The sequence below is a fragment of the Haemaphysalis longicornis genome, unplaced genomic scaffold (genome assembly GCF_048455015.1).
Source record: "Haemaphysalis longicornis isolate Haplotype H1 unplaced genomic scaffold, Haemaphysalis longicornis Haplotype H1 scaffold_9, whole genome shotgun sequence".
Taxonomy (NCBI): Eukaryota; Metazoa; Arthropoda; class Arachnida; order Ixodida; family Ixodidae; genus Haemaphysalis; species Haemaphysalis longicornis.
The window spans coordinates 170,989,417-171,133,595 of NW_027526460.1; the positions used below are offsets into that span (position 1 = coordinate 170,989,417).

General features: G+C 47.1%; 1 protein-coding gene across 9 annotated transcripts; it reads right to left on the reverse strand.

Annotated features, from left to right (window-relative positions):
* Nucleotides 1–355: 355 nt before the first annotated feature.
* LOC144152592 (neprilysin-1-like) lies at nucleotides 356–110,270 on the reverse strand. 9 transcript variants are annotated; one of them, XM_077683902.1, is made up of 8 exons: nucleotides 110,039–110,270; nucleotides 98,968–99,057; nucleotides 87,491–87,585; nucleotides 87,302–87,423; nucleotides 58,268–58,321; nucleotides 52,325–52,354; nucleotides 7,046–7,102; nucleotides 356–5,068 (listed from the first exon to the last, which is right to left on the reverse strand). In XM_077683902.1, the coding sequence occupies exons 4-8, from the start codon at nucleotides 87,317–87,319 to the stop codon at nucleotides 2,942–2,944; spliced, it is 2,286 nt and encodes a 761-aa protein (XP_077540028.1). In that variant the 5' UTR covers nucleotides 87,320–87,423; nucleotides 87,491–87,585; nucleotides 98,968–99,057; nucleotides 110,039–110,270; the 3' UTR covers nucleotides 356–2,941. The 9 variants fall into 9 exon arrangements, with proteins under 9 accessions (XP_077540028.1, XP_077540027.1, XP_077540030.1 ...); XM_077683901.1 differs by lacking the exon at nucleotides 98,968–99,057; XM_077683904.1 differs by lacking the exons at nucleotides 52,325–52,354; nucleotides 98,968–99,057 and having other exon boundaries at nucleotides 7,046–7,099; nucleotides 110,039–110,269.
* Nucleotides 110,271–144,179: the final 33,909 nt, after the last annotated feature.

A 144,179-nucleotide genomic window follows, 5' to 3' on the forward strand; every position in this document is an offset into this window, starting at 1 on the left:
AGAAAAACAAATCAGATTTTTCTAATACCTGGAGGTGCTTTTAGCGGCTGTACTTACACTGCTTGCGTTGCACATGAGCAAGCGTTGTGAAAGCACACTCCATCGTCTTTAACTGCACATGGCGCGTTATTCCTCTTCAAAACACATCCAATGTGTTGTACACACATTCCAAAGTGCGGAAAACTGCGTCGTAGTAGCAAAAAGCATACTTACACAGTAACCTCGATACATTTGTAGTGCAACGGACTGTTTCGCTCTGTGATGTGAAAATGCGGCGAAGTAGGGATTGGGGCTTCACACTCTTGTACCTAAGAGCTTCAGGTTAACGAGAGAAAAACATGCAGGAGCAAGAGCGGAGGCAGTTGAAAGGAATTTATTTGCAGCGATCGAACATTTCTCAGCACTCCTGAATAGAATGCTGGCCTGATAAGAACATAACTCGTGCTCAGCACATGAACCACACCACCTATCAACATATCACACAGAAAAAAATCACTGCCGTCGCAATATGTGGCGTAGGCATGAACAACGTAGCTGGGTATAGTTAAGAAGTGCACCAAAGCAAACTCATTTTCATTTGCGATTGATGATAGCTCTATAGTTAGTTCGCTTAATGAAACTTGCAACATCTACACTGCACTTCTATGATAGCGGAGAAACATGGGGCTGTACTTTTCCCACCTATAAAAGCCAACGTACTAGCGGCAGGCAGAGATTCCACAACAATCACAGCTTCACAGTGAATTTCGTATTTATGAAAATTCGACGAAACTGGTCGTAATGCTAGAGTCGTCTTACGCATCAGCTGCTTGTGGCCAATAAAATCTGTTTGGACAGTTCCAATGAAAAAATCGACAGCCGTTTTCTGTAACCGTACTTCCTGCACAGAGTGTGACGCATTGACAGGAGCCGTAACTTGTGAAAAGCTTAAAACTTCACTGTGAAGTAATCGTGACAAGTAAATAAAACTCGGCCGAATAAAGAGTCTTTCCAGCAGCCAATTTCAAAATTACGTTGAAAGCTACAGAGCCTAAACCAGAAATTAGGCTTTGCCACCAGATTCAATTTTCTCGACGGAACTTTTTTCTGCAGATACCATAGATACACGCAGTTTTGGCGAGAGCCTGGTCTATTACAACTTCACTGTAAAAGGCTGCCCCTCGGGAATATAAATCCAAGCACAGTCACCGAATTCCGGGTTCAAGAAAACAAGCACTGGCACGCCGTTCAGCTGCCTGCAACTGTCTGTCTGGTGTGCGCCCAGATTTTCCAGAAACTCACCGCGATAAAAGGATTCCGAAACAATTACTGGACAACCTCTTCGTACACGCCGATTTTGACCTAAAACAGTTTGACACAGAATTGATGCACCAGCAAGCGTATAGGGGGCATCATACATTGCTTCGTTTATTTTGCACGAAAAAATTATACTATAATAATGTGCGTAGTGCAGGCGAAATACTTTGCACAGCTGCTCGGATGATCCATGAGTGCGCGAAGGAATGAATGTATTTGCACAGTCAATAGGTTGTTGCTGTGAACAGGACAACACGAAAGTACTGAAAGTATTGCATGTGAGGTACACAGAAACCTGTTCATAAATATGTACGATAATGTATTTACTCAACGAATGTCATTGACAATGTGGAGGCTATGTTTGGAGGCCATGTTGTGATATCCCTCGCATAATTGCCGACGTATACCTTCGTATACATAGCATAAAGTGAGTTGCAACTAAGTACAATGAAAGGATGACAGTCTTAAAGCAAAGTCTGTGTGGACATATTCAAGTTCTCCAGTTGGGCCACAGATCAACGTTTGTACCACGTACGAGGCCTGTTACACTTCTTGTTCAGTGCTAATGGCCGCAAGGAGTGTACTAAGACACCGCTATTCAGAGAAATATTCCGTTACGACAAGTACGGTTTCCGATTGGAGGTATATTATGATGATGTTCACTTTAAAAAGGGCGACAGTTGAGCAAGCTGATTCCAAGGCTTTGTAAAAATGTTAACCATAAAAAAATTCGCAACATTAACACGACCGCAGACTGAATTGCACGCGAAAACTAATATTGCTCAAGTGTGATTATTCATTACGTGCGATTATTTCATAAGCATAGCTGTTTAGGTTCGCCTTTCACTATCAGCTGGTATTAGGGTCCTGCACTTATGCCTGTCTAGACGCGCAGGTTTATCCAGCTCAAACACTTCAAGGTTAGGTATTCTTTGCGGATGGAGAGGGCAAACATAAAGATCAATTCAAGGTTTTGTGCATTCTGACTAGCAGTGCCTCCGAATTGTGGCCGTGTGGCCTGATAAAATACTACAAAACCAAAGAAAATTGCATGGCTCACGTATGAACAGAGGCATATTGAGTGCATGTTTGCGTTCTGACTTCAATTATTTGTACTAGAATAGCTGGGAGAACACCCTTGCCAAGTGCACGTCAAGTATTTGTTGGCTACTACTTATATACCCATGGGGGTATTTACAGGTTTAGGAAGACCGCGACTGTGAACGTAGCAGTACTCTTTTGTAGTCCTTCCGTCAGCACAAGTTCAAACACAAGAACGTTCAGACCTGCGGAACCTAGGAGATAAAAGTATGACTTCTCTGTCGTATCGGATTCCCTTTATCTACGATATAACAAACGTTGCCTTTGACGGAGACTCCTGTTGCACGCAAGACAGAGGACGAGTACGATTAAACAACGACAACGAGCACTGAGATCGATCATTCCGAAACCCAGCGCTAAACACAACCATTCGGGAGTATATTTTCATAGCCAGAGTAATGGCAAGTTCCTGCAGAAGTATTTTGAGATTTTTTTTTCGCTATTGCACTTCGCACGCGCTGTAAAGTTTCTCATGTGCTCAGGGTCACCGGTGGTGAGTACCGGTGGAGTAGTCTGGTTACCTTGCCACGTGTACCGGGAATGTTCACCAAAAGACGCACTTTTTGGTAGGGTTCATCGGAGATTCTGCACTGCAGTTGAAGGCAGTCGAAAACTCAGGCATGTTCATTAGAGGCATATTGCACCTAACTTCGTATTCCGGATAACGCTCCGTGGGCCGCGCGTTCGAGCACCACTTGAAGCAGAAGGCCACAAAGAAGAGCTGGTCGCTGCTCAATCCGGGCAGTTCCTGGAGCCCTTGCGGCGATCCCGCCTGTTGTTTGGCAGTCAGGTAAGCCTCGTACAGGCCAGACAGCCCTATGAAGTCGGCCATGATCTCCGAATCTGTGACGTCATCCGGTCCGGCTGAGTCGCCTTCTAACGGCAGGTGCGAATTTCTGATGCACTTGACACGCTCGTCGTACTCTCTTTTCGAAGCCTCAGTCCACCAGTCGCGCTGAACGTTGTTGTCGTCACGGCGACTGTTCGCCACGTCGAAGGCATGCATCATTTCGTGCGCCGCGAGATGCCCTGCCGACGCGTAGTCTACTGCGGCTATCGTGCCGAAAAATGGCGGCAGCAGGAGGCCTAGGCCCATCACCATCGTGTTCAGCGGGGGCTTGTAGATTGCATTCACCAGAGACATGTCTTCGTTCACGAACAGCGTTGTCGGCTGCTCCATCATCCCTTCCAGCGCCTTCCTCATATTGGAGCGCGAAGCGTTCAGCCAGTTGCGCACCAACGAGGAGCCAGAGTCCCTGAAGGACGCGTAAAAGCTGTTTAGCGAGTCCGAATCTTTGGCGCCTTCAGGATAGCCGACTATTTTCCTCATACCCACCAATTTCCGAATGGCGATCTGCTTCGTGCCATCTTCCACCCACGCCGATTGTTCAATCTTCTTCTCGAGTGAACTGGCTATACTGGAAAGCATTTCACCCGCTTTTGAAACTACTTGCTCCGTAACAACCCTGTGGTAGTATGCCGAATAAGCCGCTTTGTGCATCACTTGCGTGGTCAACTTAAGGCATCGCAGATCCCACTGGTACGCGGGGCTGTTCACGTGGAAGGAGCCGCTGCTGCTTACGCGGAACATCTGCCTCAGCTGACGGGACACGTCGAAGCTCATCCAGATGCGCAAGTGGTTGGCCTCGATCTTCCTAAACACCTGAGCAAGGAAGGTCATCAAGTAGCGTGTTTGGAACACGACGTAATGTTCGGCAGGAAGAAGTCCTTCCGTGACGTCTCTCATGTAACTGTTCCACAGCTCTCCCTTCTTCATTAAAATTGTCTTCTCGAGTGTCCGCAGCAAGCGCAGCGTCCTGTTGTTGTTATCCGCCGCATCATCGTTGACCGCGCTCTCTCCAAGACGAATGAGAAACTGGTCAACAGTCTTGATAATAGGGGCAAGCTGGTGGACCCGCGCTTCGTCCAGTCCGAGCCATTCCAGGTGCTCCCGCACAGCCCGCTCACCAGCCGGTGTCCTATGCACGAAAGAGCGCCGCATACTGAGAACGAGGTAGAGGCGTTCCGCGTTATCGGGTAGGCCTCCCACCCGGGCGTCGAAGAGTGTGGGCAAGCCGTAGTTGAGAGAAAAGTCGAGCATGAGCCTGGCCGGGTCAACGTCAGATTCGGGCTCAAACGGCGCCCTGCGAGACTGCAAGAACGCTAAGATGTCCGCCTTAGGTTGTTGGTTCGAGGAGGATTCGTTTTCTTCAAGATCTGTGCAGGATTGGAATAGTCCAGCCGCCTTCTCGACCGCTGTCTGCCCATTCACCGGTACTGTAGTGTTGCGCAGAGTGCTAATTACAGAATCCGCGATCATTTTTTTCTGCTGATTAATTACGCTCGTTAGCTTGGACGTCGGCGAAAGTTTCCAACGAGTGCACACGTGCTGGTGAAAGTTCTGGCATGCGTCATACTTGGACGACAGCGCGGCGTGGAATAGCCTGGACACGTGGTTGCACTGCTCGTTGTGACACGGCGGCGGTGGAAGCGACGTAGAACTGTCGGAGAGAGCTTCGGCGCGTACAGCGTCGCCGCCGGCGAGGCCGAGACCGAACACCGCGCCTGCAACCGCGGCTACCAGCGCCAGGAGCGTGAAGATGCCCGCCGCGAGCATGGCCTTCCTGCTGCGGCGCCTCTTGCCCGCCGCTTCGTTTCCGCCACGTGATTCCTGCGAACGGCAAAATATCAATGATTCTTCCTCAGTTGACCTCCAGCACCACGAAAGTCATACACAATTGATTCATAGGAGCACTCCATCACCTGGAAGTATAGCTCGCTGTCCTTTCCTCCATGGAACAGCGGTGAAGGAAGACGGGGCGCGTAAGCGGTTTTTTTTCTTTTCATGGCTACTTGGTTGTCAAAGCGGGCACGCGCGGCCCAGCGTGTGCACAGCTGTGCACGCACCACGGCGCAGTCTCGCGAGGTAAGGAAAATGTCCTACTGCCTGTTCTGCCTCTGAGTATGGTGAATTGAATTGGAAATGCATTGATAGCAACGGGCGTAATTTTAATTCTACGACTTGGGTTCCGGTGATGCTAAGGTATTCTAGTCGCCAAACACTGCATTTTTATTTTATTTAGAAAGCAACACATGCGAAAATCCTCTGCCTGGTGTCTGCAGGACCGAGTGATGGTCCCAAACGTGGCACACGGAGTACAACTAAGCAAAACAGGGGGAGGGATTTCGGGCCTCGCACTGAAGCTCATGGGCTGCGGACTGCGAAGCCTATACGCATTCCGCGCACCCCGGCCCATCTCTGGCTCTCGCTAAAGGCGGACTAGCGAGTGCACGAGCTGAAAGACCTAGCTGCCTGTCTGAATTTGCCTTGCTAATGATAGAGAATCATTCGTTTACTACTTGTGAATAGGCGTTTCGCCTGCTCCGCAACAATATTGAATGCGCTTTAGCCTTCGGCACAGAGGCATCTGTTAGAGACATAAGTAGCATGAGCATGCTGCGGGTAGAAGTAACGCGTCGCCGCTAATCCACACGGCGAGTGGCATTGCCTACGGTGCGCGGTCCTTGGTGCCGTGTGTTGACGACGGGCCGTAGGCCAACCCACCTCTTCGGGTATTTTCCACTCTAGGGTGGCCGAGGGGTGGGTTACGTATGCGATAATTTTAACTGCCTATGTACAGCGGTAAATGGCGAGTCGGTAGTCAGTTTCGGACCGAAGTTGCCGCAGTCACTGACCAAGCTACCTAAGGGGCTACTGCGCCTATATGCAGCGCTAAGGTGTGTTCAAGTTATCTTTAGTTTACCGACTTATCAAGGAAATTCAAACTCATTGTGCACCAGTTTTGACACTGTAAAAGTCTCAGGTACCCTCAAAAGGTCACCATGAAAAGGTACATAACTGGAGTGGAGCTCCAATGCGAGTGCAACTCGCATTCCGGAGGGCTGTTGCTGTCCGCACTCCAATTTATTTTTTTTTTTGAGACTGCATTTTGTGGCTCCTATTCTCTGTGACACGGGCTATCTTTGGACCCGCCCCATTTATTTGTCGCGAACAAAGCATTTTAGTTGCTTACTTACTTTTGCTTTTACCGTCCAACCGCGCCCGGTGGTGTTTCAGGCAAATCTTAAGTGTTCCATTTGCTTTCTTTTTTATGCCGCTCGGGTTGTTTTCTTCGATAGTGAGAGTGTTCTGCCCTGTCGTAACTAACTTGAATAATCTTCTTTGATCTCCATTCTAATTTGGCGGTTTGAGAAACAACCACGCCGCGGCATTGCATTCGCCGACTCCAGTCGGCGCAAGTCACCTTGTTGGCTGCTTCTACGTCACTAATACTTTTTTTGAGGGCACCATTGGCGCCCTAAACTTGTAGGCGTAGGAGTTATACCTTGGGAAGCCTGTACAAACCTTGTACAGTGTAATTCCGCATACTATCCGTGGAGCGGCGCTTCCCGGCGGACATGCTAGCGAGCGGGAAGGGGTAGCAAGAGGAAAGTGGATGTTTCAGCTGACGCTATAGGCAATGTTATACAGGTGGCGTTATCTTGAGTAAGCTTATTCAGCTAACTAGAGCACTCGAAAAGGGCTTGCCGCTCCACTACGTGAACAACAATTTTCAAGGCCTGACAAAGCAGCAGCGTGTAGGGGAATGGAAACGAGTAAGTCGGTAGCCGAAAAGTTGCAGTTTACCCGGTCGAGTTGGCCGCTTATGGTGAAGACACCGCCGTTGTTCCCATGAGCCACCTGCTGCAAACAGAAAATGGGGAACACTTCAAAAAATGCTCCCGTGTTTAGGTAAAACGACACTGTTAGTGCGTAGCATTGTTTGTCGAGTACACCAACATCCGAGACCGTGTAATGCTTTACATTTCCACAGAAATGCATAACTAGCGGTAGCAATACATTTACTCGTTAAAAAATCCTAAATGGAGATAATCAGCCCAACTGAAAACCCACATACGTATTTTACACAATTAAACTGGCGAAATAAAAACCATGAATCTTGTACATCTCCGAAAAACGCACACTAAATTAAAAACAGCCAGAAAAGAATGTTGCAAATGCGAATAGAAAAAGCGAAAATGGGGAAACCTTGTCGAATCGTTGCAATTAATACATTTAATCGTCCTGATAGCGTAAATTGAGCTAATTGGCGAACAGAATTTCGATAAACCAAACATGCCAGAATTATAAAAACTAACTTTTTTACAAAAAAGAACTGACGGAATCATAAATACTCATTTTGTACATTCACTCCGAAAAGCGAACACTAAGTTGAAAATGCCCCCCAAAGAACGTTGGAAATGCGAATAAAAACAAAAAATGAGCAAAACTGCAACGCCCTGCGTTTCTTGAAAAATAATTATTTGGCGGAAATAATACATTCAATTGTTAGAGTAGCGTAAATAGATATTGTTACGGGGAAAAGGCTGTATTTGGAGGCTTGGTACAGCGAGATGCAAGCACCGGGCTAGGCGAACAAGGCCGAGTGCGAGAGAGCGAGCCGTGATGATAATGACAGGGTCAAATGATGATGATCGCAGTTAGGTGCGTAGATTGTCCACCTTGTATCATGGGTCCTGCTCGCCAACCACATAACCATGCCTTGTAACATGACTCCCCGCTGGAAAAGCGTCGTCCCGACGCTAACTTGTAGTCGACGAAGGCGCACAGTTCGGCTTGAGGCGGGACACATGCACAATGTTAGTAGGCGGGGTTCTCTCGGAAGGTGAAGGAAGGACGGGGGTGATCTCATATGTTACGTCCGTAACCGAGCGGAGAACGCGGTAAGGACCGGTATAAGGCGCGAGCAGTTTTTCTGAAAGTCCCACGCGACGGGATGGTGTCCAGAGAAGGACCAATGATCCCGGAGGGAAGTGTACTGGCCGGTGGCGCTGGTCATATCTGTTCTTCTGGGAGGCTTGTGAGTCGTGAAGACGGTCGCGGGCGATCTGCCTTGCAAAAGTAGCTCGGGTGATCGCATCTTGAGCGTATTCGGTGGACAAGGGGGCAGAAGAGGGCAGTAAGGTGTCCAGGGGCAATGCAGGCTCACGGCCGTAAAGAAGGTAGAAAGGGGAAAATCCCATGGTGTCGTGGCGCGAAGAATTGTAGGCGAATGTAACGTATGGAAGGGCGACGTCCCAATCGCGATGGTCCGCTGAGACGTAGGCAGACAGCATGTCCGTAAGGGTCCGGTTGAGTCTTTCGGTGAGTCCGTTTGTTTGCGGATGATATGCTGTGGAAAATTTGTGCTGTGTAGAGCATGAGCGCAGAAGGTCGTCAACAACTTTGGATAAAAAGTATCGGCCACGATCGGTGAGCAATTGACGGGGAGCTCCGTGGTGCAGAATGACGTTGGCAAGGAGAAAATCGGCAACATCGGTCGCGCAACACGTAGGCAGGGCACGGGTGATGGCAAAACGTGTGGCATAGTCCGTCGCGACGGCCACCCACTTGTTTCCAGACTTGGATAGAGGAAAAGGGCCCAGTAAGTCCAAACCTACACGGAAAAATGGCTCCAGGGGAATTTCGATCGGTTGAAGCTGACCGGTGGGGAGCGTGGTCGGTGTTTTCCGCCGTTGGCAGAGGTCGCAGGCGGTGACGTATCGTCGCACGGATTTGTATAGCCCGGGCCAAAAGAAGCGACGTCGCACACGGTCGTACGTGCGGGTTATCCCGAGATGGCCAGCCGTAGGGACATCGTGAAGCTGGTGCAAGATGGCCGCACGCAAGTGCTGAGGTATAACAAGGAGCAATTCGGGACCATCGGCGCGGAAGTGTCGATAATAGAGGGTGCCATCACGAATTGCATAGGCACGTAGAGAAGGGTCAGGTGTTGCGGATTCGAGACCGTCAAAGATTAGGCGTAATGATGCATCACGGCGCTGTTCTCCAGCAATGTTCAGGAGGTCGGAGATGGCAAAAAGGGAGACATCAGAACTTGCTCCACTCAGGTCTGGACGGTCCACAGGATGCCGTGACAGGCTGTCGGCGTCCTGGTGTAGGCGACCAGATTTGTAGAGCACAGAGAAAGTATACTCTTGAAGGCGGAGAGCCCATCAACCAAGCCTGCCCGTGGGGTCTTTCAAAGACGAAAGCCAGCAGAGAGCGTGGTGGTCTGTAATAACACTAAATGGCCTACCGTATAGGTATGGGCGGAATTTGCCGAGGGTCCAGACAACCGCAAGACACTCCCGTTCCGTGATGGAGTAATTGCGTTCGGCTGGAGACAGGAGACGGCTGGCGTAGGCGATGACGCGGTTCTGGCCGGCCTGTTGTTGTGCCAAAACCGCCCCTATACCATGGCCGCTTGCGTCAGTGCGGACTTCGGTTGGTGCCGATGGATCGAAGTGGCCCAGAACTGGTGGCGACGTAAGGAGAGCGATAAGCGTAGTGTTTGGGGCCCCATGCGTAGGGGACGTTCTTTTTAAGAAGGTCTGTCAGAGGACGGGCAATGTCGGCGAAATTCGCAATAAAGCGACGAAAGTAGGAACAGAGGCCTACGAAGCTCCGGACATCTTTTGACGACTGTGGTTTTGGGAAGTTCTGCACAGCGTGAACTTTATCGGGGTCGGGTTGAACGCCGTTGGCGTCGACAAGGTGTCCAAGAAGCTTAATTTGGCGGCGACCAAAGTGACATTTTTTTGCGTTTAACTGAAGGCCTGCACGTCGGAACACTTCCAAGACAGCCGAAAGCCTCTTGAGGTGGGTGTCGAATGTAGGGGAAAAAACAATCACATCATCGAGGTAGCATAAGCACGTCGACCACTTGAACCCATGAAGTAGCGAGTCCATCATCCTCTCAAAGGTAGCAGGCGCGTTGCAGAGGCCAAAAGGCATTACCTTAAACTGGTAGAGGCCATCGGGTGTAACAAACGCCGTTTTTTCGCGGTCGGATTCGTCAACAGAAATTTGCCAATATCCAGAACGGAGGTCTATAGATGAAAAGTATTTGGCGCCATGCAGGCAGTCCAGTGCGTCATCAATGCGCGGCAATGGATAAACGTCCTTCTTTGTGATCTGGTTAAGGCGTCGGTAGTCAACGCAGAACCGCCAGCTGCCATCTTTCTTTTTTACTAAAACGACAGGGGAAGCCCAGGGGCTCGACGAAGGTTCGATGATGTCCTTGCGGAGCATGCTTTCGACTTCCTGCTGAATGACCAGTCGTTCAGCATGGGACACACGGTATGGACGGCTGTGGACAGGGCTGGCATCACCGGTGTTTATACGATGTTGAACAGCAGTAGTCTGACCCAAAGGACGATTATCGAAGTCGAAAATGTCTCGGTAGGTGCTCAAAAGTTGGCGTAGAGTGGCAGCTTGGTCTGTGGGAAGGTCGGAGGCGATCATGTTGGCGAAATCCTCGACAGAAGGAATTGAAGTGGTTTGGGTATCGGAATGTTGAGGTGGGTCCACGCACAAAGCTAAAACTTGGTGGTCACCTATCGGCCGCAGTGTAGCCAGAGATATACCCTTCGGTAAAAGTTGGGGGGATGACCCAAAGTTGAGGACTGGTAGGTGCATGCTGCTGTCCACAACTGTCACAACAGTGTGTGGCACAGCCACATCACGCGATAGCAACACTTCCAGAACAGGCGAAAGCACGTAGTCACCGTTAGGTACCGGAGGGCTTGACAACAAGGCAACGGAGGTTGCTGCTTGGGGCCGTAAGCGAACATCATGAGTGGAGACAATACGGCATAAAGGTTCTTCGGCGTTGAGTACATCTGAAGGCATCTGGACGGGTTCTTCAGGGGACGAATTGGGAGAAGGCAAGTGAAGGCGGAGGACACCGGTGGAGCAATCGATAAGAGCTGAATGCTCGGACAGGAAACCATGGCCGAATATAAGGTCATGAGGGCATCGCTCCAATACGGCAAATAGAACAACAGTGTCGTGGTCCCCAGTGTGAATTCGGACAGCACACATTCCGGCGACGGCAGACGTCCCTCCATCGGCGACCTGTACGACACTGGGCACCGCCGGAGTGAGTACTTTGCGCAGGCGGCGGCGGAGGTCTGAGCTCATAACTGAAATATGGGCGCCGGTGTCAATGAGAGCACTTACTGGAATACCATCGACAGTAACGTCTAGTAAATTTTGTCTGGTGGGCAAAGTTAGCAGAGGATTTGGTGGCCGGGTCATAGATTCAGCTTCACCTCCGGGAGCTGCACTGCCTAGTTTTCCGGAGAGGAGCGGTCATACGGGGTCGGCGACAGGAAGCGGCGGGGCTGCGGCGAACGGGACTGGCGGCGGTGCGGTGACGGCGAGCGATTGTTGCGGCGTGGTCGGGCGTCGTCGTCTCGGGAAGGCGTCTGAGGACGGGGAGAGAAGCGAGCAGGGCCTTCTTCCGGGTTGTTATAGGCAGGAAATCGAGGTCGGGGAGGCATAAATCGACGACTCTGGCAGTATCGCGCCACGTGGCCAACACGATGACAGTGGAAGCATATGGGTCGGTCGTCAGGCGTTCTCCAATACGCAGGGTTTCTGATCGGGTAGTTCAAAGTACGAGTATAGGGGGCTCGCCCATCACTGGTAGGTGGAAAGGGACCAGATGGGAAGTTAGCGCGGCTAATGGCGCAGACGGATTGAACGCCTAGCTTAGCAAGTTCTTCGCGCACGACCGCTTGAATTAGCGGGACGGGAGGCCTGCTGTCTTCGGCAACGTATTGGGGCAGAGCGGCGGGGTCCATGGCCTCGAGCTCTCTACGTACTATCCTTGTCAAACCGTCAGGTGGTGCCGTGGCCGTGGTCCCGCCATATGAAATTGGAGGCGAACGGGTTTGGGTTTGTGGCGGAATGTCTTCGCAAGATGATGTGGCGGCAGTGTTTGGGAGCCGGGTGAACTGCGACGTAATTCGGCGGCTCTTCACCTGCTCGAACCGGCGGCACTCGGTTATGATAGCCTCGACCGTAGCCCAGTCTTTGCAGATGAGCAGGTGGAAAGCGTCATCGGCTATCCCTTTAAGTACATGTCCCACCTTATCGGACTCACTCATCTGGGCGTCAGCTTTTTTTGCAAAGGGACAGGACGTCCTGAATGTAGGCCACGTATGACTCAGTGGAGGTCTGTGCGCGTGTGGCTAGCGCGTTCTTGGCTGCAAGTTGGTGACCAGCCGGGTTGCCGAACAATTTGCGCAGCCTTTCCTTGCAGATGTCCCAGCTTGTTACCTCCGCCTCATAAGTTCGGAACCAGGTCCTGGCCGGTCCGTCCAGACTGTAATCGACGTTGGCCAGCATGATGGTTGGATCCCACCGATTATAGGCGCTGACGCGCTCGAACGAGTCGATCCAGTCCTCAACGTCCAAGTCGTCGGCTCCGGTGAACTTACGAGTTTCACGGGGTTGTTGAGAAACCACGATAAGGGGGGTGGTTGAGCCGGTGGCCCCATTGTTGGCCATGGTCGTTGGTAGTTGAGCAAGGTGACGTCCGCTGCGAAGCTCCGTTGTGCGCAAAGCGTTACCCCGCACCTCCCACCAAAATGTTACGGGGAAAAGGCTGTATTTGGAGGCTTGGTACAGCGAGATGCAAGCACCGGGCTAGGCGAACAAGGCCGAGTGCGAGAGAGCGAGCCGTGATGATAATGACAGGGTCAAATGATGATGATCGCAGTTAGGTGCGTAGATTGTCCACCTTGTATCATGGGTCCTGCTCGCCAACAACATAACCATGCCTTGTAACAATATAATTGGTCGAACGGTTTTCGACAACCCAAGATCTCCAGAACAGCAAGAATAAAAGTCTTGCATACCTGACGAAATCAAAAAATTGCCGCGTGCCTGCTCCTTTCGTTGCAAATGTCGACAAAAAACGACAGTCAACTGGCCCCCCTGCCTCCCTTCTCTTACCCGCTCACCTCTCATGCTGTTCCTCTCCCGTCTCGTCCCTCCCAAGATAGCAGTACTGTCTCAAGGCGATATAAAAATACCGCGTTTCACTCCTCCAAGCCGGGTGTCTCGATGCCAGCGCTGCCGTACGGCGAAGACGTGCGTGAATTGAGGCACCCTACTACAACGTTTATCGAACCAAGTTGTCGTACTCCACGAGCGTTCAAAGCGGAATGGGGATCCTTTTTAGTCGAAGCCATTCTTACACCGTGGTCGAAGCTTTCGTTGCTATCGACCTTATGCAAAAGCGCCGCCATCTACCGGAAGAAAAACGAAACGAGTCCGCGACGCCTGGTTGGGGGATGGCGGTCGTGGGATTGCTTGGTACGGAGCGTGTGAGGGGCTTTCTCGGCTTGCTGATCCTTTTATATTCCGAGTTAAGCGCAGCAAAATGAGCGACGAGTGATCTGTGGACCTTTCTCTGTTGCCCACATTTGCAGGCGACTTCGTAAATGCAGATTATGCATCGAAAAAGCAGTCAGGGAGGCACCGGCAGGGAAGCTTTTGGAGGCTGTCGCATTTCTTCTCTCTCTCTCTCTCTTTTGTGCTTTGAAAATACGTCCGTGTCGGTTCTCATCCTGCTGGTTTCTCAGGAGGTCATTCCTGAAACGCTTCTAAACTTGCGGGCTGTCCTGGGGTTGAAATGCGGGAGGGGGGGGGGGGGCGCTCGCGATGTAGCTATATGGTAAGGATCCTCTGGGACGCAGAGGAAACCTGTAAACGAAAAACAAAACACTTAGAAAATAAATTACACACCTGGCATTTTTTAACAGCGGAGCTGTTGTAGCTGCCCGTAATGTGTAGCGCGTAAAGTGTGTGGCGTGTAAGGCGTTAAACATTGCCAATAAATTACCAATAAATTGCCTAGCGCTGGTGAGCGCGTGCCTCGCAGTAACCGCCGAGCGTCCCCAGCACACGCAAAGGCTTTAGCAAAAAAAAAGCTGCAAAAGCCTTGAAGAGCGAGAAAATTCCGAGCGCTCGTGAGCGCGTGCATTGCGGCGGCGGCTGGCCGTCCTTTGCTTGCGCCGTGGACAACAAAACTGGGTGCACACTACCGTGTACAGAATTCCGCGTGAAAAATTTGATCTTGGGAAAATAATGATGATGATGATGGTTGAATGTTTATGGCGCAAGGCCAACTGGGGCAAAGAGCGCCAAAACAGTAGTCATATATGAGGGGTGAAACCTTAAAACCTAAGTAAAGTCAGCAAAAACAAAAGTGAAATTACAAAACGACAGTGAGCATGGCTGGTGTATAGGGCCACATTTCATCATGCGTGATAGGAAATGAGGTTTAAAAACTTGACGTCTAACAAATACTCAAACACCCGTTTCACAGAAACAATGGCATCGTCACCTAGAAAAAACGATGGATGTAGGGCAATATGTTGTCTGTAGAGTTCTCTGAAGTGTTTGTGTCGTGTTGGGTGAAGTGCCTTGCATGTGATTAGTATGTGCACTACGGATAGGGCCTCTCCGCACCTGCGGCACTGGGGTCTAGAAGATGCCGTCAGCAGATACGAGTGCGTCGCATGGGTGTGCCCTATCCGTAGCCTACCCAAGGCGACTTCCGTGTGTCTGTTGTGTGAGTCAGCTGTTTACCGTCCCAAGTGTGGCTTTATTACATGTAGTTTGTTGTCTGTCTGTTCGTCCCAGTGTGTTTGCCATGTTCTGCGCAGGTGTTGTCTTATGTGTGGCTTGAGGTCTGTGTAGGGTACAGTTGTAATGTCCACAGTGTTCCTGAGTGCAGCAGCACCGGCCCTCTCGTCTGCCAACTCGTTCCCAGCGATCCCTGCGTGTCCTGGGACCCAACAGAGGACCAGCTCATGCTTTTGTGCATACACGGACATGATAGTGCTGAATACAAGATTAACTATGTGGTTTTGGGGGGGCTTGTGCGATGACAGTGCGCGAACAACACTCAAAGAATCTGTATAGATGATGGAATTGGGAATTTGAGATTCAAGAATGTGTCGTACAATCAGTAAAATTCCATACGCTTCTGCTGAAAAAATTGATGTGTGCACGCTCATGGTTCTGGCTGCATTGAAATTAGGACCATGAGCAGCGCACGACACCATACTGGAGGTTTTAGAAGCGTCACTATAAAATTCTGCACATGTGCATTTAAACTGCAAAGACAGAAAGTGCTACAGTATTGCTGCTCGTGGTACACGATTTTTGTCAAGTCTCATAAAAGAAAGGTCGCACGACACAGGGCGAACTTGCCAAGGCGGTAAACTGTTAGAAAACGATGACCTACCTGTACACATCTAAAAACGAAGCACTGAGATCCGAGGCTCGCTCTCTCACTCTAAGTGAAAAGGGCAGAGGAACGGATGGGCGATTTGCAAACAGCAGAGATGTTGATGTATCGTTAAAGACAGGATAAAAAGGATGATTATTCAGTGATGAAATTTTAAAAGCATATAGCAAGTCCATGTACGTTCGTTGGTTCTCAAGGCTCCACTTATCACACTCGACATACAGACTCTCGACCGGGCTAGTGCGAAAAGCACCCGAGGCGAGACGAAGCCCCGGTGTAGCACTGGGTCAAGCATTCGCAACGCTGTTTTAGTCGCCGACCCATATGCCACACTGCCACAGTCTAAACGAGACCCAACCAAAGCAGTATAGAGCCGTAGTAGGAGTTCTTTGTCGGAAACATAAGATTGATGGGAGAGAATCTTAAGTACATTCATTGTTTTCAGACATTTATGTTTAAGTTCCTTGATGTGTGGAATGAATGTGAGTTTCTGGTCAAACACAACACCTAAGAACTTGTGCTCCTTGTTCACAGGAAGCGACACGCCATTAAGAGTAATGTCTGGGTCCATATGGACCCCGCGCTTCCTGGAGAACACAATGCAAGAGCTTTTTACAGGATTTAATTTAAAACCATTCTTGTCTGCCCAGCCGGCAAGTTTCTTTACACCAAGCTGGACTTGACGTTCGCAGATTGACATTATGCATGATTAAAGGATATCTGCACGTCATCTACATACATGAAATAAGAGATTGTAGGTGGCAGTGCCTTACCAAGAGAGTTCATTTTTACTATGAAGAGAGTGCAGCTCAACATGCCACCCTGCGGCACGCCATTTTCTTGCACGTAAACGTTTGAGAGTGCACAACCAACTCTTACTCGAAACGTTCTGTCTGACAAGTAACTAACAAGACTGCTCAACATGTTACCCGAAACACCGAATGACTTGAGGTCACTAAGGATCCGATAGCGCCAAGCAGTGTCGTATGCCTTTTCAAGGTCGAAAAAGACAGTTAAACAATACTGCTTATGCGCGAAGGCATCCTTGATATACGAGTCAAGAGCTACCAGTTGATCATACGTCGATCGCCCCACCCTAAAGCCTGCCTGGCAGCTCTCGAGAAGACCGTTGTACTCGAGGAAGTACACGAGCCTGCGATTTACCATCTTCTCGAAGAGCTTGCACAGGCAGCTCGTCAGGGCTATAGGACGGTAGCTTGAGGGGGACGACGGGTCCTTTCCCTCTTTCAGGAAAGCTACAACTATAGCCTCCTTCCAAGAGTTTGGAATGTGCCCCGAAAGCAATATCTTGTTATATAGGTGTAAGAGTGTTAGAAGAGTGTCTGCGTGCAGGTGTTGTATCATTGTGTATATGATGTTGTCTGGGCCTGGAGCTGAGGGTTTACACGTTCTCAAAGCAGCCGTCAGCTCATGCAGTGAAAACTCTGAGTTATACGAAGATGTTGACCTATTGTTATCTAGTATAGGCTTCTTTTCGGCCGTTTGTTTGTGTTTCATGAAAGTGTTTGTGTAGTGTGTGGAACTGGACAAGTGTTGGATGTGTTGTGCGAGGGTGTCAGCCTGGTCTTCGAGTGTGTCCCCTGTTGTGCTGACCAGAGGCAGGCTGTGTGTTTGTTGTCCTTTGAGTTTGTGTATTCTTGTCCATACTTTCCGTGTGTCTGTGTAGGAGTTTATTGATGTTATGAAGGAACGCCAACTCTCTCGTTTTGCCTCACGGCGCACACGTTTTCCTAACGCCTTGGCCCGTTTGAACAAAATGAGGTTACCCGACGTGGGGTACCGACGAAGGACACCCCACGCCTTGTTCTGGGCCTCTCGCGCCCGCCAACAGTCCTCATTCCACCACGGCCTCCGCTGGTTGCGCGGGGCACCAGAGGCGTGTGGAATGGACTTTTCGGCGGCGTCGCGGATGTGCGCCGTGAGCAGTTGGGTAGCTTCTTAGACGCGTAGGTGTCCTATGAATGTGTGGTGTAGTTTGGATATCTCTGTAAATGTATTCCAGTTAGCTCTTGCTTCATTGAACCTGTTTTGGGAAGATGGACTGCATGGGCCTTTACCTATATACGTTAGTGAGGTGGGGAAGTGGTCACTACCGTATGGGTCAGTGCCCACACCCCACTCGAGAAGAGGAAAGAGAACTGCGGAGCCAATCGCCAAGTCAAGATATTAGTATGTGTTGTGTCCTATGTTATGGTATGTAGGCTGTTTATTGTTGAAAAGGCATGCTCCTGAAGATGTAAGGAATTTCTCTATCAGGCGACCTCGGGCATCCGTGCGAGAAGAGGCCCAAAGAGAGTTGTGAGCATTAGGGTCGCCTGTAAGGATATACGGTTCGGGCAGCTGGTCAACCAGTGCCTCGAAGTCAGAGCGCGAAAGCGAAACATCAGGAGGAATGTATATGGACCATACCGTTATCAACCTATTAAATATTATTGTTCGAATTGCTACAGCCTCAAGGACAGTGTTCAGAGTGACAGGGTGGCAGGCTAAAGATTTCCGGGCAATTATGGCCACACCGCCAGCAGAGTGCGTGCAGCCATCCCTGTCCTTTCTGTATATCAAGTAACTATTCAAGAAATTTGTGTTTTTAGAATTCAAATGTGTTTCCTGAACACACATTACACTTGCTGATAAGCATGCAGTATTTCGTATACATCGTCAAAATTATTCAGAAGGCCTCTGCAGTTCCATTGTATTATGTTTTCTCTTCCCATTATGATGTGTTCGGAGCTACTGGAGTGTGACTATTTATGTAGGGTCTTTCGGGGCTTGGACTCTTGGAAGGGGTTTTCTGGCCTTCTCTACTGACCTGGATGTCGCAGCCCGTTCCTTCCGCTGCGATGAAAGCCGGAAGGGCTCGACGTCCATGTCGTCATCTGAAGGCAAAGGGGTGCCCAGCGGACTGGGCCCCCTTGACGTGGTACCCTTTCGGGTGTTCTTCGCCTGCGCTGCCACTGCCGAAGGCGTGGGGAGCACCACAGATGGCGCAGGCAGTGAGGCGGGCGAGGGGGTCGCTGCGACTGCTCCGTCTCCATCTCCGTGCCCTTGCGTGTGCTTTGGGCCGGTGGAGAGGAAGGAGTGGATGCAGCGGCATCCCCAACAGACGTTGCCACCACAGCCGCTGCTGGGTGAGCGAGCGGTGCGGAGGCGGATTGGGCTGCCATAGGTAACCCAGGGGGGGGGGGGGCGGGGGCGGGACCAAGTTCGACCAGCGCTACTGGGTCCCCGCCGAAACCAGACGCCGCTCCACCCCCCGGCGAGCTGCGTCGGCGTACCTGCCCAGAGGGAAGGAGGCGAACCTCTTCCGCGCCTCTGAGAAGCTGATGTTTTCGGTTACCTCGATGTTTATGATTTTCTTTTCAAGTTGAAATTTTTCACATTTCCTGGAGTAGGCCGCGTGTGGACCATGGCAGTTTATGCAAAGAGGCTGTTGCACGTTACAATTTTCGGACGCGTGGTCGTTCTGGGCGCATTTTGCACAGGTAAGTCGGCCGCGACAGGAGTTTGTGCCGTGCCCGAACCGTTGGCACTTGAAACAGCGCCGCGGGTTCGGTATGTACGGCCGGACTGAACATCGGATGTAACCTGCGTTGATGAATTCTGGAAGGGTGGACTTGTCAAAGGTTAGGATGAGGTGCTTTGTCGGTGTTTGTTTATCGTCTCTGCGGATGGTTATGCGTCTGACCGCTGTTATGCCCTGACTACGAAGGCCCTCCAGCAGGTCAGCTTCAGATTCATTTAGTAGGTCATACTCGGAAATCACGCCCTGGGAGCTGTTTAGGCTGCGGTGGGGCGTGACTCGGATTGGCAGATCGGCGATGCTGGTTTGAGCAAGAAGTTTATTGGCCTAATCATGGCTACTGACCTCGACAAGAATTTCACCAGTTCGATGTTTTTTGGCCTTATACGACCCTCCAAAAATACCGTCAAGAAACTTTGAAATGAGAAATACGGACTGTGAAGCAAGAGGTTTGGATTGGTCTACAGGTTCCATCACGATGAAGCGAGGATAGTTGTTCGGTTTCGGAGGACTCAAGTCTGGAAGTGGTGGAAAGGAAACTTCGGTGCGGCCCCTTTTCGGGGGCCGATCACGTCTGGGGGGGGGGGGGGTTTGGAAAATGCCATATGATACATTGAAAAGCAGGGAGACGGGGGTACTTTCTTCTTTGACCTTACCCTGGTAGCCAAAGAGGTCCCGGAGCTCCCTGCCTGGTAAACAGAGAGGGAGCCCATCCGCCGGAGCTTGACCTGGGCTCCGACGGCCACCGTTCGTGGTTTCTAACCCTCCACCTATAAACACATCGCCACGGTTGGATCCAGCTTATGTTTGGGGGCTCGGGGTCCGCGGTATCGCCAGTACCGTCACCAAGATTGCTCAAGGTGCCCCGTGCGGGGGATCTTGGGAAAATAGGTTATGGTCGAACAGCAGGCGATGAGCGGTAAATGACCTATACGCTGGTTAATATGTACGTTACTTGCGCTACTCATGGCGCTACGTGAAGGTTGCAACTCTCGCGGATCCCTTATTTCCTGTAACGTTTGGCAAACTTAAAAATGAGTAGTACTTTCATAAAAGCCTACCGAACGTCCAGAATAAAAAGAAAATGCGGGCGCGCAAAGCACGAACGGCAGACTCAAAACTACCCGCACGATAAAGTACGAGCTGACCGATGCAGTGCGCCTTAACTACCAGCAGGGAGGAGTGCTCCTCGGCAAATACAGGGCTAGAAAACAGCTCACTTTGGAACGTTTTCAGTCCTGCACATATTATTTGTTTCCTGACTATGCATGCGATCTAGCTATAACATTACTGCGCGAAGGGAAGTCAACACCGGCAAGCGACTTCACGCAGGGCTCGAGTCACGTTTCCGTTGAGAAATAATAATAATAATAAAAGATGTGTACGCTATTTCCGTGGTGGTCCTCGTATCATCTTTGAGCACAGCAAGTTACACGGCAGTATTTGGGCATCTTGGACAACGATAAATGCCGACGTGTGCGTCGCTAACTGCGGGCTATCGTGTATACAGCGGTATGCGGAGATCCGAGAATCCCCCAACATGGCGGAAGCGCACGCAGTTCCCGCAAGAGGGCGCCAGTTTTTGCATAAGGTTTTGCATATTGCCGTTTGATTTCTTAAAGGCTGCCAGGAGCTCTAGTAGCGCGGGCAACAGCAGGCGACGGTTTTCTGTCATTGATGTAGTCTTTCATTTGCTGTCACAAAACCCAAGCATCCATGAACTGTTTAATAAAGGAAAAACGCAAATATCACTCATGTATTTATTTTCTGCCTTATATTTGCGCAATGTCTTTGTGTTGTTCGACAATGTTGACGACTGTGAACATATAAACCGAACTTGGACGTTTACATTTGGCTGTGAGTATATAACAGTACATAGGTCGCAAAACAGAAAGAACTCACTCAAACTCAATCAAAATTTTTTTCATTCAAGCTGTACTCAATCTGTACTCAAGCTGTACTAAAGTGGGCACGGGAGAGCAGCAACAATGTGGTCGTCGCTGCAAAACCCCTTTTTGTTCTACATGCAGATAACTCCCCTACTATGCACGTTGCTGTTTCCACATCTAGGGACGCCATTCTTGGTTTCACCAACACCGGCGCTATCTTCTGCTCATACTGCCGGCCATGGTCTACGCTATCAACCTAACCTCGGCACCATCGTCAATCCACTCTCCGACAAACCGGAAGCATCGTCAGCGACAGCACCATGGCGGTGGGATATAAACACCTCGCATCGCCCTTCAGCCTCCAGTGGGCGCGAGAGAGCAGCAACGATGAAAGCTTGTGTGCCTGTGTTCTTGTTTTGAAGGAGCTGCTCCTTTGCGGTGATATTGAGGAGAACCCTGCAGGCCTCTTGACCAGGAAACCCTTGCCTTACATAACGAACTACTCACCGCAATAGCCGCCCTTTCGTCTAAGTTTGACTCGAAACATGCTGATGTAGTGCAAGCTATAGGAGCACTTAAGCAAAACCAAGACGAGCTCACGCAAAAAGTATCCGACTTAACGGCTAGAGTGACAACCGTTGAGTCTTTAATTGAAACTATTGGAACTTAGCCTACTTCATCAGATATTTCGCCTTTAGTTTCTGATGCTGTCCGCATTAAAAGTGCGGAGATAAATTCCCGCCTAAACGATCTTGAGGATCGTTCAAGAAGAGACAACCTGCTATTTTATGGTGTTCAGGACCGTCCATTGGAAACGTGGGCTGAATCGGAGGCTCACATCCGGAACCTTGTTTCTGAGCACCTCAACACGGCCCTTACTGATGACGCAATTGCGCGAGCACACAGGTTAGGCGCTTATGTTCCGAACAAAACACGACCTATTTAAATTTTCGTCATTCAAGTCTAAAGAGAACATCCTTTCCCAGAAATCTAAGTTCGAAACGGCTGGCGTTTCGGTAGGCGAAGATTCTTGCAGGGCTACACGACAATCTCGAAAACAACTAATAGAGTCTGGAAAAGCTAGCGGTGAAACTTATTCGCTGCGCGCAACTAAATTGATAATTAACAAAAAGAAATACGTGTACTGTACAGCTACGGATTCTGTATGTGAAATAAACCCCGTCCAAAACACGACTGACCCAAACGACGATGAAAACAGCACCCAAGTCTCGACCGAACCCCATCCTAAATCGCCATAGCTATCCTCTGCAGCCAGGCAGCAGCAAAACAATGTATCCGTTTTCTACACCAATGCGCGCAGTGTGCTTAGCAAACGCTCGGCTTTGTGTTCAATAATCGACTCGTGTTCGGCTGACATTGCCGTTATTACTGAAACTTGGTTGTCTGCGAAAATACAGAACAACGACATTCTAGATTGTGAAAAGGCATACACCATATACCGATACGACCGCAATTTTCGGTCAGGCGGAGGTGTGATGATTGCGGTTAATAATTCCCTCTTTTGCTATTGTATCGCCTTTGGAAGTATTCTGTTGCTATTGTATCGCCTTTGGAAGCTGTTTGTGCTCGTGTTATCCTAGCCGGCCGTGAATTGATTCTTTGTTCGTGCTATCGGTCACCGTCTGCGTCGACATCATTATGTGAAGACCTACATGATCTATTAAACACACTTGTCGTCAGATTCCCAAATTCTCTACTATTATTGTTTGGCGATTTCAACTTCCCCAACATCGAATGGCACAAGGACTCTATCACTGTTAGACAAAACACATCTGAGTCTACACACTTCTTAAACGTTTGCCACGATTTCAACCTCGTCCAATTTGTTCATAGATCTACGCGTACTACAGCCACATGCGCAAACACTTTAAATATTGTTCTTACTAATGTACCGGACCTGATTTCTCCTATCACATACCTTACTGGAATTAGTGACCATTGGATACTTCATTTCACCTTAAAAGGTCAAATCCCTTCTAAAAACCATACAAAAATTATACAAGATCTTGGCAGAGCCGATATTGCGTCAATTACCAACGAACTAGAAGCATTTACCGATGATTACGTTCCCACGTTTTGGGAACGATCGCTTGAAGAAAATTGCTGAATTTTTAAAAACACGTTGCTACACTTGATTCAGTGCCACGTGCCTAAACGACGAGTAACTTCTAATCCCCGCTCGCCAAGGTTTAGCGCAACCCTAAAGCGACTGCGTAACAAAAAGAAACGCCTTTTTCGTCGCGCCAAACTAACAAATCACCCCGATAAATGGCCTGTTTATCGTCAAATAAATGCAGAATACAACACGGCCACCACAAACGCTAAAAAACATTTTTTGACCTCACGCTTCCCTCCCTTCTGAAAGGCAACCCGAAAAAATTCTGGAGCATTATTAGTGGAGCTAAAAATAGAGAGCTTACAATATTTGATCCTAACGATGTGGTTGTTGCGCCTGACAAGTGTTGTGTTGTTTTAAATAACGCGTTTGCCTCTTTTTTCAATAAATGTGTTCCAACCTGTTATCCACCACTACACAATGTTAGTTTCCCACAGATGAAGCCAATTATTTACACTGGGGTGGTGTGAGTATATTGATTAATAATTTGACATTTTCCTCAACCACAGGTCCGGATATGATCAATTCGAAGATGTTGAAATATACGGGTTTGTTTACGTCCATAATCCTTGCTCTGATTTTTTAGCAATCGTTGCTCTCTTGTACTTTGCCGAGCGATTGGAATACGGGAAAGGTGGTTCCGGCTAATAAATCAGGCAATATTCATTCGGTTGATAACTACCGCCCCATTTCTTTAACGTCCATTTCTTCCAAACTTTTACAGCACATCCTGTATTCTCACCTTATTAAATTCCTCGAGACCAACTCCGTTTTTAATGTGTCCCAGCATGGTTTCAGACGAATGTTCTCTTGTGAAACCCAACTAATATCTTTTACCAATGATTTGTTTAGTAATGCTGACACAGGAGCTGACACGGATTACATCTTTCTCGACATCTCTAAAGCATTTGACACCATTTCTCACGACCTATTAATTATTAAACTCAGCAAGCTTAACATTGCTGTGAACGTTCTTGGCTGGATCAGAGACTTCCTCTCAAGCAGAACACAATAGGTAACAGCTAACACTCACTCATCTGATACTCGTGCAGTGAAATCGGGAGTTCCGCAAGGTTCAGTACTGGAGCCCTTACTATTTCTTAGCTATATAATGACCTTCCTGATTGTGTTAAATTCTCATTAATCAAGCTTTTTGCGGATGATTGTGTAATCTATCGTAAAATTACTAACCCGAGTGACGTCCACAGGCTTCAAGAACATCTTAAAAATGTGTCGAGCTGGTGTGACAAATGGCTGATGAAACTAAATGTTAACAAGTGCAAAACAATGCGTGTAACTAGGAGCAGCAAACAGAATTCAAGTTTCTATTTTCTTAATAACTCCGCCTTATTGCCTGTTAACATGTACAAATACCTCGGTCTTCATATCTCGAGCAACCTAACCTGGAATGCGCATGTTGACTACTTAATTAGCAATGCCAATCGCATGCTTGGTTATTTGCGTCGCAATTTCGCCTCTGCGCCTAGCTCGCTTAAATTAACCTTGTACAAAACACTAGTCCGCTCGAAGCTAGAGTAGCCTGCGCCGTATGGGACCCTTCTCAAACCTCACTCGTCACAGCCTTAGAAGCAGTACAAAACGGAGCAGCTCGTTTTATTTTGTCAAATTATTCCCGGCACGCCAGCGTAACCACGATGAAAACATCGCTTCACCTTCCTGCTCTTTCACTGCGTCGAAAATGTTATCGCCTCTGCATATTTCTTGAAATGTTCTACCACAAACCCATTCTGAAAAATTCACTTTTCACTTGTCCTTCGTATTACCTTCTCGATCTGACCACGCGCATAAAGTAGGCGTACCGACAAGCCGTACTAACATGTATTACGATTCCTTCATTCCTACAACCAGCAATGACTGGAACCACCTTCCTGCCTCCATTGTTGATATACGTGATGCTGTTAAATTCGAGATTGCTGCAGAAAATGCCCTGAATTGACAATTGACTGTATGTACCACCTTTGTACCACTCCTTTCTGTGAAGCCTCCGGGCCTTGAAAGTATTCTAAATGAATAAATCAATCAAACTCAGACTCAAAAAGCTTGTATGCTCTCAAAATGACTCATAATTACTCATCACATAATTATTTGTAATCGTGCTCATTTGAACTCAAACTCATTTGTGATCACGAGTATTCGTACTCAATCTGTACTCATGAGTACTCAATCTTCTGTACTCATGAGTACTCAATCTGTATTCATGAGTACTCAATTTGTATTACTCACGAATACTCAGCTCAATACTCAATACCCTCAGGCACAATTAGGTGTCCGCGTAGGCTGATGTCCGTTCGTATCCAGATCACTGTACACTTCACAGTTCCTCGATGCTGGCGTTTCATTTTTGTTGTTCCGGACACTAGAAACGTAGTTACAGGGCGTTTGTCTCGATGATGTTCGGTGAAATCGGCGTGTTTTTTTATGTGTGCCATGGAATTCACTTCGTCGCACCTGAACGTGGCAGTGTTTACGGCGTTGCGTACGCCGCGTCACTTCCGTCGGCGATCGTGTTCCTGTAGCTTGTTGCGCGCTTGATGCATGTGGAGCGTAGACGTGCGTTTTGTCCACTGGCGAGCTGCGGTGTGCAGGGAACGCACAGTTCCGCGCGTTGAGGACGTTGCTTCGATTGAGGTGTGCGTTGCGTATGCTGGGGGAGCCGGTTGGCTTTTCGTTTAGCGTGCGGTGGCGTGGCGTTGTTGTAGGGTCGCGTGGCGGATCGGTGAAAAACGTTGCGGCTCCGTGCTCGCTTTCGCCGTGGTTGCTTCGAAAGTGAAACCATTGTGGTGGGGAAGCGGGCGTAGTTCGTGTCGTCCGTTCGGGCCACATTCCTTGGCGTCGTAAGCGTCACTTCATCGGTAGGGCGTTCGACGCCTTCGTCTGGATCGGATCATTCGTTGCCCTTCTTGCCGTGTCCGTGTCGTCGCTCAAGTCGTTTTCCCGTTGTTTCCAGAATGATAAAATCGCTATCTCTCCCGTACAAGCAGGCTCGAAAGCGTTCCGTTCGTCCCGAGTCCACTTGCTCGCGGTTGCGTCCTCTCGTACGAAATGGGGTTTCTCATCAGAGTCTTGATCGGAGCAGTGGGTGCCGGTGATCTTGTACGTTCTGGCTCGGACGTTCTGCAAGCGCTGGCCATGTTGTTTCTCGTTGATGGACCTACCTGCACGAGTGTAATGTCGTTCGTTCGCGGGACTCGGGTTGGAGCACCGGGTGCCGGAGAGCTCGTATATTGCGGTAGGGTTGAATCGCGTGCTCTAGGTTATTTGTAGCTTGTGGCAAGGTTGATTTCTGCGGTTGTGACGTTCGCTGGGAAAGTCCGGATAGTAGCACCGGGAGCGGAGGATGTCGCAAATAGTGGTTTCCTGCGTGTGTGCTGGCTTGGTCGCGTTCCGTGCGCTTTGCATTTCGTTCGCCGTGGTCAGCTCCACCGGTCCAAGTTGGATGTCGTTCGTCGCCTCTGGTGCGCTTCGTGCGCTGTGCGTCTCGTTTCTCCTGAAAAACTCCCTTAACATAGCTGTGCTGTCATTCTCCAGGTATGGTGTGTTCCGTGCGCCGTGCATCTCGCTCGTCGTGGTCTATCCACCAATCCGAATGCGATGTCCTTGGTTGCGCGGACCGTGGCCGGGACAGCACGTGCGGAAAATGTACGTACTGGCTACGTTGCGTTCCGCGCTCTCAGCGTTCATGTCGTGTATGTCTCGACCGGAACAGGGGGTGTCAGGTTTAGTTCCTGGTTCGTGTGCGCTGCGTACGTTGCGCGCCTCGTTGCTCGTTGCTGGAATGACCTGCGCGCGGGCGATGTAGCTCGTCGATTGGCCCAGTGTAGGAGCCGAGTGTGTTCGAAATCGCCCCAGAAATGCACTGATCTTCGCTTGGGTTTTTTTTAATCGTGGCGATTACCTGGGAGAGGTCCGGTGAGAAGGCAATCAGTTTTGCATGTCGTCTCGTTCGTGTGCCTGCCATCGTGCATGCCGCCTGTGTCCGGACTCGTGCAGTCCATGCACCGAGGGAAACGTCTGGGCCCCTCTCGCCAGTTGTCTGAGAACTTTCTCGTTCTTAACTCAGCATCCTCCACACAAACAGCGCCGCTTGCAAGATCCTCTGCCGTTTGCCGTCGTAAGTAGCCTAAAGTATCGTTGGCACATTCGTTTGTTTGGAGAGCAGGTGACGTTGCTCGTTGTCCACTGGAAGATGCGAGACGATGTCGTTCTCATGGCCAGAGCAAGGTAGCCCTCGTAATCGTAGTGCGCTCACGAAGTGCTGTTTCTTCTTTGAACATAGGAGCTAGCGTTCCGTTGAGGTGAGCAGTTGGTTGACCACAGTTGACGTGGAGTCCGTCGGTGCCCCACATCTGCGTGCCGCACTATCGTAGTCATGGTGCGGTTCGTCCGTGCCGTTCGTCTGTTCGTCCGTTCGTCCTCCCGTCGCCTAAAATCCTGATCGGGTCGACTGCGCTACGTTAGCTAGGTCGTGGCTTAAATGAAAGGCTACATAGGGAAAATTTAAAATGTTTAACTAATTAGCAATACTGAGGTTATATATACATCAGGACCAGGAGCACGGGAAGAAAACGTCTTACACGGTGCACTGTCATAGAGCGACACGCTGCGCGAAGGCAAGTACACGGAAGAGAGAGAAACGGAAGATAAGTACGCCCGTTGCGTCTGGAATCTCCTCGTGTCTTCAGGAATAAAGAACCGGAGTCTGCGGCGTTTCGTGCTCGTGTGAGGCTCGAGGCTTCTGGCCGTAAATTGCGGTTTTCTGCGTTTCTTCTCCCGGCAAAGTTTTTTGTCCGTTTTCGTTTCTCGGTGCGCTGAAATTCTCCGAATCCTCGGAGCTTACTAATAGTACTCACTTCTACTCAGTCTGCACTCACCTGTCTGCACTCACCTTCTACATAATCTGCACTAACATTTCGTCGTATTCGAAAATGTTTTTGCTAATTAACACGTGCAGTAGAAACAGAGCAACTGCGGCCGCGCTTCCTGCCGGGACCTCACCCCACGGAGCGAGAATTATTGAGGAGGCGCAACAGGGCTTGCTCCGGCGGTGCGATAAAATCACGGCGCCGGGCAGGGGTGTGCTCTGTTGCGAGGCGCGCAAGGAAAAAGGGTCGCCGGTTCAAGGTCCGTGATTGCATAGCCGCCTGCCGCCGTGGGCAGGCGACGCCGACGAATCCCCCGCGCTACTGCACTTTCATTGGAGTCGGTTTGCGGCGGAAGAAATCACGTTTCAAACATTTTTCGTAGGACGAAGGTGCTGTGATTTTTTCAAGAACACGAACCTACAACGTGGTTGAGAATCTAGGTATGATTAGTTCCAGTGAATGATGGTTCTTATCCTCTATGCCATTAGTCCATATTTAGACTGTCCTAACTACGCCGTCCTCCCTCTGCATTGTGCAACATGAAAAGCGCGCACAAATCTGAAACGCCGCCCGCGCGAGAGGCCAGCATGGCGCGAAGGCGCGTCGGGAGACGTCGTCTGCTCCGGGATTCCTTCAGGTGCTTCTTTTCAAGCGCGGTACGGCCTGTACCTAGAGCAGTATTTATTCATAACTGCGGCTAAAATATCCAGGACTTCTATTTGTTTTTTTTACTGAAAAAAATCTGCCAATTCTCACAAGATATTCGATGATATTAGGACTTTTTCGCATTGCCCTCGTAGAAGAACATGTAAACTATGGCAACGTGCTCGACGCGCCACGTGTTGTGCTGCTCCGCCAGCTGCATTTCCTCCTCGCCCGAGAGTGACATTAACGCGCCGCCCGCCCACACTGTCCCAGCCCAGCAGATTCCCCTCCTCAAATACTTCTTTCTCCATGCCTCATCCCCTCGTTTTTCCCTTTTCACCGCAACCCCATAGCGAGCGACCGCCGAAAAACTCTTACAGTGCCAAACAGGGACAGGGAAAGGAAGGAGGCGCAGTTTTCGTTGTCTGATTTTACCACCCTTGAGAGTTAAGCTGCACAACGCCACCACTAAATGTTTGCAACTCGTACACGCGCGTCTCAGCTCGAATTCGTGATAAAACGTGTTTGCACTGCTGTACTCACGAGTGCAAGCACTGGAAAATACAGTACTCATGGGTATTTCAATTTAGCACAGTGTTTTTGCAAGAAATACTGTACCAACTAGCCCAGCAGCAAGCTCTCCTTGACTACTGTATACTCCCGAGTACTCATACTCATGCGTGCTTTACACATGAGTACTACTCATAAGTGTTATACTCATCAGTACTGCGTACTCATGAGCACTCACACTCATGAATACTCATACTCATGACTACTCATACTCACGAATAGCGTAACTCATGACTACTGTACTCAGGAGTAGTGGACTTACCCTTGTACTCAATCGTCATCGTACTCACTTTTTAAATCTGGGCGTGAACTCACTCATCATCGTACTCACTCGTGAGTTTGAGTACAAATGAGTACAAATGAGTGTACTCACGTGTTAGTACGCCGACCTATGCATAAGACTATTGTGCAGATGATGTTTCACTTTGTCCGGGTGATTGAATCGGAGTAACAGACAGGCAGACAGACATACAGGCAGACCAAAATTTCTCGGTTGAAGTAGCCCAAATAATACTATCACCTTTAAAATATGCATCTTGTACGTTTCCTTCCGAAGTAACATATTTAATCGTTATAATGGCGTAAATGTGGATAAGTGGAATAGAACGGAATTTCAATAAACCAAAAATTATGAAAACCGAACAAAAATAGATGTTTACAAAATGAGAGGACGATATCAAAAACTGGCATCTTGTACCTCTCCTCCAAAAACGGAAGACTCAAGTAAAGTAAAAATTCCGTGAAAAGAAAACTGAAAATACAAGTTGTCACGGAAAAGAGAGCTCCAGGTCAAGGGATTCAAGCTCAGGCCGAAACGAAAGCTGAACCTGGATAATCCCCACGCATCAAGAGCACTGCATGCCTAGCGCGATCGTGACCAGTTCTGGCTTCCCCCCGCTTCATCCGCCGCTCGAGCTTCTTCGGCCTCCGTTGCTTGATCTTCTCCACTGTAAATTCAAACTAGCCGGAAATGGAGTTTTAATCAAGTAATGTGCCCAGAAAAGTACCTATAGCAAAAAATGTACTCCCTAGGCATGGTTTTAAAAAGTGGACGAACCTCCATGGTAGTACCGTTGCCCATTCGTGTAGGAAAATAAGGATTTAGAACGACTTAACACCATTTGAGAGATGCCGTTGGGTTCCTTGTATAATACCACGTCCACAATAAATCTGGGGTAATTATCTCAAGCAGGCGGTCGCCATGTTATTGTTGTGTTGTTTCCGTGTATCAGCACTTCAACCATGGCCTAATGCTAATTAGAACGAGTAAGCAGGACGCGACGGTTGCATGCAGCTACAAAAGCGATACCGTACGTATACCCGTATAGATGCTTGAGCCAGCGCGATCACAGGCAGACAGCGCGGCCGTGTTGTTTCAATCTGTTTATGTTGGCGATAGGTGTTGTCAAACCCTGCTGCTAACAAAGGGACAGATCTCGCCGTTGCAAACAACTGCAATGTTGATAATGCTTCGCTTGCTTACGCATATATAGACGATTTATATTCTGGTGCCAGCGCACCAACGGACCTGACTGCAGCGACTCAACTTGCCCTGGCGGCACGACTTGCTGTCCGGATGTAAACAACCTCCGGGGTATCAACGCAGCGCGGCCGGTGCGTCGGTGCGGCCGGAGCTTCAAGCCTCGCCTTGGGTCATTGTTTTTTTCTTATTTGAGAAGGACTAGTAGTGCCATTTGGTGGAATGATTTTCATGTGCCCCTGTCACACGAGGAACGGCCCCTAACAGCATTTGGATACGGTGACAGCTGTGGACAGGTCGCTGGTGAGTGGTCTGTCATCGGTCGATGCGTTTGTCAAAGGTTTGGATAGGGTTAACAGCGAAGTACCCGGGTACCCGTGCCGCCCACAGCACGTACACGCGCGGGCAAAGAAAAAAGCGCACACTCGGTTTATTTTACTTGTTTGTGGGTTTTGGGGTATGCATTTGCATTCTTTTGTAGGCCGGTTTGTAACAGGGCATTCGAGATAAAATCGTTTGTCGAGCGCGGCGTCGTTTCAAAGCAACGTTACGGTTTCTTCGTGGTGGCGAAAATCAGCGCAGTCCGACGGAAGCGGGAAGGAAGATAGAGAGGTCGGGAAAGAGGGCGCTCATATTTAAAAGAAAACGTAATGCACTACGAGAAAAGAAACGCAACCTGCCTGCATTTCTCCGAACTTCAGGACAGAGCCGCACACGGGTACGTTGTCACACATTCGAGCGTACGACGTCTAAACGTACTGTGTATTTTTTTTTTCATTTTTAGTGGTCAGCGCCTATTCTTGTTACAGTCGTCCGATTCATTCTTTCAGTTCAGTTCTATTTGCCCCGAGAAAATGCTGGAACTCTCGAACGAAGCGGCGGTAACACGACCTCTCTCCGGCTCACCGGTAAGAAAATACAAAAAAAAAAACTCCCCCGCTCAGCTTTCACTGCAGCTCGAGTACTTTCGTGGGGCGAGCGTAGCTTTGCCAGTGGAAGGTGCGTCAATGATTCTAGAAGGGAGAAAGAGGGAAGTGGTGTGCTCGTCGGCGGTGGGTGCGTTGCGAGTTGTGCCCGCTTTCTCCGCGAAGTGCGCAGTTATAAAAAAGAGACTCGCGCCGAAGCAAGCTAGCTACGTTTGGGCGTCGTGATGTGACAAGTTTGATGTGACCAGTTTGTGCACCACACCATCGGCGACACGCGCCCTGGAGGACTCCAACCTACTCCCGGGCCTGGAATCACCGGGACCGTCTCCGACGGCCTGGCCTATGACGAAGCCACGCTTCACAGGTAGCCGAATCGCCTCCGACAGCGGTACATCGTTGGCTCGGTCGGTGAATATTGTGGGACTCGTCTCTCATATGCATCGAACTGTTCTTGTTCTTTTTGGTTAACTGCTCTACTTTGTAATATCTATTGGTTAACGCTCCTGATGTTAACGCCTGTGCATATATAAATCTTTGTGTTGTTTTGGTTCAAGACTCTGACTCATTCTTACCGCTCTGGTCGGAAAAAGCCGCACATCACACAGCCACCCCTTTGACACCTGTGCCCTGTAGATTCGGTGGGGTTGTTTGCTCGCTTGAGTCGACTTCCCACATCTCCTAACAATGCACCCTACTAAGGAATCGGTGACAAGCGTAAAAGATGCTATGAGCCCATCGAACGATTAAATTCATATAGTGTGGTCCAGGACGGCGACGTTGTTGGAACCCGAAATGTTTTTATTCCCTTTCGGATGGTAATGAGGGGTCGGTATGCAATCGGGGCCTGTCAGTCGCCAGCTAAGGCCATGTAATTAAAAACAAAAATTCCTGCCGTTATGAAAGAGAACCGAGTTTGCAGTAGCATGACACAAGTCTGCCGGGCATAAAAAGCGATATCATTTTTTATAAGAGCAATGCACACACTCTTTTTTGGTAATAACTTTGCCGTAATCAATAGTAAGACCATACACAAAAATTACTCGAATCATATGACACTCGATTTTGACATGGAACTTGCAGCTCCAAAAAAATGCACTGTGGTTTTGCGCGCCGGAAACTTCTACAATTAAGTTAACATTAATTAAGGCAGGTGGGTGTTGCCTGCAGCGTTGGTAAGTTTGCGAGAATAGCGTTTCTATTTCAACTGTTTTTTTTTGTTGCCATGCAGTCATAAGTAATTTGGTGCCATGAACGAGGTTTGCGTTAGTAACCAGGCTGTAGTAGCGGCTGCGGCTACAAATGACCTTATGCACCAAGCATGCTCGTCAGCATGGCGACACAGAATATTAAGGTGCCGGTATACGGATGACTGAGTCGCCTATTTTATAACTACTGTAAAAAAAGAAAGTGTTTTCTGATCCAGTGAAGAACTTTACTAGCTGTGTTATGACAGATGACCATACTTGATGAGACAAGCCATAACAAATTAGCTTTGGATGTAACACCACGAGGGAAATAGACCGAAGTATCTGCAAATATAACTGAAACCATGTGTGCCTGTCCGGTATAAATTCATTATTTGCTGACGTGATTTTCTTCTGCAGATCCTGATACATGATCGAGTTGAATGACTTCTTAGATCTTAAGGCCGGGTAGGCTGTACTATACAAGGCAAAGCTGCATTTGGAAACCAGGTTGGCCCCTCCAGCAGAAGTGAGTATTGCCACGGCTCGCAACAGCCGTGCAGCTCGCAAAAGCAGCACTTTTTCTATGAAAGTGAGCCACCATGGTAGAGGAGAGGCAGTGTAAGGGTTTGCATCTTTGACTGTGTGCCGACTCACTTGAATAGATGCATGCTGGCATGTTAAAGCAAGCAACTGCAGTTAACAAAATCATGCAATACCTAAGTGTTTTTGAGTCAAAAACAGAACTTGCACGTGTTCTAAAAGAACCCCATGCAACCACGAAAATTATAACGCACGTTTGTCTTAAACAAACCTGGCAGGAATTTTCAGGCCAAATAGACATGAATCACGGTATCATTTCAGAGAATACTTGCAGCGCTGCACTTCTTTTGCATCCAAACGTGGGACGAAATAATGGAAAAATGTATTGCAGGCACCTTCAAGGGCTGTGCATTTACCTTCCTTTTTTCTTTCTTGCTTAATTGGAAATTTTTGCACTGTGTCTGGAAACTTGGCTTTTTGCACAACATGCCAGCGGTGCAGAAAGTCAGACACACAAGAGGCAGCGTATAGGTGTTTGGGCAACTGTTAGTTGCAAGAGCAAATCTTTTGGCAATTTGAGATGCATCAGCATAGAAGCCAGCTTCAAAAGGCAGACATTAAATTGCTTGGGTGACCTCAGCTTCATTTGCGAATTCTTCTACGTTACGAATCGGATCTATGTAGTTCATCGTGGAGCCCTCCATTGTTTTGCAAGCATGACAAAGCTCCACAGCACATTCATAGTTGTGAACCATTGATCTAGGTTCTAAGGATTTAAAATAAACTGAATATTTTATCACTTCTTCGCAGGGTGAAGTAGCAGACCAGCTTAAGCATGACCACACATTTGTGATTGCTTTTGCTACGTGAAGGGAATGCATTCGCTGGTAATCAGATATTTGTGCCTACTATAGCGACGCTTACTGCACAAGCATTGTTGGAGAAATCCTCAGATAGGCACCTCGGAGTGCTAAAGCTGAACAAGTAAACAGGAATGTGCAACATTGGATAGGCCTTGGCATGTATATGTGTTATCTCTGAGGGGTTGTGCATGTGCCCACAGCTTAGTCAATATGGAGCACGAGGCATCTGGTATCGCTCTGTGTGGGTTTGAATTCACGCTGGGGTTCTTTTTGGGTGGGAGTGGAGGGGGTAGTACAAGCAGGCTTGGTCATGCTGTCTCTACTAACACACCTGAGCTCCTAACAAATCTTCTAAAACGTGCTCTTCTTGCTCGCATGAGTACTTGATGGCCTGCTTCCTTGCATTCTGTTGCTGATAGACACTCACTTGCCTGCAGACTTGCTTGCTTGCTTAGAAGGTTCGTTGTGGCTTTTTAAGAACTTTAAGACTTTTCACGAGCAGTAAAACTGCTATCTTTCTATTCCAAAGTATTACAAGCAAGCAGTGCAATCGGTGCATGCTTGTTTTATATTCTATTATAGATCAGCAGTATGGAGTTAAGTTTTGAAAGAGGAATGTATGATGCTATGCTTTTTAAACCTATGACAAGCCACTTTTTTTGTTTTTTTTACTATACATAACCTGGCACGATTTCAAGTCGAACATTTTGATGAAGTTTAGTCTTATTACAAAACTGCCTTTGAAAACATTTGCAGTGAATGGGATGCGGGCCTTGCGGGTATTGATTGTCGACGTGCGGATTCATTCGAGGCCATTTTGACCGAGGTAAGTTTTGGGTGGCAGTTGAGCCAAGGCGTAAAGAACTAAGTGCAGCAGCGAGTTAAAAGGATGCTGTTAGCTAAATTTAGCATAACTGGTAGACTGATTTGCCTTGCTGCGACGAACGTGATGGGCAGTTGACAACGAATATTCCAAATGGCTAAAGCATGGCCATTAACTAGGAATATTCCAAATGGCTAAAGCATGGCCATTAAGTAGTCATCCATTTCATACAGGTGTAGCACAAACAGTAACAGAAGCATAGATTCTTGGCTTCAGCTGGAGATTGCTCACTGGTCACTCAATAATGGCTCAAAATAACCGTCGTTTGCTAGGAAAGGGATGTCGTTGCTGAAAAGGTATCATGATTTTTCATCCCGATAAATACTAATTGCCATCCTGCATCTCGAGAGATAACAACGCCAGTCATATTCATCGTCATTAGCCACTGCTCATCAGCCGTCTACTCATCAGCCACGGACCCATCAAAACTGTGGTCGTGATTCTGATTCTCATGAAACTAACGAGCGAAACAAAGACTACCTGTCACTGTCTCTCTTAAAGCATAGCGATCTTGCTCCTCTTGTTCCTCTCCTAGGGGCTAGTCGTCTCTCTGTAAATATCAGGTTGCATTGGTACAGTCCACACGTTGTGAGAATACCGTAAAATAGAAACGTTTGTGCTCAGAAACAGGATTCAACAAGTTCTGTGGATACATTTCAAGCTGAGATGGCTACTGAGACTGGTCATAAATGCGCTTCTACTCGGGAACAAGTTAAGCGCCTCTACAAATGCGCCTCTACTCGGGAACAAGTCTACTCGGGAACAACGCCTCCCACAGCAATTGCGTTGCTGTGGGAGGCGTTGTGTGGGAGCTACTGTTAGATCGGCTTCAACATTCATGGGGCCTCAAAATGGCAATATGTTTTTCTTTAACAAAGCGTCAATACTGATGATCATGGGGTTCCTTTAAAAAAACTTTTCTTGTAATTGTCTAGAGCAGCCAAGGACGTGGTAGTTTGGGGAAGCACGACTGGTTTAGCTGAAAGTGAGGAAACCTCTTGGTACATGGTAACGTTGAATTCAGTTGCTCCTTTACCACCATACATCACAGCTGCCTGGCTCACTTCTTGTTTATTCTAATGCAAACAGGGGCTGCATCACGAAACTTCTGCGAAGGAATTGAAGGAAATGCATTGTATGAATAAAGATTTCTGAGCAATTAAACCATCCTTCGGCAGCAAATTAACACTAAAATGGCTATGGGAAATTCTGTTTCATTTTAAACCAACTTGCTGTCCTCTTTCCACTCTCAAATGTTCTAGGTTCCTATCACGAAAACCGTTACGGTCTAAGGTGTTTCAATTGAAAACCTTTCATTTTGAATGTAGATCCTATACTGCGTAAAAATGAGTTGCCTGTCCTTTTAGGTACGGCAAAATCTCGCGCAGCGCATCATTCTGCCAGGGGGCCATATCCTGTCAATGCGCACACTATGAAAGTAGCTTGCACTTAATGCGTCATATTGCCTGCTGATAAGCATTTTAGCTTCGCCCCTCTCGTCATCATTTACTTCGTGGAGATGGCGGGATTTTTTTTCTTGCATAGGTTGTTGTCACTGCAGTAATTAATAGCAGAATCAGTCCTACAAATCACAGAAACAGCTCGTTTCACGTTGAAAATACTCACAGTAACACACTTTGCACCGCACGGAGGAACATCGGTTGCAGTGATGAGGCATAAGGGTAACTTGTTGTTCTTAAAGGGTCACTGAAGGCAACCAGCAAGTTGGTTTCAAACGGAAGTCGGGCCTTCCAATAGCCATTTCAGCATTGATTTAGTGCCAAGATGCCTTAAGTGCTGAGAAATCGCTGTTGAAATGCTCATCAAACGTGACGCAAACACGACTGCAGTCCCTGTTTGCATCAGGATAAACCGGAAGCAAGTGAAGCAACGGTGATTTATAGCAGTCTAGAAGCAACTGAATACAACATTACCACGTACCAAGCAGTTTCGTCACTTCCGGTCCAATCGCTCATGCTTTCCCAAACTCCGCTGTCATTTGCCGTTCGAGACCACTAAGCAAAATGTTTCTTCATTTGACCCATGATCAGTATTTACGCTTCATTGAAGAAAAACTTTGGCCTTTTGAAGCCCCGCAAGTTGGCGTCGAACGATTTTCTCGTGCGTAGCTCGCATGGTTCCTTAAAAAGCGGTACTGCCACCACAAGTATGGACGAGTAGCACCATCCAGCGGCAGCCAAGAAAGAAGTTGCGCGCGTCCGGCCATTTAAGCCCTTCCGGTGAAACTGTGTTTTTGTTACTTTGAACCTTATTTAAAAAAACGCCAGGTGTAAGAGGGGTATAATAGTGTTCTCCGTAAGCTAATCTATCAACCTAGAGAGACTTGCATTTTAACTTCACTGTCATTTAAAGTTGTGCGGAAGTAATACCTTTTTATTGCTGCAAAAGCTACGATGGGTAATGTACTGGCACTTTGGTTTATGAAGCCTTTGCATTCCTAATTTAAGTACTGAAATTCGCAGGGAACCTGGCCTAACAACTTTATTACTGTACCAAATTATTAAGTTCATTTAACCATAGTGTCTGTTTTGAATTTTACGTGTGGGGCATTTTTTTTTCTTTTTTGCTTTTTCAGGCAGATGTTCCTTTCACTCTCTGCCTGCATTCCGTGAACGGGGAAGTTAGCCTCCGCATCTATGGCCAGCGTGTTTTGACTGCATCATCTTTACTGGGAGGACTGTGTAGTCTGTTTGCATCGTTCTGGGTTTTGAACATTCAATATCCCGGGAAGGCACACTGAGCTCTAACGTTTGTGGAACATGCCTTTTCAGACCTTGCCAGCACCAAACCACGTGTGAAGGATTTAAAACTAATTAACGTTTATCGGATCAATATCGCTTACTAATATTTTATTTGTTTTCAATCCTGTTATCATTGGATTGTCATTGGATTGTCATTGGATTGGGTCAAAAAGAATTGCGTACTATGTTTCTGACTTTTTCTCTTTTATTTTGTTACTGAACAGGGGATCGTTGATGGGCCCTTCAGTTTGTTGATAATACACCTATGTTTTGGTTAAGCAATAGTATTAACGAACATATATAACTTGAAACAATTATCGAAATAATGTTGCAACTGGTGCCCAATGAATCAACTAAAAATCATCCGAAAAACACGAATTTCATGGCATTTTGTTCTCACTCTAAAGAAGGTGTCGCGATACCACCCATTCTGTTCTATATCCTTGCAATTAGCCCGTCAGACTCGGTCACTTTTTTGGCGAATTTGTCTCTTTATCAAAACGCACTGGTATTTTCCACAGCATATTTTTCGTTCTTTTTATTACTCATTTATCCATAGCCATCTCATTGCTGTCTGTCTCCTACATAATTTATCTTTTGTGCCTTTACCGTGTACAAAATGCTCGTTACCTTTGAATATCAAATCGTTACACATCTCTCGCTCATTTCACAACCAATTGAATTTTTTTTGTTGTTTTAAACCACTGCAACCGTATTTTTTTTTTCACTTTGTGTACTGAGTACTGATGCGTACTGATAAGTTCTGATAAGTACTGACGCGTTCTCGATACGCGAGTATTATATAATAATTTCACTTACCATGCGGCTGTGTTTGTGCCTATCTTTGTTTTTCTCGTACTTCTAGTTCTTGTAGTCATATTGTTTTGTTTCTACGGTTTGTTCAACTAGAATTGTATTGCTGTCTTCCATTCCTAACTGGCGTGTTATTTATCAATGTACCATTTATGGTTTCTTATAGGAGGTCGCTGTAAGTTTTTATTTCGGAACCTCCTTGTGTACACCGTGTACCATGTGAACTTGTATGCGAAAGTTCGTTTGAAATAAACCTAAAACCGAGAAAAACCGTGTGAAATCAATACTCCCGTAGGGAACTAGAAACTCTCCCTTGTGGCCTTGAAAAAACTCCTTTCGGAAAGCCTACAAAACCACCCAAACTTTCGTAAAACTCCTTTCAAAAGAAATATATAGAGATGGCTTGGTGGGCTAGTTGGTGTAGCATCATAAAGGGTTAACAGCACACAAACACGACGACACAAGGAAGAGAAGACAGGACAAGCACAAAAAAAGGATGACAAAAAAAATTGAGCGCTTGTTCTGTCTTCTCTTCCTTGTGTCGTCGTGTTTGTGCGCTGTTAACCCTTTTTCAAATATATGCTTCCCTTGAACCTCCTAAAAACTCCCCTCGCGAGGCCTACAAAACTCCCCAAGCCTTCGTAAAACTCCATGCAAAAGAAGTAAATGCTTCCGTTGAAGCTCCTAAAAACGCCCCTTAAATAACATAAGTATTTCCTAAGGGAGCCATATTAGGCTCCTATTCAACCGCGTAAAAATTCCATAAACATCGCTTAAAAACACCCATGAGGAAGTAAAGAATACTCCATTTTGATCTCCTTGAATTATCCCGAACATTCCTTAACACTCTCTAAATACCTCCTTTCTATCACCTCAAAACACCCTGTTTTGAGGAGGTAAACAAAACCTCCCGGTTCCATGTAGTAAAAAAACTCCTACAACGAGGACCATTAGTGGACAGGCGAAAAAGAACCCCTGGGGAGTGTATGGGAGGAAAAAAAGTTTAGAGTGTCTGTTCCTTAACCTTCTAAATAAACCCCACTACAATTTGGTAGGGTGCTGGATACACAGCGGCACGATTGTAGTGGGGTTTATTTTGTAGGCCAAGAAACAGCGGAGCGCATGCAACGGAGGCCGAAGAAGCTCGAGCTGCCGAAGAAGCGGGGGGAAGCCAGAACTGGCCACGATCGCACTAGGCATGCTGCGCCCTTGATGCGTGGGGGCTATCCGGGTTCAGCTTGAATTTCGGCCTGAGCTTGAATCCCGTAACCTGTAGATCTATTTTTCGTTACAAAGTGAGCAAATAGCGAGAACGGGCCAACCGTGCCTTACGCCTTGCTTGTGCGGGCAAATACAGAATTAGCGAAGTAAGCGCACTTAATTAATCGCTGTGGTGGTGTACACTTACACTGTGAGATGGAAAAAATAAAACAAAACTTAAACACACTAAACTATTTAGACCTATTTGGCTACAAAGAGGCAAATCTGGCTCTAACACTAAACAAGCCTCGTACGAATTCAATGCATTAGAGGATGAATCTGAATTTCTGCCCACTTTTTATGCGTCTGGGACGACACGGAATTGGAAGCTCAATCTTGTGGTGGCGTCGACTCGAGTATTAACGCTTTTCCTTGTTTCTAAATAAAGAACGGTTTCAAAGAACGCCTGACTTAAATCCCCTCGACACAACTCGATACAGAAGTTATACAAAAATCCGATATTGTTTTTATCAAAACAGTGCAGTTTAATGGCGCCCATAAATAAGCTAGCATCCCAAAGTAGAAATGTGGATCAACGCCAACGACTCCGCTGTTTGGGATTGATATTGGCAAATTGCAGTCTTTACTGCACAGGGACACAAAAAGAAAAAATGAGCCTGACACTGCTTCACGTCACTACAAAAACAAAAAAAAAACAGAGAAATCGAACAAATTAGTGAGCTGGCATGCCGATTGTTACACTTCGAACCACTCTCTCGCTAAAAAAGTATTTCTTTTAAAGATGTCGACCCGTCCGCGGACTGTTTCTCAAACACAAGCGCCTCGCAAATATTCTGCGCCCGTTCTTCTTCTTCCATCCTCTCTTCCGTCCTCTCCTCTGCTGCCGTTCGGCGAAGCGGGGAAGGGCGCGGGCGCCCGGACACAAAAGACGTGCCATTCACCTCCACACCCGGCGATAACCAGTTTTTTTGGTTCCTCTGGCACCATCCCACGCTAAGCTAAAGTGACCGTGCTGTCGCGAATACCTACTACGCTGCGTCGCCACTGCCGCCAGTGGCGCTAACAGCCAACATCGCGACATCGGCGGAGTTCGATCGTTCGATTACCTGCAATATAATATTACTGCTGCTAGAGGGGTTGGTAATTATTCAATAAAAAATAATCGTAAAGATTAACATCGGACTCAAAAGGCGCCGTACGTTTTTTATATTATCTCGAGTCAATGTTTTCACGCTCAATTTTCACAAGAATGCATAGTTGTGGCATAGCCATCGCAAACCGACTTGAAACCAAGCCAAAGTCCCTTGTTCGCCATCCCGGATGTGCGGGCAGCAGCGCGGTGCGGTCGTTCTTACTGTTCTGTGCAAATTTACAGCTTTTCTCGTGTTGTTGGCGATTTATGTGCCGTGTGCGAATCTTTTCAACGAGCATTGCAGTGCAGCTGGCGATACATTGAATTTATTGAAGGAAAAGCCATCGTATGCGCTCTTCTACCGCCGGTGAACAAGTATTGTGTGTCCTTGTCGTGTCTGTGCGCTGTGATCGTACGGTGAAGAAGCTTGCGAAGTTAGGGGTTACTATCTTTTTTAGCAACGCTTTGGAATCTTCCAATTTAACAACCTTGGGAGCCCCGCTAGAGCGACGTTATTATAAGGTAATTTCATTCTTTCCAGGCGCTCCTAGCGTCACTAAATAAGCTACGCTTAAGAGTACCGCCACTTCGTGCACCCGGAAGCGTCTGGGGGCCATTTGTTTCTGGCTTGCAGTGTTGCCATCTCTCCCAACGAAACCACCGCTGGTTGTGACGGGCAGAGTGCGACCGGCCGCTCTAGCGTCCGCGCCACAGAGAGAGAGAGAGAGAGAGAGAGAGAGAGAGAGAGAGAGAGAGAGAGAGAGAGAGAGAGAGAGAGAGAGAGAGAGAGAGAGAGCGCCCCAAAACAAAGTGGCTGCGCCCATATGCAAACAAATATCATGTGGTGCCGACCGACCAATGAAAATACTGACGGAACATAACAATGGGAGAAAAGAGTGCCGATACTCTTAAAACCTTTCTTTAGTGACGCTAGGCGCTCCGGTACATTTCATCATGACTAACGTTGTGCAGACCTACCTGTATGGCTATATTCACGACTTGGCTATTTGTCGCTATATAAACAGTGTTTTTATGCATGCTGCGTCGAGTTCGGCCTAAAGGGTATGATTTCACTTCAGCCTTTTAAAAATACTTTACGTAAGTGTAACAAATTAAAGGGGGAGGAATTGTACCGGCACACAACATTTTGACATCGGTATTTTACTGTCTTCCGCTCTGCTGTATTGTTCTCGCCTGTGCTCTATTTGCTAAAGATCTAACAAAACCTTTGAAGGCAAGTGAATGAATAAAATCCCAGACGCAGTGCCGCTACATAACGGAGCAGCAGCCCTGTATTACCTAGTACGAAGTGTCATAAAAAAAGAAAGAACAGCATGATTAAGGTAAATAAAATGTTTGACGACCCAAGTTAACGAAAATGAAAAGAAATGAAGGAGGTCGAATCGAACACGTGCCTGTCGGATCAATAACACACTCACGAATTCACGAATACTGCGCCATGCAAGCACACCTGACAGCCCTAGGCTGAGAGGCACATCTACCAGTCACAAACAGAATAGTGTGTTCAACCAGTTAGGAGACATGGCGGTAAAATATACTTACAAGCTAAAGTGCTGGCTGCCGGCAGCATATTTGCTTCCTAATTTGACCGATTGTTTGGAGAAAGAGCGTTCCCTGATTGCAGAGCAGTGACTCAGGTGACAAACGTGGCCTAAAAGTACTTCATTCCAACTAAAAAAATAATACTGCCCAAGAATATAACAAATTCATTGATTGCTTTTGGAAAATAGAGACCATGTATCCGGAGAAGCTAGGGTTTGAACCTAAAGCATCTTTACACAAGTCTGATGGGTTACTTTGACACCCTAAAGGCAAGCAGACACTTTGGCTTTAAAACCAATGCAGAAAAAAAAAATGTGCTGCGTAAGTAGCAGTTGGAAACAGACGGCACACTGTTGTCATATATTAGGCTTTTACCACAAAGTTCAAATTCTCTCCATGTATCTTTCCGTGAATTTCTTATTTGCCAATTTTTGTCTCAGGTGCTACACTCTTAGGAAAAAGGGACTAAATTAGGGACTTAAATACAGCCGTTAGTCTTCGCGGGCGACCGTTCATCTTCAAGGGGAGTATCTGCGGCAGAGTACGTGCCGTGTGCATAAATGCGGACTAAGTGTTCGTCCCCGCCGATCTATAAGGAATAACGGGAAGGCGAAACGCATGCAGTTAGTCTCTTTGCTGCGTCGTTAATCCCCTAATGGCGTCGTCGTTGCCCTTTCGCGCATATGTCTGCGAACAGTTTTATATTTCCAAAACGCAAGCCATTGCAGTCACTGGGTGCTTTAGATGGTGCCACCCGAGAAAATATTGATGTTAGTTATAATAAAATCGCCTAGGGTTAGTAGAGCGGCGGGTAATGGCAAGGAGCGGCAAAGCGCGATTGCCATACGCTTCTCGGCGAGGTTTTGTTGATACGCTGTGTTGCATACGATTCGTGCGAGGTAATAACGGCCAATTAAAGCTTTCAAGCGCCTTAACAGTAACGCAAAAATTAGTGACAATAGCAAAAGTGGATTCCTGAGCCTAATGAATATGTAAATGTTTAACAGACGAGAAAAAACGCATGTTGCTGATGACAACTGCAAAACAAAAATGCTCGCTACAGGTAAGCGTCTCGAAGTTATCTTCTACACTCGGTACATAATTGCCTTGGGCACCAAAGCTATGACATGCTGCAACTGCTGCAAAACCCGCTTGCATTTCACAGTCGCAATCGTCTAGCGACGCAAATTTGAAGAATTCAGGCTAAGCAACACCGAATTCGCTTTCGCCGATGCAGGAAAATATGGCGTGTTTCCTTATTCTGACACTCACACAGACGACACCTTTGACATACGTTACATAGAGCACTTAACATATGTATCGAACACTAAGAAAGCACTTAGCTTGCGCTAATTTGTCCGGAAACAAATGAGTCGTCCGATCGCCCAGCTACCTATCTCAACTAGACGACGACGAGTTCCTGGTTATTTACGAGAAAAACTGTGGCTGTGAGGCTCTACTTCGAATCGAACTGAGCAATAGTCCCTAAACCTAGCAAAGCGCTAAGCGCAAGGCGCAAAACACGGTCACGTTCGCTTGCACAGATAGAAATTCGGGCACCAGTTGCCATGAATCTGTTGCGTTATGCACAGAACTACACGCTGTACACTTGAATATTATCTACCTCAGCTACCACCCGGCGGCGTGGTCCAGTTCAATAAATAAAAAAAAAAACCGGCGTGGTCCAGCGGATAGCGCGTCGGGTTACTTGTGTATGTTTCCTGGCGTCAGGGGTTCGACACCTGCCGGTGCCGGTGTTTTTTTTTTCTTCTTTCTGCACTCTACGCAGTTCGACCTTGGGGAGTATCGGAACGGACCATCCGGGTGAGGGAATAACCGTTCGTCCCCTCGCAGTTAGTCCCCAAAGGGACTAATGATTGTGGCAGAGGCCGTTAGTCCCCGAAAGGACGAACGTTTAGCTGCGTTTAGTCCTTTTTGCCTAAGAGTGTAGGCAGCTTGCGCTAGAACATGTACAGGCGTCAAACTTTCAAACTGATGAATACCGGTTTTGACTAAGCACTTGCTCGACTTGCTAGCATAAATTGAAATTTGCCATTGCTTGTAATCACAACCTGCTGACTGCCTTTTTCGGAGCAGTTTTGAATAAGTTGGGCTGAATGTGGTGTGAGTAATAGCAAAATCACTGAATAACATTTTGGCTGAACGTTCCATCCGACGTGCCACTGACTGATGCTACACCAGCATTGCGCGAGGGCTTCGTCAACCTGTTGTGACCCACGTTCGGACTCTAGGAATTACCCATATGATTGGTCGGCACTGTATTAATATACTGTTTTAGTGCTGCTACTGTATAGAAAATCTCACCAAGGAAAGGAAAGAAAAAGTTTTAAAATATTTCTCATTGGCAGCAACTCTGCTGTTTTTTCACCACACCAAACAAAATTGTTTCGTGTTCTCCTTCTGTGTAAACTGGCACCGGACGCCGTTATTATACTTTGACACTCCTCTGGCTTTGTTACGATAAAGGCAAAAATGTGGATATACCCATATCTTATATGATCCCTTCAAGCTGCTGCTTAGTGCTACTTGTTTGTTAATCTTACTGCAAGGCACACAGCATACTTCAGCGTTACAAGAGTGTGAAAGACTGCGAAATTCAACTTACGCATTTTTTTTCTGTCACGTTCTTTCTGGCAAGTTGTTTCCTTTCACGGTTCAGGTATTTTTTTCCACTAGTCGGCAAGCACAAAGTATTATGCGCCCATACATTCATGCAGCCATTTACAATAATTGCCTGTTGTAGTAACTCTAGTTTACAGTACCATCTGACACTAGTTTTTTTAATCAAGGCAACAATTTTGTAAACCAGTTCATGGAAGTTGACAGTTTTCTAATTTTGTTTTGACATTTCAAACATTGAAATTTCATAAAACAAAATCCACAGGTTGACAGGTATGCTTTTGGACAGGTTGGGGGTTTCTCCTTTCAGGCAGTGGATCACCCAGTCTTGATAGGGCTACGCGGATTTCTTTTGGGCCTTAAAGATGTGGAAGGTAGGATAACGAGCCCATGGGCGTGATTTTGCATCTCCCTGCCGGTCCTAGTCATTCTTCTAGATTTCAGGCGCTTTAATGCGGAAGGCATTCAAGTAAAGACATTCCACTCCCTACCCATTGTAGAAATAATTTATGTAGCTAGCTTGCCTTTAGACATTAAAATCTGTAGGAAACAAACTTATACATTTGTTGAACTGCTCTCTCCTTGCCTTGCTTTCCAAAAATACAAACCATCTAACCTATAAAATAGCAAGCTACTTCGACCAGCATTGTTAATGATGAAGGGATGCAATCATCATTTCGTACTATACTGGTGTAAACAAACGTCTGTTTCTTGTATTTTGCACGCTACAGAGTCAAGTATCCAAGTGGACCCTGCAAGGCTCCAGACCTCCCGTGATGCTTTCGTGAGCACCCGCTTTGCCATGAAACACTTCACTATTTCACTTGGTCAATGCAAACCTTGATGACAGTTCTTAGAATATTTTAGCATTATCGAAGCAGACTCAGTATATATTTAGTACAGTCAACTGAACTTTACGACTCAATTGTTGAAATAACCTGATAAAAAATTCAAATGAAATCAAACGAGCTTTCTTGAATATGCTGAATAGGTTTCCATTTGACATTTCTCAACAGGAACTCAATAGGAGAATCAACTGAGAGTCAACACAGACTCAACTGGAACTCAACAGGCTTTTCTCAATATACTTTCAATTGATACGTCACTTTCAATTGATACGTCATAATAGAAACTCAACAGGAAAAGTGTATTGAGAGTCAACATAAAGTCAATTGGAAATCAACAGACATGTTGACCATAGTCAATAGACTCTCAATTGAAACACAGCATTGAGTTTCAATTGAAACACGGCGGCCATTTTTCAACGAGAACTCAAGACAAAATTTCTATTCGAAGTCAATTGACTGTCAATACAATGTACTGAGTAAAGTCAATTGACTATCAATTCAATCTCAATAACCATTTTACTGAGGGCCCCCCTCTCCCTCTTCTGGGAATTCCCGGTAGGTCAGCTCACGGGCGGTGGCGTGCGCCACCTCGTTTTCAGCAAGATATATGTGGTCAGGGAACCACACTATACGGTCCTTGTGCTACAATGTTGGAGCTTATGCGGGTGATGAGTCCCGTGGCGCAGCGTCGACAAGCGGATTGAGCGTCGGTGAGCATTGCAGTGACAGATGAAGGTGGGTTGGTGATGGCCAAAGAGATTGTAGCCTCCTCGGTGATATATCAGTGGATGTCGTAGGTATGGGAAGAAGCTGTGATGTCCCTGGTTGTGTAGATTGCTGCTACTGCATGGGCTGGGTATGCGTTGTACGGGGATGCGTCTGTGGAGTAGGCGTCGGGATTGGCGCCGTACTTCTTGAGGAGTAGGCGAGGGGAACGTTTGCAGCGAACTGCGTTGTAAACGGGGTGCTTGTGTTTGTGGAGTGCGTGAATCTCCGCTTGGGCTGCTGCCGAGAGGCTGCAGAAGGTTTCGGGGAGGGAGCAGTAGGGTGGCCCAGGCGATCACGGATGTGTCGTCCAGTAGCGGTGATTTAATGTCTTTGAAGCTGGCTGGTAGTATTGGCTCCAATGAGTTCCGAAACAGTATTGTAGAGCTCAAGCTGGAGCAGGAGATCAGTAGATCAGTAGATCAGGAGATCAGGCTGGTACACCTAGCGCTTTCTTGTATGCCTTCAGTATGAGGAGGTCGATCTTTGTTGTTTCGTGTGGTTTTGAGACAGGGTGCTCCGTAAGTGATGCGACATGTGAGTATGGCTTCGAGTATTCGGCCGGTCTCTGTCTCTTTGAGGCCGAGGCGGCGAGAGCAGACCCGTTGTATGAGGTGTGGGAGTCGAGCCACTATTTTCAGCAGACGTGGAAGGAATTGTGGTGGTATTAAACCCCGAGGATGTGCAGTGTAGGTACTCTGGGGACTGGTTGACCATCGATTGATATTGCCGCGAACCATGCATTGGGTTTGTTTATTTATGTTTTGCTTTTACCGCCCGACTGCGCCGGTCTGTGTTATCTGTCTGCCAAGGGAAGCGCGTGTTCCATTCTTTCTTTCTATGCCGCATGTGTTATCTCTTCTGATAGAGACAGCGTTCCGAACTAACGTGAACAACCTAGAATAATCTTCTTTGTTCTGGATGTAAATCCACGGTTCTAGAACCACTCTCGCCTAAAGATAAAAATCCTGCAGAGCAGACGCCGCGGCATTCCATTCGACTCACCGACGCTCGCCGACGCACGTCACTTTTTGAGTTGTTAGGGGAGCACAAGTTCGCTCCAATAAACGTGCTTTTCCTTCAAGACGACTGGCTCATCTTTGGCTACGTGACAATATTCATGGTCTGGTGTTCGTTGTAGGTGATGGCCCGGCGTTAAACTTTGGGTTATTAAGACAGCCGACTTGGCTGCCGCGCAGCGAAGTCCACATGTGCGGAGATAGAAAGTGACGGTGACCGAATTTGCCGCAGATTGTCGTGTTAGAGGCCCGAGGCACCTTTGGAGGACCAAATTGCAATATAGTGTGCGTAGAGTGCGCCGAAGACACCGGCGGTGATTGATATCAGTGGCGGGAGTCCGGCCATCCATAGCAATATTAAATAGCAGGGGGAATATGACTGACGCTTGTGCGGTGCTTTAGGCAGGTCTATAATACGATAGGATCAATAGCGTTACAACAAATTTTCTAGTTCAAAGTCACATGAAAACAGAACATTAGTTCTCGTAATTCAATGGACTGCCTGGTAGCAATAAAAATTGCTATGCGTGACTCAGCGATACCGTTGGTTCGTCTTGACACAGAGAGTTAATTCACTGATAGCGGTATTATTTCCTGTACTACGAAACTTCTGGACAAAGACATCACACATTGATAAATCTGCGTTATTATTTCCTCTATTCCGCTATTGGTGACACTAGAAGCCTAAAATTTGGAAACTTTTAATGTCGTTACCTTTTTCTGATGAAACCGACGACATGTCCTGTGAAGCTAACCGCAAACTCAGTATAGATCTCGTTTCTTCTCGCGAAACAACATGCTTTTCTTTATGGACCTCCAGAATGCATTACTGAGTTTCCTGTTTCGTTTAACAACCCGCACCAAGCGTGCGAAATCGCTTGTCTCCTTTTACAGCCAAGACAGCCTTCCGAATTGTAGCGATTTTTTGTTTCGAAATTCCTGTCGAAGCAATCATCCGAAGCAATGTAGTCTTGCCTTCGAATGTGATTCAAAGCAGTAAGTCACTCTCTGCGCAAGAGTCCAGCTGTGACACTTTTCTGTCGCACTATATCTTTTCTTCTGTTTCCCGCTTTGTTGAGATCAGTACTAAAGGGTCGCCCGTCACGTTGAACATCAAACCGCTAGAGCTCAGCTTGTGTACCTGTGCGTCGACTTCGTGTAACGGGTGACATATTTAAATACCAGCATTATATTTAAGGCCTTAGGTTCTCAAATATAGAAAACGGCCGCCGCCGGAAAGAGTAAACAAAGATATTGGGACAGCTGCGACAAGTGGCGCGAAGACTGGGCGAACCTAGCTTATTCCGCTTAGGGTTCCTTATGCATAATATCGTTCGTTTCTACCTTATAAAACAAAGTTGTTAGACCAGCGGCTGTCCTGTGTGTTTATTCTCTCCGTCTCCGTGTCTTCTACGCTGGTTCCGTTCAAGACAGTAGATACCTCTTTATTCTGCAAATAAATAATATCGATTTTCGACTACGGCAAAATGGCGGCCATTGTGGACGGGGAAACTGATCTTAGATCGGCGGTGGCGCCTGGGGTATGCAAAACGAAATGAGCAATGACGATTCACGGTAAGAAGCAGACGAATGAGGTAGCACACCATCAGAAAACCTATTTTGTCGATAGCTTAGGATGGCCACAAATACTTACATAGCAGCTAGTACAAATCATGATACTGTATTCCTGCAGGTCGTCGTTGTCGATACCAGTCATCTGGTTTCAGATCAACTGTCGTCTGCTGTGCCAGGTTACCCCGCTTACCGAAATAAGACTTACGATTCTTTGTTCACGTTTGTTGCTTTGTTCTTGTTTTACTTTTATTATTACTTTGTGCGTGCGTGTCTGTGCTTGTGATATGGCGTCATGAGATCATTCACAACATACGAAAAGGCCTATCCTGTTCACCTGCAGTGAATGCTACCATGGCGTCATGTCACGAGCCCAGAAGGTTTGCCGTTCGGCAGGCTTGAGAGACAGGTAAGGTGTGCCGTACATAGCGTGCCTTCTGGTTCCTTTACTCCGGCCGGTTTGGTCTTGATGCGGTGAATGAATTTAGTTAGCTGAGTCATGGTGCGTTGAACTTGTAGTATTGCATCGGAGACTAATCCGTCCTGTGGGATGGTGAGTCCGAGTTGGCTCAAAGGCAAACTGCAATCAAAATTTCAACTTCCTGAAAACTTTATTTCCGTATGGTCAGCCTAAAAAGACCGCATCCATGCTTAGGCAAGAAGGACTAAAATTTCGTCTTCTGGGGTCTACTTGTCTTTGCCCCAATCATTACACCCTTTAGGAACTAAATGTGAGTGGACGAAAGGTCAGTCCGCCACCCGGTTGGTCAGTTCCGATACTCCCCAAAGGGCGAACTGGTGAAAGGAAGTCGCAAAAAAAGAAAAAAAGAAATGAAGCTAGCACCAGAAGGGATCGGAACTCCGACTCCCGCAACAGTAGCCAAGGAGCAGAATATGCTACGACGCCGCGACGGAATTCTCTGTAGAAAATGTGTATTGAAGTGTACGCCGTGTAGTACTGTGCAGAACGCGTCAGATTCATTGCAAGCCGATCATTCGTGGTTCTCTAGTTAAAAGAGCAATGAACGAGCTCTCATTAGAAGCTTTTTTTGTTCTGGTGAACAGCACTTGCGTAGTAGCAATATGTTATACTGAACGGTTGCTGCTGAAACTTGGTGGGACATATCTCCATATACAAAAGAAGCCTTTTACATAGTTATCTCAGCTTTGAACTTTCTTGTCTGTACTCCAGTTTTGCGCGTAACACAAATAGCCCTGACTTGCAGTTCTTTTCTGGTTATTATAAAAAAAATGTCATGTACAAAAATGTAATAATGCCCTAAGGCTCTTCTCGCCAGAGAATTTATCAACTGGAATCCTAAACTTCTCACCATGCAGACCCGCAATGTTTTGGGTGTGTTGTTAGAGTTCCGGAGGCTTTAAGGGCGCGTCAGAAAAGCAGTTCTATGCTTTCTGGATGGCTTACTCTGTCTTATAGCTGTTCTTATTGGCAGCCACAATATATTAAGTATATAAGAATAGGCAAGCAAATGAAAGTTTCCCGGCAAGCAATACAAGAAAGTCGAACTGCGAGACTGACCTAGAGGCGTCATTGTTCAGCGAATCCAGTAAAGCATGATATAAGTCAGACAAGGGCAAGACCAAAGACAGAGATAGCTGCAATTTAGAGTTATCTTGTGCATGCGCTGCGCTTCTTTGAATTATTTCTTGTTGACTTTCTCCAGGCTTCCCAAGGATATAACATCCAACCTAAAAGCTTTTCGGAGCAACCTCCGAAAGACACGGAAGGAAACAATCAGCATCCCGAACATCGTACACGAGGGTACAATATAGCTGAGAACTCGGCCAAAGCAAACCACTTTGACAACTACTTCAAAACGATCATTTTGAAACAACGCAGCCTCGAAGTGATCCCCACATACATGGTTAGCATAGAAAGTGCAATGCCGCCTATTACAATATCCCTGGAAGGAATAACAAAAAGCTTAGACTCTCTAAACGAATCGAAGGCTACCGGTCCAGATGAAATATCCCCGAAAGTGCTAAAAGCCTGTTCATCCATCGTATCACAATATATTTATATCATATACCGCAAGTCTCTTGAATCGGGACGGCTCCCGCAGGACTGGAAAATAACATATGTTGTACCGATTTATAAAAATGGACGAAAAGCAAATATTGAAAATTACAGGCCCATTTCATAATTCTGTATCTGTTGCAAGATATTTGAGCATATTCTTTACAGCAACGTCACAAAGCACCAAGAAAAAAATAGTTTTTTTTATCCTAATCAAAATGGATTTCGACAGGGGCTCTCTTGTGGAACCCAACTAATTGAACTAATACATGACCTTGCTACTTCTGGTTAGGATAGGCTTCAGACGGACGCTATCTTCATTGATTTGCGAAAGGCATTCGACCGCGTTTCACACAGCCTAATGATGCACAAATTTAGAGCCTTAACAATTTATAATAACGTTTTAATTTAGATTGAGGAGTACCTTTCCGACAGAAAACAATGTGTTGTTGTAGGGGGCAAAAAAGGTGGAACTGAATTCGTGACGTCCGCAGTACCTCAAGGATCGGTTCTGGGGCCACTGTTGTTTTTGGTCTATAATAATGACATAGTAACTACGACTTCATCCATCATCAGGATGTTTGCAGATGATTGCGTCATCTGCCGCACAGTGAGTGACTACAATGATGTGTCAACTCTGCAAAAGGATTTGAACAACATTACCTCTTGGTGCCACACGTGGGAATTGGGGAACACAGCTAAGTGTTACTATGTTTCTTTCAGTAAAATTAAAAAAATTGTCGATTCTTCCTACCACATTGGTCCTCAAGCTCTAAAAAAAGTATCTGAAGTTAAATATTTTGGCGGCACTCTCAGTGCAGATCTGACTTTCAATCATCACATTGATAAGACCGTAAAAAAGCAGTTAGTGTACTTGTGTACCTGCGTGTGTACTTACTCGATCGCAACCTTCGCAATGCTCCTTCATCTGTGAAAAAAGCCGCGCATTTTTCGCTGGTCAGACCCATCGTAGAATATGAGAGTGTCGCATGCGACCCTCACAAAGAGTATTTAATACAAAAACTTTAAGCAATACAGAATCGCGGAGCCAAGTTTATTCTCAATAATTACACTTGGAGGGCAAGCGTCACAGAAATGAAATCATCCATAGCCCTAGAACCCCTCAGGGAGCGACGAAGAAATCATAGATTAAAACTTCTATATTGTATATATAACAATTTAACAGGAATCACGAAGTAGAAATATTTGCAAACACCCCATTATGTATCCCTAAGACATGATTACATTAACAAAATACTAGAGATAAAGTGCAGGACCAATCATGAAACAAGTTTTCCTTTTTCCCTTTGACTATACCCCAGTGGAATCAATTGGCAGCCGACATCCTTTTGACTACTGTTGTGACGTTCACTCGCGTGCTTAGTGAATTGTGATGCTTTCATTGTGTAAATGTTATACTGTTGTGTGCTCCCTTTTAGTTATTATATTGTTCACTCGCGTGCTTAGTGAATTTTGATGCTGTAGTTGTATAAATATTATTTTGTTGTGTGCTTTCTTTTGGTTATTACATATTGACAAAACAGTGACTGTGCTAGTGACTTTATTGCCATTTTTACTATAAAACTCACTCCCCGGCTATAATGCCTCGGCGCTGCAGGGTAATGTCGAAATAAATAAATAAATAAACTAATATCTGTGGCGATTGCTTCAAATGCAAACACTCAAAACTTCTGCGTGATACTGATTTGAAGTAAAATCTGTCATATTTTTTTCTCACATTATGGGGTGTGCAACAAAGCTCCACAAGTAAAATCGCGCCACAAGTTTTGATATAGCTCCCTTTTTAACCAAGGCACACTCATGGTATCTCGCTAATGTGTCTCATTAATTTTGGTTCATTGCACGGGTTAAGGCCTACCCTATTCCACTGCCAACCACTGTTTATTCAGTCAACTTAAAATAGTAGAGTGTTCGCATGAGAACAACTTTTAAAACAACTTTAAACAGACCATATAAAATACGTAAGATATGTAGGGCTCCCATGGGCCTAAAAATACTTGATGGACACCAACCTTCTCCGTTTATCGTTCCAAAAGTTTTGCACTATAGCTTAGCCTAATACATTTAACTGAAAACTTTGATTACCAGCGTTAGCCGTAAAATACACGCTAGAAAAAGGAAAGAAAATGAACAGCTACAACAGATATTTTCATTTAGTCTCGAATTTGTTCCCACTTTAGACTTCATACCACGCAGGAAGCTGAAAAGGCAAATATTTTGACCCTAAAGGCTCAGAGCTTCTGCGAGGCTTCGATAGAAGTATATTTGGTGCTCCGTATTGTGCATAATGCACGTGTTGCACTAATGCCGGTAAATACTTTTTCAGTACTTCTATTTATTTACAGTTCTGCGTAATCGAGAGGCGTGAGCTTTAGAACAAAGCTTACTCGTCAAATTTAGAACCTACGCATCGGAAAGCAGAATTTTCAAGAGAAAAATACGTTTAGCTTGTGTTCAGTCGACCAGCGTAACAAAAAAACTAGTAGAAAATTGTGCGCGAAGTCGAAACACTAAGTGGAAATAGCAATCTGTGCGCATACATACTCGGAATTTCAGTGAATCCCTTGGTGCCGCGTCTCCATAATTATCTTTCTATTTTCCTTGTTCACGTCCTTTATCTGGCTTTTTTTTAAAGGTGTTAAGAAGGCTAAATGAAACAGCATATTTCGATGGAGCCAGCCTTTGGTCACCCACTAAACTCCATACCTGCCCTGAAAGACCTGCCCTGTAACCGAAAAACAATACGAACAGTTTAAAAACATTGATATTTTACGCCACACGGTGACAGCGGTGACGTAATAAATAAATACCCGGCCTCTTCAATTTAAGAGCCCCACAGTGCTTAATTGCGCACATCCCCACAATGCGTTTAATTTACTAAGCCCATCTCCCCTTTATGTTTAATTTACTACGCACCGGCAGCTCAGTGTTCAAGGTACTGACTGTGCTACTGAGCACAAATGTGCGGTTGGTGACTACGCAGGAGACGCAAAAGGATCAGTTTGTCAACATTTGAGCCTACGTTATACATCATTAGGCGTTATCAAATATTCCGTAGCCCTCCACCATGCATGGCTGACCGCAAAATACTGGCTGTATATTTTGTTCCGAAATCCCTGTTTTAACAAATATTTATTATTTTCATAATGGATATCGGGATAATAGATACCGCTGTCGGATATCGCTGTCCGATCGCTCTCGGATGGAGTAACATACACCTATTGAGGGATGGACAACTATGCTTCAAACGAAGGAGCGATCAAGAGAGAGCGCCAGCCGCCGATGCTGCTCGAATGCAATTATTTATCCTCCTAGCGGTTCAGATGATTTTATGTGCACGTTAATTCTAGTTAGTCAATCATTAAGGAGTGCTCCAGTGAACTCGAGGAGACAGCTCGTATACGTTGCTCAAAAATCAATTGAGCAGATGTTCGTTTTTCTAGCTTAAGAGTAATTGGCGAAATTTTGCGATTTCCGGGCCCGTCTCACAGGCACTCCGTGTCACGAACAAACCGATTTCCATACTCAAAATCACACTTTCTTGTTTTTTTTCTGGTGGAAGGATTTTGAGGAAGTTGACGAAAGCCATCCGGTACGGCACGTCATGTGCAACGCGTTATATTGACGCAAACGTGAGGCCTGCACACGACTACCTGCACTCTCACAACGCTTATTTTATTAGCGTAGTGTAACGTTTGGCACAACACACTTGAACCTGTCGCTATTGGCTTAACCTTAAAAAAATGGGTGTCTTGAATAAAATAGTGGGACCTTAGTAATGTTGGACCCTTCGTCTGAGTGGACCTTTCATCTTGTTATACATTTAGGCTCGATTGGACATTCAACCTCAATGGATCTTTCGTCTCGTTGGGCACTCAGGCTCGATTGGAGCCTCAGACTCGGTGGATATTTCGTCTCGTTAGACATTCAGGCTCGATTGGACCTTTAGTCTCCTTGGACATTCAGGCTAGTTGATCACGTGACCAATTGGTCCTTTGGACTCGTTGGATCTTTCGTCTCGTTGGACCTTCAGGCCACAAGCGCAAATAAACTCTCATACAAAAAAATATAAACCACCTAAAAAAAGGTAGAAAGAATACGTACTGGGCGAACGGGTCAGTGCCACACAGGCCTGCCTTTCTGCATGTGTCATTAGCATTAGCCGTGCTCTTTTTTTTATCAAGGATGGAATACCTGGTACCGGCAAGGTAGAGCAATACGTATCGTTTCTTGAATAGCAGAAAATTCTTACCATGCCCAAACAGTTTCATGTGCCACGTCTATTACTACTCCTCGGAGGATTAATAAACCACGAACTTGTCCGTTCTACGCGTCCTCAAACAAAATAACGCGCCCCTCCGTCTAATGACGACCATGGCTGAACACGAAGCGCTGTCGTGATAGATTCCCTGGTTGGCCTGTACCACACTGCGAGTATGTGCCACTCTGGAGGTACGCATCGCTTTTCTAGAATACCCACAGCAACACTCGGGTGTGCACTCCGTAGGCCTAACGTTGTGCTTTGGGGTGTACGGCGGGCGCAAATCGGTACGTGCTGCTTGACATTTCGCTTCAGCCACGTCGAAATAGAGCAATCAGATAGACCCCGGATTGAGAGCGCGAAGAACCGAGGTTCGGTTGCGGCGGCGGGACGTGTTTCTTACTTTCACTTCACTCACGATCATTTATCATCATCTTCATAGAAAGGTGGCTTTCCTGCAGCGCATCAGTATGGACAGTAGATCTGCCCTTTGAAACTGGCGTTAATAGTAGCTCCACGGCGCTTGCTGCCTGTGCAGTGATGGTTGGCCAAGTGAAAGTCCAGAAAAAGGAAGGAATATCCAGATTGTACGTTTTTGTTTGCGCCGATTTAGTGGGTAAACATAGCGAAAACGAGGAGAAATTATTTTGTGGCTGATATAGGTATCATTATATTTGGTAACACGAGAAACCATTTCTTCTTTTCAACAGAAACGGGCTTGTCATAAAATATTAGCGTGTTTGATTTCCCGAAAATACAAGTGAGCTAGGAGGCGCAGCATATGCTGAAATGCGAGCTGGACAATTTCCACGTGCATAAAAAAACCTGTATCAATTCAGAGAATTGTCAACTGATGCGCAGCATTGTTAGTAACTAGAGCCAGATGTGGCTGAGCAGCCAAATGCTTTGTATTATATTGTTTTACAGATTTCCCTTCTCTTCGCCGCTAATGTAACACTAGTATGGCGTTTCCAACGGTCACAAGACTACTACAACGCCCCATCTCCTCGCGAGGTCTAAAGGGACCCTACAACACTTTCAACAGACGTTCACACTCTTTCCTTTGCGTCTAAAAGCAGTGGGAAAGCTATAGTTATTGCCAGCACGGATCGGCACTGCGTGATTTGCTCGTCACCCCAGATACGCCTTTTGTTTGTGCTTTGTTTTTGTGGCTGCATATTAAAAGTTGCTATCGAAAAGCGTTCATAGCTTCCACTGAAGCAAAACAGGCCAACAGCTGCTACATGGCCTTAATGACGTGATTCGAGCGGTTGAAGAACGTCAAGACCGGGAAAGTGAGGAAAATCATTTGCGCGAGTTTGCAAGTTGTCTGATAGGCATTAAGCAGTAATGTTTGGCTGTGGAACTTTGTGACCCTATAATCTAAGCACTGGCTTTGTTTGGTGACTACGTTCTGCAAGCATTCAAGATTTAAAAAAGGTTCAAAAAAGTGTTGCAGGGTCCCTTTAAGGCTGCCTTGGCTGCTTGTAAGACGTCGGCACCAAATGCAGACAATCGAACACAGTATTCTAAAGCACTTCAACACAGACACCCTCGGCACTTCCTTTTTTTACATATTGTTAGGTGGTGGCAGCTTAAACGTGACAAAACCATGGGCGATGAGGAGATCAATGTGTGGCAGTCCTTGGCACTAGCCCTCCTACGCCCCAGCAGGTAATAATCTTCGTACGTTGGTTGGCATGGTGGTGTGTGCCATTCTACAAATTCGCTTTATTCAAGTGGAAATATCATAAAATACGATGTACAGGACGCCTTCCATGGTATTGTAAAAAGGCAATTGCAGTACCCTCACTAAAACAAAAAAAAAACAATGCCTCTTCACACCCACCTCGACCTATCCGCCAACTCATGTACTTTTTAGTACACCACGGTATCCTTAAAAACTGCCAGGCATTTTTTCGGTCCGCTTGTGGCCCTGGAGTCGCATGACAAAGACGCCCCTGTCCGCAGGCAACACCGTATGCCATATCTTTTTCCACTTAGAAGAGGTGTATACGAAACTGCTTGGCGATATGGCATCCTGCGTGACCTCAAACCTTACGGTGTATGTGAAGACATGCTGAACGCACCAGATAGCTCTTTGTCTGGACAAACGTTTTGAGTGACGCTCCCTCGGGAAAGCGGGGTACCACAGGGTCGGATACTGTGCGTACTATTTATTGTGAAGATGAACTCCCCCAGAAAGATGCTGCCAGTTGCAATCGTTTTAGTATACTCATATATGCTTCAGCTGTAAGTTCTGTAACCTCTCCTTATGCGAGCGGCAGGTGCAGTTTGGTGCTAACGATCTTGGGGTGTTGACCGACGAAAATGATTTTAAGGGGAATTTAGCGAAGAGCACCTGTGTTTTGTTTTCGAGGCAGTGTGGCACTGGGCCTGAGCCTGACATCCGACCTAATGGATTAGCAATTTCGGTCAAAAAAGCGACTACGTTTTTGTGCATCCTGCTGGCTGTCATTTATTTCACATGACACAACCCACATAAATATCAGAAACAATAATTTTACTTAAAGGTACTATGTTAAATAAAACTCTCACCTGGTTTGCATGAGGGCTCGACGTTGTCACACCGTTGGTGACGGGAAGCCCGTGCTATGCACAAAGAAGAAATGCGATCAGCACATTTGTTATTATTTATCTGGTTTTCATACTTTGTAGCGAACAAAAAAAAAACAGTCATTCCCATACATGTGAATAAATACTGGTATTCGACGGCACGCTGAGCGCGGGCCAAGATGAAACCGCGACTACAAAGTGATAGCGGGCAAATAGCACCGCGCAGATTTTACCCAGTTACACGAAAATGCGAATACCGTAATTAAAAATATAAAGCATAAACAAGGATAGGTAGAAGCAAGAAAACAACGCGTCAAAAGCCACGTAGGGAAAAGCGTTGGGGTGTGCAATTGATTCAGGACCGTTTGAGTACCGGTGCGAAAGCTGCAACGCAGTGCTTCAGCCGGAATTTCGTGGGTTATAACTAGAGCCCGGAACTTTAGGTAAAAATGCATATTTTTTATTTGAGTCCGTATCGAGCCTATTCCGTAGCCTAGTCCATATCGAGCCTAGTCCGTATCCGTACCCAGAGCCTATTTAACATATAAGCATGAACTAAAGGAAGGGGAGCATTTTAAACAATAGTTGATTGTGCCTATACGTGACTATTTTGAGGTTCGTGCCTATACAAGCTTTTAAGCGGCTATAAATGCATTTTTTGTGCTGTCGAGTACAGATTTTGCCTAAATCAGTCGTATATCTCGATGGAAAAATGGGAGATCTATTGTTGGGCCGATGGGAATGCATGAGCATCTTGTCCCTCTCTATTGTTACCCTGAGGATTGCTAACATTGCTAATTCAGCGCAGACCTATGCGAAGCATTAGTCGCTACTAACATCCCTGGGGCGAAGATCGAAAACAACACTTTCAAGAATCTCTTGCAAAAGTACTGCAAACAAAATGTACCATCAGACTCGACTCTTCGCAAGGAGCACCTACGACCACCGTACGAGAAGATGCTACAAGAAATTAGAAGAGAAATCGGTGAATTCCACATACGGATTTCTGTGGACGAGACGACAGATGCGACCGGACGAGTACTCGGACCCTTTGCATTCGGAAAGTTTGACGCAGAAGAGAAAACAACACCTCTCCTGGTCTTCTCAAAATAGCTAGAAAAAACTAGCGGCGGGACCATCGCCCGCTTCGTGAACTCGTCCTTGAAGCTTCTGTACCCCTCCGGAGCCCACGACAACCGAGTACTGCTGCTCTAGACAGATGCAGCAGCTTTTATGCATAAGGCTAGTGTACTTCTCAAGGTTTTTTATCCAGAATTATTGCACGTCACTTGTCTTGCTCACGGGGTTCATCGGGTGTGTGAAGGGCTACGAAAGTCGTTCAGTTCGGTGAACGAACTGATAGCTGCTGGGAAGGCGGTGTTCTTTAATGCTCCTTCCCGCGTTCGTGCATTCAGGGAGCAGTTGCCGGGTGTACCTCTTCCACGGGAGCCTGTTGTTACCCGCTGGGGAACTTGGCTGAAGACAGTGGAACACTACGACCAACACTTAAACGGTGTTAAGGCTGTTGTTAGCAGCTTTGCAGAAGACGAGAGTCTCGCCGTGAGAAGGGCCCAGAAGGTTCTACATGATGGTACACTTCTATGTGATTTGGCCTATTTGTGTGCCCATTTCACGTTCTTGGCAACAACAACACCCCGCTGACTGAAAATATTCAGCTGGGTTTGGACGCCCAGGAAAGGTTCGCTAGTGCTCCCAGGGAACCTGTTGCTGACAGAGCTATAGAGAAGCTTAAGTCTGTCTTGGAAAGAAATCCTGGATTTTCTGCGCTGTCTGAGGTTTTGAGCGGCGGACATACCGCGCTTCCAGATGGAATCAAAACATCCAACGTGCCGAAGTACAAGTACGCTCCGTTAACTTCAGTGGATGTGGAGCGTTCTTTTTCTGCGTACAAGCAGATATTGACTGACAGAAGGCACAACTTCAAGTCCGAAAACCTGCAGATGGTGCTTGTTTGCCACTGCTTCCCCAGCCTTTCGCACAGTGTTGCGTCACCCTAGGTATTTTGAAAGCGCGACCCTTGAGTGTTCCATGAAGGGAATAAAATTGCAGTTTCAAAATCCCGATGTTTGTATTCCGTGTCTACTCAAAGCCGAAAAATTGCACTAAAATACGCCGCCTGAGTACCACAAGGACAGCGGCTGTCCTTGTGGTTACTTCCTTCTGTCTTCGTCTGAATTCGCGCTGGTTTTATCCATGAATGTCTCAATTCCAACTAGCCGAGCTTGCCACCCTCCTGACGTAATATATACATTTATGAGATTGGCTGAGGCCAGCAAATGCAAAGGCAAGTGAGGATGGCTTATAAGCCTGCAAAATGAGCTATTTTTGCTTCCAGATGTAATGCATATTCATTTAAAGCCGGAAGAATGGTGGGGTAAGCAATGGAAGTTACGAAAGTACACGTAAACATCGAAAACGAGTGCATACAAGCTGTTGGTAATGCATGCTTGTTACAGTTGCACAGCAGTCCTGTCCCGTGATGTTGTCTCAGACGACAGTGCCGATTGGCGTAGGCGACATTGCCTTACGTGGCCCTGTTTGTCGAGCCTACCCCACGTTTCACGAAACGAGCAATACCTACCGTAACAAAAGCACGCCAAGTGCAAATACGGTGAGAAACAAAGCAAAGACAGGAAGCCGTCCTGTGCAGTACGCTGGCGCCATAACCGTATGCTGGCGCCGTAACTGCCGTCTCATGTAGTCACGGTATTAAAACACCGGGACACTCGTTTACACCTCGCGCTAGAACGTAACGCCGCTAAAAAACACTGCGACAGTCGTTTGCGCCTCGCGCTAGAACGCTTTGTGACCCGTACTAAAAACACTGGGACACTCGTTTGCTTTGTGCTTAAAAGCACGAGACTTTTACAGCAAAGCTGTATACCTCTTCTGCCCCCCCCCCCAACAAATGGTATCATCTCCGTTGCCGAAAACCCAAGCTGCCAAGGATACGCTTATACAGCATGCTTCGCCTCTCCACAAGTTTTACCTTAGTGGAGTTGGCCCGAGATTTCCGTGTTATATAGCTTACTAGCAGTAGTACCAACCGATGCCGGGGGCCTATTAAACTGATGACACTAATGGGCATAACACGTGTTCAGTTCCCTGTTAGTTTACATAATTGGCTAGTTCATGATGAAGTGGTACATAATATAGAGCCCCTGCCTGCTGTCAATACATGGGCTCCAACCGGAGGCGCGTCGTGGCAGTGGGAAACGTCTGGAACTCGTGTTTTACTGCAGCTCTCGCTAAACAAATTGCACCAAGACTCAAGCGATTTGCACCAAATTGCACCAAATTGCTCACGCGATTTGAAAAACATTTTATTGAGCCGGTGAAGCGGGGGTGGTTCCCAATTCCAGGCAGCCATTTGATAAGCGGGCAGCCTTCGCTCTGGCGACCGCTGCTAGTCACCAGGTCTTCCCGCAGCTCAGGGGTGGCAAGGGGGATGGAAGAGGGAGGAGACTGGAGCTTTACTTCACTCCAATATGATATGAGGAGGAGTGGCGGGTTGTAAACTGGACTTGCATTCCACGGGAGGTTGCGTTGGGAAGAATAAATGGAGGCAGACTGGTTGAGGGAAGGTATTTTTACCCGTCGGAGTGTTATCTATGCAGATAAGAACAACGCTCATCGGTCACAGCTTTATGATGTATGACAAGGGCCCCTACAGAGGGGTGTGGTTGTAGCAACTGGAAACAGATTGCGAGCGCCATGCGAACGCGGGAAAATTCAACTCAATGTCACGTCCAACGGGATGTAAATTTAAAAATCTCGCTGGCCTTTTTATTCCCATGTGAGGACTAAATCCTCAAATGATTTTCAGGCAACTGGATTGGTACCATTTGCAAGCAAAAAGTGGAAATGATATATCAACAGGCTGTGTGATTACTGAGGAATGTGCAAAGACACACCGTTTTCCCGAAATCTTGATTACCTCTGTTAGGTGGTTGTCATAGAGAAATGTTGTAGAACAGTGTTTAGATACATGAGTATACATTACCTATATTAACAAAAACCAGTTCAATATCTGAAATGCAAACGATAAAAAAATTAATATCTGAAAACATGTTTCATAGCTTTTCAATCCCTCCTTGGTGTAGTTTTTTAAAATTTTCAGCAATATTGAGCTGCAACACCGCAGCCACAATGCGCTCAGGAAATTTGAAGTTGTTTGAAGCAGCCGTTTGGCTAGGCGTGGACATCAGCTTTTAGGCCTTTTCGGCTCGTCAGGTGTGTCATTTGTGAAAAACAATTTGGCCCTTTTACCGGCGTCGCAGGGCGAAATACTTACAATTGGTTTTCCTTAATACGAATGCGCCATCTGGAATCCCCACTAAATATATCTCATCAGGGGTCTTGAATCTGTTCAAAACCGTGCTACCAGGTTCATCCATTCAGCATACTCCTGCGATATGAGCATTTCATCTTTAAAATCACCATCGGGACTGGAGCCCGCTGGTTATTTTCGAAGTCGCATTACCACCTTTTCTCTGTTCCATAGATTCTTTTATTGTTCCCTTAACTGCGCACCTTACATCACCTTACCGACGTACATATCTGATCGCATCGGTCATGCACTTCCAGTTTTATGTCCAACCACAACCTTCGATGTCTCCCGAGCGGCTTAAGACTGAAACTGCTTTCCCCACCACATATCGCCGCCATTACCTGCAGCCCGTCTTCTTTCAGTGCCGAAGTAACTGCTCACCTACCTCACCTAACTGCTCACCTAATTTTTTGTGCCTACAAATTACTATTTCCTGTGTTCACACCTACCCTTATGTAATATCCCCATTTGGGGGTATTTAAGTAAAATAAAAAACTGAAATGAAGTGAAACAAATGGTAGCAAATATCAATTGGCTAAATGAATCAGTAAAGGATTTATTGGAGAATCTTTAGGACCACCCATTTTAGTCCGAAATTGCAAAAACACCTCAATAGTGTTATTTAGGGCGAAATCCTAAAACTACTTTTTAGATATTCTCAAACGCTAGGCATATGAGCAAACCGCGGGCTTCGAAATGTGAACGGGTGACCGAGATAATAACGAATTAACGAAAACGCAATTTTGCCATTTCTATCGGTTGGTGGAAAACTTTCAAGAAATCGCCTCTTAGTGAGCCTCTACGCCATCGCAGATGTTCTCCCGAAATTTCAAGCCTCTAGATCTAGCAGTTTTGGCTGGGCGTTGATGAGTCAGTCAGTGAGTCAGTCGGGCACCTCATTTGTTAGGTATAGATTTGAGTGAAGTTCGTATAAAAGTGGTGTCAGGGTTGTTCTACCGAGGCAATCTTTGGAATAAAACAAATTGCGTTTTGTCTGCATGGCCCTTTTAAGGGCCCCCACTTGCACAATCCGGAGTAAGGTGTCGGCGAAACGCTCATTTATTGCCATTCAGCGAGTTCAGATCACAGCTAACGGTCAGACGAGCAATTGTGATTGCACAATCAGGATAAAATGACGGAAGTTTTTGACATAACGAGGAGGTTATTATCTTCGTAGATTCTCGTAATCATGCTGTAGGCCTGCCCGTGGCTCTATCCGAGGCTTTGATAAGAGCCCCGCTATGCATACGTTGGGACCAACGCGAGCAACGCTTCGACGGTCTGGTTCAGTAAAAAAAAACTGTGAACTTGGGCCACGGTTTTCCGCGCACTCATGTCATATGAGTGCGTCTAGCTACCAATCCACATAGAATTCGGCTGTAGTGTCCAAACATGTAACAATCATGGAGTCACGCTCAGGGAAGCACGCTTGTTGCGTCTATGTACGCCCACACGCTGCGAGGGTGGCCGCAAATTTAGTTCATTTCAGCGACTAACTTCACTGGCAGGAGCGCGTTTTCATAAAGGTGAAAACCGCGAAAAGGATGACAACCAATCACAAGAGTTACATCACACGTTACACGGGAAGGGTACGGCCCGCTGTTCTCTCTTAATTTTCTTCGCTATCCCAAATTAAAACAAAAGATAAAAAAGATAAAAGAACCAGCGTTGCCGGTTCAGTATATTTTATGCGAGCAGGACGTAAGAAGTAAATGTTTCTGGTACCTGCTGTGTACCCAACCAGAAAAGCCGAAAAGACGTCAGCGGAGCATCCCGAAGCTGTTCCTCAAGTGGCTTCCCGCCACTGACTTCAGAGCGAGGCAGTGGAAGCCACGGAAAGCGCCATGCGGCACAATATTTATTGTCGGATTTACGCACCTAAAGCTGCTTCGCTTTATACCATGATCATCAGTAAAACAGGCCACCAGTTGCTCTGTTTCAGCTGACATTGCCGAATAAAACAGCCACGACCCATGTTCGTGTGCGTGTATCTTGCACAACGCAAAAGATACACGCACGCTAGCTCTCAAGGTAACTCTCTAGCTGCCCACTATCATCAAACCCGACTGCCAGAAACCACAGCGTTATGTGCCTCATTAGAGATCTGCCAATCAGGTTCGTGGCACTTGCAGTGCACGGCGCTAGGGGGACGAAAATCCAGTGTTTCACTGGATGTTTCACTGCCGGAAACATCGTTTCGATGTTTCCGACATTCACGCCAAACCTGCAGTGCATCCACATCCACAGGCATCGTGAATTTTCCATTTTTACATTGTTCTCGACAGGAGTCGTCAACTGTCACTTCTTTTTCTCTAATGAAAGGAGCGCTTTCGACGAATCGCGAATTTAAAAACAGACACGAATGCTTGCTTTTCAAATGTTAGGGAGTATGTTTTCCTTGTTGTTTGTATGATGTTTTGAGGTTGCTACAAAGCTTTTTCTAGTTAACCCCTCTGCTTCTGCATGATGCGAAATATCCTCACAGTTACGTCTAACCTGATTTGACTGGCACATTTGTACCAGCCTACCATGTCACATAACAAAAAAAGTCATAATGACAATGATCTCTGGCTCGGGAGTTTTTGTTCGCTTCATTCAAGTGTCTTTACAGCGAGCCATAAAACCTCAGGAGTTCCTATGTATGGTTAACCTGATATTGCGGAAGCATTTTTTTCTTTTTTGTGGTCTGCCATTTCGGCCATTGAACTGTGCTTGCTTTACAAACTATTACACGTTAAATGTTTAAAGGTGAGCAAAGCGAGTGTGCTGATAGAAGGGCACAATTGAAACAATCATTCGCTAACCACGATATTTTCAAAAAATAACTAAGGTTGCCACAAACCCCTACAACATTTGTGGCATAACTGGTGACGCAGCCGCCTTCGATAATCAAATTTTTATTTTAAAGCTCCTCCAACGAATGAACCCTCCGTACATGTGCATTCACTGGCAACTGCATTTTTGGTTTCGATAACAGCTTGCAATTATATTAAGTCTGCCCAAGAAACAAAAAAGCGGGGAAATACCTCAACATGTAGCGCCAGGCTTATCCAAGCACCGAGCTGCGTGATGTGCCGCGCTGCTCCCGCGTGCCACAGCCACGAAGGTGATGGCGAGCCTATTACACGCTTTCCACAATAGATCGTGCAACACCGCGTTCGATGCGGCTTCCGTGGAGATATGCCGTGGCGGACGGGGCGGCATTCCGCACCGGTGACCTGACCGTGGGGATTGCGACGGAAAACGAAGCTAGATAAGCCTGTATCATTCGGCGTGGTAGTGCCCAGCGATTTATCACCTGTGCACCAGAAATTGCAACACGGCGTTCAACCACACATCATAGCATTATTCATCGTTCATTGGAAATAAACCCAATTGTTCCGGTTCTTATTGCGAGTTATCCTCTCTCGTTGTTGGCAGTCCGCTGTCTGAGGACTACTTTGAATTATTTCCACCTTGGGTCAGCCATATCAATTTTTCGCCCACCAAATTCGTCCCGCATCTGCACACCGACATTTCTCAGCCAGCACTTATTTCTCGTCCCCTGTCTTTCAATGTATTCTGTATTTGATGTGGTATCTAACCTCAACGTGGCGTGTCTTGCTCTCCTCGGCTGATTTCGTGCTATTATTCATAGCTCCAGATGCTATACCCTGGAGATTTTTCTATTTTGAGGTGTTGCTTGTTCATGCCAGGGCTCCTTCAATTAGCCTCTTTTAAATGGGATGGCATAGCGAACCTGCTCCAATAAAACGTGCTATTGGGGCACATACTTAATGGGATGCTTAGAGCAAAGATGACGAGTACAGGGGCAGACGAGACAGGCGCTACTAACAGGTGAGGTTATTTGGAAAATATACAAGCATATCTATGACTAGCATACAAAAAATCAAAGAAACAAAAGAAAAGATAAACCATAGGCAGGGCGTGTTCAATAGTAAAACGTTTTCAGAAAATCACTTTCCTCATCGTAGATAGAAAGCGATGGCTTACTCACGCACATGGGCCCCATTCTTCTTGCAAAAGAAAACGCCTCAGCAACCACATACGCAGTCACATCTCTGCTCTGAAATATTTTTGACTTCTCGAGCTCGAGTTCAAAATAACAATCGCAATCCTTAGAATGGTAGTGGCAAGTGTGATCTAGTTCTATTTTCTTTCGAGTAGCCATACCCTCTTAGGTGGTCATCGATGCATCGGCCGGTTTGGCCGACATTAAACTTACCACAAATAAAAGAAATCTCATACATAACAACGCTCGCATACTTGATGAAAGGCTTGGCACGTTTCTTGTCGCATTTTTTGCGCTCCATTTCTCGCATTATTCTTGAGCAGAGCATAGCAAGTTTTAATGCCGCAGAAAACACAACAGGTGCATTGTGCCTGTGAGCAGAGGTCGGCGGGCTGACTCATGAGTCGATTCACCAAGACTCATTTGGGCAAAAACTCACGAGTTTGCGTTTGAGTCAGCCTGAGTGAAGCGACCATAACGAAATGCAGCGCAAAAAAAGGACGGGAGAAAAGAAGAATTAACGACGACACGGCGCTGACTCGCAACTGAATTAAATAGAAAAAACGCACACATATATATACTCAATCCACGTGGCTTCCTATCATGTCTCTCGCGATTGCAGCAAAACAACAACGTTGTGAAACTATACCTGCAAAATACCACACAATACGCACTGCACCAGACAGTTCAGAAATGCACTCCATCAGCTTCGCAAACCCGAAAACACCACTGACACAATTGACGTGCCAAGGACTAGCCGAACTTGCCAACAACTAACCAACTAGCCCAACTTGCCATCCTTCTGAGTGAAGCGAGCCCGAGTGCGTTTGAGCCCAAATGATCCCGAGTGATTTTGAGCCTGATTGAGTTCGAGCATGCCTGAGTCCGAGTGAGTTCCGAGTCTAATTTTAGTTCTGAGCTCGAATGAGTTCCCAGTTCATTTTGAGTTCTGAACCCAGAGCCGAGTGTGTCCTGAGTTCATTTTGAGTAGTGCGCCGGAGTGAGTTCTCCGTTCATTTTGAATTCTCAGCCCAAGTGAGTTCTGGGTCTATTTGAATTCTGAGCCCGAATTGAGTTCTGAGCCTGAGTGAGTTCTGAGTTTGGCACGCTGTGAGTTTGAGTTTGGGGAGCCTAGATGCTCAGCAATGAACCTGCCTGAGCATGAGGGAAAGATGTTTGGAACAATAAATTTGTTAATGAGTTGACACGGTTCAATTTTGCCGAGGTAAGCTAATGATAGTAGCTGTTACCTGGTTCCTGCGCTGCCCAGGGGGCGCTGCGCAACCGACAACCGGTTAGTACTTCCGGGTAGTACAAAGCTGCGGGGGTCCCATGAGATCCCGTGTTGACAGAAACAAAATGAGCTCGATACTCTCGATTATTTTGCGACTTGGTCTCCAGCCCATACTCGATTCGTCCGATCGCTTCCGGCAATCAACTTCGCATTGTGTAAAGAAGCTTTGCAGCGTGAATAGGTTTGTAGCATCGACAAAAGTGCTGGCACGGTGACGGCGCTCTGCCACTCGCAGGTTCACCGATTGAGGGTAGTATGAATTCACATTTAAAGCGAAAGCTTCTTGCTTAAACTGACACACTTGACGACAACAACAGTTCGACAACAGCCAATAAAAAAAAGAGTAACGCAATTGGCGATGATCGTGCGTAAAAGTCAGCGAGTCCGGTGCACCGCAGGCTCGTATGCTACGGTAGGCCGCGCTTTTGCGTACCTGCGCACTATGCGTGTACATTCATTAAACACTGCTGGTTAGCGTCGCCGTTCAGAATACACGGTGCAACGCTAGCTTGCCGTTTTATTGCGTTGCTGAGTGACAAAATGTAGCAAGCGTCAGAAGCGTGAAATCTGTTTTGTGATTTCAAAGGTACTGCCCGCAAAACACCGTGGTCTGGTGAACTGAGTGGCCGTTCGGTTCCCCTTTTTTGCTCTCTCACTTCATTTAATTACACTCTTGTATCATACATTACCAGTTTGCACGTAATAGACTAGAATAGGGGTCGCCAATGTTTTGAGGTATAGTGCCGAGTTGCATTATGGGCAGTGAAAAACTGCTTCTGTTATGATTATGGCCAGGGTGTATTCTTTATTTGGGCAACGTTATTTCTTTAATCAAAACCCTTAACTTCGTACTCCAGACGTCTACGCGGTATCACTATGAATTTCAACCCAATCAGGTTGTCACGATTATAGCCAGGAAGCATACCTTATTTGTCCGAAGTTATTTAACCCTTTACCCCACACGGCTACGTGGCATGACTGTGAATTTCAACTCATTACGACGTGGGCGGCAACGAAGCTGCTCACCTGCACGCCCGAGATCTGACACACCAGGCTAGTCACGACTTCGGCGAGCAGTGGCGTGTCTGTCCCCTATTGGCCTTCAAAAAAATAACGCAGCACTATCACCTGCAGCGAATAATGTACCCTCCTCCACACAAAAACCCCGCAAAAGAACAAGAACGCTACCTTTGAGGCATTCAAACCAACACCTTTCCCCACCCAACTAGAGCCCATATTCTGGCCCCCACCCTGCACTCCTCGCAATGCCGCTTCTTAGGCTCCGGGCACTCTTTACCATATTGTGTGCAGCTGTGATAAGAACGCCAACCTACCCCCTGCCCTTTCCCTCCCCTGAGCACTGGGAGAGAGCACTGTCCAGCTCGGACCCTGACGACGAGCTGTGGCTGCTGAAGAAAGGCCAAGAAGCCGGACGGTCTCAAGGGGTCCTGGAATGAGGACTCTTCCCTAAGGTGAATCCAATTTATGACTAACTACTATGCCATGTTTAAAACCAGTAAGCATTTCATTTGGTGTTAGGCAGCGTGCCTAACACTAATGATAGTGATCTTTCCTTTTTTGTGTTTTTTTTCTTTCATTTCGAAAAAAAGGCTGTTTTATTGCTCTGTTTGTCTATCATGCCTTTTTTATGTATCATGCCCATGTATGCCAATTTTATATATCATGTCATCGCGAATTTTATGTGTCATGACTGCAGCCTGCAGGGGCCTGCAGCCTTGTCAAGCTGACTTCTTTCAGCTTTTTCAGCAGGTCTCCTACATCATGCAACTGATGTGAAATAAAGTCCTATTCTATTCTATTCTATTCTATTTCTTCTTTGTCCCACGTGATTTCTTTCATGGCATCTTCAATTTGATACCCCACATTCCCGAGCGAGACATTACTTTGAATCTTAATCCAATTTATGACTCACCGTGACGGTGTCGCGATTATAACGGGGAAGCAGTTTTTTATTTGTTCCAGGTGAATTCCCTAATCGAGACCTTCAATTTGATATCTTACTCACCCTAGAGGCATCACTTTCAAATTTTACCAAACCTGTGAGCAGTCATGACTCTCATGATGCGGTCAATTACTAAGCTAAACGCGCCCCGCCGCGGCTTAATTTTTGAAAATACGAGATGTCCGTACCATACGACTGTTATCGTGACAGGCTGCAAGTGGATGCACATCTAAACAACACAGAAGCATGCGTGTTCCACATGGGTACGCCACGACATGTCCAGGCCATTTTTGCGATTTTAGCACGTGTGGCGCTGTTGACCGGTGTCAGCCGCGAGCTGTTCCACGTCGAGCCCGTGTATCCAAGCAAGCATGCAAACAAGAACAAACGCACTCCCATGAACGCCTCGAGCTCACAGACACGTGGCAACAGTTGGCTTTGCCACAAGGCATTCTTTGAGTAAGCACACTATGAATGGAGGGGAACCTCACCATAAACAGCGTCGCTGTAAATGAACTATAAGCGCACGTCACCTTGCTCAATATCCTTTGTTTCTTCCCCGGGTTTCTGCATACGCACGAGCCTGAATCCTCTTTGTCCTGTACACGCAGCATATATCAAGGGTTTGGTATTCAATACATACTTCCATTGCTTGTAAGTGGTGCCCCACCTCTTCATCTAGCAAGTATACCTGTAATAAATGTGAAGCGGAATTATGCACGACCGCACTGGAATTGCGAGCTCATGTCTTTCTTACAAAACACGCGAATTTCAGCACACGAGTTTGTGCCCGCACGTTTGGTGAACCCGCGTGACTTTTGGAAACTCTAAATTTATATAAATTCTTAGTTCATCTTAGTCCATCGCAGTTCTGAGCCCATTTAGAGTTCTTATCCCGCGTGAGTTCTCAGCCCATTTTCAGTTCTGAGTCCATTTTGAGGCCCCCTGAGTGCTGAGTCCATTTTGAGTTCAGAGCCCGAGTGAGTTCTCAGCCCATTTTCAGTTCTGAGTCCATTTTGAGTTCTGAGCCCGAGTGAGTTCTCAGTTCATCTTCAGTTCTGAGTACAACGAGTTCTGAGTCCATTTGAGTTCCGAGCCCGAATGAGTTGTGAGTTTCCCGCTCGCACTGAGTTTAAGTTTGAGGGATGGGCGATGAGTTGTTTAGCAATGAGTGTGAGTTTGAGTGAGCGACGATTCTAAAAATACATTTGTGAGTGCGTTTGAGACAGCCGGTCAAACTTCACCGAGGTATGCCTTCAGCCATGATCTTTTGACACGGTTCCTTCCCTTGCCCTGCCCTTGCTGTATCAGGTATATATAACTAGAGACCAGAACTTTAGCAAATGGCCTCTTTTTCCTTGAGTCCGTATCAAGCCTATTTAACGTACAATAGAACCCCGCTGATACGTCCTCCGGACTTACGACCACCCGCTTGTTACGAAGACCACTGCGGTCCTTGCAAACTCTTCATAGAAACAATGCATTAAAACACCGATGATATCACGCTCGGGAGCATGCGGTCCGCTTCATTAGACAGACCCTGGCGCGGATAAACTGGCGCTTTTCCCATATTTTACACTGGTTCGCCGCCTCGTCCTGCCCTTCTTTATTCTTAACCCTCGTATGACGCTGCTTGATCTGCAAAGGTCCATAACAGCGCTTAACAACACAACGACGAGGAAGAGGGGACACAAGACGGTGCTGACTCTCAACTAAAACTTTAATCGGAAGAAAACACACACACATATATACAATCATACACCACACGTCTCTAAGCGTCATCACTATACAGCAGTGCGCCAAAACAATCTTATCGTAGCCTATTTCCCCAAACAAAACACAACGTAAGGCATCGTCTTCGACAGGAAGGCAAATTCCTTATTGTACAGTGTCACTGTCCTTCACTGTTTCTTAAACGAAATGCCTCCACCAACTACATTGTCAAGTCGTCATTGTGGCGCCAAAAAATAATGTCGTGTTGCATTTTTCTTGACTGCTTTCCTCGTGGGCCTTGCAATGACGAGTGATATGTGCAAAAAGATTATTCTGAGCGAAGCACGGTGCTCCATCAGCCGTACATTGACGCACCTGCCTGATTGGCAAATGTACCCATCACCACTTGAAAACGGCAGAGTACACGATGGCCGTCGAGCAGGGAATAAAACGTGACACGTTTCACACTGCACCCGGTGCCAGCTTTTTGTCCTGACAGCTTGTTTTCCACCATTTTACATATTCGCCCAAGTTTATTCGTGGCCGAAAAAACAACCCGAACCCAGTAACGACCGGCTACATTTTTTCACGCCATGTGAGATACGATGCATGTTGGGAATAACAGCGATCCGGTTTCTTTCAACCGGACGGCCAGCTTCACACCACGGGGATCAATTCACAGCTTTAAGTATTTTCTGTGCACTCCTGCACATTATTTCCTGAGAAAAACCAGCCGAGAAAGCCTGGTGATTTGGGCCTCAAACCTACTGCCAGTGTTATGTATACAAGTCTTAAAAACGGCTGACCTTAGCACAGAAAAGGCAATCCCACATTTAAATAGTTTGGAGTGCCCAGAGCTGTAATCCAAAAGCGGTCTGGCAGACCTAGGCCAGTGTGTCCATCATACATGCCCTGGTTCCAAAGACAAACGCAAATCCAGGAACTGTAGCTGACCGCCTCTCGGAAGCTCACATGTAAACCGAAGCCCCAGGGCGCGTTTTCAAACAACTTTAAGACATCAACCATTCGGCGTGACACATCGCAAGTATCAACAAAGACCAGGAAATCGTCAACATATCTGGCAACCTTCACAGCCAACCCACACAGGTTCTGCTCAATACTGTCAATCTCACCGAGGAAAATATTGCTAAGAACAGGGGCTACCCTAGAACCAATACATATCCTGGCTTTTTGCACATGTAAGCCCCCCTACCACTCCACAAAGCTTGACTTCAAGTAGAAAGACAGAATTTCCAGAGCACCACTCACCGGTACCTCACAATTGTTAATGAACTTCATTTCATCATTTTCCTGTGTGATGAACCGCTTAACACTGTTCATTATTTCACCATGAGGAATGGAATAGTATAAACGTTCGACATCGATACTGAAAATTTCACACGTGCCTGGATTGTCCGTTCTCAAAAAATCTACAGGGTACTCCGAGTTAGCGATCAAAAACGGATCTTGAACGCGTAGGGAGTCCAGGTTTCTCTTCAGATATCCCGACATCACCCTCTGCCTTGAGTTCCGCTCCGAAACAATTGCGCGAAACGGTACTTCGGGCTTATGTGTTTTTGACGAGAAGAACAGCTCCAGAGTTTGGCCCTTTTGTGTTTTAAAGCGCCTGCAACGCGCTCAAGATTGTGGCTATTAGGAGGGAAACAGCCCGTTCCTTCTCTTTCGAGGCTTTTACGTCAATTGGTTGACAAGTCTTGCGAACAGCTTCGACGGCCCTTACAGAGAACAGGTCAGCCGGTGCAATGACAGAGCAATCTTCCTTATCTGACGTCATGGCGTGCAGGCGGTTACTTACAGCAAACTCGACACATTCTCGTACAGGCTGGGACTTGCATCGCGTGCCTTCAGTACTGGAGAGAACATCAACGCACTCTGTGGCGAACCCTTGACGCTCTTCCTCTGGAACCGCCCGTGATATATTTCTGGTGAGGGCTATTTTCTCAGGTGGTTCAAACGCGGGTTCAACGCAGAACTTGGGACCCAGTCCCAAACCATTTTGGTCCCAAAAGCTTCGGGGGGGAGCAGAATACATGTACAGCCTTTAAAAGACAAATGTCAACCTAAATAAAGTAGACTTTATATATCCAACAGTGAATAGACGAGTGTCATCACACACTAAATCGACTTTTGACAGATTATGAAGGATAGCAATAAAGTTGGTAGAATGTCAACAGAACGCCTACTGAATGTAAAGTATTTGTGTAAAGGTATAATCCTGGAATCGACTCAATAGATATCAGCGACGAAGAAATTGGTGACGCCCTGTTTGTGCTCGCCACCTGCAGTGGCCGTTGCGAGAATCGCCGCCCTCATCCAGTCCGGTTCCGGACTTTTCCGTGGCGTACCGGGCTTGTTTGTTGTCGCAACTGCGTAGCTGTCCTGATACTGCCGAAAGATGACCTAAAGACCAAAAAGCGGACGTGTAACGACTTCTAACACGAAAGTGTTTTATACAGGGCTCCACAAAGATCTTAATGACGTCACATCTGCCACGGAAGTGACACCGTCAGAAAAGTTCCATTGACACGGCGGAGCCAGGATTCGATCCGGGATCTCCGTCGCCGCAACGTAAGGAGCCGAATGCTTTACCAACTGCGCCATCAGCTCGCCGTCAGAAGGCGCCACATATCGTTCCTATAACCTCCTCTATTTAGATTGTGTAGGAGAGATGAAGCGAAGTAGTGCATTACGATGCTAATAAGCGCTGACAGTTGGCACCAGCTAAGCTCGTCGCAACGCAACTGTCTGCCGTACACTACACGCACATTTGCCAAAGTGACGCGCCAGCAGGTCGTCGTTCGCCCAGCTCCCCAACAAGACAACCCCTCACGCAAATTATGCTCTTTCGCTGCAGCGCACCGCGAGTTCACCAAACGATCCGCTGGCAACCCGTTCGGTTTCGTTGGCATGATTTGCGAGCGCCTGTGGTTTCATTCGTGTTTACGCAGCGCTCCGGCACGTACATTCCAGAGTTTAATGTTTATGCGTCTGACAGTGTCATACCGACAAAATATAAATAGCGATGTGCAAGTTCATATCGATGCAGAATAAAGATTCTACTGATCCTGTGAAGGCACATTTCAGTTTCTTGTTTTACCGAATCCTCTAAATGAGGGATCAACCACACTTTTTATGTGTCCCTTTCTGTGTGTCGGCACGATGGAAGTACATCAGTGTATATTTTTTCCGCTACACGCGAGAAGCACATGACGCGCCTCGCAAAGCGTTGTGGACACCTAACGCACCAATTAGAATAAAAGTGACACGCACCCTGCAAGTTCATCCAAAGCACTTCGCTCAATACTACTAATACTGTCCAGATTAGCAGCTGCTAGCTTTTTCATAATAATGCAGCCGCATTGCATGCTCGTGGCGTACTTTCTGTCGGCGTGCTTCCCCATGTGGTCTGCTAGAACTTGTACCTGCTCTTTTGAGATAGCTGTTAGGTGATAAAAATTTCTGTGTTAGCTACGTCGTGGCTTGAATGAAGATCGCATTGTAGAAACTAGGTTTTGAGAATATAAAGCGTGTAATAATTGAGAAAAGTCATGTTACGGTGGATTAGGTCAGAGGAGCACGGATAGAAAACGTCTGACGTGGTGCACAGGCATGGAGCGACTCTCTTGTGCGAAGCTGCGTACACGTGAGGGAGTGAAAACCCGAATATAAACACTCGCGTTGCGTATGGCGTAGCCTCATGTTCTCGGGCATAACACAACGGAGTCATGGGCGCGTTGGGCTCTTGAGAAGCTCGAGTCCTCGCGGCGGGGCCGCGGCAGTAAATTGCGTTTTTCTACGCGTCTTCGGGTGGCAGCTTCGATGATGTCGAGTGGCTAAGCGCCACGTGGCCAACCATTTTCGTTTCTTGGCCAAGAGAATTCTTCGAGTCGTCGGGGCCAGCTGACATCTGTTAGGTCCTAGTGATGTCAAGATACATGTATGACATAAAGCCTTGATTTCGACTAGCTTTGAACATCGTTTTCTACTTCGTGCTCTAAGCGGGCCTCAAATGCGTACCTGCGCGGACGGCCCACGCACAGCTCGGCGTACTTGACGTACAAATCGGCGAATAGCACGACTCCCGCCGCTTCGAGTGCTCCAAGCAGCGAGCGCTCGATGTCCTCTTATCGGCGCACGCTATGTCGCCTTTTAAGTGCACAGTACTTTATGGGCTGGCATTGTCGTATTAACTCGCTAATACGACAATGCCGGAATCATGCGGCGCAGCAAGATAACGAACCCAGTAGAGCCTTCTGTACCGGGATCAGAGAGTCACGCTGAGGCTTCGAAAAACCACGGGGTTTAAATAGTCATAACCCCCGTTCTAATCTCGTAAACCGCTGGCGCTTGTCATACATCCCCCCGTTCTCTAGCGCAATGAAAAGTTCAGGTACATTTCCGGCAAAATCTCTGCATATAACCGGCAGCCCCTGATTCATTTAGTCAGGAACGCTCGTTGGTTTTTACGATAGTAAGCTGAAAAAGCGGACGCGCAAGAAAAAATGGCCCGTTCGAAATGACGCACAAAGGCTGCAGGCGCGCAAGAAAAAAATGTCCCGTTCGAAATAACGCAAAACAGCTCCAGCCAAGGAGGTTAAAAAAAATTGCAATTTTTTTAACCTCCTTGGCTCCAGCATACGAAATTAAAGCAAGCACAAAGAGAACACACCCCTGCTGGCGCAGTTTCAAGCAGGGGGCGCGGGAGCACTGCGAAGGCGGGAAATTTGAAATGCATCGGGTGGCAGCAGTGAGGGGATAACGGCACTGCAGCCCTTAATGCAAATCACTTCTCTGCACTTCCAACACCTTTTTTTGTTTAGCCTTATCGCACGTGAGCTTCTAATTTAAACGTTTCCCGGAAGTAAGTTGTGCATGTTCGAAACGCCCGCAGTGATCGTAGCGCCTGTTAACCAACCAGTACGACGTTTTACTAGCGAAAGCCGCGGAAGCCTGCAAATCAAAATAGTCAAACTTGGCAAATGGAGAGACGAGCTAGTTGGTGAACATCCAGTGAACTTTTGACCACTCACGGTCAAACTTGGGTCTAAAAGCGGAGAATTACGAAATTCCGAGAAAAAAATGTACCGGCAATTTAACGTGCAGCCCGGGTGTTGAGCAATTTGAACCAGAGCCCGGTTGCACAGAACCTGATTTCATCCACAGCTACCCAGGCATTACGCCATGGCGTAATATGTTCGCTTGAGAAGTTTATCCAGGACCTGTAATCTGCATGCTGCAGTCGTTGACATAACAAGCCACATATTTTGAACAAAAACGTTTACAGCAATTCGATATAAACTAAGTTGTTCTAAACAGCCCTTTTTTCAGTATTAAGCTCATATGTGCAACGTTTGCATTTAAATTTGTGTGTTGTCGCTAATGATATCCCGAACTGGGCCTTCAGGCTACGAATACAAGAGGAACGTACCAAAGAAAACAGCAGTTCCAAGTCAGGACCTGCTAAAGTCATCTATTCATTATGCAGTGAAAGCTGAGAGCAGAAAACAGCTAAGGACGCAGCGGTCCACAGTTCGCCACTGTAAGCATAAGTTGAAAACCCTGCTCTAAAAATGTACGCAGTACCCATTCTCTTCTAATTTTCTTGACATCACGGCATAAAGACGTCTACAGCTGCATTGTGCAGTTCACAGGTTCTTGAGACGCCACTGATCACCACTGCTGGCACTTGTGCTGTTCATGTGCTCATTTTCGTCGCAATTTTAACATTATTATTTGTGCCAATCAGGAACACTACCATTTTTCAGGAGTAAGGAGGTTTGGAGCAGCAATTTTTTACAGCTTGTGTCAAAAGTCAGTCACTACACCCAACAACATCCGTAGCAAGTCATGGCCCCAATAAGGTGGACAACTTTCTCCACACTAGGTCTTCGAGTGTTTGAGTCTACTGTTACTGAATTCTGCCCAAAATTCAGAGTGCAGAGCCAACACCCATACAAAAATGCCTTATGGGCGTCTATAGAAAAATGTATGGTGAGCTATGGCCAGCTATGGGTCCCTATGGTCACCCATAAAAGTGCATAAATTAGGCTATAGCCAGCTATTGAAGTTTTTATGCATCCTGCACTAAAGAATGTAAACCATACAATTCTCTTTAGACGACTATAGAACATCCTAGTGTGTTTAGTCAATAGAGTCACAGCTATTCAGGCTACTGTAGCCAGCTAAAGAAAAATCTATGGCTTTAGTTCTATAGGCCAGCCGCTACAAAGCTCTTTTGGCTGGCTATAGACCATTGTTTAGCTTTAAGTCTACAAATTTAAAACCATTCAGCTGTATTTTACCAGCTACTGAAAAGAGGTCGTGCTAAAGCTAAAGAGAGATAGCCATAAAAGCTCATTTGGCTGGCTATAGGCCGTTTTTTAGCTCTAATTCTACAGACTCAAAACCATTGAGCTGTCTTTTACCAGCTATTGAAAAGAATTCGTCCTAAAGCTAAAGAAAAAGCCATAAAAGCTGATTTGGCTGGATATAGGCCGTTGTCTAGCTCTAAGTCTACATAATTGGAACCATTCAGCTGTCTTATGCCAGCTATTAGAGAGAATCTGCCCTAAAGCTAAAGAGAGGCACCCATAAAAGTTTCTGCGGCTGGCTACAGCGCAATATATAACTGTAAACCTTTAGACGTGTGAGAATTAAGCAACATTTAGCCGGAATTAGGAAAGCGTTTGGCGCAGAATTTAGAGGCTTGCATCCATAAAAGCTTCCTTAGCTAACTACATAGTGACATAAGCCTCTAAGTCTCCAGCCGCTAATAAAAAAGTGTTAGCCTATAAAGGTATAATTCGAGCGCACCATTAAATTCTATTCCGCTGGTTCCAATATGACTTATGACGCGTAATTTATACACTCATGATTTACCTAGCTACATCTACAACACAGACTGAATAACGATGATGAGGTTCATCGGCCAGTTATATGAAAGTTTTTGTTCAATAACGTTAGGTACCTAATATACCAACAATACGGGAAAAGTACGATTAAAGGCAGCTACAGACAGAATAATGCTCAAATTCAGGTTGCAACTTTGGATACTGTGCGTCGGCAAAGCTTGCGAATGAACGTCGACCGAAAGACGTATAAGTTCTGAGAATTCTTCCTCTGCGGCCCTTCGCTGCCGCGGTCAAGTGGAAAAGCGGGCTTCTTTGAAAACGGCCTTCTCAGCGTCGAAGCAAATTGGAAATAACTTTCGCGGCCCCCGTTCCTGCGGGCGCAGTCAGAAATATGGTGGCATCTGCGAACAACCGCATTCCTTCTCCCGCGGAGCTCACTTTGAAATGAGTCATTGAGAAAGGGGGAGAGCGACCCAAGCTGGACTGAAGGAGGCAGGGAAAGGAAGTTCTGGGAAGCGTTGAAAAGGTAGAGGGGACCACAACCGGCCGGGGAGGTGCGGCGTGAGTGCCGCGCGCGTCGACGCTGTAGCGGTGTTGCTGTAGCCCGGTCGTGCGAAGGGAAGTTTTCGTGGAAAAGAAGGTCAGGCGTTCCGTGCTGTGTTAGTATTCGTGCGCGCAGCAATAATAGTGGCAGAAATTTTTCCCTGAGTACTGATAACAGATATAGTTTTTTCGGATGAAGAAAACAAAACGTTAAGCCACGTTGTACTTGCCAAATAAAATCATTACCAGAAAACAAGTTCGAAAAAGGTGGAAAGATGGGCACGTATCTCCGCACTATTTGCTAGCGCGATGGACCTGCTTATACCAGGATGTACTCAGTCATCCACATCTCGTCTCCTTGCTCATGTGCGCGGGCATGGCGCGTGTTGCCTAATGTTGGAAATTTACGACTCGACTGCAATGTGTTCGTGTTGATGGTGTGACGCCAAGCAAATGTGCCGCTTTTCGCTGTCGGAAATTTCGGTGTTTATGGTGACAGTGTTACGATTATTTCAACATCAACCCGAAAGTCATGCGGAAATGGATACCTGCGACACCGCGACAGGAATTTCATCGTACGCAAAACACCAGGGTGAGTCATCTTACGGACTGAAGAGGCTGTATTGTGCGAGAAATGAAGGACTTTTTTTGGTGTTCAAGAATACGTTTCCAAGCTACCCTGCACCACATGGGCATTGCAATGTACACAGAAGTGGATATTCTATGGATATTCCTATGGGTGTCTTTAGCTTCTTCTATAGCCATAGCGATATCGAAAGAAGACCTAAAGAAAGCCATAGAACCGGCTATAGAAGAAGCTAATGACACCCATAGAAATGTCGATACGAATAGCTAAAGACTACCATAGAACCGGCTATAGAATAAGCTAAAAACACCCATAGGAATGTCGATACGAATATCTAAAGACAACCACAGAACCAGCTATAGAAGAACCTAAAGACACCCATAGGAATGGCGATACAAATCGCTAAAGACAACCATAGAACCGGCTATAGAAGAACCTAAAGACACCCATAGGAATTTCGATACGAATATCTAAAGACAACTGCAGAATTGGCTATAGAAGAAGCTAAAGACACCCATAGGAATGGCGATACGATTCGTTAAAGACACCCATAGAAACGTCTAAAGAATATTGGGCCAAATAGCTAAAGCCGAACATAAAAAGGATTTTCTATAGCCGACCATACAATATTTTTGTATGGGCAAGGAACACAAATTTCGACAATTACACTACGGTGATATGACAAGCAGTAGCATCTGTTGACACACTGCTGTAGGATTACGATATTTCTCCGGGGAAAAAATCTAATTCAGCAGACGCTAAATTTCACGCTTTAAAGTGAGCAGAAGAACCCGGGCCAGAGAAATGTGCCCCGTCGAAATATGTGGGCATTGGTCTCAGGCGCATCACTGTTCAGACGTCCTTGTAAGACATTGCCATTCTTTTGTTGTGTGTGCCAATATGTCATTTGTGCGTAAGCATGGTTATGAAGCAGCCACAACGTGTATTTCTGAATTGTTGTTTACATTTCTAGTGAAATAAACCAGACACAGTGAACGCTTATTCAGCCACATATTCCCTAACGCATACACAGGCCACACAAACACAAAATATTCCCAGCTTTAACAGATTATTATCAAAAGCTTGTGGTTGGGTGGTCACGTTTCTTGCTGAGAAGCAGATGGACCTGGATTCAAAACCCAAAAATTTTGAGCTGCCAACACCACTGTTTTATTAATCTGTTTGGCCAAGTGTAACCCAGCAGCAACCGGAAACAGACATATCGTGATACCCACAGAAAAGCCGAGAAGAAAAGTCTCTGTTGTAGTAAGCTACCGACGGTTGTGACTCAAATGCCAAACAGGCACTTCTGCACAGTTTGTCTACTCCAGCCGTTTCATCATTATGCTCTGTAACAAGATCATCATCTGCACAAAATAAGCTGCCAGTGAGCTTCTGTCTTGTCGTTTTAAGTTCGGAGCACTTTAGGAGCCAGGCTTGTCTTCGTAGCTCGTACGGGGTCACGGCGTTATGCACACCGAGAGAGGCTCCGAAAATAAAACCCCTTCCCCTGCTTGGGATCGAACCTGGGTGTCTTGCGTTACGAAGTTAATGTGCATCCCATTGCGCCAAAAAAAACTTGAAATAAATATGAGCGAATTGCACGTGCTATTTATTGAAACGATACTGAGGGTGCAGACAACCTCAAATAATCCAAACTTATCATCCGTCCAATAAAGCTCATCGCTACACCACTGCACAGCAGCAAATATAAAGCCCTGCACAGTTTCTTCAAAGGAGCCATGAAGACAAAATACAAGTTGGGTTTATTCAAAAGAGTGCTTAGTCCAGCTAACAATGATACCAATATAATCGCAATCTTCGAACAAATAACGCAGATATTAAAGAAAACGTGTGAAGCGGTCGCTACCCCCGAGCCAATTTCCCGCAACTTTTCTATGACGTCACGGAACCTTGTTTGTGCGATTGGCGGCCGCCTAACTGACCTGTCGTGACGACACATGACTGGGCGTCTGTAATGGGGCCTCCAGTTCCATTTGACCGCATCACTTGAATGCTAACGTGGAGTTAACGCACTGAAAATTATGTTTTATTGTTGGCTCGTATGACGTAATTCTTTTCATAACACGTCACTGTGGCGCAAAATTTGAAAGTTTTTAAATACTTCTTGCTTTTTTTCGTTAAAAACATCTTTTGTGGCTCTAATGGAGCTGAGTGAGATACTGAGTACTAGTTCTATCAAATTAAACGAAGCTGTATTTTCTCTTCATGGCTCTTTTAGGCCTGCTCAGTGGTTCCAATATTCCGTTTTTCTCATTACGGTATGTCGAGTCGCTGTTCTCAATGCTAATACTTTGTTGCTCCCTCAAATATCTCACAGAGCCCTTGCAACGTCATATGGTGCAGTATGCAGATCATTTGAAATTCAATCGATGAAGCAATTACTCTTTAATGACGCCTGAAAAGTTCCCATCTGCCCAAATTGCGTAAAGATGTGGATTCCTGAAACTTTCGATCACGAAGCTGCATGTCATTTTCGTGGTTACAGGAAGCGCAAGGCTTGTTCGTGCTGGGTACTTGAATAAAACACATTACTCATACGCTGGCACCAGAAATTTCTTGTTGCTTTTTTTCTTTCCTTTCTTTGTTGCAGGATGTTCCTGGGAGCCCATTATAAGTCCTGAAGAGCAAGGCACTGCTACTACCGTTGAACAACGAGCGTCTCACGGTCATGTGAAAACTGAGGAGTGCTGTTCAAGTTAAATTAGGAGGACTTGCAGAAAAACGTGTTTACACCCTAGATGGCTGGATTGTTATACCTTCATCGGATTTGCTAGAGCATCTAGCCTATGCCTGGCCTATACATCCAGATATTCATGAAAAGTCCACGTCGGGGCTGTACATCCCTGAAAAACAACAGAAACACTCATTATTATTACCAAGTTGTTCTTAGGTGTGGGCTATTTTTAAAGAAAATACCTACATATTCTTCAGTAGCTCCCCTCGACTCCTGTAAACCCAACCCCTGCGCACTTGCAAGACTGCAAGCTCTGGTCGAATAAAGCAAGTTAACTGAAAATTCTATTATTTGCTTGAAATAGTCCACAACTCCCTCGGTAAGGGCAACAATTTTTAAACGATGCTACACACCCAGACTGCAACCAAATATTAAGAATAAGAAGTCAATTTATCAGCTTACTGGCAAACGCCCAAAGCTAGGCTGTTGCTCAACTTTCAGAGCATTAAGTCTCGCCAAGTTTTTACTTTTAGCTTTGCTGTACAACGTGGCTGAATCAGAACCTGCCTGGCCTGCTAGGTATAGTGGTAAGATTGCACCATAACGTGGAGATAACGCAAACGCACGATAACGCAAACGCAGTTATTTATAGCAATTTCTGAATGTGTGCCGTGAGCCTTACGTGTTGATAAATTATGTAACACGTAGACATAATGTAAGTCGGCTGTACTTAAATAAAACACCAGGATAAAACTCGCTCCTTCGTTTCTATATTAGTGCAACCCAATTACAAACCGACAACATTTGTTTCAAGTCATTCAAAGTTGCCATAATGCGACCTGACTTACAATGGTGATATCGAAAAAACCGAAGGCAGGAAATTCAGCAAAAAATAAAAATTGGGCGGCATTGACTTAACTACACACAGTGTCACCACCTGTACAAAATTTAACGAAGCCATTAATAATGCAATGTGACACGGAAGGCTGTTTAAATTCTACGCTGATTGTCGACTACAGACACTGGCGAGCTTAACATCCCTATCTCGAGTATACGGCGTTTCCATTGTTCGCCACCATCCAAAATACAGCCTCCGCGAGCGCGACCGAGCGCACTACGTAACTAAAGCCATCCGACAGCACGCAATACAGCGCACAATCTAAAAATATGCGAAGATTTAAGTGAACAGGCCTCACGCATTTTTCTGCAGTTCGCGCGCTCACCAGATCATCATTCATGAGGCTAGGGGAAGCTCTATCACAGCCCAAACAGTGGTAGTTAAAACTGCACGACTTACCTGCAGCAGTTAATGTCAGCCGCGGCAAGGCGCTCGAACTCCTCCGACAGACCAGGTGCGCCCGAGCAGGGCCCTTCCGCGATTTTTGGCTCGCTAGAGAGGCAGCCGATATTGAGCGAAATGCGATGCGGTTCCTCGGTCGCACCCGATGTTTGCACGCACATAGCGACAATCTCAGCTGTTTTCGCAGCTCCGATCTCTGACCCCGATCAAGATGAGGTCTTCGGCTGACATCTTCGCTCTTTCTCGCCAAAACAACGCGAATCAATGCTGCAGTCTCAGAATCTTAGTACTGCAGCAAGCGATTCTGCGGCGGGCTACCTGTTTCGCGATGCCATTTTGGTTGTTGCCAGACGGGGTCGCCGAAATTAGAGTTGCGAATATTTAGTCATTTGCTCGACCTAGACCCAAAATATTCATCGCGCCTAAACGACGTCCCAAATCCCAAATACATTTAGCGATAAGCGATAAATAAGAGATACGCAGAACAGTGCAGCAAACACCTTGGTTTGGTTATCCGCAAGGTTCTCGAGTATCGAAACTTCCAGTGTAAGAAAGCTAAAATGACACCGATCCCGAGATCAGGAAATAGCGATGATTATTCAAACTTCAGACCAATAATGTTAACCATTACTTTATGCAAAATATTGGAACATATAATCTTAAAACACTTGACCGTTCGCTTGGAAGCGAAGATCATTTCTTTATCCAACCAGCACGGGTTTCGTAGTAGATTATCGACCACCAAGAAACCAACGGATGTTGTTCATAATTGGGCAATGTCTTTTGACAACTGCACTCAAACTAGCCTTTTCTGTGACGTTTCAGTCCCTATGCACACTACAAATTTTTTGCAACGATCCCAAATGTTGTTGCAGATGAATTAAACCAATGAAGTAAATACATTTTCAATTACCTTTTGCAATATGTCCTGTTTGAACAAGTACCAACGGTAAACTACCTGTCACGACCGGAGTACCACAAGTCCCCGTTCTGGGCTCGATGTTATTTCTCATTTTTAGTAATGATATCACGGAGAATATACGATGCAACACTATGCTCTTCACCGACCACTGAATTCTTTCAGAAAAAAACTCCGACCTCCCCTCGCGGGAACCCCTGTGTAGATGCGACGCATAGGCGGAGCGGCGAAGGGACCGTGATTTATAGCGCGCATAACGTTGAGGGGGCTGCGTAAGCCGGTCCCAGTCGATGACGGCGTTGGCGTAGTTGTAAAGCGGCGTGGACTGTAGGTGTTTGAGCCAAGCGTGGATGTTGCTTCGCCGGAGAACGGCACACCGGTTATATGCGAAGCGCGCCCGAAGGAGAGGAAACCTCTGAAGAGAGAGTACTGCACATGCACCGGCCCCAGCTCGTCTGCCGCGGCTATGACGCAACACAATCCAACACAATCCACTTTGATCCAATCCAATCCAAATCCAATCCAATCCAATCCAAGCCAATCCAATCGAATCCAATCCAATGCCCCTCGCAAGAGAGTGTTCGCTATCGGAGAGGAGAGGGGGTGAGCGGCGGAGAGCGCAGCTGGCGCGGCGACGAGAATGGGGGAGGGGTGGACAACGCCGACGACGACGACGACCACGACGGCGACGACGACAACGCTGGAGAGACAAGGCGAGTGAATCAGATGCTCTGCATCTAACAATTAACAGTCCTTCAGATCAGCTTGCCCTCACTGATGGGAGCGGCGTCGTTTTGAAACGACGTGGAGTTCATGGCGCGTTACTTGGAGGGGCAGGAAACCATGAAAATGGCATTAGGCGTTCTAGGAGGTGCACTTTCACCAAGGGGCAAAGCGACGCGCAAAACAACGAGAATCAGTGAGTGTAGTTCTGAGCGTTGCTTTGCCCGTGGGTGGAGGTGCACCTCCTGGCACGTCCCATCCATTTACAGTTTCTCGCCCACCCCATGATGCACGCATTTGCATGGCAGCACAGCTTCAAAACAACGCCTGTCGATTTAAAAGAATCTTGCCCCATCTCTCCAACTGGTCCGACATGTGGAAAATATCAATTAACCCCAAGAAAACAGTGCGCATGTCGACAACCGGAAAGAAAGAAGCTTTAAAATATGATAACAGAATTACGGCACTAGGCTTAAATAATTAAAAAACAAAGATATTTAGTTGTCGCCAATACTTCAAACCCTAGATGGGATGCGCACATTTCTATTATTGTTTCCGTTGCCCTGAGCAAGCTTTTCATCTCTGCGGGTGCCATCAGCTGGCTCTTCAATCTACCAAGCATTTAGCGTATACTACCTTGTCTTATACTACTATGTTACACGCTAAGCCGTGTTAGCGTAGTCACTAACGGTTTAGTGTTAGCGACTGTATACGCTAGAAAATTCACAGAGCAAAACAGTAAGATTCATCTTCAACAGTATGACCTACAATACTGATCCTACCCCAAATATGTTAACAAGCACTGTCCTCCAAGCTTTCGCGATTTGGGCAAAACAAGTGCGGCTGAGATTTCCTCTTCAGCTTCTTCATAACCAGCAGAAAATTAACACATCATTGTACGTCGTCTGTCAAAATCCTGCGTAAACCGGCACAAACTCTTCCGCACTAAAGAGTAACACAATAACACTTTGAAGCACTATTTTTTCCCACTTGCTATCAGGGAATGGAATTGTTTAGATCCCTCGGCTACTAATGCAAACTCATTATTGGGCTTTGCCTGAAAGATAGGAAATATTATCTGTTATTGCAATAATGCTCCCAGCCCTCAGACTTTTGATTTCTCCATTAGTGGCCAAGTGCTCACAACTGAGTGTTCAGTATTGTTTTTTGATGTCTTGAAGTGTTTATAGGTTGCTTTTTTTTGCCTGTGTACCATTGAATTTCGTACGTAAGTTTTCTTTTTTTTTTGGTTTCTCTGTGCTGCCCGAGGATAAAAATGTATGCTTTGCATATTATTTCTGTTATAAGAGTGTGTGTGAGATACAAGTGTGTTTCCCAAGAATTTAAACTCGATATTAATCCTACATAAAATTAAAGAAACTTACTTGGCGTACTTTTAGCTCTGATAATTTTATGACTGTCACTGCATAAAATTCCTGTTCCTGTTTGCCGTGCGGAACTGATGATTTTATGTACTACTTGCATGTGGAATCTGTGCGCCCAGCTGCTACGGTCCCAAAAGAGACTGCCACTATTGAAAACAGGCAAACAAACATAGAAAGCATTTTGACTTCAATCTGAATATGTGCTACCCAATGCATTTTTCTGCTTGTCCTAGTGTGGTGCACGTCATGATCAAAATGGTATGAATCCTACTGGGTTCTGTGACGTAATAAGGGCAACATATTTAGCCCGGATGCATTTGGAGTGTAGCAATATCAGTATCAAGCGTAGTAGTATCAAGTGTTGTAGACGTGTCTTACACATATGTATGTATCCTATCTATTCCTGTCTGAGGTTATTCTACTTACAGTGATTGCGACAGCCCTGGTGGCATGTTTGCACACCCCATGTGGGCATAACAAATGCGAATTCTGGCATCACGCGATGAGTAACACGACACTACTAAGCCTCAATAGCATCTAATTTGGGTGTCCAAGGAGACGGACTCGATTGCATCCGCACGCATCACTCCAGGACGTACGGTCGTCTGCACTGAAACACGCGAACGCAAGTGAACACCAAGCACTAGGAGGGCTCACCTGTCTGGAAGGCGCCATTGCTGCCCTGACGAAACGTCCAACTTAGATCACACGCTATCCATCGCAGCCGCGCTCCTGCCTGGCGGACGCACACTAGGGTCATCTGCAAGTCGGCTGCCGACCTGCCGAATCATAAAAAAATGGAATGCACAATGATAAGGGAGGCCCAAATAGAGAGCCGTCTCTTACCTCTAGCAAGCCTTGGGTGGCCAGATAACGCAATCAGCACTTCACCTCTCACGTATACTCGGGCTCCTCCCTCTGCCCCCGGCTCGCACGTCACACTGGAGCGAAGGGACAAAGCAAAAACGTACACCGATAAGGGGACGCAATGTGAGAGATAGCGCGTGCTCGCTGCTAGGCTCTTCCGCTCCCTCGTGTTGTCTTTCCAATAACGGCGGTTGTGAGACTGCAAACCGCTCGTTTAACATTCAGCATAGTAACAACTTTTCAGCAGAGTTAAGGACATCCTGATGCATATACATAGCCATGTTGCGCGTAATGACGCCATATATATAATCCGTGTGTGTGCGTGTGGTGGGGGGGGGGGAGAGGGGGTTCATGATTGTTTTGCACAAAAAAGGCGAAACTCAGAAATGCCGCGAAGCTATCGAGCAAGCATTGTGGTTATTGTTGTTCCCATAACTATAAACGTGTAATGGTGGAAAGTATGCTAAAAAGATGCACTCGGAAACTTCCCCATGCCCAACATCCGTAAGGATAAAAGTAGGGTAAATAAAGGAACCTCATTGCATTGAACCAAGTTGTGTGCAGTCAACACAATTAAATTTTAGCGCTGAAATGCAACACTGTAGAGCTCGATAAATGCCGCATCAGTCAAGGAACGTTACCCCATCAAGAGCAGTAGGTACTAAAGAAGTTAAAGAGGAGTAAAAAAAACGAGTAGAAATACTAGTAAAAAATGTACTTAAATGGGGTATTAGCCAAGCATTATGTTCTGCGCAGCACAGATGTAGTACTCGTAGTAATAGTCAAATCAAGCGAATATTACCGGTCACTGCAAGATGTTTCCAGTCATCTCCTACGTGTAATTTGAACGTGAGCGGGGAGCGTGCCATTGTTCACACAACCTAGAATGATCGGGTGCTATTTGGACATCAGCAGACAACGAGACATATGTAAAGCGGTGTACCAAAGGGTATAACAGAGATTGAGTTATTCGCTACTTGTCATAGCTAGTTCATGGTGGAGTTGTACAAACTTACGAATTTCCGCTTGCTTTTAATACATGGGCTCCTAGTGGACGCCTGTTACAGGGAAACAGAGACACCGACCAACAGAAACTGCTAAAGACTTTTTAAAAACAACAAACTGGAGACGTTCCGGCTTCGACACGGAAGCATTGTTCACAATGGTATCGTTAAACCCTGAAGTCAAACCATGAATGGGTCCGTGAAACCCTCGGCTTCAGGGTGCATGTTTACACTAAGCAATATTTATATACGTTTTGAATTTTAGTACACAAAATTTTGGTAGGGGATTCATAACGTGCGTTGCATAGATGCAGAATAATTATTTTTGTAGCAAAAATAAGCAATTAAGCTAGTTTCTTATTTTGTATATTACTAGCGGTAGATCCGGCGACTCCTGGGAGGGCTAATATACCAAAGGGTATAACACAGATTGACTTCTTCGCTACTTGTCATAGCTAGTTCGTGGTGGAGTTGTACAAACTTACGAATTTCCGCTTGGTTTCAATACATGGGCTCCTACTGGACGCGTGTTGCTAAAGAAAACCGCCTATTTCGAAAACAATTTCGAAAACAATTGTAGGACCCTGGTGTGCCCATTTGAAATGTTATCTCAGTAGGTGGACAGCTATTAGTGAAAGTTTTATTAAAAATAATACAGGCTCAAGGACGAGGAGTATGGTTACAGAATAAGCGGCGCGCTGCCCCGGCAGACGGCGCACGAGCTATGCGGGTGCATTAAAATTGAAGTGAATTGAAATAACCTCCGCTGTATTCATCATGCGAGTTGCGAGAGAGGATGGGAAGAGCGCGATGGTTGGGGGTGGGATAAATGAAGGAAAGGAACACGGGTGCTGCTGGAGGGAGGGAGGAGGGGGCAGGAACCGTTGAAGAAGCCTCGTCTTTCCAGGACAATTTATTTATTTATTTATTAACACTGCGATCTTTGTTCAAGATCTTAGCAGGGTAGGAGAAACATAATCTACATGAGTAACTTTCGTGGCAAAACACACACAAACATACACAAAAATATACAGAAAACAGAAGAAGATGCATCATGTGAGCAGGTGCGACTCGAAAGCAGATAGTGATTTTCCGGTTACCGTATTGTTAGAGAGGTTGTTCATATCGACAATGGTTCTTTTGAAGTATGTGTATTTGAAGCAGTTGTTGCGTGGATTGAGTGGTATGACTGTTAGCGTGTGTCGGCGTCTTGTATCGTAACCAGTTGAAAAGTGAAAGATGTTGGAGGTCCAGTAACTATTTGACAGAAAAATTTAAGGCGTATCCTTAGCGAAAAGATGCCGTAATTTTAATGTATTTTGAGTGCATTTAATGCCTATATTAACTTTGTATTTATACTGCATTATTTTGTCCACATTCCAAATGCATTTGGAATACATTTACAATGTATTTAAAAAGTACCTCAAAAATACATAAGCAGTGCATTAAAAATATACATTTAATGCATTTTAAATGCATTAAAATGCTCAGAAAATGTAATTTTAAATACATACAAAATGTATTAGTAATGCATTTTAAATGCACAGAAAATACTGCTTCAAATATACTCAAAATGTGTTACTAGTGTATACTAGATAAAACCTAAATACATTGAGAGATGCCATGGCAATGTGTCTTAGGGGGAATTGTTAACGTTCAACTAGACAATTTCATATTGTGGTTTCAAAAAGTTTAATAGGCACTAGGCTAAAGATATGCTCCATTGTGAAAATGTAAACCGGCCATGCTCGGAATGCGGGCCAGCAAATGACTGAAAAGAACAGCATGTATGCGCACAAATTGGCAGTTTCAAAGTTGTTTATTGTACACCTCAGTCGAGTGGCAAATTTTTCCATTACTAAGCACCAGGAATGAATGCCTTTCAGCCACCTCGGTAGCCAGCGCAGATGAAGCGTTGTGCATCAGAGTCCTCGTACTTCGGATGCTCCACGCGGGAAATTTCACCAGCACCTGCAGTGAAAAGAAAATATTAGTGAAACACTTTTTTTAGAGGCAAATAAATGTCAAATCAATCAGGCCTTTTCTCTAGCCGTGCCAACGTCCTTCGCGAGCAAGGAGTTTTAAGTGCGAAGCACTTCTTAGTCGGGCCTACTCCTGCTTCCACCGCCGTCCTCCGTCCGCAGCCTAGCAACGGAGCTAGCTACCGTGCCTAGCAACGGCGCCGGATTTCCGACGCGTGAGGGCGCTCGCATAGCGCCTCCTCTCCCCCCTCGCCTACTCTCCTAAAGCCATAGAGTTTCATACTAATATATACTAGAGGGAAATCTGGCGCTGCATTCGCGGGCCGCCGTGGGCGGCGCCATTGCAGCTAGCGACGTTCCTCGCCTCCTTGGGTTGGTTAGCCACATGGCTTCTTTTTGGTCTTGAAGCCAAAAGGGGTAACATTCTTTTTTTGTTCATCTTGCATGAAGCTTCTAAATAATCCCTGACAAATAAATCTTTCTTGAGCTTTAATTTTATAATAACAAAACAAATTCGGTTAATCTTCTGCAGTAATATTGTTGCATTTTTGCAGCCAAAGCCAACTTTTCAGCCTGTTCGTGAGCCATGTCAAGGACAAGTGGAACGTGCCTGCTCGGTACATGACGGCACGCTCGCTGAAGTGCGGCTCCCCTAGACAGTGGCGCCAGATTTCCCTCTAGTGTATATTAGTATGAAACTCTATGCCTAAAGCCCCTTTACTACTCTCCAGCTCGCAACACCCTCTCTCGGCGCGCCAGCCAGGCCACTACACTATATAAAAAAAACAGAATCCGGCGCCAGGTTTTGATCCGGGGACTTTGCGGCCGCAGCGCGACGCTGTACCGACTCAGCCACGGACGCGACGCTGATATCAGTGTTAGTAACGCGCCTTATATATTTAACGCATTCAAACGCGCGAGTGCGCGCGTAAGAGACTCGGACCCCGTCGTCTTGGTCGGGGACTTTAACGTGGACGTGCGAAAGGGCGGCGAGTGGTTGGTGGACTACATGCTCGACAATCACTCCATGACGTGCCTACCGTTGGAGTCTCCGACCACCGTCAACGGCGCGTATATAGACCTGGCGTTTGCTAGGAACTGTAATGTAAGGCCTGTCCTGCAACAACCCTTAACGGTCCACTTTAGCGACCACAAAGCGGTCGTAATGACCGTCGCATACAACGACAACACAAACAAGTGCTGAAATAAATACTGTCGTTTCACTTTACTTTGCGTGTGTGTGTGTGTGTGTGTGCGTGATTACATTCCCTCTCGAACATCTCTCGAACATACACGTTAATTCACCAAGATTTCCGCAGAGGGACAAACGAGGCGTGTTAAGCCGAACGTGATCACGAGGGGGTGTTAATGTAACTAACGGGCAAAATGCCACCAAACTTCAACAAACTCCCCCTCATAGCATCACCCCGTGCTTCGCACTTCCTCATACTCCCCTTCGGGGAAATGCGGGGGAATTTTTTAGTTTCCTCTTCAAAGAAAAAAAAACCGCCGTGAAAACAATGCCCCTTTGAAGGAGGTAAGCCAATTTATGTAATGGTAAGCATAGTTTATATTGCCATGCGACGGCATCAGATCTTCAATACCATTTTAAGAAAGAATGGTAAGGGGGGGGGGGAGGGCGGGAGGCTTATGTTTGGACATTGTCTAGGGATAAAAATTAGCGAAAATTAGGGGGAAAAAGACAGTGCTAAGATAACAACGTTACCAAACATGCAACAGAGTTCTTAGAGTTATGCTACTTTTCTTTCTTAGGCGCTTGAGTTAAATTGAAATGGTAGCAATTCTATTTTTTCAACTAACTTGGACAAAACTAGTCTGTGACCTCAAAGGACGCTAATAAAATAAGTTAAGTAGTAATCCTATTAACTATAATTATTGTTATGTGTTCCATTATTCGGCGTCACCTTCTTCGGAGATTACGTTCAGAAAAAATAGTGCGCAGCGAAACAATTTAAAAATGCATGGGCAGGATTGCAGTATAAAGCTCACATAAAAGTCATTAGATTGGCGTGTGCATTCAACAATGCTTTCAAAGGAACGGCAAAGTAAGGTTATTTCGAAAAACATGAAAAAATTTCACGCCGTCCTTAAAATAACAAGCTCTTATATCGTAGGCACCTAACCGTTTCAATCGCTTCGGTTATGTGCCTACGATATAAGACCTTGTTATTTTAAGGACGGCGTGAAATTTTTTTCTTTTTTCGAAATAACCTTACTTTGGCGTTCCTTTGAAAGCATTGTTGAGTAACGACAGAAAAAAAAGAGCAACGCCAGAAAAAGTGTATTTGTGCTTGCACACACACGTAATTTTTTCCTCTCCGCCGCACATCACCGGCAGGTAATTTTATACTTTTTGCTGTACACAGACAACATCATTATTTAATTAGGAAGCAACGCGGAAAATAATTGTAATTACTCGCGTCTTTAACATACAAAAAAAAAGATAAACACCTGTTAGCGTGAGGGACCATCAAGTAAAAAGTAGTTGCTTCATAAATACTCGTGACACCTAAATAAAACTCGTTTAAGTACACCATTTAGACTAAACACACACAACCGCCAAGCCACCCAAGCTGTTTTCGGTGCCTTTGGGCACATTTTTAAAATTCTCCGGTGGCGTGGTCCAGCGGTAGCGCGTCGGGTTCCGCGGGTCTGTCACTCGACCACGAGCGGCCGAAGGGCGTCTCGGAACGCGCACACGTGTTCGTGAATGCGCTACGAAATGAATACAGCAAGGAGGGAAAAAGTTGCTAGGAAACACAAAAGAGGAAGGGTCCAACGTCCTGAAAATTCGTGAAGTTTTGGGGGAGCAATCCAAGGAACAAAAAAAGACGAACCTGCCCGGGGGACCCGTTCCGGCAACCGAGGGGTCTCGTGCGGGGAACTGGTTGCCTCCCTCAAAGTCCCCTTCCCCACCCGAATTCCTTCTCCTTCTTCCTTTGCTGCTTCTTGGTTCTGGGTGGTGGTAGGAACAGAAACTGATTGTAACTTAGCGGCGACTCTCATACAGTTTGTCTTAGATGGACAAATCATTTGTAGTCCCTGGTCATAAAGCACTTTCGCTACTGCCACTTGTACCGAAGATTACGTGGGCCGTTGTTAATACTTTTGGTCACTTCGAAACAGACGGCATAAACTCTTTCATGACTTTAGTTGACAGAATGGCGACATGCGACCGACAAAAATCGCGAAGGCTGCTCGGATTCTCGCCGTATGGCCCGGCCATGCGCATTAGTCGGATGCATGTATGCCACAAACTGGGTTCCTTCCCCGTACGGCGGCTGCTGTGAACATGCGCAGCTGTGAGCGGCTGCTGCGAACAGAAAACAAAAGAAAGCTGCGTCCCTGGATACACTTCGCAAATTTCTCAAGCGCCTAAACATGGACGGCGGACTTTCTGTGAACAGGCTGTGCTGAAAACGTTCCCGGCTGTTATGTGTTTAATGCAAGTGTTAGTCCTCAATAAGTTCAGAACGGAATAACTCGATCTACAAGAAAACTCGTAGCAACAGTACGCCTTCCACTCAGCAGGGCCCGAGCTAAAAATTAGGCGCAAAAAGGAAAGCACTAAAATCCATTTTTTTACGCCTTCTTGCTGTCGTTGATTTGTGAGTACATTCCCTTACACGGCGTAGTTACGGTAGGAAACCTTGCTCGTAGGTGGAGGTAAGCTTAACAACTACGAGCGGATTTTATAAAGAGCGTTAGCACTCTTTGATTGCAAGGCAAACATACATCCATTAATTGTAGTGCGACACCGTACGCGCAAAATAGCCGGTATATAGTGCTTACCTTGGCTAGACGGCAAACGCCGCTGCAACGCGCCGTCCAAGCAGAGACTGCGTCCGCCCGACGACCGCTCGTTGAGGAGTCCGAAAACTTATAACACCACAGGACAGGCAAAAGAAACGCAGCGAAGGCAGACAAAACGTGAAGGAGGGGTGCGCCGCTCAACTCGCGCCGCAGGTAGCGGGCACAGAGGAGGTAGTGAGCGGCAGTGAGAGGCGCCGAGCTGATCGCCCTCGCAAGCATAGCCAGGGTTGTCCATCTAAGGGCAAAAATTTTCAGAAAAAGAAAATTTTCAAAGCCTCCACAGCGATACCGTTTAACAACGCTGGCAAAGTGCAAGTGTTTTCGTGCATATATATAGTCGTTCAATTCGATGTTTTTGCTTTGCCGATTGCGTTGGAACACCGCCGCTTACATATTTGTACCCCGAGTTTCTCTCTAATACGCGGAATTATGTCTGCCTTAGACAGCGCAGAAAGTGAAAGTATCTCCCTCAGTTCCTTTTATTATAGGTAAACATCGAGGAGAAATTGTCAGTACGTTTATCCATTTGAGATCTATTTTATCCGGCACTTCAGATATGCTTTACGTGAATATTACAATTCAGCAACTGAAGCAGCGCCTGTAGTGTACTCGAAATGTTTTTCGGCAAAGCTTTATAAATACATTTGAAATGTATTTTCAATAAGTATTTTTCATGCATTGAGAGTGTATTTCTACCATTTTTGTTCCACGAACGTAAAAGGCATTTGAGATGTATTTCGAATATATTCGGAGTATAGTTCCATGCTTCAGCACACTTTTAAAATATACTCAGAGTGCTGGTCTAAGTGTAGTAGGCAAGTGCATTTGCACCATGATCGTTTGGCGGAAAGAAATACATTTTCAATATATTCTGAATGCCTTAAGCGCACATTCGTGAGGTTCAGTGCATTATTAATCTATTTTGAGGGTATTTAAAAGCACTGTAGTGTACTCGAAATGTTTTTCGGCAAAGCTTTATGAATACATTTGAAATGTATTTTCAATAAGTATTTTTCATGCATTGAGAGTGTATTTCTACCATTTTTGTTCCACGAACGTAAAAGGCATTTGAGGTGTATTTCGAATATATTCGGAATATATTTCCATGCTTCAGCACACTTTTAAAATATACTCAGAGTGCTGGTGTAAGTGTAGTAGGCAAGTGCATTTGCACCATGATCGTTTGGCGGAAAGAAATACATTTTCAATATATTCTGAATGCCTTAAGCGCACATTCGTGACGTTCAGTGCATTATTAATCTATTTTGAGGGTATTTAAAAGCACTGTATTTTTCCTGCATTTTTAATGATGTATTCTCAATATTTACAAAAAATTGAGCAAAATGCAATTTTTAATGCACTTAAAATACATTTACAAATACAAAGCATAATTGAAGTGCACTTCAAGCGTACTCGTACGTATTTCAAACGTATAACTTTTCGCTAAGAGTAGCTCTCAGATACTGTGGGCAGGTTTCTCTTATGGAGAAGTGCAGTTATCGATGTGCGCCTGTAAGAATTGTATATAAACCTTACCGCCTTCTTTTGAATGTTTTCTAGTTTTTTAATATTGGTTTTAATACACTGAAAGTGTATGGATCCCAAATAATTGCCGCATACTCTAGCATGGGACGAATAATTGTGCTGTAAGCTAGGAGGCGTACAGAGGGGGTTGAAAACTTTCAGGCACGTCTTAGAAAGAAGCGTTTTCGAAGAGCATTAGCGGATACAGTATCGATATGCTTATTCCAGTTAAGATCGTTTGAAATCCACAAGCCCAGGTACTTATATGTTCACGTCTGTCAGTCTAATGTCACCAGCAGTATAGATGTGGGAAAGGGGGGATTTCTTGTGTGCTATTTTCATGAAAACGGTTTTGTCAAAATTAATGCTCATTTCCCAGTGCCGACACTAATCCACAACTTTTTCAAACTCACGATTTAGCCTAGTCTGATCCTCAGCACACACACTTTTGTTGTATAATATACAATCGTCCGCGTACAGTTTGACACCAACTGGCAGTCCGGTAACAATGTCATTTATAAAAATCAAGAACAATAAGTGCCCAAGCACCGATCCCTGGGGAAACCCAGAATCAACACGAACATATCTGGATGACGTACGATTCAAACAAACAAATTGTTGGCGGTTAGATAGGTATGGTGCAATCCGTGCCACCAGTTTGTCGTTTTTTATTATAGTGTCTAATTAGCGCAAAAGTTTACTGTGAGAAACTGTATCAAAAGCTTTTTTTTAAATGCATAAAAATGACGTCAGCTTGAATTCCATCATTAATTGCACTTGTAAAGTCGTGAAGAGTCTCAACTAACTGCGTACAGGTAGAAGGACAGCGCCGAAAGCCATGCTGAAATTTTGTGAGGACGTTATGCTCTTCCAGAAAATTAGAAATGTGCTTATGTATTATGTGTTCTAAAATGTTGCATTACTGGGTAGAATTGAAATTGAGCGATAATTTGGAATACGCGACTTGTCTCTTTTTTGGGGTATCGGCTTGATTCTGGCTGTTCTCCAGTACGGTGATCCTAGTGGAAGATCGCATAACAGCTACTCAACACCTTACTGCACAGGCAGGGTGTGAGCACACGCTGGTAGAAATACACGCAAAGGAAATTGCCAGCAAAAGCAATATTTTCGTCATGAGCGTCTACTGCAGACCATCGCAAAGACAATATGAATTCGATTGAGTTGTGATGGACGCGAAGAAATTGGCCGGCAACAGGCCACTCTTGATTTTGGGCGATTTCAACACGCCACACACCCTATGGGGATACAAATTTCAATCCAAAAGGGGAAAGGCTTTGATCAAGACTATGGAGGACATGGACGATTCTCTAATCAACGATCCCGGAGTACCCACAAGAAGAGGCAACAGCGTCTCCAGAGATACAACACCAGATCTGTCATGGCTCAGCGGAACGCTGGATATCTCGTGGAAGTGTGAGGACGAGGATTTGGGCTCTGACCACACCATCATCACACTCAACATACGGGGCCCAGACTTCTGGGACAAGCTGGGAACAGCTCGCATAACGCACTGGGATAAGATGCGTGCATACACACAACAAGACGGCGAAGGCGCGGACGAAGGGGAGCCTGAAGATATCTCGTACAAGACATGGGCCGATAAGCAGAAGAAGATCCTCGACAAATTCACCCAAGAAATTGCAACTACAACGAAGGTACCTTTCGTGGACAGCAGGCTCGCTCACATGTGGGCGGCCCGGCATTCGCTCACGAAGCGCTGGAAGCGGCAAAGGCGCAACAGGAAGCTCGCGCGTCGCATAGCCGAGCTTAACAACGAAATTTCGGAGTACGTGGCTAAGCTCAGCAAAGAGAACTGGCTGCAGGTATGCGAAGGCCTTCAAGGGCAGTTGTCCGTGAGCAAGACATGGAAACTGCTGGGGCACCTCACAGACCCCGCAGGCAGCAAGACAGCAAACAACAGGTTGCTGACGAAGGTTATAAACACGTACGACGGAGGCGGCGACCGGCTTATGACGGCCCTAGAAGACCACTATCTTCAAACGGATCGAGGGCAACACCCGACCCCACGAGAATACACAGGACCCAGCAATGAAGACCTGGACAGGCCGTTCACGATCTCTGAGTTGTGGACAGCAATTGACGAGAGCAACATGAAAAGCGTTCCGGGGGTAGACGCCATCACCTACAGGTTTCTCGCCAACATGAGTGGAAGGACGGCACAATCCCTGCTCGAACACATAAATAACGCTTGGGAAACCTCACACCTCCCGCCGGAGTGGAAAGAGGCTTCCCAAACTGAAACCATGAGGCCAATATCGCTGACCTCCTGTGTTGACAAGGTGATGGAGCGTATGGTTCTAATTCGCCTTCAGGAACACCTTGAGATCACCGACCAACTTCCGAAGACGATGTTCGGGTTCCGCAAGAATCTATCAACACAGGACTTCATGCTACAACTTCAAGAGCTGGTAATCGAAGCAGCCCCAGGGCAATCCTCGCCCTAGACCTCAAAGGGGCATTTGACAATGTTAATCATGCTAGTATACTCACTAACCTCAATGAGACGATGTGCGGGCAGCGCACTTTTGGATATGTCAAAGACTTTCTGTCCTCCCGTAAGGCACGAATCTCAGTGGGTAAAGAGCGAACGGAGCCCCTTGAATTGGGGGAGCTGGGAACGCCACAGGGAGCAGTGTTATCACCACTCCTGTTCAATCTGGCCTTACTGCCACTGCCACGTTTGCTAGACCAAATCGAGGGAATCGGACACGCGTTCTACACGGACGATATCCCTTAGCGAGAAGATGTCGTAATTTTAATGTATTTTGAATGCATTTAATACATATATAACTTTGTATTTATTCTGCATTATCTTGTCCACATTCCAAATGCATTTCGAATACATTTACAATGTATTTAAAATGTACCTCAAAAATACATAAGCAGTGCATTAAAAATATACATTTAATGCATTTTAAATGCATAAATATGCTCAGAAAATGTAATTTTAAATACATACAAAATGTATTAGTAATGCATTTTAAATGCACAGAAAATACTGCTTCAAATATACTCAAAATGTGTTACGCCTCTAGAGTACGAACCACGCCTCTGGAGTACGAATACATACCTTCTGCACCGCCTAGCCACCATTCCACGTCAGTCACCGTGAGCATCCGGAGCCGTCCCTCAAGACCCCTGGACACCGCAGCAGATACCGCTGAAGTGAACCATGGAACCCCAGCAATTACGGAACTTCCAAGACCAAGATCCCCGCCGCACGTAACGTGGCAGCGCAGCGCATAACGTGGCAGCGCAGCTCTGCCGCATAACGTCCGTTCGACCAATCTGACCGCGCTTCTTGCTCGTACTAAGGCCGCTCTCCAAATTTAGTATCAATGACATCCATAAACAGGCCCTCGCTCACCTAATCGGCAACACTGCCCCCCAGTCATATGTAGCTGTGCTCGCCTCCCACAAATATGATACCCTCGGAAGCTGCCTCCGCATCACCACTTACGATGAAACACACATGCAGCGACTGCTCACGGTCATGCAAATACTACAATTTTCCCATGCCGGAGCAACCTTCACGCTGCCGACCGAGTTCAAACGTTCTCTTTACCGCCCCAGCTCTGCACGTGGGGTCGTCGATGTGGAACCTAGCGATTCCAACGATGAAATCAAAAAGTGGCTTCGTTCGGAACAAGCACCGATCTTCAACTGCCACCGTCTAGGCCGCACTAATGTGCCTGCGTCCCGTTGTTCGGACAGTACGAAGTCATCAACAGAGAAAAGGATGAGCACGCACGCGAGGTTGTCGAAGAGCTTGAAATTAAGCGGCTTAAAGAAAACTCTGGGGGCATCCCTTCGGTTGCGCTCTCGCAAAACGAAAGGGATTATCTGTTGCAACGTTTGTAACATGCTGAGGGCGAGAGGATAAGTGTTGACGCCAGGTTCTGTTGGCCATGCTATTGGATTTGCTTGGTTTATATGTCTTTCTTTTCTGAATGAAAAATCAGTTCTAGCTCAGCGCCTTGTCCTGTCGTTTCTTCCATCTGTGTCCCCGTCTACGTGCGCTGGTAACCCTGTTAATATGCATCACCACCTTGGTTACGAAGTCGTCTTTATGAATTTATTTTAAAGGTAGCCCTGTTTGCCGAGTAGATGCACATTCAGGACCATGTAACGCGCTGCATTTTCACAAAAATGCAGATATCGCGGAAGTTGCACCTGTATGCGTAAATCGAGATAATTGGTAGCACAAAATTGTAAAAATATTTTAAAAATAAGAAATCCAAAAAAAACAGAAAATGGCGAAACGTGTAACGCTCTGCATCTCCACAATAATGCAAGTTTCACAAAACTTTTATAATCGTTATAATAGCGTATATGGACACAATTGGTCGAGCGAAATTCTGGAAAACTGAAAAAAGTAAGAACAATATTAAATAATTACGGAAACTAGCGAACCACGTAACGCCCTGAATTTCCACAATATTGCAGATTTCGGAAAAGTTCCAAATGTAATCGTCATGGTAACGTAAATGGAGATAATTGGTTCAACGAACTTTTGAAAAACGAAAAAATCCCGCCATCTCCACGAAGTAAATGATGATGAGAGGGGCGAAGCTAAAATGCTTATCTGTGAAACCGTGAAACATTGTTATAGGTCTTCTTGACGGCGCGCACCATCTGAATGAGTGAAGGACATAAGGCGCGTTCGTAGCCATGCTCACGTCTCGGTTTGTAGCGCAGTGGGAATTGCGCCACGTAACTCCCGTCTCGGCCAGAGAGTCGTGGGATCGAAACCGGGCGCCGCCGCGTCAAGACCACCCCTCCTCGCTCGCAAAGTCGATGTTTGAGGTGATTATGTAGGGCTTGTTTGGGATGGTGAGAATCTCCATGGGTAAGTTGGCGAATTCGGTGTGTGACATTTCAGCAACCTTGGCCGTGGCCTTCTGCAGAGCGTATTGTGTCGCGTACCCCCGGTACGTTTCTCGAGCTCGCAGGCGACGAACGACAACCTCTTCTTCCTCTCCTTGTTGGGCAGCAACGAACGCGGTGAACGTTTTGACCTCGTCGGGCAATCTTTGGTTGCCCAATCCCTAGGGGTTCCTGCCACAATCATCATCGTGGTGCCGTGTACAGCAGAAACGAGGGACGGGACAGGGCCCGAGCAAGAGAAGCTTGACCCCTAAAATACAAAATTTTTTAACAATTACGGGAAATGGGAAAACGTAAAAGGCATGGGTGGCATTTCCAGAATAATGCAGATTTCACGAAAGCTTCACCTGTAGTCGTTATAATAGTGTATATGCAGATAATTGGTCGGACAAAATTTTGAAAAACTTAAAATAAAAAAATATTAAAAAATTACGAAAAATGGCAGAACGTAAAACGCAAGTTTTACGTTCTGCAGATTTCGCAGAATTGCAGATTTCGCGAGAATTTTACCTGTAATCGTTATAATAGCGTAAATGAAGACAAATGGTCGAACGAAATTTTCAAAAACTAAAAGAATAAGCAAAATATAAAATAATTACGGAAAATGGCGAACCATGTAACGCCCTGCATTTCCACAATACTGCAAATTTGGGAAAGTACGAAATGTAATCGTTATAATACCTAAATGGATGGTGAGACGGAATTGGTGGGACGGAATTTTGAAAGAAGACATAAGAAAAACATTTTTAAAATACGAAAAATGCCAAACAGGTAACGCATAGCACTTCTTTAATAATGCGTATTTCGCAAACGTAAATGGAGATAATTGGTTTAACGAAATTTTGAAAAACTAAAATACAAAAAATATTTAAAAATTTCTAACAATGGCAAAACGCATAAGGCAAGGCTTTTCCAAAATAATGCACATTTCGAAAATGTTCCAGATGTAATAAAGTTTGAACTCAACACTAGAATTTAGGTAGAAACAAATTTTGAAAAATTAGAAAAATGATAAAAATATAAAATAAAAACGGAAAATGGGGACCCGTGTGATCCCGTGCATTTGCACAATAATGCAGATGTCGCGAATGTTCCACTTCTAATTGTTATAATGCTGTGAAATTAGATAATTGGTGGGACAGGATTTATAAAAACAAAACATTTAGCTGTAAAAATCTCACACTCAAGACAAGCGGCATAAGAATGCTACGGAATAGCAGATAATACTCTTAAAGTCTGCAGAATTATTTTTGTTTTTTTTTATTTTCCCAATTCTATTCTACCAATTATCTCCATTTGCTCATCATCATCATCACCAGCCTGTCTCCGCCCACTGCAGGGCACATGCCTCTCCCATAGATCCTCAATTTTCCCAGTCCTGTACTAACCGCGACCAATTTATCCCACCAGACTTCTTGATCCCAGCTGCCCATCTAACTTTCTGCAGCCGCCTGCCACGCTTGACTTCTCTAAGAATCCACTCTGTTACCCTTAATGACCAACGGTTGGTTATCTTGCATTCGTGTTACATGCCTTACATGCCCTTCGTCTTAATTTGTCCTTAACAGGCGTTTGTTCCCTGACCCACTCGGCTCTCTTCTTGTCCGTCAATGTTACACCTATCATCTTCCGTTACATGGCTCGCTGAGTCGTCCTGAATTTAAGTTAAACCCTCTTAGTGAGCCTCAAAGTTTCTGCTTCGTAGGTGAGTACCGGTAAGGGGCAGCTATCGTACATCTTCTTCTTCAGGGACAATGGTAGGCTGCCATTCATTACCTGAGAATGCCTGCAATCCACCCCATTCTTATCCTTCGAATTATTTATTAGGACTTGATTGCTCGGTGACGCAAAAAAAAAATAATTTCGCGCAAAAAACGAGGACGATGATAGGACAAGACGAGCGCAACTTCCAACTTCATTTTGCATGAAATAACAACACAAATATATACCTCCCACTGGTATCACCCGCAATCCTACCAACAGCCGCATCACCCAATTCGGCGTAACAAGAATCTCATGTCGCATACAACAAACAACATAGTTCGATAAAACGGGGTGACCAAACAGCACGCACCAGATACCCGATCCAACATGGAGAAAATACACGTCTTGCAAAATGAACACGTGTCGAAGTTAAAATCGAAGATAGTAAGTAAGGTAAAATAAAGCCAGTAACATACAATGATAACGGGGGTGGGTGAATCGAGGTGATGAACAACACAGAGGTTCCATTTAAAGGAGGTAACCGAACCTAAAACAGGTCAAACTTAGATAATACCCACGGCTTTTATAATCAACACTTGTCGATCCTAAAACCAAAGTTGACAGAATAAAAGCATAAAATCAGTGCCAAAAAGCATAAAACCACTAATAATGCAATAAAAAGTTGGGGGGACATTTACGTTTGTATCCGAAGATGTAAGGCCCGATAGCGATTCTTGGACTCCCACACAGGGTGTTCGTACGTGGTTGCGGCATTTCCTATCTTTGCTTCACGAGCAGTAAAGGTCATCGCAAAGAGAAAGACTAGCAACGGGAGATTTTAATTGCCTTGTCCAGGAGAGACAAGGGTTTCTGTACTTTTGGGGCTTAACATGTGAGTGTGAAAGGCTGCGTGTGCGGGGTTCTGGTCAGTTTAAGCGAGGAGGAGTCAGTGTAAGTGTATCCAAATATTAACTCGAGAGCGTCATTAGGCTCATTTCTCGATTTTGCCGTGCCCGCTAGCCGTCCGCTATCAGCCGTGTTCATCAAGTGTCACTCCCAACCGGAAACTACGACTGAGGCAGCAAAATGCGAAGGTTAACTGGAGGGTGGGAGGAAGGGCAATGATGTTTCGGCGGAGACGGCAGAGATGATACGGGATTCATAAAGCGTCGCTTCTGAGCAGTGAGTTCGTCCTCCCAACGTTGGTGCACGCGCCGATGAGCCACTGTTGAATGGAAACCGTAACTGGGCTCATTCGGCGGCTTTCTGTAAAGGCTAACCGTCTGCTATGAGCTGTGCTCATGAAGCGACGATGGAAGACAATATCCCCGTCAAACGGGATGTCCGTCTGCGCACCCAAAAGAGGGCTCGCGCCTGAAGCTGTAATCGGGCGCGGTTGATTAAAACCGAATGTGGAAAAGAGGAGGAGGGCCGCTAGGCTTGCCCACAGGGGTACTGCTCTGTAGAAGACCGAAAGGACACGTGGTTTTGTCCATTGCTGCTTCTGGGAGGTGAAGCTGCTTCTCCCACATCAAGGCATGCTTCCTAGTTTCGTTGGAATAAACTTCATCACTCGGAGAGCATGAATTGCGAATGCTGCAACTCCACTCGAAGCTCTCCCTTGACTACGAGGTGACGCTGTCGCGTCTTACATCTTAAGATCTCAACGTAGATGTCCCCTGCAACTTTTTTCCAGGAGAGAGAGAAAACCTCTGTTCGGGGATATATAGCTGCGGTTCAGGAAAATGGGTTAGAGAGGTGGCAGGAAGTTCACAGGTGGAACCTGAGTTTACGGCACCAGATCCAGAAGCTTCTTCTCTTGCCCTCTCAATCAGCTCGCGCTGATCTTGAGCTAAGGAGCGGGTCTAATCTCTCTTCCATGCCTCTAAGAAGTGTAATATGTTATGTTTGAGTTGCTCTCCCCTGGCCATACCTTTAGACATGGCTAGGTTGCGTGCAAGAGGGCGGATGTTTCCCTATTCCCACCGCCTTTTCCCCTTTTTCTATGTTCCAACCGAACACCTTAACGCACATAGATCTTCAGATAATGATGTTGCTTTTTTATCCCCATTGTTGGTGATTCGTTAGCATTGAGACCTCGTTGTAGCAAGGGGAAAGATTGTGTTCCTAGCATAGAATGAGTATTCTCTCGTCGTTTTTAGAGGAGGGAAGTGTGGTAGTTGCAGTCACAAGGAGCATGGTATGAGAGTTTGTGTGCCTCTTTCATAGTCCGCCGTTCTCTTCCAGACCATTGGATCCGGGTGTCCAGGTGACGTTGTTAGCTTTTCCATTGTGGATGGGAATATTATATCGAAGCGCTGCGGCATTCCGCCTGCAGCAAACAATATAATTTCATTTGAGAGTCGACTGTAATGACGTTGCGTTTTTGTTTGACACTTCCGCTATTCGGATTGCCAGGTAAATGTCTCCAACTTCCATTTACTTGCTCCTGTATGTTGGAGGGTCTTGCAGTCACCAAGATTACCAGCGTAGTCAACTACAACAATTGATGCCTCGTGCTTTCGCACATCAGCAGTCGGTGTATTCTGTGGTATCATGATATCGGAACTTTCCCCGAATGAACATGATGCTGTCATATCGCCTCTTCTTGTGTAGGATCGGATCCATATTTTCGGTTTAGGAGAGTTTTTGTGCAGGGTCGCAGGATCGGTGCCATGTCTATCATGGCGTGTAGTAATTTCTTTTCGAAGGTGGCTGTCTTTTCTTGTGTGTTTGTGGGTGCGTGTTTCCCCTCTCTTTACCCCTCTTCAATTTTTTTGGTACATTGGCTTTCTTGATGCAAGGAGAGTGATTTCTCCGATTTCTTGAAATGTTAGCAAGATACAAGTGTAGGCATATTCATCGTCATTATCACCAACACCCTATTAGGACGGCTGCAGCGTGAAGGCCTCTACAATTTATCTTCATCCGTTGTGCTCCTGCGCTTCTTGAGTCCATTCTTTGCTCCGAATATTGTTTTTTCATTCATCCATCGCGTTATTGGGCGTCCCCTTCTTCTACACCCGTCTACGTATGTCCATTCTGTTAGCCTGGGGGTCCACCTTTTACTTCGTCTCACGGTCAAAATTGCGAGGTTGAGAACTGCCTTATCTGCTGTACTAATGATGATGTTTGTTTCACTTTCTTTGTTGCTAGTAAATTTGTGGTACGGCAGGCTCTGCAATATTCTGGTCATGATCAGTGATTGCAAGAGTCTTGGGTATTTTTTCTCTTTTTCTTGCTCTTTTCTTGGTTGGACGTTTTGTTGATGGGCAATTGGTTAAACATTTCCGGTTTTTGCCGGTTGGGAGTTTGGAACTACCGCTTGTCTCTGGAGCCCCGCCGAGCCTCCTCACGGGGCCGTGTAGCGCAATCCGTCGTTTACCAAACCGAGCTTGCAGCGGAGACAGAACGGTGGGAATATTGAAAAGTATTTTGAAAACTGGTGTAATTAGAGGCTACATAGTGCGCCTTATTTTAGTTATTTTATGCTTTCAATCTATGACTTCCTTGGTATCTGAGGTACTGGCGTGCATCGCGCTATGTCTGTTGTTACCTTCCTCGTCCTCGTCGTCCTTGCGCTGGCTATTTTCTATCACCATGAACCAATACCAACTCGCCCAGCTTGCCATCTTGGTGCTTTGTCCCCTGTTTTAGTTAGCACCCACTGTTGATGATGGCATAAGTCACGGTGGTAAGCACGCCGCGCTGCCTCAGTGGCTAACGCTCTGCGATGCTGGTTCAAGAACGCTGGTTCAATTCCTGACCGCGTCGGCCGTTTTCGTGATTGAAGTAAAAAACGAAAACGGTAGTGTTTTAGGATTTCGGAGTACGTTAAAGACTCTGCAGTGGTCTGACTTCTTCCGGAGACTTCCCCTACGACGTGCCTGGTAGCCCGTGTGGATATTCGGGCATAAATCACATTTATATTATATAAATTTATATTTTGATCTTCTGGTGGAAACACTCTTAGGTGTGATGGTGCAAGCTGCGGACCACGTCTTCCGGTCATGCTACCACCGACTGGGCATAGAACAAACTTCATCGCGCAGGCGCGGCAGCTGGTGAAAACGCGTATCCTTTCTTTCGTATCCAACGTTGTATTATTGTCCTCCTTTCGGAACTTCTGTTGCCACAGCGACACATTACAGATTCAGCGGAGCCGTCGAATCTTGCTGCCTCTGTCGTAGCTTCGGGTAGCAGTGGTGAGGTATTTCCGTTGACGCCTGGCGAGCACGGCTGTTAGCGGACGGGTAGGAGCCACGGGGGAATCGAAAAATGATCCTAATGACGCTATCGCGTTAATAACAAAGCTAGGAGAATAGAAGTGGTGACCAACACACAGGGTGCGTTTCCAACATTTAACAAAAGCCTAAAAATCCAAGAAAATGGAAGTTCTATTAAACAAGACGTTTTAAGAAGGTTAATTCTGTGCTTACCCAGGGCGCGCTGACGCAATCATCCCCATATCCTCTAATTCTGTTCCTAGTTCTGTTCGTGCTACTTCTAATTCTCTTCGTGCTTTCGTACTTGCGAAGTACGGAAGTAATTTCGCATCCTTTGAAATCCTTTCGTACTTCTAATTATCTGTGCCGTGTGGTTGGGACCCGGGGTCACAAGTTGAGCTAAGTCATCGCTTACTATTTCCGCTGCCTCGCCACCTATTTCAAACCGCTGTGCTCTCCCGAGGCTATTGAGTATTACTTTAGTTTTCTGCATATTCATTTTCAGGCCCACGGTTCTACTTTGCTTGTCCAGTGCGGTAATCGTGCTTTGAATTCGTCCCCCGAGTTACTTAGCAAGGCAACGTCATTAGCAAATCCGAGGTTACTGAGATGCACCTGTTCCCAATCCAATGTTCTTAACATCACAATTTACGCTATTTCAGATATTAAACGTGTTTCCACCAAATGTGTTCCTGCATTTGTGTGGAAATGCAGGGCACTACACGGTTTCCCTATTATGGCTGTTATTTATTCGTATTTCGGACGCCCTTCACTAATCTTTTTTAGTGAAGAAAGTCAAGACTAAAGTCTTCACTTTCTACAGGAAACGTATAGGATGGATATTTTCAAGTTCTTCAATTCACTTTTGTAAACCTCACCTGCCACCCGGCCCCGTGCCCTCCTCTGTGGTACATGCAGGTTTCCCTAATGCTGCATTCCCTCCACCTCCGAGAAACTATCCTGCAGGCCCTCAATAGGCTTACCAGAATCCTGGCCGTGATCGCATCACCCGCAAGCGCCTTGGAAAACTCGATAACGAGGCCCGAGAATCTCTACTAGCTCTCTGTAACCACCACGGGCAAGCAGGCCCTCTTCAATAGCGCCACGCCGACGTTAGTGCCATTCCTGAACTCAAGAATCCGATTGCGTGTACTAGCACATACGACCCTCACACCATGTCTCGGCAAGACGCTGGAACATATGCTGGAAGACTCACTGGACATGTGGAAAATAATGACATTTTCCCACACCCAATATTTGATTTCCGTAAACACCTTTCCACACCAGACGTCCTCCTTCAGCGACAAAATAGGTCATAGACGGCATTAGCGAAATTCATCCCAGCGCTTTAGATGTTCGTGGTGCCTTCAATAATGTCACCCATGGAGGAAAAGCGCGAACTGGACCACTACGCAGAATAAGACCCACAGGCCTCCTTTTCTGCGTAGTCGTCTAGTTCCAGGTTTTTCCATGATGTATCACCAACTCCCCCGACTGCAAATCCTGCTCACCTATGAAGCAAATCTTAATGGCCTGAACCCCTCACGCTGCGGTCAACGCACCTTCGACTATGTACGCGCATTTCTAGCCGACCCAACAGACACAATCTGATTCAGATCACCAACTTCCCCGGCATTCTTCAATAGAACCTCGCAAGCTTCCGTTATGAAACCCTAATGTTCAATATTGCCCTCGCTGCGGGGATACTCTTCGAAGAACGCTATGCGTTAAAAAGAGTGAGTATAATTGAATGCGTTATTAAAGAAAGTGGACAATAATTTATCCTGTCTGGCAGTATTGAATTGGAAACTGAACCTTTTTTGAGACGCAAATTGACTGGCCAGCACCCATTTGCCTCTACGTTTAACCCTGTAAAGATTTGCGCCTTCAGTGGGTAACGCGTGCTGTATAACATATGCACCATGACGAAGGCGCTGCACAAAATGCAGCGCTCCATTTTTAAGAGAAATACTGTGGAAACGCGGAGCTTCCTCCCGTGCAGCCTGAGTGAACAAAATCAAATTCCGAAATCCAAACTGCTTCGACCGCGTCAGGACGGCGCAATCAAACAGACGTCGGTTTAACAACGCGAGGGACCCACGTTCACTTCCGACCGCGGGAAGGGTTTTCTTTTCTTTTGAGGCCCCCCGCGAAAACACATCATCATGATCGTGTGCCTTCCCAGTGCGTTTTCGCGAACGGTCGCAATCAGCGGCGCGCACTCGCTCTTTGGCAATGCGGTCACGGTTAGCACAGATTCTTCTGGAAACGAAGTTATTAATTCTCACGGCGACGTTTCCTTCCGCATAATTACAACCATTAGTTATCATGAGCCCCAGTGACAAACCATTTTCATTCGCACATAGCGAATAGGCCGCCTTGGAGACTTTTTTCCATAAAACAGACTGCCTGAAAATATGTCGGTTGTGCTGGCTGAATATGAGTGACGCCGTGTCCGCTAGGTCAATCGCTGCAGGGTGCAACCAGTGACACTCTTCTGCACTGGGCAATGCTTGCGTCTACGCTAAAACCTCGAAGGCCTGGTGTTCCAACACTTCTCAGAGTTTGCCTGAGACACGCTTGCTGGCTTAGCACAGGACCTACCTGAAGGCCATCCGGATAACCCCGAGTAAATACACGACTGTCCTGTGGCAAACATAAACACGTTACGAATGTCAAGCGCGCAAATGCAAACAGGGGACGTCCCGTTCGTCCCCTGCCTGCCTTTTCGCACTTGAAATTCGTACCATAGATTACCAACTAGCTCGAACCCATACGCTGTAATATATAAACACACTTGCTACTCACTACGTAACGACTACACCCTTCCTCAAACATCGACAGACCCGTTCCGGCGGTCCATCACCACAAGTGTGTGGCTCAGCCACACTTACACTTTTCCCAGAGCCCACACATCGCGAGAGTTATCCCCAGACCAGCAGAGTTCCGCCTGGCTTGCCCACCAGATAAGAAGACCTGTTCGTGCACCTGCCCACCACCTTAACCTCTGAGAGAGAGGACCTGGGCATCCGTCGGGTACATCGGGAATGTTTAGGCGCTCACAGCCGGTTTGCAGCTTCGATTTGTGAAACCCCGGTTTGCATTTGATGTCTAGTTAGCAGCTCCAGGTCATCGGCTCTGTCTTGCCCGAGCAGAGGAGGCGTGTGTGAGCGGCCAGTTTCGTACCTCACTTAACGGTGCAAGCACGTTTGGTGGGAGCGCCGTCTTAATGGTGGTAACGCCGAGTTAGGCGAGCGCCTCCCGCCGGTGTTAGCTCACGCGTGCGCGCACTGCCCCAGCAACACTCGCTGCTCGTGCACTCACGTGGGTGGCTCGCTCGTGCAGCTGGTGGTTCCTGGTCCCCCGGGCCGGCGGTTCCGAGTTTCTTCGTCGGAGCAGCTTCGCGGGCGCATGCTGCTGCCGGCGCGCTGCCGCTAAGGGCGCACCGGCAGCCGGTGCTGTGTTTCCCCCGCCGCTGACATCACTGTTCTGCATGACAGCTGACGCCCCCCCTCCCTTCCCCGCGGCGGCCAGGGGCGCGCGAACGTGCACCGAGCCCGGAGCCGCACAGCGCAGCTGCGCTCCGGGAACGGCGAAGGCTGCTTCCGGAAGCCACGCGCTCGAAAATACGGCGATGCGCTTACGCTGCAGTGCAGGCCGCCTCTCCCTCCGCGCCGCTTGTGCGCACCTGAAGCCTGCGTGAGCGGCTGCGAAGCCACGCGCACGTAGAGCTGGGCGGTGCAGTTTTATCCAGGATCAACGCGACCTGCACCAGCCCAATGTACCCTACCAGTCACCTTGGAAGTTACGCGAGTATGGTTTTGCAGACAGCGTTTTCAAGCGAAGCCTTCAGCCTCTCACTGATGTCGTCGGTAACACACTGCAGGAAAGCCACCTTTCTTTGACGATCGTGGGTGAAGTGAAGAATGATTCTCGTGGCCGGAATCGAACCTGGTTCCTCCACATTGTGAAGCCGACGTCCATCCGACTGCGCCATTCCGACATCGGATTGGGCGAGGGGTGCATGGGCGTGCAAATTGTACAGAAAACGTAGCCTCCAGTCTATGAACGACGATGGTTCAACGCTAGGGTCAGCCATGTAACCGTATCAGTAAATGACGAGACAGCACATTCGCAGTGAAGAAAACCGTCCGGATAAGACGCAGCTGCTCGCTTCTGGATTAGTTCATTTGGTGGAGACCTAATTTTGGAAAGCTTCAGGCTCGCCACCGTTCTTTTTCGCCGAAACTGTGGTGTTATGCGGTGCTTGAAACATCTATAAAAATGCAAAGCGTTCCGTGCTCATGAAATGGGTGTTTTAAGAACGTCAGCAACTCTATAACTCCTATAACATTCGCCGAAGAGATGATCCTTTTTAAACAAACAAATGTTCCTATATGCTCACTCCCGTACACATGTCCAAATACTCCCGAAATGTCCGCGCCACGATGATTCCGGCTTTAGAGCTTTATTGTCCCAAATATTCAGTTCTGACAACAGCAAGAGGACCTTCTATATCAAATGAATCGTACGCGAAGTTTGCAAAGTAAAGAGATCTAAATGTGCTTAAACAACTTAGGTTGTATCGTAATAAGCTCACCTCAAAGGCTTGAGGTGGGCTTATTACGATACAACCTAAATTGTGCAGAGAGCTGCTAGGAATTCGTACTTTATAAATGTTTTCTGGAATGTTGATCAACATGGTCTGAAATAATTTGGAGGATCGTAAATACCCTATTACATCCAAGTAATCGAGCCAGCGTCCCTGACATCGTTGAACAAACGGTGAGGAAGTGAGTGCCGTGACTTTAGCTAATGCATTCAACAGTTTCTTTATTGCGCAATCTGACATTGGTAATGTCCCAGCAGTTTCATGTTTCGAAAAATATTTACCTGCATCTGTTTTTTGCCCCCCCCCCCTACTGGTGTAGAAGTAGTTTCCTGTATCAACAGCTTAGAGAACACGCACTCAACACACACTAATGGATTTCAGATGAGACCTATAAGGTATGTTTTAGATTTAATAGGGCCAGTTATTACCCGCATATATAATTTGATATTACTGACTTGCCAGTTCCCAAAGGCGATGCAAGCAGCACGTGTAGCACCAGTGTTCAAGACTCGAGAAAGAAACGTTATTATTATTTACCGCCATATTTCAATATTGCCCATCTTTTCAAAAGGTATAGAGAAGATATTACATATTAGGGTTACGTCTTATTTTAGTAAGCATGAGTTCAACATTTTCAACATGGATTCAGAAAGCACCGTTCCACTGAAAGAGCACTTCTAAAGCAAAAAGAAAGCATTATTGATGATTTTAACCGTAAACAATTAGCAATAGGCATTTGTATAGACTTTTCGAAAGCATTCGACCTTATAAATCACTCAATCCTTCTGTCTAAATTATATATGTATGGCCTAAGGGTAGTATCCTACAATTTGTTTAAAACGTATCTTGCGCAGAGAACACAATATGTAGATGTGAAAGGGTTTCAGTCGTCTGTACAAGCTATTAAAGCTGTGTACCGCAAGGGAGTGTTTTAGGGCCACTTTTGTTCTTTGTTTATATAAACGATATTGTAAATTGTACTAATAATGCCACTTTCATGTCTTACGCCGACGACACTACAGTTTTTGCTACAGGCACATTGGAAAAAGAATTAGAGTTACAAAGCAATAAAATACTGCTTGATTTACAGAGTTGGGCAGGTGCGAACCACCTTCGCATAAATACGCAAAAAACAAGGGTTGTCGTGTTGTCCTAAATGAAAACAAGTAGCTCCAATAAGTGTACGCTTAGGCAGTACGCTGATAGAGATGGTCGATTGTGTAAAATTCCTCGGAATGATTTTTTCAAAACCATTAACGTCGAACGAGCACATTCAGTGTGTGTGTGTGCAGTCAAAAGCGTCATGTGCTGTTGGCATTATTGCTCGAATGAGGCATATTTTTCATGTAAAAGCGAAACTTCTATTGTACAACTCTCTTGTATTCTCGTTGTTTTCTTAATGCAGCCTTTTGTGGTGCAAAACGGGCGTGTCTAAATTGTCAAAGCTACATATCTTACAAAAAAGAGCTGTTGGCTACATACCTAACGTTCACTTCCTTCGTCCCACTAAAAACCTTTTTTCAAGTATGTCATTCTTTCGGCGTACTCTTTGTATAATTATAGGCTGATGGTAACCTACAAACGATTTGTACAGTGTAATAAAAACGTCCTACCTTGCTAGCTAAGCTGCAACAAAACACCCATGTTCGACAAACACGTGACATGGAGGGATGAATAATTCTGACGCCACACGCTTACTATGTTCAACAATCTTTACGGTACACATTCCCTGTTCTGTAAATAAGCTGGTTAAAGAAAACTTTGACCCCATACGTAATGCAATTAGATGGTTTTGTGAGCAAAGTTGGGAATTTTGAACTTTTTCTGTGTTGTGGTTGTTGTTGATGCGGTTGTTGTTGTGTATAAGTGAAAGAACCTCACTTTCTGTGTTATTGCATGAAGTGGTAGTATGCAATATGTTCTTGAAATTGTACTTGTCAACCTAAGCTCTCTCCGCTGAGCTGTCAATGAAAAGGGGGGGTGGGGGAGCCCGTCAAGCTCTTCAAACAGCTTTTTGTCTCGCTTGGTCCTGTAAAAACGGAAATAATGAATGAATGAATGAATGAATGAATGAATACGTCATACGTCGTAGTCGTCATTATCAGCAGCCTATGCGTTTCCACCCAGAGTCGAACTCCCTACTCAACGACGTCTATAAGCTACCGCTTTGCATCGGCTGATTTATCTCACATCGTCCCTCTACCTGCTTCTGCTCCGACAACCCATTCCGTGCCGGTCGTACGGTAGCCAGAAAGCATTGTTTGAGTTGCCTATCATTTCCTTGTCCTGCATGTCGCTTAAGTCTCCTCATAAGACTAACTAACTTTCTAAACGCCAGTTCAAGAGATTTTTTCGTCATACATTTGGCGCTGAAGCTGATGGTGTGACTTTTCTAAACTTCACACCTAACGCTCTTTCTTCGACTGTTTTTTGTATATATATTGTTCTCGTCCAGCTTTTGTTTGGTTTTTCACTTCACGTTTCTGCCTCCCAAGCGATTATTATAATTGTACAGTGCACGTAAAACTTTTCTTCGGGTTACAGAGTAACTTGCTCTCCACTTGTTGAATTGCATGTGGGCGCTGTTTAAAGGCGACGATCATTTCGCGCCCCTACGTGGGCTGTACTTTGGGTTATAAGATACAACTAGAGAGGACACGCGAACAAAGTCCTCTCTCATCGTTACCCAAAGCGATACATCGTTACAATAATGCAAAACGCACTATATAGAGCATTCCTCATCCTGCGTGTCCACAAATGTGCTATGCATTACATCCGTGGGAAGATTCCAAAGAAGGTGCAACGTTTCTCATGCATACACTCGAAGATAAATAACATTGTTTTCTGGCCTTGGCACGCGAAATCCCTAAACGTTGGGTACATGGAATGGTCTTTAATAAAAGTTGGAGATTATGTTTGCTTTTGGTTGGGTAGCTGCGCTGCAGGACACCCCGCTGTGCGTGCTGACGCTAATGAATTGCGTCGATGGCTGCCGTGCAAACTCGCTTTATTCGGTTTAACAAAAATGAATGATCACGCCAGGCGAACGCTCTTCGCGCTATCCTTCTCGAAATTCTGTGTTTCCCCTTAAGGCATGATCGGGAAACAACACCCGCTCAACTGTTCAACCAGTGAAGCGAGTCCACGTACCAGGTCATTCTGCATGGCGTGCTTCTTAATTCTCTGCGCTCAAAGTATCGCGGCTGCTGGCCCCTGAGGGCGAACCACGCGTCGTACGCCTCCTTCGGACAGGGACAACCTTGCAGTGTGGCCTGCGCTGCGTGGAGCCGCCGACACTCGCGCTTCCAGCCATTCCAGCGAGACCAGAAACGTTTCATCCGGAACTCTCCCAGGAACAGCCAGGTGAAATTGCGAAACGAAATGGCGGCAGAACCACGAAAATGCGCATTTCTCTCCTTGCACCTGCCGCGGTCGGCAAAGAGGGCTTTCGAGACGCAGGAGCGCATCGGTGATGCGTGCGTGTCGGCGCGAGCCGCCATCCGTGAAGGTCGCCTGCAGGAGGAATGCGCTCCCGTCGGCGGCAGGCGGCAGCCAACTCGTGGCTTTCGGCTGTCGCAAACGGAGGGCCTTCCGTCATCGGCCACTTCTGGGGACGACGTCATTTGGCCCGATGGGGGCGCAAAGTGGAAACATGAAAACGGCACATTGACGGGCCCGTAAAAAACATAAATACGCAGGCAAGGGCTGCTCCCCTCTCTGTCTGATGGAGTGGGAGAATGTTATTCGCTTAATATCCTAAGCCTTGTGCGCGCTGAGGTACTTCCATGTTCATTCAACCTATTAAAAATCGCGCAGAATCACGGCAGGAAGACGGAGACTGGGTGGGGCAATAAAGCCGTTCGTGAATCTGAGAGGGGCTCTGAACGGGCAGGCGCTTGTATGATGCCGCGCTTTATACTCGCTACGGCTCGCTTGACCGCATACAAGGTGACGCGATCGCTGGTGCGAAGGGCACATCAAGACCAAGAGTGCACGTGCCATGAAACAAAGTACTCTGCGATTCGCCGGCTCACTCATCCTTGTGAACGGTGCTTTCTGTGGAGCAAGGTTGTAAGCATTTCTAGGAAATAGCATGGCCTCTGCCTTAGCATTCGAACTCAATTTCTTTCTAACTTAGCAGTGCGGTCCCGCTGACACGGGCACGATGATGAAATCTCTTCCATGTTTCCTTGCCTCTATATTCGCGGTTTTTATATACCAGACGTCCCAGGAATAAACTTAGTATTGAAGCAGCGCCTTTGTGTCCCCTACTAATCCTTATTTGTTGCACTGTGAATTCAAGAATATGCGGAGCCCATTTCCTACAGTGAATACCGTTAGCCCGTACCGAGACTTCGAGTGCTTGCCGCTCCCCCGGAAAAAAAATGGCGGAGTGTGCGCTATTGGTGCAATGATTTGTTATGTTTTGTTAGGTTTTGCGATGTCCTTCCAAGGCTGGGCTCAGTGTTGCACGGTGAGCCCAAGTTTAGCCGCATTTTACAAGGCCATTCCGGTCGGTCCCCCACACTGAAAACGGATCCGAGGAGGGAAGAAATTAGGTGGACCCCTGGCTCGGCTCTTTCTGCTGCCTTGTACCACTGGTACAAGCTGCGCCTTTTTCCCCGTTTTAGTAGCCCGAGAAAGAGTATCACCTTTAATATGGTATAGTAAGGGGTGTGAATACGCATATACCCCTAGTGCTCCCGCTCGATCATGCGCGAAAAACGGCTTCACTGTTATAAAAGCGCATCTGCGTTTCCGCGCCCTTCACAGGCTGTGCAGATTTTCTTTTTTTCTTTTCCTTTGAATTTTTTTGGGAATGTTACAGGACCACGTTCAAGCTTAAACAGCTGCACTGTTAAAATGCATCTTTAGCCCAATGGCTATTGGTCCGACAACGCAGGCACACTCCACGCCTCCATGTATTGCAGTATTGACGAGCTTCTGGCCATTCTAATCTGGCAGTTCTACTGTTGCGACCGTCCGCAACATTGATATGGAAACTGGCGCAAAGATCACTGCCCACAGCACCAGCAGCTGTAAAGAGCACCTTACCCAATCGGCGGGGACATGCATCAGTACGGCAGGGTGTGCCAACGATCACAAGGCGCCACACGGGGGTTTGGCGTAAAGAAATAGAGAGAAATCGAGTGAGCTTTGCTGTGCTTTGAGATGAACTCGCTGACATGTATTGCATGTCACACAGTTCAGTGAGGATAAATCTGCTGAGGGTCCAGCTGTTGGATACTGCGTGTACGCTATGTTATAAACAGCGTTCTGAAAACGACGGAGCTCTGGTTGCGATTCTGGATCCCCAGGGCGATAGCAGGGGATGTCACTCCGGCAGTGAATAAAGTGATCTCGCAACTACACTGCTGTTATAGCAGATATATGCGTTTATACTCAGTGCCAAAGAAGGAAAACAAATTGAACAAAGCGGCGATGGGAAGTTTTGGAATTGGCAGCTTGGATGGACGAGACCATGCAGTCTACGGATAAAAACATCAAAAATGAACCATGCCTCGATGGTGAAAAGCGGTACTGACGCGGATATTCCGCTCTGGAATGTAACTTGCGTTATTCCAGAAACGTTGTTTTAAAATATGATTTATACTTTCCAATTTCAACGTTATAAAAATTACTGGGGCCAACTACTTCTTCTCACACCAAAGCTGGTCCAATTCGCAGACAGCCAGGAAAACAGCTTGCGAAGTGTCAAAGTAGACGCCTAAATGGGTAATAAAGCAACGGGACCACTGTCGCACGTGAAAACGTTCTAGCAAACATGAAGCACACGAGTCGGGCAACTCAAAAACAAACTCAAAGCAACCCTGATCAACACCGTCTATGTAAAAAGCCAGCTGCGTACTCGCAGGCCTCCCAGTCAGATTGTGCGCAAAGTTGATCTTTTAATGCGTAGCATTCTTCGCTGAGTGCCCCGAAAGCTAAAACAATGTAACGGCCGGCATTTAAAAAAAATGCCGATTTGGCGGAAGTAACACCTTCAATCGTTATAATATCGTAAATGGTCGGACAGGATTTTGAACAACCAAAAATAGGAAAAATAGAAAAAATAAAGTTAAAAAAAATGATCTGACCAGATCAAAAATATGCATCCTATACATCTACCAAAAAACAGAAGAATAAAGAAAAATGTCCACAGAACAACATTGGAAATACGAATAAAAAATAAACGGACCAACTCAGCAGAACGCATTGCATCTTCGAAAAAAAAACGCATAATTAGAGAAGTAAAGACACTTCATTTATATAACAGCCCTTACAAAAATGGTTATTGAGATTGAATTGAAAGTCAATTGACTTTACTCAGTACATTGTGTTGACAGTCAATTGACTTTGAATAGAAATTTTGTATTGAGTTCTCGTTGAAAATTGGCCGCCGCGTTTCAATTGAAACTCAACACTGAGTTTCAATTGAAAGTCTATTGACTATAGTCAACATGTCTGTTGATTTTCAATTGACTTTCTGTTGAGTCTCAATACACTTTTCCTGTTGAGTTCCTGTTGTGACGTGTCAATTGAAAGTCTATTGAGAAAAGTCTGTTGAGTTCCAGTTGAGTCTGTGTTGACTCTCTATTCATTCTCCTGTTGAGTTCCTGTTGAGAAATGTCAAATGAAAACCTACTGAGCATATTCAAGACAGCCCGTTTGATTTCCTGTTAGTTTTTTGTCAAGTTATTACAACAATTGCATAGTAAAGTTCAGTTAACTGTACTAAATATATACTAAGTCTGCTTCAATATTGCAAAAACATTCTAAAAACTGTCGTCAAGGTGTCCAATGAGCAGGCGAAATAGTGAGGTGTTGCATGGCAAAGCTTGCTTTAATGCTCACGAAAGCATCACGGGAGGGCTGGAGCCTCGCAGGGTCCACTTGCCTACTTGACTGTGTAGCCTGCAAAATACAAGAAACAGACTTGTTTGTTTGCACCAGTCAAGTACGAAATGATGATTGCATCCCTTCTCATTAAGCATGCTGGTTTAAGTACCTGGCTATTTTAAAAGTTACCTGGCTTGTACGTTTGGAAAGCAGGGAGATAGCAGTTCAACAAATGTATAAGCTTTCCTCAGATTTTAATGCCGTAAGCCAAGCTAGCCGCATCAATTAATTCTACAATTGGTAGGGAGTGGAATGCCTTTAGTTGAATGCCTTCCGCATTAAGGCGCCTGAAATCTACAGGAACGACTATGTTTCAAGGCGGCAGGGAGCCAAAAAATCACCCGCATGGGTCCGTAATCGTGTCTTCCACATCTTTCAGGCCCAAAAGAAATCCAAATAGGCCTATAAAGACTGGTAGAGCCACTACCTGACAGGAGAAACCCCAAACCTGTGCAAAAGCATACCTGTCAACCTGTGGATTTTGTTTTTTGAAATTTTAATGCTTGAAATCTCGTAAAACAAATTAGAAAATTGTCAACTTGCATGAACTTGTTTACAAAACAAGCCTTGATTAAAAAAAACTAGGATCAGATGGTACTGTAATCTAAAGTTACTACATCAGGCAATCATCGCAAATGGCTTTATGAATGGATGAGCACATAATACTTTGTGCTTACCGACTAGTGGAAAAAAATACATGAACCGTGATGGAAAAAAAACGTGGCAAAAAGAACGTGACAGGAAAAATACATAACTTGAATTTCGCAGTCTTTTACACTCTTGTAACGCTGAAGTATGGTGTGTGCCTTGCAGTACGTTTACCAAACAAGTAGCACTAAGCAGCAGCTTAAAGGGATCATATGAGACATGGGTATATCCACATTTTTGCCTTCATCATAACAATGCCAGAGGGGTATACCAGTATAACAAGGCCGTCTAATGCCAGTTTACACACAAGGAGAACACGAAACAGTTTTCTTTGGTGAGGGGAAAAACATCAGTTTCTGTAAATGAGAAATAATTTAAAAGCTTGTATCCCTTTGCTTGGCGAGATTTTCTATACACTAGCAGCACTAAAACAGTATAGTGATACCATGCCGACCAATCATTTGGGTAATTCCTAGAGGCAGAACATCTGTCAAAACAGATTGACTAAGCCCTCGCGCAATGCCGGTGTAGCATCAGTCAGTGGCACGTCTGATGCCACATTCAGCCAAAATGTTATTCAGTGATTTTGCTATTACTCACACCACATTCAGCCCAACTTATTCAAAACTGCTCCGAGAAAGGCAGTCAGCAGGTTGTGATTAGAAGCAATGGCAAATTTCAATTTACGCTAGCAAGTCGAGCAAGTGCTTAAGTCAAAACTGGTATTCATCAGTTTGAAAGTTTGACGCCTGTGCATGTTCTAGCGCAAGCTGCCTAGCACCTGTGACAAAAATTGGCAAATGAGAAATTCACGGAAAGATACATGGAGAGAATTGGCACTTAGTGGTAAAAGACTAATATATGACAACAGTGTGCAGTCTGTTTCCAACTACTACTAACGCAGCAGGTTTTTTTCTGCATTGGTTTTAAAGCCAAAGTGTCTGCTTGCCTTTAGGGTGCCGAGGTAACACATCAGACTTGTGTAAAGATGTTTTGGGTTTAAACCCTACCTTCTGCGGATACATAGTCTCTATTTTCCAAAAGCAATCAGTGAATTTGTTATATTCTTGGGCATTATTTTTTTAGCTGGGATGAAGTACGGTTTAGGCCACATTTGTCACTGCTCTGCACTCAGGGAACGCTCTTTCTCCAAGCAATCGTTCAAATTAATACGCAAATATATTGCTGGCTGTCAGCACTTTAGCTTGCAAGTATATTTTACCGCCATGTCTCCTAACTGGTTGAACACACTATCCTGTTTGTGACTGGTAGATCTGCCTCTCAGCCTAGCGCTGTCAGGTGTGCTTGCATGGCACAGTATTCGTGCGTTTGTTATTGATCCGACAGGCACTTGTTCGATTCAACCTCTTTCATTTTTTTTTCATTTTCGTTAACTTCGTTCGTCAAACATTTAATTTATCTTCATCATGGTGTTCTTTCTTTTTTTATGACACTTCGTACTAGGTAATTCATGGCTGCTGCTCCGTTCTGTAGCGGCACTGCATCTGGGATTTTATTCATTCGTCAATTGCCTTCAAAGGTTTTGTTAGATCTTTAGCTTAAGATACATACAAATATAGAACACGCGAAAGCAATACAGCAGCGCGGAAGACAATAAAACACTGATTGATGTCAAAATGTTGTGTGCCGGTACAATAGCCTCCCCCTTCAATTTGTTACACTTACGTACAGTATTTTTGCAAGGCTGAAGTGAAATCATACCCTTTAGGTCGATCTGGAGACGGCGGGAATAAAAACACTGTTCATATACCGACAAATAACCAAGTCGTGCGTATCGCCATTCAGGAAGGTCTGCACAACATTTGTCATGACGAAATGTACAGTGTGCGTCAGGCTTGTCTAGGGCAAGCGAGCGCACGGCTCCGGAGCGTGCTGGCGACATCTGCTGATAACTGCTGGGTTAGAGATAGCTTGCCATTGCGCGTGCGCGGATCTCGGACAGGGTCGGGCCGGTCGTCATTTCGCATGGGCCACTGTTATTTGCAGACGCCACCACCCACGAGGGGCACTGGTATTCCCCAGTGCCAGCCATGAGCGGTGACAGGCCAGATAGACGCGCCGTTTGACGCGTTTATCGCAGGCAGTTACGTAATCGCATAAAGCAACGAGCGCCAATCTTCTGCATCTCAAGCGCACCAAACGGAAAGCACGCAACAAGAATTCACTGCAGGGATTTCGGTCGAACCTGTTGTGCGATTACGTAAGTCCCTGGGGTGATGATGCACCGCGTCAAATTACGCACTGATCTCCGGCGTCACCGCTCACGGCTGGCACGAAGAAAAGAAGCACCCGTTGCGGGTGGTGGTGTCTCCAAATTTTAGAGGCCAAAGCTGAACGACGACCGGCCAGGGCCTGTCCGAGATCCACGCACGCGCAATGGCAAGCTATCTCTAACCCAGCAGCTATCAGCAGATGTCGCCAGCATGCTCCGAAGCCGCGTGCTCGCTTGCCCTTGACAAGCCTGACGCGCCCTGCACAGGAGCGCTCGGAAAGAATGAACTTACCTTATAACAACGTCGCTCCCAGCGGGGCTCCCAGCGTGGTGAAATTGACGGATTCCAAAGCGTGGCTAACAGGGATGGTAACACCTCACTTCGCAAGCTTCTTCACCGTACGATCACAGCGCACAAACACAACACGACACACAAAGGATGTTCACCGGCGGTAGAAGAGCGCATAGGATGGCTTTTCCTTCAATAAATTCGATGTATCGCCAGCTGCACTGCAATGTCTGACCTTCGATGCTGGTTGAAAAGATTCGCACACGGCACATAAATCGCCAACAACACGAGGAAAGCTATAAATTTGCACAGAACAGCGAGAACGACCGCACGACCGCACCACGCCGGACCCCGCACATCCGGGATTGCGACCAAGCGACATTGGCTTGGTTTCAAGTCGGTTTGCGATGGCTATGCCACAGCTACGCATTCTTGTGAAAACTGAGCGTGAAAACATTGACACGAGATATCAAAAAAAACCTACGGCGGCTTGTGAGTCCTTAGTTAATATTTACAATAATCTTTTATAGAATTATTACCAACCCCTCTAGCCAGAGGAACCAAAAGAACTGGTTATCGCCGGGCATGGAGGAAAGATGTCGCCGGGTGTGGAGGTGGATGGCACGTCTTTTGTGTCCGGGCGCCCGCTTCGGCGAACTGCAGCAGGAGAGAGGACGGAAGAATTCTGGAAAGTCCAATCTTTGAAAACAGCTTCAAAGTTCTTGATCTGCTTGCGGGCGCAAGATATTTGCTAGGCGCTTGTGTTTGAGAAACGTAGTCCGCGGACGTGTTGACATCGTTAGCGAGAGAGCGGTTCGGAGTGTAACGAGCGGCACGCCAGCCCACTAATTTGTTCGGTTTCTCTTTTTTTTTTTTTTTGTAGTGGCGTGAAGCAGTGTCAGGCTCGTTCTTTCTTTTTGTGACCCTGTGCAGTAAAGATGAGTTGTTAATCAGCGCTTCAGTTTGTCTTTCTTCATTGTTTTCTTCGTTTGTTCGTTCGTTCAGTTCGTGTGAGCGGCGGCGCCTTGGACTGGCGTACGGAGTTCTTTTGCCGTGAAAGAACTGTTTTCACCTGTTTTAATAGAGCGTAGATGCGCGTTTGCTCCTTGTGGAATTCTCTGCATTCCACATTGCTGTTCTACTGTTGTTATCATAGACAGTTCACGGTATCCTCAAGGAAAGTTATGTATGACGGGGAATAGAACTCGCGTCCTTGGGCTCAGACCACGGCGGGGTGCGCGAGTGATAACTGGAGTAATGAAGTTCACGAGTGAACGACGATGAGGCCAAGCCTGCGTTCGCTTGTTTTAAAAGTTCGCTGTGTACAAAAATTTAATTGTTCTTTTTTCGAAGTTTAGGGATTTACACCAAAGTTTTGCTGTTTTTTTTCTGAGTATTTATAGGCACAATTTCGTCACTGGAATATTCTTGTGCGTTTGGGTTTGTGAGATAAGTATTCATTTCTGCAAAACAGCGCTGTTAGTATCCTGTCTCCACAGAAAAACACTGAATCATCGGACTAGGATGCGATGTCACATATGCCTTTTGTAGATGTAGCAGATTGAATCGCGTTTTAAATGTACCTCCTCCCCACCTACCTTCCCGGAACACAAGGTATCACAGCATTGTATGTGTGAAAAGAGGTAGGGGGAGTGACGACTTTTTTTTTGTCCCCAGAACTGGGACCCGAGATGTGTAGCCTCCCCCCCCCCCCCCCCCCGCCTTTCCGTTTTTTCCCGGCGAGATATGCATGCTTCATGATTCCGCTCCAACTTTCCCGGAAGACTGACTTCGAATATGTCCACTGCCGCTAAAGCGGAAGCTTAGCAGCAGTAGTGGAGATTGCTCACTCATTATGTCAATGCGTGCTAAGGTATAAAGAAGAAAATGCGCTGCTATAGCAAGGAAACGATTCCGCGGGAGTCACGTGCCAGAAGAGATGAGTCACTAGAGTTTTGTCAATGTTTATTTCCATTGTTTTGTGCAAAGCATGTTGCGGCAGTATTTGAGGAAATGCAGTCAAAAATTGTCCAATATAATTGATTTCCCCACTTAGCAGGTATAATTATTATTTGGGCGAAGATGCTGCCAGGCGTTGCGCTGCTGAGCACGAGGTCGCAGGTTCTATTCCCGGCCGCGGCGGCCGCTTTTCTGATGGAGGCGAAAAGCAAAAACGCCCGTGTGTGCGAGATTTCGGCGCACGTTAAAGATCCCCAGGTGGTCAAAATTAATCCGGAGCCCTCCACTACGGCGCGCCTCATCGTCTGCGTTGCGTCGGCGCGTTAAACCTTACAATCAATCAATCAATCAATCGAAGATGCTGCTGGTAAAGGCTACTGGCCTAAGGAGTTTTATCAGCTTTGAAAATTAAGCTCGAACCATAAAACATGGACAAAAAAGAAGGACACTGGTATATTTTTAAACAACGTAGCACCAACTAGCTCGACTCTCAATTTTACTTGATTTTTGTCAGTAGAAACTCTATTGAGTTTCAATTAAACGAAGTCATTTGATATTCTGTTGAGTTTTGTCCATTGAAACCTTGTTGACTTTTTATTGACTGCACTCAATGGAAATGTCAATGTATAATAAAAAAACATAAAAGTAACCTAGTAGTCTTAATTCAGCAGACACAGTGGGCAGCGCTGAAAAAAATAGCCCTTCAAAGTGTATGTTTTAGCCTGATGAGTTTTGTCAATTGGTTCTCCAAAGAGTTTCAATAGACTGGTGTCAATTGCTTTTGTATTGCGTTTTCTCAATACAAATCCTTTTGAGCTTCTACTGACACATCTCAATAGCCAATTGAGTTTGAATTAAGTTTCTGTTGATTCAATTAAAACTCAACAGGAAAAGAATTGAAACTCAAAATCCATTTTTGTAAGGGAGTATATTGTAAGGAGACAGGACGCCTCTCAGGGAGGCAGCAGATCGAGCGGTTCCACGTTTACTTGTCGGATCGTGACTCCACAACCAAGTCACTTATGATGATTATTAAGTTCGGGCCCCTCACTTAATAATTAAAACCACCCGGCGACAGCGTGGGCAGCGACACCACGCCGGACCTGTCGTAACTGGCAGGGTCAGCTGCTCGCCAACATGAGCGGTATGGCGGCGCGCGAGCTCCTTGGGCACGTCAACAAAGCCTGGGAGAGCTCTCGGTTGCCGCGAGAGTGGAAGGACGCAGATGTACGATTCATCCCGAAGCCCGGAAAGGCCCCCTCGATCGACAACATGCGTCCCATATCCCTCACGTCCTGCGTCGGAAAAGTCATGGAGCGCACGGTGCTACGTCTGTCGCAGGGGCATCTCGAAGACACTGGGCAAATGCCCACGACGATGTTCAGTTTCCGGAAACATCTGAGTACCCAAGACGTCATGGTGCAGCTTCACGAGCTGGTGGGGAAAAAGCCACGAGGCACGGTCCGCGGGCGATCCTCTCTCTCGACCGGAAAGGTGCCTTCGACAACGTGACGCACGCGAGCGTGCTGTCGAATTTGAAAAAGACAAAGTGCGGCCGGAGAACCTTCGGTTACGTGAAGGACTTTTTGACCAATAGAACAGCCACCATCACAGTAGGAGGGGAGAAGTCGAATCCCATCGAGCTCGGCGAGCGGGGCACCCCTCAGGGGTCTGTCCTGTCTCCCCTGCTCTTCAACCTGGCTCTCCTCCCTTTACCTCATTTACTCGAACAAATAGACGGCATTGACCACGCCCTTTACGCCACCGACATCACGGTGTGGACGGCGAAGGCGGGTTCCGACGGGTGGATTCAGGATTCCTTGCAGCGTGCGGCCACGACCGTGCACGAGTACGCGAAGTCGTGCGGGTTCAGCTGCGCACCGCAGAAGTCGCAACTTTTACTCATACAGCCGGGAAGACCCAAGAAGACGTCCCAACCGGCCATCACGGTCAGAATCGACGGCATATAGGTTAAGCCGACGCATCAGTGTAGGATACTGGGCCTGCTCCTGCAGAACAACGGGAAACCGGACGCCGCCGTCGTTAAAATCAAAACCACCACGAAAAGGTACTCGGCACGCCAGGTGTCTAACAAACAGAGGCCTCAAAGAGGACGACGCCATCCGTCTGGTGCGGGCGTTTGTCGTTACGAGGGTCACCTACTCGGTCCCGTAACTCCTGCTGACGAGGACGCCGAGAAACACCCTCGACACGCTCATTCGCAAGGCAACGAAGCAAGCTCTGGGCGTTCCCATATACTCGTCGACCCGACGACTGCAGGACTTGGGCGTCCACAACACGGTGGGCGAGCTGGTAGAAGATCACCTCTCTAATCAACGCGTCAGACTCAGTAGCACAGAACACGGACGCGCCGTCCTTCGCAAGCTGGGATGGCGGATAGAACCGATACCCACGACGGCGCCCCTACCCGAGAGGGGGAAGAAGGCAATCGAAACCAAGCCCCTACCCCGGAACATGACCCCGGGTAAGGATGACGGGAGGCGCGATGCGCGGCCCAAGGCCCTGGCCAGACAGCTGGAGGAGAATCCCCGGGTTCTATACGCGGGCGCCTCGCTTAGGAAAGGCGGCGACCGGGCGGCGGCAGTCGTTACGACAGACGACCGACTGATCGTCACACCGTCGACGAGGACGAGAGATCCCGTGACGGCAGAAGAAGTGGCTGTGGCTCTCGCGCTAGTTCAGCCAGACGTCGAGGCCGTGGTGACGGACTCCAAGACTGCGTACGGCAGCTACCGAAGGGGACGCGTTTCCTCCGCGGCATTTGCGATTTTGAACAAGAAGGTGACACCGGGACGACCCGTTGAACTCGTGTGGGTCCCAGCTCAATTGGGGGTTAGCAGGCAACCCCATCGCCGACTACCACGCCCACTAAATGACGCTCCGGGCAGCTACCGAGTCGCGCGATGACGCGGACACCCCGAGCCCAATGACAAAATACAGAGAGATTACTCGAGCGTACAGGGAAGAACGGCGCACCTTACCCAAACCGCACCACTCTCTAAACGATCCTGCGCAGAGTGCAGGCGGGGTCGCTCGCGCACCCAACCCTGCATGCTCCATCGAATGTATCCCGCGTTACACGACGCCAGCTGTCCTTTCTGCAAGCAGACCGAAGGCACCCTGTCGCACGTCATGGCGGAATGCGCGTTCTTCCAGAGTCTACTTCCCCCCACTCCCTCCCGTACACCCCCTATCCTACCTCCACTTCCCCACCCCCACTCCATGAGCAATAGGAGACCTTGCTGTGCAGCCCCGCCCTGCCGACCCAGCTCGCCCTGATGGCCAGGGGCCAGGAGTTGTTGGCGACATCTGGGTCCCGTTAATAGGGAACCCCCCCCCCCCTTGTCTGTTGCCTGTGGGCACCACCCAATCTTTTGGGCTCAATAGATGTTGTTTGATCATTCCCCTGGGGTTAGCTTGTTTACCTGTATTGTGTTTGTTTCCCCGCCGGCCGAGCTGAGTTAGGCGCGAGGGGCGTAGGGAGAAACCGCGGAGGCTTTTATTATTCGCCGCACTTTTGTGTCCACCCGACGAGCTGGCCCGGAGACGACGCATACAAACGCGCGGGGCGCTCCATAATAGCAGAAAGCGATGTAAGCTTTCGAAGAAGAATTTCTTTGCGAGAATCCCCGAAGCGGACGGGAGCTGAAGGTCGATCAAGGGGTCAAACACTGGGTCACAGTTAGGACGTTCTCTCTGGAACAGTTGCACTGGTAGAAGTTACTGGGCGAAGTTTCCGTTCGTCAGGCGTCTCAAACTGGCGACGCGGCGGCTGGTATACGTGAATAGGTAGGCGACCAAGCTTTGTTACTCTGTAAAAACAATCCGTTTTTTACGGACAAATTACGGACCAGATGGCCGTACTAAAACAGAGCCGTGTTCCGTTTGATGCAGAGCAAAGAAAACACCCGTAATTTAACGGAAGTGCGCTCCGTCCCTCAGTATACGAATGCTCTCCCCGGTACACGTCCAACGGAATCTTTTTCTCGTTTGCAAAATACGAGCGTTTCCTCTGTATGATGCAGAACAGAAACAGATCAGTTTACTAATAACTGCAAGAAATATACTGTCGTGTCGATCGTTGGGAATCGATCGAGAAGCGAAAACTGTGCCCCGACAACATCCGTGGCGTAATGAATGCGGCTCTGTTTCGTTAGTGTCTAAAGTGTAGTAAACTTAGTGAGGACCATGAGGCCCATACCGCTCAACACAAGCGCTGCATCTTGTCTTTACGACGCTCCGGCGACGTCGCTGCCCCGGACCTCCAAGCTCCACATGCGTGTGTGACCGGCACACTTGTAGAAAATATGTCATTTGCGTGCAGAAGCAGACTGGCGGAAGGTAATTTAGTTCTTAAGGAATCACGTCGGCCGAATTAATAAGTCTAAAGCTTAAAACCAAACCACAGCAAGCACTATTCATGCCGTGTGAAATCGCAGTCGCAGCCAGTCACACACATTTTTGCGAGCACTTTCTCGAAACAGCGGAGTTAATGGCGATCAACTATTGTGGGGACTTCGCGGAACCTTACTGCGCAAGCGCTATTGAAGAAATCGCACTTTATCAGCCAGGAAATCTGTAAGCCAACTAGTAAACACCGATGTATGGCGCACGCAGGGTGGGCATCATGTAGTATACAGGTTGTTCGGCACAAGTGCAGCGTTAGTGCGGGGGTGCAGTGGTCTCGATCTTCGTGCCCATTCGATCAACGTCCCGGGTTCGATTCCTCGTCGAAGTATTTTTTTTCTTTTCTGAAGGTTCGATCATTTACGGAAAGACGTGCTTTTTGAAACGGAGTGTTGGTTTTGTTACGGCCTTTCCGTACTACGGAATGTCCGTTCTTAAAATTCTTTCCATTGTCTAAATTACGAAAATATGTCCGGCAACATTTTACCAGCAGCTTTCTCCGTAAAATTGGCCATTTTTTATAGTGTAGCCGCTCCACGTGTTAACCAAGGAAAGGAATTCTGGCGGCGCGCGCAGCACGCGTCGCCCTAGACCCGATTCCCGGAGTTGGGTCTGCTTTTAGTTGGTTGGTTTTCAATTCTGTTATATTTGGGTTTTGCGGAATACCTTTGGGTTTCTGTAGGAGAGTGAGAGCGGTGGGTCACATGACTATTTTGAACCCACCTAGATTTGCTTGTCACGGTGGCCAATCAGTGGCCTAGAGTGGGCTAATGAATGAGCCATCCTCACTCTCTAGTTGTGACCTCTCTTGTTGTGGTCGGGGTTTTGTTGGCAAAACCAAGAGTTTGGTGTTTTCAGGGGATTGAACAGAGAGAAGGAGGAGAAGAGAGACAGAGAGGAGAGGTGGAGTTCGGCGAGCTCCCGGTCGACGCGGGCCTTGCCCGGCCTCTTGTTTGCGATGACGAGCCATGAGTTGTAAATACGTAATGTAAATAAAGTGTACATATTGTATATTTTGAGTTTGCTTGGAGTAGACCGTCGTCGGCTGTGCGCCATCGGCCAACGAGCCAGCGAGTCGTCAGCAATCTTCGTTTTATCGGATCATCGATCAGCGATCATCGACATCGCCGACAGATCCCACCTTCGTATTTTAACTGGTGCCGTGACCAGGATCGCTCGACATGACTTTCGGCGGACGACGGGGAGGCTACTCCAAGGCTGGGGCGACATCTTGGTGAGAGGCTCTAGGGAGCAGACGCTCCAGGCTGCAGCGGCGACACGAGGCAGGATCCGGGGTGACATAATGGCGAGAGACCCCGGGGAGCAGAAGCTCCAGGCTGCAGCGGTGAGAACGATGTCAGCGCGGCGGTTGAGAACGGGAGAGAGCTGCATTTCCTGGAGCAGCACCCGGCGTCAGCGCAGCATCGAGAACGGGAGAGAGCTGCACTTCGTGAGGCGGCACCCCGCGTCAGGGACTGCAAGAGTTCGAGAGTCCGAGCCGGAGTTCGGAGGCTGGGGCGACATCTTGGCGCGAGGCCCCAGGGAGCAGACATTCCGCACCAGCGAGGCGTCGTCAGGACCGGGAGAGAGCTGCATTTGCTGAAACAGCACCTGGATCCAGCGGCGAGAGGGGCGCAGCGTACCCACGAGCGGCCGCATCGGCAACACCGCTACCGGCCGGACCCGGAGTGAGAACAGGTGGGCCCTGATTCGTTTTCTCCGGGTTCACCATGGCCACTGTGATAGCGGTATATCGGGGCACTGACCCGAAGGTTAGTGCCACTGTGCTAGAGATCGAGGAACTGAGAGCTGAGTTAGCTCTCAAAAATGCTCAGCACGCTGTAGAAAAAGCAAGGCTAGCGGGTAGCCGGGACGCGGGTAGCCCGTTCGAATGGACAGCTGAGGAGCTTAGGAGCTTAGCGCTCAACTAGCTCTAGGAAGAGCCGAGATCTCCTATGAGAAGGTGAATTTTCGTATAGCAAATACACAAGGAGAGAATGCCCGAAGGCGTGTCGGAGTCTTCTCCGTGTTTGTTTCTGCATGGGCATTTAGAACACCTCGAGATAAGGAGCGTGAGAAGGTGGTTGATGTGGCTGAAGCCACTCGAGTTATTCAGCAGCCCGTAAGTGTACCCGCTGAGACGGATGAGATCAGGGGATCTCAGGAGACAGCTGCGCTAGATTCTGCAATTCCTCCTGTGGAGACGAATAATGTACAGCTGTCTGTTGCAGAGGCAGCACAAGCCAGTGTTTTGAGTAGCACCGCCCCATGCGCCGACATAGAGTCAGCGGCTGACCACGAGGAGCTTCTCGTAAATGAGCTGGGGCAGAGTTCGAGCGAAGCTCTAGAGTTCCGTACTGTCTCAGAGGAAGCAAAGGTAGCGCATAGGTGGTGCAAACGCAAGGGCGTGGTGCACCTAATTGTTGAGATTGCGAGCGGGAATCATGAGTGCGCAAGCGGACTGCGGTGTCTTGCGCGTAGGTCAATCACGACGGACCCGAGAGCGCGTAAGGCCGCAGCAGGTTTGGCGGCGCGGGTGCGACCGGAGGGTAGGGTGTTCCTTTTCTCCCTGGCGCACAGGACACCGCGAGCTACATAAGCGTTCGTTCAGAGTCAGCTGGTGTCACATGGAACCGGATCAGTTCCCGTGCGACGGTCGGTGCGTACCGCCGCGGAAGAGCGTTCGCGCGTGATAAAGTGCGCTAAAACAGGAATGGTCAGTGTTGTTTGGCGCACACTCTCTTGCGAGAATGTTTTGCTTTTGTGTCTTAGGATTGCTCAAGTGAGTTTTATCAGTACTGTCGTTCACCTTTTGTTGTTACTTTTTTGCATGTGTTTGTTGCGTTCAGTTGTGGTCAGGCGTGTGATATGCGAGTAGCGTAGCTTGGCGGTTTTATGTCTTGAGAAGTAGAGAGCTTACCTTCGGGTACGAGGACGCGTGGCTCCCGTTATTTGCGCTCGTTGGCACGTGGTCATGGTGGGCCATGGAATGTGCTAGCGGGGCCCCACTCGTGTGGTGTTTGAGCGTGAGATAGTGCCCTGAATGCCTGGTTCGGGCAACGAAGTGAACTTGGAGTACGCGGCAACGCACAGCAAGTGAACCGCAGCAGGTATCAATCATCTTTGTTTCGCATTCGGAAAGAGCATTCGTCCGCGAGTGCAGAAAGAGACGATGCTAACTTTCTTTAACATGTAGTCATTGCTACAGAAGGAGCGGTATTTCTTCCTTTTTGGTGTGTTTGAGTGTCTTTTTCTCTTGTTAGAGTGAAAGAATAATTTTTCTTTGTTATTTCGTGTATTGGATTGTTATAACCCACAGCCAGAGTTTATGTTGTACGTACATCTATTGTACGGACAGCATTCTTGGTGGGGAGGTGTTAAGTTCGGGCCCCTCACTTAATAATTAAAACCACCCTGCATCTTCCGCTGGGGTTAGCTTGTTTACCTGTATTGTTTTTGTTTCCCTGCCGGCCGAGCTGAGTTAGGCTTGAGGGGCGTAGAAAGAAAAAAGCCACCCGCATCTTCCCACGGGGGGAACTCGAGTAAATGCGTCGCATCTACTCGAGTCAAGCAAAGCGTCACGTCAAGCGAAGGCCAAGCAAAGACGCCCTTGAATGAATCCCGAACGCGCGCTCCGCCGCTTATATACGTTGAGGGGACTGCGTAAGCCGGTCCCAGTCGACGACGTTGGCGTACTTGTAAAGCGGCGTGGACTCTAGGTGTTTGAGCCAAGCGCGGATGTTGTTTCGCCGGAGAACGGCACACCGGTTATATGCGCAGCGCGCCCGAAGGAGAGGAAACCGCGGAAGAGAGAGTACTGCACATACGCCCGCCCCAGCGCCTCTGCCGCGGCTATGACGCAACGTGCCGCGGCTATGACGCAACACAATCCAACACAATCCACTTTAATCCAATCCAATCCAATCCAAATCCAATCCAATCCAAGCCAAGCCAAGCCAATCCAATCGAATCCAATCCAATGCCCCTCGCGAGAGAGAGTTCGAGTCATGGAGGAAGAAAAAGTTAGGAGACGGCGCCGCCGGAGAAACGTGAAGCCTATACATAAAAAGTAAAATCGAAGTCGGCCCAGGCGTCACTGCACCCCGTGACCCCACCGCACCGCCTCTGTATGGGCCGCCGCGCTCTTCAATTTCGTCTGCTCGAAACTGCTCTGCGGCCCGTTGTCGCGAAGCCTGCTATATGTTGGTTTTTTTTCCCACGGCTTTTGTCTTCCGCACGCACGCGGCACTCCTGCCCGCACACGGGCATGAGATCGCCGAGCAGACAAATGCAGGAAGGACGGGGAACAGCTACCGCCAACGAAACACGAGAGATGCCCCGGAGTCGGAGACCGCCGCCGCCGCCGGCCCACCCGACCTTGGAGGGCCGACTGCGGCGGCTTGAGAAAGGGAAACGGCGGAGGGAGCGGCTTCAACGGACCTGGGCTTGCGAAGGCTAGCTGCGTGACGTCATGCCGTCTCCTAACTTTTTTTTTCCTCCATGGTTCGAGTCCAATCCAATGCCCCTGGCGAGCGAGTGGTCGCTATCGCCTCGACTCGACGCGCATGCGCAGTGAGCGTGCGGACTACGGACGCCAACGCGGGTGACATCGTAAGTTACTGAAATGCTCTGCATTTAAAAGCGGAGGCTTTTGTTATTCGCCGCGCTTTTGTGTCCACCTGGCGAGCTGGCCCGGAGACGACGCATACAAACGCGTGGGGCACTCCATAAAAGCTGAAAGCGATGTAAGCTTTCGAAGTAGGATTTCGTTGCGAGTATCCCCGAAGTGAACGGCAGCTAAAGGTCGATCAAGGGGTCAAACATTGGGTCAGAGTTAGGACGTTCTCTTTGGGAGAGTTGCACTGATCGAAGTTACTGGCGAAGTTTCCGCTCGTCACACGTCTGAAACTGGCGACGCGGCGGCTGGTATGCGTGAATAGGTAGGCGACCAAGCTTGGTTAGGCGCTCCACGTGTTAACAAAGGAAAGGAATTCTGGCGGTGCGCGCATCACGGTATGATAATACTTTCGGACGTGTCGCCCTAAAGCCGATTTGCGGAGATGGGTCTGCTTTTAGTTGGTTGGTTTTTAATTCTGTTATATTTGTGTTTTGCGGAATACCTTTGGGTTTCTGTATGAGAGTGAGAGCGGTGGGTCACGTGACTATTTTGAACCTTGTAAGAGGGTTGAGAGTTGGGCGAGTTGGTAATGATGGATCTCGAAAAACAAACTGCGCTCAAATTAACGGGGACAAGAACACATAAAGACGGCACAAACGCACCTAGCTTTGCTTGCCACGGTGGCCAATCAGGGGCCTAGAGTGGGCTAATGAATGAGCCATCCTCACTCAAGTTGTGACGTCCCTTTTTGTGGGCGGGGTTGTGTTGGTAAAACCGAGAGTTTGGTGTTTTCAGTGAACTGAACAGAGAAGGGTAGGAGAAGAGAGACAGAGAGGAGAGGTGGAGAGCGGCGAGCTCCGGCTCGACGCGGGCCTTGCCCGACCTCTTGTTTGCGATCACGAGTCATGAGTTGTAAATACTTAATGTAAATAAAGTGTACATATTCGCTACGGAACCTGTGGACATGTTACGGAACAGGTGGACAATGACCGGTGTCCCACCTGTTCGTAACAATATTGTACGTTTTGAGTTTACTTGGAGTAGACCGTCGGCGACTATGTGCCGTCGGGCAACAAGCCAGCGATTCGTCAGCAATCGTCGTTTCATCGGATCATCGATCAGCGATTATCGACATCGCCGACCGATCCCACCTTCGTATTTTAACTATGATGATCACGTACAGATGACGATTATAACGGTTATGTACAGGTGAGATATTGACCACACCGGTGGACGGTGGATAGGCACAGCAGACCCACTTCTACGATGCATTACTGTCCATGAGTACGCGAGTAAGCGCTCACATTCCCCCCCCCCCTTCCCCCGTAGTTGGAAGCGGCCGCCGGTCCGCGTTAATTTACGATGCAGTGTGGATAAAACGCTTCATGCGAGAAACGTGCACAATTTCAATTGCGCGCCTGCGACGGCCTGTGGGGACAGTTGCCGGAGACACACTATAATTTACCGGAGACGTTTGCTCAGTGACGACGTATGGGCCAATATACCGGTGCAAAAACTACTCGCACAAGCCAGGTGAGCGAAATGGTGTCCAGAGTAGCACTTTATCTCCAAGGCGGGAATGAACGTCGCGGTGAGTGGCATCACACTGTGTTTTTCGTTGTTACTGCGTGGCTTCAGTGTTCATGCAGGCGAGCTGACGGCAGTGATTGACCGGAGAGATGAATTGGTCGGAAAATGGAGTTGCAGGGATCACAGGAGCAGGGAAGAAAGCAGTGTCCACAACAAAGGAAGGGGAACGGCCGAAAACGACGGGGAAAGGTGAATACCTGGTGGTGCGCTGAACAGCCGTATTATAGGCAAATGTTGCAAAAGGGAGAACGTGGTCCCAGTTGGTGTGGCCTGGCCTAATATACATTGAGAGCATGTCGAAGAGAGTCCTATGAAATCGTTCGGTATGACCGTTAGACTGCGGGTGGTAGCTGCGACTCGTTTTGTAAACGATATTGGAAACTTGAAGCACTTTAGCAAGAACTTGAGATAAAAAGGCCTTGCCTCGATCGCTCAAAAGCACGCGAGGTGCACCATGACGCAACAGGATGCATTGCAGGACAAAATCGGCGATTTCTTGGGCGCATCCAGATCGCAGGGGTGATGTCTCGGCGTATCGGGTTAATTGATCAACCGCGGTCACAATCCAGCGGTAGATGGCTGGTGTGGAGACGTAGAGAACTTCCGGTGTTGACATTTGGCGCAAGAGAAAGCCACGTTTGTGGAGAGTCCAGGCCAAAAGTAACGACTGCGGATGCGGTCATAGGTTTTTGCAAAACCAAGATGTCCTGCTGTGGCATCATCATGAAGCGCCTCTAAGATGGCTCTCCGCAGTGACTGAGGTACAACAGGGACCCATCTGCTGCCCTCAGGATGGTGGCTGCAACGATGAAGGAGTCCATCCACAAACCGGAATTTTTTTTAGCTGTCGACGTAAACGGCTGTTGGAAGGTGGTGCGGAGCCTTGCATCCTGTCCATTATTGTGCGACAATAAGTGTCACTTCGCTGGAGCTCCTGCAGGTTGTCTGGATTATCAACTATTGCATTCCGAATGGGTGTGACCGATAGAGTGGCTTGGTTTGCAGGGAAGGCAGAGGCGGACGATTGCGGCAACGGGCATGTGAAAGGGCGTCTGCGTCTATGTGCTTCTTTCCAGACTTGTAGGCTACGGTAAAACTATGCTGCTGGAGACGAAGAACCCAAAGACCCAGGCGTCCGGAGATGTTCTTGAGCGTGGATAACCAGCATAACGAGCGTTGATTCGTGACGACCGTAAAATGCCGGCAGTGTAACTAAGGGCGACACTTTTGAATGGCCCACACAACAGCGAGGCACTCCTGCTCTGTTGCGGTGTACTGTTAATCCTGCTCTGCTGACGTGAGTGACCGAGTAGCATTGGCGACTACTCGCTCCCTCTGGGGACAGTCAAGTTCTAGCAAGACTGCGCCGATGCCTTGGCCACTGGCATCCGTGTGCAGGATGGTTGGAGTAGCGTCATCAAAATGGGCAAGCATGTGAGGGCGTCTTTTAGGGACTGGAAAGCCCGGTCGCATTCCTCATTCCAAACAAAAGCGGTGCCAGAGTGCAAGAGGCGGTGCAGGGGAGCAGCAATTGCAATATTTTGTATGAACCGGGGAAAATATGATGCTAGCCCGAGGAAGCTGCGGAGGCCTTTCTGCTCTAGTGAACGGGGAAAATTTAAAACCCCATAAATTTTCTGTGGGTAGGGTTGGATTCTATTTTTGCTGACGACGTGCCCAATACCTTTATCGATTTGCTGGCGAAAGTACATTTTTTTGTATTCAGCTGCAGTCGTGCATTTGATAGGCACGTAAGCACTTCATGTAGACGTGTTGCAGTCGTTGATCAGACATTGTTGGAAAAACAACGATGTCGTCCAGATAGCAAAGACAGCTTGTCCATTCGAGCCCACGGAGCCCAGTGTCTATAATTCGCTCAAATGCCGTAGGAGCACTACACAGACGAAAGGGGATCAAGTTGAATTCGTAAAGCCCGTCTGGAGTAGCGAAGGCAGTTTTTTCTTTGTCATCTTCGTGCATACGGATATTCCAATATCCGGAGCGTAGGTCAAGACTAGGGAAATATTCTGCCAATTCGAGACTGTCCAACGCGTCATCGATACGAGGTATCGAATTAACATCTTTACGAGTTATCTTATTTAGCGCACGGTAGTCAACGCAGAATCGAACTGAACCATCCTTCTTCTGCACAAGCCCAACCGGCGATGACCACGTACTTGATGAGGGGCGTATGACATCGCGCTTTAGCATGTTGGAAACTTGTTTTTCTATAATTTTTTGTTCTTGCGAAGATACTCGGTACGGGCGACAGCGTACAATGGCGGAGCCGTCCGTTTCAATCCAATGAGCGGCCACCGACGTACGTTTGAGTGTGCTGGAAGTCACGTCGAAGGATGCGCTCTGCTTCCTTAGAATGGTCAGCAACCGTGCCCTCTGCGCCGCCGTAAGGTTTGGGCTAACAGTGGCAGCAATGCCAGGCAGATCATCCCGAGGGGCGTGATGCCACGTGTGCGAAGGTGCACCGGTGTCAGACAAGATAGAAAGAGACTCGCTGTTGACTACTAAAGCAACGGCCATGCCCTTATGTTGCAATATTGTCTCACTGATGGTGTTGAGCGCTCCCAAAGCTGCAAATCCCCGCGAAAAGCTAACGAGGCAGGTAGACATGGCGATTCCGCGGGGAATTAAGCGGCTAGCAGAAGAAGCTATCACGTCACCTTCAAAAATGTTGCCCAATGAAACTGTGAGGACTTCCCAACCAGGCGGCAGGACGGGGTCATCATACAGAGTCAAAAACTGACGTTTCAATTTCGCAGCAGCTGTAAACTATGTATCGGTAATTTGGATAGCTTGGAGGCGGCAGGATATAACGGCGGGATCTGAGGACAGAAAGTCCCGTTCCAAAATTAGTTCATGAGAGCACTGCGACAGGACCGCAAATTGGATGTAATGACAATTTTTCCGGACGAACACTCGTGCAGTACAACTTGCGACAGGCTACATAACATGTCCGTTTGCATTTCATAACGAAGGGCCAGAGTAAGGGGTCTGAACTTTCGTAGACGAGTACACAGATTGGAATCCATAGCAGAAAGGCTGGCTCCAGTGTCAACTAAGGCTTGCATACCAATTCCTTCCACTTCCACAGATGACACATTTGACGGGCGCTCTGGAGGAGTTTCAATCAGTCCGAACGATGCATTTTTCCCTCCACAAATTGCAGCGCCTACTTTTCCGGCTGGACGTCAGAGTCACGAGAGACGGGGCGAATGGGCGACACAAAACGTCTCGAGTCACGGCCACTGCGCGAACGGTCAATTGAGTCTTCAGGGGACGGAGAGCGCTGTCCAGAAGAGTAGGAAGGATCTTTGAGGGGTGTAGTTGAAACGGACGTCGTGTTCGTAAGGTGCGTAGCCTCGCCGTTCATCTTGCCGACGTCGTCGGCAGAAACGGGTGATATGACCCCGAATGCCGCAGTAAAAGCAAAACGGGCGTTCGTTGAAACGAAGGTCGAGACGTGACCGCCAGTTCGAATAAGTACTCTGAATTGAACGTCGGGGCGAGACCGCTGCTAACTGGCCCAGCATGGTCAGAGATGACGGAAGGTCAACTGGCACAGCGGGTGGTCGTTGCAGTGCGTCCGCGTGAGGAGCACCGGTGGGAGCAACTGGGTGACCGTTGCGAGGATTGCCAGTCATTGACGCGAACTCTTCTGTGACGACTTCTCGCAAGTCAGTTGCTGGCTCGGAGCAGCGGTCACCGTGACCGCAGGAGCTGAGGGAGCTTTGTTGCTGGAGCTCCTCGCGGATGATGCTGCGTATTAAAGTTTGACACTCAGTCTCAGGCGGAAGACGAGCGAGTCTAGTTGGCTGTAGGCGAATCACGTTAAGATGGTCTAAGCGCTGACATGCGGCCCTTATGTCATTTACTCTTGATGGAAGTTCCAGCGCGAGGGCCGTGAAGGCAAACTAAGCGATTCCCTTAAAGATGTGTCTGACTTTGTCTGCTTCGGACGTATGCGCGCTAACGCGACGGCAAAGAGCGAGGTTATCCTCGATATACGAAGCGTCCGTCTCATCGGGACTCTGTATGCAGGTTTCAAGTTTCTTGTTTGCTACATCCGAGCGAACGGAGGAAACGCTGAAAATCTTGCGAATCTCTTCAGTGAAGGTAGCCCAATGAGCGTTTCCTTGTTACCATGTGTCGGCAACTTCGGTCAGGCAAAATCCGACATTTTGAAGCTTAAGCCGCCGTTCCACCTGTTAAACTGGCTGACCCCATTGTATTGTTCCAGCCAGTCCTCGACGTCGTCGCCACGAACGCCACGGAAGAACGGGGGGTCGCGCTGGCGGCAGGTAACCAGGAATGCCGACGAGGCAGAACCGGGTGCATTCGGCGCGCTGTCCTGCTCCATCGGAGGGGTTTGCGCCGACAATAGGCGGCCGGAACGGGGCTAAAGGGGTGCAGCCGGACTATGTAGACGCCGGTATCAAGCGCAACATCCACCACCTGCAAGGAGACAGGACGCTTCTCTCAGGAAGGCAGCATATCGAGTGGTTCCACCTTTACATGTGGGATCCTGACTCCCCAACCAAGTCATTTATGATGATGATCACGTACAGGTGACGACTATAATAGATTATGCACAGGTGAGAGATTGACCACACGGGTGGCCACAGTCTACGACCGTTCCACGATGCAATGAAGTCCACGAGTACGCGAGTAAGCGCTCACAATATATTTACGTAATTTGCGAAAAGAAACAAAAGAAAACCTCCGAAAAATAAAATAATCCAACTTCTTTCGCAGCTCAAAGCCATATTTGGCTGTAAAGAACTCACAAGCGGAAAAGGAATGCTATGCATTAGTAGACAATTGTCTGACTTTCTGCAAATATTTTTCACCAGTTTATTCCCAAAATTGATTTTTTATCCTTTAGGGTCTTTTTGTTATTTTTTTGCGCCATTTTGCCACAGGGTAACATGAAACATGAAACATGGGTAACATAGGTAACATGAAAACAATGGACCAAACGCAACAGGGGTACGGCACAGAAGGCAACCAAACAAAACAAAACAAAACACAATGTGAGGCGGGCCCACTAAAGGAAACTATAGAGTCCAGTTTCGGGTATAAATTCCAATAGTTTCTTGTAAAGTTGGCCGTGCGTCCACCGATGAATAGAGGGAGGTCGGCTTGGGCGATGTCCTGTGGGCCCCATGTGTCGAGCTCGGGTTGATTGAAGCCCTGGACACGTCCCTAGCAAGTGTTGTAATGTCGCCGCAGCAATAGGGGCAGGGAAGTGGGGGCAGGTCGGGAAGGGATCTGCAGGACTTGAAGCCCACGTTGCTCGCACAGCAGGCGTCAGTGCGACGCCCAGGCGGATTCTTCGAAGCACGACCTCTTCACGGCGGGTTAAGCCGCCAGGAAGGTCAGACCCACGCGGAGGGATAAGGGCACGCGAGGAGCGCCGGAGAATATCTTTCTTGATGAGTAGGGTGTCTTCCAGTGAGAGCTGTAGAAATGGGAGTGGGTACACCACTTGCTGCGGGTGAGCGGCCGAGTCGGCAAGGGCGCGCGTGGTCGTGCTCCAGCAGGTACAGAGGACGCGAACAGGGCACGGAAATGATTGGAGTATCTGGTGCACCTCGCATGTAATGCCCAGTGTACTGTTGACGCGCCGGAACTCTCGAGCAGCCTGATTGGAATCGGTGCCAAGCGCGGCGGTGGGGCAGCGCCGAGCTCAGAAGCTAAAGCTCACAGGCCATCACGAATGGCAATCAGCTCCGCCAACACAGAAGGAAGAGGCGCTTGTGTTAAATATGAGTATGTCTGGTTGATGGATGGCAGAGTGGGGCAGACAAGGCTTGTGTGAAGGATGCCGTCGGCTACCCTGCGGCCAGATGCCCTTGAAGGCCATCTGGCGAGTCAAGAGGAAGCGGTGGGTTAGCCTGCTTCTCTTGGGGGTGAATGCTTTTTAAAGCAAAGCTTTTTACCTCTACCCCCAAGGGTTCTTTCGCGACCGTTGGTGTCACCAGAAAATTCCAGCGAACAAATAAAAGAATTTACTGGCACCGCCGGGAATCGAACGGGGAACTATTGGACTAACAAAGCGAAAGCCCGTTGTCTTACCGATTTAGCTGCGAGCCCACGCGAAGACTGGGAAGAGAGGTGGTGTACTCACCAAGCACATCTACGGGTTTACCCCCTGCGTTCTCGCTGAATACCACATGAAAGCGTCACGCGACCACTCACGCCCGTCTAGCGGCCCTGTGCGCACCTTGCTCATGTGCTAAGAGTTACAAAAATCCTCCGTCGCATGCCCCCGCGCGAGGGACACGAGTAAATGCAGAGCATTGGGGTCGTTTACGTGGCGTAGGGTTGGTGGTGGTGGAGGTGGTACTGCCGTACGGGCCGTACTGCCCCGTCGCCCGCGTCAACCGCCGGGTGCTCATGAACGGCAGTCGAGGCGAGATCAGCCGCTCTTCCACCGCGTTGAGCTCGGGCAGGTGCGCAGGACGCGGAGGGTACCTGTAGCCGTAGGCGACGCACATCGAAGGGACGACGCCGCGGACCAACGAGTCCTTGCACGACGCGCACACCGCGAATGCCCGGAACCGTTCCAGCGAAGCGGCGTCCGCGTCGTCGATGTCGCTCACCACGGAGATGACGCGCGCCAACGCGACGGTGCCGTCCAGGCAGCCGCCGCCGGCGTTGTTGTTGCCGGTGCCGTTGTCGCCGCCGCCGTTGACGACGAAGCCGTCGAAGCCACCGTTATCGTTGACGCCGTCGTTGACGCTGGCGTTATCGGCTTATCAACTGCGACCGCCGACGAACGCAAGAGAAGAGAGCGCACGAGTTGACTGGAGTGGAGCCCGCGCCAACCCGCTTTATAGGGGGTGGTTGTATTACGGTAACGTTTAGTGTTTGGGGGGTTGGTGCTATCACGTGTACACCACGCAGCTATCACGCCGCTGGGTCGCCAACGCACGCCGCTGACGACATAGTTTGAATGAGTCAAGGATATAAGGCGCGTTGGTAGCCTTTGATTCTGTGTCATTTTGTGGCGCAGTGGGTAGAGCACCATGTACCTTGCGTTCCGCCCGCAGGGTCGTTGGATCGAAACCAGGCGCCGGTAACTGTTATTTCTTTTTCTTTTTATAGTGTAGGGGGACGCTGGCTGCGGCGGACGCCGACGCACGGATGACATCGTGAGTTATGCAAATGCTCGGCATTTAAAATTAAAGGAAGCTCACACCAATGCATGGCATCTCACTTCTAGTACGCCAATGGGCTAAAGCCTGTGGCTACCAGTGTGATTCACGTAAACAATCACAGCTCCTTGTCGTCCACTCTCACGCCAAACCAAGGAATACATTCAAATACTCCTTGATGCCCTTGCCATCACTCCAAGCCCTAGCATCAAGATCTTGGCCTACAACTCGAGGCTAACACCAAGAGTGACGTCTCCTTGCAGCGCCTCAAAAACAGCATTAATCAAATCATACACATGATCAGGCGAGTTGCCACCAAGAAGCGAGGCCTAAAGGAATCCGGTACCTTTCAATTATTTGAAGCTTTTGTCCTCTCGAGAGTCACGTCAACCCCCTGTCTTCTTCTCGACAAGGAAGACATAGAGATGCTTTATATAATGATTAGAAAGGCGGTCGAGCCGGCCATTGGTCTTCTCATGAGTGCGTCCACACAGAGGCTGCTTAGCACGGGGCTCCACTACACGGTGGAAGAGCTGATAGAAGGCCATCTTTCTAACCAGAAGGTCCGACTCAGAACTGCGGTGGGTAACCGCATGCTTCACCAGATTGGCTGGGCAGCCCAGAATGTCACTCCGCTGGATGTACTCCCAGACTCTTGGCGACTAAAACTAAAAATGCTCCCTTTGCTTAGAAATATGAACCCCTTGTTCAGACGAGCGAGACCAGTGATGGCATGGAACAAAGAACCTTTAATGGAGAAGTAGAAGCAGCACGGTCTTGCGCGAAGGAGCAGTCTTCTTGCTCCTCGTCTTCAAGCGCCGTGATGATGATATTTAACAAGCTCCCGCCCGGCCAACTTGAATTGCGCGCGTTTTGGCGGGTCATTTGAAGCAGCCCTCCAACGGATAGATGTGATTAGCCGATCTTCTGAAAAGTTCATTTCCCACCCGAAGGAGGCAAGCCCGTGTCACTCCGTCAGGTCCAGGGTAGGTTTTCTCAATTCGGCAAATTTTCCAAAACGTCCTTGGGTCCCGGCCTTCAATTAGCACCACATCTATTGCGGGTAGTGGTTTAGCGTGGCTCCAGTAATAGCTGTGGTTATGGCCGGAGACGGAGCCTGTTTTTCGGGAACTGTTTCAGCACCTGACTGCGGGCCAGATGCTGACGATGGCGACAAAGACAGGCTACCCTCCTCATCCTCAGAGTTTTCCTCGAACTTCCTTTCCTCAAACTTTTCTTCTTGCGTTTTTTAGATTTGCCCCTTTTGGACTTGTGTTTCTTCGATTTTCCGTTTTTAGATTTCTTTCCAGACTTCTTTTTCCTAGATTTCTTGCTTTTGTTTGACTTCTTTCTTTTTTTCTTTGACTTCTTACTTTTCTTCTTTGATTTCTTGCTTTTCTTCTTAGATTTCTTGCCTCCCTTCGCAGACTTTTTTTTCTTTTTCGACTTTTTTCTTTTATTCTTCTTTGCATCATCCAATGCACAGTACGCAGTAAAGGTACTTGGTACTGGGTCGCCGGCACTAAGTAAGGCGGTTTAACGTTACCGAACTTTTGGGCCCCTGCAACTTGCGCAAGTCCGAAAAGCGGGAAACTAGAGTGTGGACCGACGACATCAGGCCTGTTGACAGTCGCTCCTATCTCTTTTATGTACTCTTGATGCCATCTTTTCCACCAAGGTCTTACGAGTCGGCATCGACTTCTCTATTCCTCTTCAACATCTACTCTGTGTGTTTACGCTAGTCCGTCGTGTAGCTGTTGCCGTCCGCTTATGTTGCCGTCCGTCTTTAACGTTTTTTTCAGTCGTAATAGTCTTTTCTTGGCGTTTTCCTTGTTGTTTTCCAGGTTAACGCTCTCCTTCCACGGCAAGCTGTCTTGATAGCGACCATTTCGGTGCTATATCTTCCGCTGGAATTCTGCTACTATTTCGCTTTCTGTAATACTGCAACTGTGTTTTGCTGTGCCAATTGATTCCAGGCTCCAGAATTTCTGTAGGTCTTGTTGAAGTTCTGTTTCCGCAGCTTCAACTTTCAGAATCATGACTGATTGGGTTTCCATTATTCTCATTTTACTTTTCTCCGAAGGCATTTGCACTACCCAACCAAAGTTCGTTTCGACTGCCATCAGTCTACTTTCAAGTTGATGTGTTCTACCAGTAAGAAACTCCCAATATTAATCGGAGCCAACTAGTAGTCCTATCGCATCTGTGGCTGTCGTCTTGGTCCTGTCGTCCGCTACTCGTAGCTGCAGTTGTTCTATTTTTTCGTTGATGTCCTGATTGGGAGCAGGAAGCCTACTGTGTAAAATCACGTCAACCTGTAGAGCTTCGATTACTGTTTCTGTTTGCTTGTCTCGGGGTGCTATAGTCACTTGAACTACGTCCATGTACTTGATTTTCTCGTCTCGTCCGAATGAACTGATTGTTAGGCTTTCTTGTCGTATTATTTTTGTGCCAATTTCTTTTGCCAATCCAGTTTCAATGAATGACCGCTGACTTCCGCTGTCCAATAGCAAACGGCAATGTCGGCCAGACGTGTGTCCCCCCATCCATGCAACAGCCGTCTGCAAAAGCACAGAACCATGCTGTATATTTTCAGTAGCGTGCAGAGTAGACGTCGTCGCCTTCGCTTGCTGTGCTTCAACCTGCACCGTCTTTTCTTGTCGCACTGCTCTACACACAGACGTAGCATGTCGTCCCTTGCGTTGCTTGCAGTTCACGCGTGCTCTACAGATCCGTGCAGTGTGATTCGGTCGGGTGCACCTGAACCATGCTCTATTCTCTGTGAGAATGGCCTTCTTTTCAGTCATTGGAATGCTCTTACGACAGTCCTCAGTCGCATGGGTTTTCTGCTCGCAGAAAAGACATCTTCTATCCGCTGAACTGCAGAAGCTGGAGGTTGTGCGCAGCTGCCTGATGTTATCTTTGGGTTTCACAGCTGTTTTCTCTTGTTCACGCTGTGTTTCTTCCTGAAAGCATAACTGCTCACGTAGAAATGGCATCAGCCTGTCCATCT

Excerpts from the sequence above, each read along its gene's own strand:
- LOC144152592 (XM_077683901.1), bottom strand. Across the intron at positions 52,355-58,267 it reads CGAGCCCTCATGCAAACCAG|ATGAAGGAGCATTGCGAAGG; the intron begins GTGAGAGTTTTA and ends CTTTTTTCACAG. Across the intron at positions 7,103-52,324 it reads ATTGCGAAGGTTGCGATCGA|CAGGTGGCTCATGGGAACAA; the intron begins GTAAGTACACAC and ends TTCTGTTTGCAG.